The 134,666-nt window shown below is 37.5% G+C and overlaps 3 protein-coding genes, 3 long non-coding RNA genes and 2 pseudogenes across 7 annotated transcripts; 3 read left to right on the top strand and 5 right to left on the bottom strand.

The window, feature by feature from the left end:
• Nucleotides 1-21,992: 21,992 nt before the first annotated feature.
• Nucleotides 21,993-24,185, bottom strand: LOC126600276 (F-box/kelch-repeat protein At3g06240-like). Its single transcript, XM_050266860.1, has 2 exons — nucleotides 23,961-24,185; nucleotides 21,993-23,810 (listed from the first exon to the last, which is right to left on the bottom strand). The coding sequence occupies exon 2, from the start codon at nucleotides 23,732-23,734 to the stop codon at nucleotides 22,982-22,984; it is 753 nt and encodes a 250-aa protein (XP_050122817.1). The 5' UTR covers nucleotides 23,735-23,810; nucleotides 23,961-24,185; the 3' UTR covers nucleotides 21,993-22,981.
• A 2,909-nt stretch (nucleotides 24,186-27,094) lies between these two features.
• Nucleotides 27,095-27,991, bottom strand: LOC126600035 (uncharacterized; annotated as a pseudogene).
• Nucleotides 27,992-51,775: 23,784 nt separating this feature from the next.
• LOC126600977 (uncharacterized) lies at nucleotides 51,776-54,932 on the top strand. 2 transcript variants are annotated; one of them, XM_050267673.1, is made up of 7 exons: nucleotides 51,776-51,866; nucleotides 52,777-53,052; nucleotides 53,327-53,547; nucleotides 53,670-53,888; nucleotides 54,009-54,107; nucleotides 54,198-54,278; nucleotides 54,379-54,932. In XM_050267673.1, the coding sequence occupies exons 5-7, from the start codon at nucleotides 54,090-54,092 to the stop codon at nucleotides 54,790-54,792; spliced, it is 513 nt and encodes a 170-aa protein (XP_050123630.1). In that variant the 5' UTR covers nucleotides 51,776-51,866; nucleotides 52,777-53,052; nucleotides 53,327-53,547; nucleotides 53,670-53,888; nucleotides 54,009-54,089; the 3' UTR covers nucleotides 54,793-54,932. The 2 variants fall into 2 exon arrangements, with proteins under 2 accessions (XP_050123630.1, XP_050123629.1); XM_050267672.1 differs by lacking the exon at nucleotides 51,776-51,866 and having other exon boundaries at nucleotides 52,516-53,052.
• Nucleotides 54,933-55,610: 678 nt separating this feature from the next.
• LOC126600460 (uncharacterized) lies at nucleotides 55,611-56,180 on the top strand. Its single transcript, XM_050267021.1, has 2 exons — nucleotides 55,611-55,861; nucleotides 55,982-56,180. Exons 1-2 carry the CDS (start codon nucleotides 55,611-55,613, stop codon nucleotides 56,178-56,180), a joined length of 450 nt encoding a protein of 149 aa, XP_050122978.1.
• A 4,135-nt stretch (nucleotides 56,181-60,315) lies between these two features.
• Nucleotides 60,316-67,995, bottom strand: LOC126600979 (uncharacterized). The gene is made up of 3 exons (XR_007615652.1): nucleotides 67,735-67,995; nucleotides 65,879-65,984; nucleotides 60,316-60,636 (listed from the first exon to the last, which is right to left on the bottom strand). It is a non-coding gene; the product is annotated as an uncharacterized LOC126600979 (long non-coding RNA).
• A 12,252-nt stretch (nucleotides 67,996-80,247) lies between these two features.
• Nucleotides 80,248-81,228, top strand: LOC126600981 (uncharacterized). The gene is made up of 3 exons (XR_007615653.1): nucleotides 80,248-80,513; nucleotides 80,718-80,784; nucleotides 81,186-81,228. It is a non-coding gene; the product is annotated as an uncharacterized LOC126600981 (long non-coding RNA).
• Nucleotides 81,229-81,593: 365 nt separating this feature from the next.
• LOC126600459 (eukaryotic translation initiation factor 4B1-like) lies at nucleotides 81,594-88,135 on the bottom strand (annotated as a pseudogene).
• A 10,749-nt stretch (nucleotides 88,136-98,884) lies between these two features.
• On the bottom strand, nucleotides 98,885-99,906 carry LOC126600978 (uncharacterized). Its single transcript, XR_007615651.1, has 4 exons — nucleotides 99,619-99,906; nucleotides 99,400-99,520; nucleotides 99,226-99,302; nucleotides 98,885-98,953 (listed from the first exon to the last, which is right to left on the bottom strand). It is a non-coding gene; the product is annotated as an uncharacterized LOC126600978 (long non-coding RNA).
• Nucleotides 99,907-134,666: the final 34,760 nt, after the last annotated feature.

Below are 134,666 nucleotides of genomic sequence, written 5' to 3'. Positions count from 1 at the left end.
AAAGCCATCCAATATCTAATTTTAACCGTATATCTCCCATTGGCTGTGAAATACCAAATTCTCCGATCCAATGAAGTTCCACTTAGCGGAATGGATAAAATTGTCTCCAATTCATCAAATTCAAAACTCGCATATATTTTTCCTACATCCTAGGACCCCAAATTCGAAAGGAGATCACATACCTTAGTTGAAATCGGGAGATGAATTGGTGATGTCACATAGAAGTTAATATCTCTTGGTACCCAAGCATCGCCAAAAACATGCACCAACCTATTATCCCCAATTTGACAACGCATACCTTTCTGCAATAGCTCATGATTCCATAAAATGGATCTCCATCTATACGATGGTGCCAAGCCAAACTCCGCATACATGAACTCCGAGTTTTCAAAATACCTCGCCTTGAGCATCCTAGCAACCAAAGTATTTGGAAACTCCAACAAATGTCATCCCTATTTACATAACAAAGCTTGATTGAAACATGACAACTCACGGAAACCCATTCCTTCATCAACTTTGTGTTTACACATGAATTTCCAATTTTTCCAGTGGATACATCATCCTTCACCTTTAGACCACTAGAATTTAGCCATAATACTCTCGAATTCATTACAACAACTCATAGGAATCTGAAAGACACTCGTTGTATTGTATAGGAAAGAACCACTTGACATACAGCCTTGAGAAGCACGTGCTTACTTGCCTTGGATAGCATTTTGCCTTCCCACCCATTAACCTTCGACCATAATCTATCTTTCAGAGACCGAAACATTCGTCACTTATCATTTACAACAATTGTTGGGAGTCCAAGGTATCGTTCATGACATGGAACAATAGGGACACCCAACAACTCTTGAATTTTTGTTTTAATCTTCTAATCCATGGAAGAACTGAAACAAAAGGCCGATTTATAAAATTAACTTTCTGTCCCAATGCCTTCTCATATACATCAATCACTCTTTTCAATTCGGTCACCTCTTCTATTTTTACATCACAAAACAAGAGACTATCATTTTCAAAAAATAGGTGGTTAACCGGATGGGCAGATGGTGCTACCTTAACCCCATGAATTTTCCCAGCTGACTCATCATGTTGTAATAAAGCCGATAATCCTTCTGCTACAATCAGGAATAAATACAGAGAAATAGGATCACCTTGACATAAACCACGAGTCAAAGAGAAATTCCCAAAAGAATACCCCTGCATGAGAACTGGAAGTTACACACTTCATAATCAAGTTATTGAAAACCATCAGAAAATCCATCTTAATCATCATTTTCTTCAAGAAACCCCACTCAACCCGGTCATATGCCTTGGCCACATCCAACTTCAAAATAACCTTCTTTCTCCCTTTCTTCCCCCGAACTTTCAAACAATGTATCGATTCAAATGCCGCCAAAACGTTATCATGAATCATATGTTAAGGAATAAAAACACTCTGAAATTCAGATATAACATACGGCAAAACCCGTTTCAACCTATTTGCCACTACTTTGGAAATGATCTTGTACAGAACATTACATAAACTGATTGGTCAAAACTCAGTTACTCTTGTGGCAGCTGCCACTTTAGGAATCAACGCAATCAATGTAGTATTAAAACTTGCAACATCATTATTACCATTCAAAACATCTAGGCACAAATTACTCACCTCATCACCCACCATATCCCAATACTTCTGGAAAAATAATGATGGCATACCGTTAGGCCCCGACGATTTTGTTGGTGTTGAATTGTAATCTTGTTTATGCCCCAAGAAAAATGGTCCAGTCTAAAGCAAATGCATGCATGTGCTAGAAAATTCTAGCAATACACTGTCGATGGCACTATGCTAGAAAACTCTAGAAATATTAGGAATGCATATTGCAAGTTGTAAAATTGTGTGAACATTAGGCAAAGCCTAAGTCAGTGTGCATTAGCTAGAAACATCTAGCAATAAGGTAAGTCGGAAAACCTTGCCTATAAACAGGTGAGGTACTAAGCTATGTAATGAAGTAAAAAAGAAAGTGAGAAGTGAGAAAAAGAGTGAGGAAGTATGAGAGTGTTTGAGTGTTTCCTCTTGTATTAGTTTGTTGTGAGAATAAAAAATTTGTGTAATACTTTGAGTGTACTTTCTTTCTCTTGCCTATTAATTCCGCTGCATTACATTCTTCTTTGTGAGATAAACATCTACAAAGTAGTGAAGTCTTTTTAAGCCCCAACAAAGTGGTACCAGAGCTATGGCTAGCAACGCTATGGCAGCCTTTCAAGTTCCAGTGCTCAACAAAAACTTTGATAATTCGAGTATCAAAATGAAGGCCATTTTAGGAGCACATGATGTCTGGGAAGTCGTGGAGAAAGACTACACTGAACCAAAAGATGAAGCTACTCGGTCTCAACCTTAGAAGAAGAGTTTGAAAGATTCAAGAAAGAAAGACAAGAAGGCTCTCTACCTCATATACCAAGCATTAGATGACAATGACTTTGAGAAGGTCTCCAATGCAACCTTCACCAAGCAAGCGTGAGAGAAGCTTTAAACCTCTTACAAAAGAGTCGAACAAGTGAAAAAGGCTCGTCTTCAAGTATTAAGAGGTTAGTTCAAATCTCTACAAATGAAAGGGTCTGAATCAATCTCCGATTATTTCTCAAGAGTCTTAGCCGTTTCCAATCAATTAAAAAGAACTGGTGAAAAGTTGGAAGATGTTAGAATTATAGTGAAGATACTACGCTCGTTGGACCCCTAAGTTCGAGTACGTTGTCGTGACGATTAAAGAAACCAAAAACTTGGAAGAAATTAGTATAGAGCAGCTAATGGGTTTGCTACAAGCATATGAAGAGAACCATAAGAAAAGGCAACATAATGATGAGCAGCTCCTCAAGACGCATGTCCAGCTTAAGAAGAAGAAGAAAGCTTCAACAACGAGAGAAGCCAATACGGAAGAAGTTGTGGCCAAGGTCGCGGACGTGGATATGGGCGTAGACGTGGTTGGAACTTCAACAACCATAGCAACTACGAAAGAGGAGAAAGCTAAACAAAAGGTCGTGGAAGATGATGCTCAAACTTGAGGTATGAAAAATCTCAAGTTCAATGCTACAATTGTTAAAAGTTTGGGCATTATGCTTGGGAATGTAGAACTCTAAGTAACAGATCTAATGAGAAGGTCAATTATGTGAAAGAAGAGAATGGCATTGTGCTACTAGCATGCAAGAACAATGATGGAGACCAAGACTATACATGGTACCTTGGCACCAGCGCCAGCAACCATATGTGAATTGGTGAGTGGCAATGTTTCTTTTGGAGACGAATCCAAAATACCCATAAAAGGAAAAGGTAACATCTTTATTCCCTTGAAAAATGGCGATCACCAATTAATTTCAAATGTCCACTACGTGCCCAATATGAAAAGCAACATCTTGAGTTTGGGACAACTCTTAGAAAAAGGTTATGATATTCATATGAAAAATTATAGCCTTTTTCTTAGAGATGACAAAGAAAGATTAATTTCCAAGGTGAAAGTGTCAAAGAATAGGATGTTTCCTATGAATATTCAAAATGATGTTGCAAAGTGCCTCAAAACATATTACAAAGACACATCCTGGCTTTGGCATCTTCGCTTTAGGCATCTTAACTTTGGGAGATTGGAGTTATTATCCAAGGAGATGGTGAGAGGGTTACCGTTCATCAGTCACCCTGATCAAGTTTGAGAAGGATGTTTACTTGGGAAACAGTTCAGGAAAAGCTTTCCAAATGAGTCTACCACAAAAGCCCAGAAGCCACTCGAGCTCATTCACACCGATGTGTAAGGTCTAATAAAACCAAGCTCTTTCGGTAAAAATAATTATTTCCTTTTCTTCATTGCTGATTATTCAAGGAAAACTTGGGTGTATTTCTTAAAGCAAAAATCAGAGGTCTTTGGAACATTCAAGAGGTTCAAAGTCGTAGTAGAAAGTGAAAGTGGTTGCAAGATCAAAGCTATGAGATTTGATCGAGGAGAAGAATTCACTTCGAAGGAATTTCAAGAATTATGTGAAGTCAATGGAATTCGTTGACCTTTGACAGTTCCAAGGATCCCTCAACAAAATGGTGTGACGGAAAGGAAAAAATTGAACTATCCTCGACATGGCTCGAAGTATGCTCAAAAGCAAGAGGTTGCCTAAAGAGTTGTGGGTAGAAGCTGTAGGATATGCTATCTACCTATCCAATAGGTCTCCAACAAGAAGTGTGTGGGGAAAGACTCCTCAAGAAGCATGGAGTGAAAGAAAACCAGGTATCTCTCATCAAAGAGTCTTTGGAAGTATAGCCCATGTACATGTACCAGACGAGAGGTGAACCAAACTCGACGATAAAAGTAAAAAGTTCATCTTCATTGGCTATGACTCAAATTCAAAAGGCTATAAGCTGTATAATCCGAACAATGGGAAAACGGTGATCAGTCGAGACGTGATGTTCGATGAAGAAGGAGAATGGGATTTTGGCTCTCATGCAAGTGATTTCAGCTTCTTTCCTTAATTTGAAGAAGAGAATGAACAAGGGATGATGGAGCAAGAAAGAGAGGTTCAACAAGAATCCACCACTCTACCAACCTCACCAATATAAGCAATCATGGCAATTGACTAGCATCAACATCGTCAAGTGGGAGTCTAAATGAAAGAGAAGTACCACGCACAAGAAGTATACGAGATATTTATGAGGTAGCTAAAAGACTTGATAATCCTACACTTTTCTGTCTCTTTGCTGATTGTGAACCAGTTGACTTCCAAGAAGCAGTGCAAGATACTAAGTGAAGGAAAACAATGGATGAAGAAATCAAAGCAATCCAGAAAAAAAGATACATGGGAACTCGCTACTCTTTCGAAATGACACAAAGTCATCGGAGTCAAGTGGGTGTACAAGACAAAGAAAAATGCCAATAGAGAGGTCGAAAGACACAAGGCGAAACTAGTGGCAAACGGCTATAGTCAAAGAGCCGGAATCGATGAGGTATTTGCACCCGTTGCTCATTTGGAAACAATATGATTACTAATTTTATTGGCAGCTTAAAACAAATGGATGTGAAGTCCGCTTTCCTAAATAGAGTCATTGAAGAAGAAGTCTACATTCAGCAACCATCAGGCTATGAAATCAAAGGGCATGAAGACAAGGTTCTAAAGCTGAAGAAAGCCCTCAATGGGTTAACACAAGTGCCAAGAGCATGGAATAGTCACATCAACAAGTTCTTCTAGGATAACAACTTCACCAAGTGCCCTCATGAACATGCTCTCTACGTCAAAGTCAAAGATGTAGATATTTTGATTATGTGCTTATATGTGCATGATCTAATCTTTACCGGAAGTAATCCAAGCATTTTTTAAGAGTTCAAGAGTGATGACCAAAGAATTCGAGATGACTAACATCAGGTTGATGGCATACTACCTAGGCATTGAAGTCAAGCAGAACGAAGAAGGCATTTTCATCTCCCAAGAAAGCTACATAAAGAAGATACTGAAAAAGTTCAAAATGGACAACTGTAAGCCCATAATCACGCCAGTGGAGTGCGAAGTCAAACTAACCAAGCATGACAAAGAAGAAAGTGTAGATCCAACATTTTTCAAGAGTCTAGTTGGAAGCTTACGCTACTTGACTTGCATAAGACCAAACATTCTCTATGTTGTCGGATTAGTCAGTCATTACATGGAGAATCCCACAACTACCCATTTGAAGACCGCCAAAAGAATTCTTCGATACCTAAAGATATTACTAACTTTGGCTTATTCTATTCAAGTTCTGATAACTACAAACTTGTTGGATATAGCATCAGTGATTGGGTAGGAGATTCCGATAATGGAATAAGCACTACTGGATTTGTATTCTTCATAGGAGACACTGCATTCACATGGATGTCGAAGAAACAACCGATTGTCACACTATCTACCTGTGAAGCTGAATACATAGTTGCTACCACATGTGTCTGTGATGCAATTTGGCTGAGAAACTTGTTGAAAGAATTAAGCATGCCACAAGAAGAACCAACAGAGATCTATGTTAACAACAAGTCTGCAATAGCTTTAGCAAAGAATTTGGTATTCCAAGATAGGAACAAGCACATAGATACCTATTATCACTACATAAGAGAGTGCATTGCAAGAAAGGATGTGCAAGTGGAATACGTGAAGTCTCAAGACCAAGTTGCCGACATATTCACCAAGCCACTCAAACAAGAAGACTTTGTCATACTGAGGGATCCAATCGGCGTCACAAAACAAGATTAAGGGGGGATGTTGAATTGTAATCTTGTTTATGGCCCAAGAAAAATGGTCTATCCCAAAACAAATGCATGCATGTGCTAGACAATTCTAGCAATACACTATGTCGGTGGCACTATGCTAGAAAACTCTAGAAATATTAGGAATGCATATTGCAAGTTGTAAAATTGTGTGGACATTAGGCAAAGCCTAAGTCGGTGTGCATTAGCTACAAATATCTAGCAATAAGGTAAGTTGGCAAACCTTGCCTATAAATAGGTGAGGTGCTAAGCTATGTAATGAAGTCAAAAAGAGAGCAAGAAGTGAGAAAAAGAATGAAGAAGTGTGAGAGTATTTGAGTGTTTTCTCTTGTATTAGTTTGTTGTGAGAATAAAAAAATTTTGTAATACTTTGAGTGTTCTTTCTTTCTCTTTCCTATCAATTCCGCTACATTACATTCTTCTTTGTGAGATAAACATCTCCAAAGTAGTGAAGTCTTTTTAAGCCCAACAGTTGGAACTATCGTCTTCAAAGCGAGACTGATTTTAAAGTTTGCAGGAACTTTATTATTGACTACCTGAAATATCTCGTCATCGATTTCCAAATTATTGGAACTGAAAAGCTTCAAGAAGAATGCCACAAAAGCTTGGCCTTTACCATGAAAATCATGCCTCCATCTATTATTTTCATCCAACACCCCTTTGAACCCATTAATCTTCGCACGGAAATTAGCATGCTTATGGAAAAAGGAAGTGTTCCGATCTCTATAGCTTAGACAATTAACTCTCGATCGTTGTTGCCAATTAATTTCTTCTTGTTCCAGATACTCGTCAATTTCATTGGCAAGCAGTTGCCGCTCCAAATAATTATCTTCCGTGGGTAAAGAGAGTTGAAGTTCCTTCAACTTTTGCCAAGCCCCCTGAATTTTTTGTCTTGGATTCCCAAATTTCTCTCTTGACCAATTCCTTAACACACCAGCATACTTCGTAATATTGGTCATAGGTTGAACTCCATTTCTCCAGACCCTTTAGTACAATCTCACGGCATTCATCCGTGTTAGCCCAATTTTGCTCAAAAAGGAACCTACGCGGTCCGGTCGGTCAATTTCGATAGTCTCCATTTATTTCATCAGCCTCAATAAGGATAGGTAAATGATCAGAAACTTCAGACACCAAATGATAGGTAGAAAACCCACCCCAATGTTGAATGAGGCTTAAATTACCAAAACCCCGATCCAACCTTGCTTTAACATTTGCCTCTCCCTTGCGTCTATTATCCCACGTAAATTCATTACCAATAAAATCAAATTGATTTAATAGAAATGGTTCTTGAAAAAGCTTCAATTTGTGAGATCGGTCTCGTACGGAAACTACACACTTCATTAATATCCAAGACTTCATTGAAATCACCACAACATAACCATGCGCGGTTCATTACATTCACGATATAGAGTCTGTAGTAAATTCCAAGAGTGAAAACGATACTCTTAATTCGGATTACCATAGAAAACCGTGAACTGGAACGTATACCCGTCAACCAAACTCACCATGACGTCAATATGGCTAGTATATAACAATCGAAAAGCCACATTTATTCCAGCCCTCCATAGAAGGCATAAACCACCTCCTTGCCCGATACGGGGTACACACAATACTCCTTGCATACCCAATTGAAATTTTAACCTACCCATTTGATTCGCATTCATCCTAGTTTCAGAGAGGAAAACAACAAATGGCTTATTGTCCTGAAGTAAAAACTTCAGGTCTCGGAATGTCCGACGGTTGCCAAGCCCACGAACATTCCAGCTGAGGACTAACATTGGGACTTGGGAGACCCCTCAAGGCTGGTCTCCTCCGCCTGGTCACACTCCATACTTGGTAACACTCTTCGTTTATTATCACCTCGCACCACAAAAGGAATTATTTCAGTAGAAATAACATTCTCTCCACCTAACTTTCTCTTCCCCACACCCACCATTTGAACCCCGGAAATCAGACCAGTCAGTGGGTGTTGAGTTTTCCTTGGTCTACCACGCCCTCTTCCTCTACCATTCCCTAAGGATGTGCTAGTACTGCGTTTAACAAGAGGCACCGGAGTTGTAGAGATTGCACTCAGACAGATACACGTAGGTTGTATAGACTTCCACCTCAGTATAGAGTGGTGAATAATCACCATAATAATTAGGGTAGTGCGGGAGACCAAAATTTTAAATTAAATTTTGTACACTCAATGATGTGGTTGTTGATGGCTGGATTATTACTGTAAGTATTGATTAACATGCTTATTTTCTCTTGGTGACACATCATTTGGCTTACAATTTATTTAAAATTTTAATCTCTCTAACATTATCCTAATTATTAACTTCTAATGATTACCACCACCTCACCCTTGAGAGAAAATTTCCAGCCAATTCTACTAAAAATTTTCACTTCGAGCTCTATAGCTCAATGTGTATGGTTACACACATTGACAAAGTAACTTAAGGCCTGACAAATCAATCTAATATACTTTGCTACAAACTTGCACACCATATTATAATTATAATGAATTGTTAATTATAGCTAGGCTTCAATTATATTTTCATAGTAAAAAACCTCACATTGAAATGTGAATTTTTTTTTTCTTCCTAACCGAAATTTATCAAATATAGCAAAAAATTAACTCTTAATTTCAAAAATGTCACTTTTTATAAAATCTTTCGAATATATCCAAAATTTCACTTACACAAATACCCAAAAATTTAACAATTAAATAAATTAAAGGCTTTTTAGCTATTGTCGTCTCAAGCTCCGGTTCAACTTCACCTTCTCTTCTATACTCCACCACCACAACCCTTTCCCCTTCGACCCCCTCATCACCTACATTGAGTGTCGTCGCGGTTACCGCAAGTAGGAGTAGCAGAATTTCAATCATGCCTTCAACGCCTTTTTTCTTACTAATATCATTGTTAGTTTTAAATATAAAAATAGTTTTTAAAGTAAATCCACATGTCGTTATATGATTGTATTTGTGAGACCCACGTGGCGCCACATCATCACACTAACAGAGCAATTGACAGATTTTTCACGAAAAAACTAAAATGATCACAATGGACAAATTAAAAGAATGACTAAAATGATTCATGATAGATAAATTCAAGAACACTACTATTGATTATCATTAATTGTTAAGGAGCAAATTAAGGAGTTATGCCAATGTCACGAATCATTTTGGCTAAAAGGCCTTTAATTTATTTGATTGTTAAATTTGAGGGTATTAGTGTCTATTTAGATGGAATTTTGGATATATTTGAAAGATTTTATAAAAAAAGTGATATTTTTTAAATTAAGGGTTAATTTTTTTCTATATTTGATAAATACTCCTTCACAAGCCTTATGATGCTATGGATTGACATAATTGTTGCAATGTACTAGCTAGATAAACCTTATTAAGGGTAGTAGTGTAAAATGATGCTTAAGTAAAGTTGCTAGAGTTGTGAGAAGTTTGTTATACTTTACTTAGCTAGTAAGATAGGTAGTGAGCATATATGTAAATGATGGTATATATATACCAAGTGTAATATTATTCAGTGTAATACATTTCACAATTTTATTTCTTCTCTCTCTCTAACTTTCTTACTAAATCTCTCTCTAAACTCTCACATGGTATCACTCGCCGGTGTCTAACGACCTCCGACGATCCTTCGTCTCTCTGCGTCCTCTGTGTTCTCTTCTTTTGCTTCTTGTCGCTAACAACAATTGCAGTATCTTCTTCGTCTCCCTCTAATTCTACCTCGCACCCATCTCCTACAGATTCTTCGGCCCCAAATTCGTGCTCTAATTCGGTCAGTTCTTCAATCACAATTCAGAATATTGGTTCGCTGGTTCCGATTGAACTGACAACTACAAATTGGATCACCTGGAGTGCTTTATTTGCATCGATTTTTTGCCGGTACAATCTCACAGGTCTCATTGATGGATCTATGGTGGCGCCGCCCATGTATCTTCTGGATTCTTCAAGAAATCGCACTTCGACTGTGAATCCTCAATATGCCACCTGGTTTGAGAACGATCAAAACATTCTGATCTTGATCAACTCAACACTCTCGGATTCTCTGATTCCCTACACTGTTGGTGTTACCTCTGCTCGAGATCTGTGGGCAAAACTGGAATCTCGTCTTACTACAGCATCGCAATCACACATTCATGAACTGCGCTCTCGTCTTCGCAAGATTACCAAAGGTGACTTCACTGCGGTTGCTTATCTTCAACAAATTGAAGAAATTGCAGATGCTCTTGCGACTGCTGGTGCTCCGATTGCTGATTCGGAACTCATCTTTGTTCTTCTTCATGGATTACCTCCTGAATATGATGCCTTTGTTGACACTATTCAATTTCGTCTTGGTTCCACTACTATTGATGAGTTACATGGCTTACTGCTTAGTAAGGAGATTCAATTGGCAAATCGCAAGAAGGTTTATTCATCAGTGCCATTTCAAGCATATCATTCCTCTGCTGGCATTTTTCCTACACCACCTGGTGATTCTGCTTCTCAGGCGTACTATGTTTCTTCCCATGGTTGTGGCATCGATCAAAATTTTTCTAATCCTAGAAATTTTCGGAATTTCTCTTGCCAATGTCAGAATTTCTCTCGCCAAGGTCACAATTTCTCTCGCCAAGGTCAACAGAAGAATAATCGTGGCTCCAGACCAAATTTCCACAATTTCAACAGAAGAAATTCCTGTCAAATTTGCCGTCAATCTGATCATGAGGCCATTGATTGTCCGCATCGTCTGAATCCTAACTATGGTACCAAGCATTCACAGACAGTATTTCATGCTAATACTGCTTCCAATGCTTCCAATGCTCCAACATGGCTTCTTGATACCGGTGCCAGTTCTCATATGACCAACTCGTATACAAATCTTCAAAGTCCTGAACCCTACAGTGGTCCTGATCAAGTTTATATTGGCGATGGCAAAGGTTTGCCTATCACTCATTCTGGTTCTTCTTATCTTCCTACTTCTACTCATACATTTGATTTGCACAATGTGTTGCATGTTCCTGATCTGAAACAAGATTTGATTTCTGCAAATCGATTTATAGTTGATAACTGGTGCTCCATTCATCTATATCATTTTCACTTCCTTGTGAAGGATCCTACTTCGGGGAAAGAGCTTTTTAAGGGCCCTGTCAAAGCTAGCTTCTATCCTTTTCTTGCACCTCTGTTGCAGACAATCATCAAGCTTATGTGACCCGTACTAAAGCTTCTCAGGGAATCTGGCATCAACGCTTAGTCCATCCCTCATTCAAGATTTTAAATAAACTAGGCTCTCAGTCTCGTATCTCTTGTTCAGATAGCATCCATAAATTTGTATGCTCTAGTTGTGCTTTAGGCAAATGTTCTCGAAAACCATTTACCTCTGTTCCTTGTACAACAACCAAGCCTCTTGAGCTGTTGCATACTGATGTATGGGGTCCTGCGCCCATTTCTTCTGTTAATGGATTTCGGTATTATCTTTTGTTGGTTGATGATTTTTCCAAGTATTCTTGGTTCTTTCCATTGAAGTATAAATCCGAAGTTTTCAGTACTTTTGTTCACTTCAAATCTGTGGTTAAAAATCTCTTGGGTTTCAAGGTTATTACTCTGCGATCTGATTCTGGTGGAGAATTTGTTAATCACCACTTCTCTGATTTCTTGAAGACACATGGGATCTCTCATCAACTGAGATGCCCTCATACTCCAGAACAAAACGGGTGTGCTGAAAGAAAGCACCGGCATTTAGTCGAAACTGCTCGAACTCTTCTTACAGCATCTCAAGTCCCTCATTCTTATTGGGTTGAATCCTTCTCCACAGCTCTTTATCTCATAAATCGCATGCTTACTGGTAGTAAACTCTCTCATTGGGAATATTGTTTCATAAACCACCAGATTACACAACTCTGAAAGTTTTCGGTTGTAGGTGTTTTCCTTGGCTCCAACCTTATACTTCCTTTAAACTTGATCCGAGAAGCAAAGCTTGTGTATTTTTGGGATATAGCCTTAATCATAAAGGTTATCGTTGTTTGGATGCTCAAACTGGGCGAATTTATATTTCTCGCCATGTTATCTTTGATGAAACAACATTTCCATTTCATTATTCTCAATCTCCTGTAAGTCTTTCTTCTCCAGTTCAATATCTTCTCAATTCCCCCTCCATCCCAACCTCATTAACATTTACTCATTCCTCTCCTACCTCTTCTTCACCCTCTTTTTCTTCTTCAGATTCCATTCCCTTATCTCCTTCACCTCCTTCTTCTTCTTCAGATTCCTTACCTCCCTATTCTCATCCTATACCTAATATTCATCCTATAACCACTAGATCAAAATCTGGTATTTTTAAACCGAAGGCTCTTCTAGCAACCAAGCATCCACTTTCCTCCCATTTATCTCTTGATTACACACCTTCCACATATCTTTAAGCTTCTAAACACTTACACTGGAGACAAGCTATGCAGGAAGAGTTCAATGCGCTTCTGCAAACTGGTACCTGGTCTTTGGTTCCTCCTACTTCCTCTCAGAATTTAGTAGGTTGTAAATGGGTTTTTCGTATTAAACGAAAACCTGATGGCTCAGTGGACAGGTACAAAGCCCGTCTAGTTGCCAAGGGATTTCATCAACAATAGGGCTTGGATTACAATGAAACATTCAGTCCGGTTGCCAAACCAGTCACCATCCGCATTCTCTTAACCCTTACAGCTACATTTGATTGGTCTATAAATCAGTTGGATGTGAGTAATGCTTTTCTGCATGGCACACTCACTGAGTCTGTCTTCATGGTTCAACCTCCAGGGTTTAAAGATCCTACTCAACCCCATCATGTCTGTCAATTGCATAAGTCACTGTATGGTCTTAAACAGGCTCCCCGAGCCTGGTATGCCAAGTTACAACTACCTTACAGTCTCTTGGTTTCTCTGGATCCAACAATGATCACTCTTTATTTATTAAAAACAGTGATTCAATGGTCTATGTCTTGGTATATGTGGATGATATTCTTGTCACCGGACCTAATTCTGCAGCTTGTTAATCTATGATTTCTCAACTCTGTGGTTTATTTCCTGTCAAGGATTTGGGACTCATGCATTATTTTCTTGGTATTGAAGTCAAGCGATCATCCAAGGGAATCTTCATTAATCAAACTAAATACATTCTGGATCTTCTCAAGAAGGCACACATGGATGGTTCTAAACCTTGTGTTACTCCTCTGAGTACTTCTAAATTGGATCATTCTTCTCCCTTACTGTCTAATCCCGAAGAATACAGATCCTTAGTTGGAGGCCTTCAATACTTAACCTGGACTTGACCAGATTTGTCCTTTGCAGTCAATCTCGTCTGTCAGTTCATGCAAACTCCCCGAGAATCACATATTCAGGCTGTCAAGCGTATTCTCAGATATTTGAAGGGCACTATTACTCTTGGTCTTTGGTTTCCAAAATGCTCTGCACCTCTCAGTATTAATAGTTTCTCAGATGCCGATTGGGCTGGTTGCACTATCGATCGCCGATCCACAGGTGGGTTCTGTATTTTTCTGGGTGATTCTCTTATCAGTTGGAGTGCCAAGAAGCAACCCACTGTTGCTCGATCCTCAACTGAAGCGGAATATCGTTCTTTAGCTAATACTGCTGCTGAGTTAACTTGGATTTGCAAGCTGTTAGTTGATATTGGTCTTCCGATTCCGTGCCCTCCTAAACTTTGGTGTGATAACATATCTGCTATATCTCTTGCTAAGAATCCTCTGTTTCATGCTCGAACCAAGCATGTGGAGATTGATTATCACTTTATTAGAGAGAAAGTTTTGGCCAATTCCATCACTGTGCATTTTGTCTGTACACAGGATCAAACTGCAGATATATGTACTAAAGCTTTATCCAAGGATCGGTTTCTTCTTCTCCGTGACAAACTCTCACTTCGACTAACTTAGCTTAGTTTGAGGGGGGATATTAAGGGTAGTAGTGTAAAATGATGCTTAAGTAAAGTTGCTAGAGTTGTGAGAAGTTTGTTATACTTTACTTAGTTAGTAAGATAGGTAGTGAGCATATATGTAAATGATGGTATATATATACCAAGTGTAATATTATTCAGTGTAATACATTTCACAATTTTATTTCTTCTCTCTCTCTAACTTTCTTTAAATCTCTCTCTAAACTCTCACAAACCTTTCATAATATAACTACTCGTGAACAAGAGTAAATATTCACCAACAACACATCTATTTAATCTTAAAAAAAATTCCTTTAAACAAAACTTTCAAAGTTTATCCACCCAAATCATTAACAACAAAAGTAATCTTAGTTTTAAAATAAAAAGTAACTAAAAGAACTACAACGTGTCTCTAAAATACAGCACTCAAAAGACATAACACAAGAGTGGTAACGGCCAATCCAAGCTTCGAAAAATAAATAGTCGGAGCACTGCTTGGAGTTGAGCTTGGATGAGAGTCTGAAGGTAATGATCCCTGAGGTGCCGGGTTTGGACTTGCCAGCGAACTCTGCGGTATAGGAAGGGTAACCTTGATATCCACCTTTTGTCCCGCTTGACAATGGCCGGGAGCACCACAAAGAAAGTAATAGTGGTCGGGCCTTTTAAGAGTGATGCACTAGTAGAAAAACATGTTTGCGCGACGGAAACTTGCGCGACGTAGCAAATTTCGTCGCGCAAAGTATGTTTGCGCGACGCCAAACACAAAACGTCGCGCAAAGCTATTTTGCGCGACGACACTTTGCGCGACGAAGGAATGTGTCGCGCAAAGCTGTTTTGCGCGACGAAGGTACATCTACGTTGTGCAAAATAGCTTTGCGCGACGTTGGCTGCGTCGCACAAGATTTTGAAGCAAAACCAAGCTTTTTTCCCTACTTTGCGCGACGTAGGTGGCGTCGCGCAAAGTCGACGACTTTTTCCTCTAAAATAACCACACACAGGGGCCTTTTTCTTCACACTCAACCTCTCTCTTTCACTCTCTTTCAGACTCTCTATCTCTCTCAACCCTCACCATCTTCACCTTCAGGTTTGTATTTATTTGATTAATTAATTAACTATTTATTGATTACATTTATGTTTGGATTTTTTTATTTTTTGTGTATTTATGTTTTTCTTTAATTATCTTTGTCAATGCTTATTTTTAACAAGTTGAGTTTTGGTTTTGAACAATTGAATTAGTAGAATGAATAACTAGAAGTATGAAGGATTTTGATAGGTTTAGGGAAACAAAAGCTAAGAAACTGAAAACTGCTCAGTTAACTTGATCTAATTTAGGGATAGATTGATGTGTGCTAAAAAATGGATAGATTTCATTTCTCACCAAATTGGGAGGAGGAAACTAGAATGTTAGAGATTTAGAGCAGAAGCCAGTTTACAGCTCTAAATATTAGATTTTGTGATATCCACTTGTGTAAATATTTTAAATTGACGATCAAATCATTTCGTTGTATTCATATAGGGTCAAATCATCAAAATCGGAGTTAAAACTACCGTTAAATCGTGCTTTTTCGTTTATAACCGTCGAAAAGTTTTGTCCCGTTACTTGATCTCTGAATGTTTGTTTTTTTGATATTTTTGGCATATGTGATCTCAAAGTATGTACAAACAAGTTTGACGATTTGATCGTTGAAACTAATTTCGTACAACACATTTCCCATCAAGTTCAATGGTATATATATTTAGTAAGTAGATTTTAATTTATTTATTTTGTAGTTATAAGCAAAAGGACAACAACAAAAAAAAAAAGCACTTTGCGCGACGTAGGTGCAACGACGTCGCGCAAAGCTGTTTTGCGCGACGCAGGTGCACCTACGTCACGCAAAGTTCTTTTTTTTTTTTTCTTCCTCCCTTTGCTTTTTCTTGTGGTATCTACTTGTGTAAATGTTTTAAATTGACGATCAAATTGGTTCATTGTATTCATATAGGGTTAAAGAGTGTAGCTCTAAAAAATCAACAAAATCGAAGTTAAAACTATCGTTAAATTGTGCTTTTTCGTTTATAACCGTCGAAAAGTTTTGTCTCGTTACTTGATCTCTGAATGTTTGTTTTTTGCCATTTTTGGCGTACGCGATCTCGTAGCATATACAAACAAGTTTGACGGTTGGATCGTTGAAACTAGTTTCGTACAATGCGTTTCCCGTCAAAATGATACATTCACTAACACTTAGAGTTTATTTAATACTTTCATCAAGTATACCATAAGATTTTGTGGTATCCACTAGTGTAAATATTTAAATTGAAGATTGAATTAGTTCATTGTATTCATATAGGGTCAAGGAGTGTAGCTCTAAAAAATCATCAAAATCAGAGTTAAAACTACCGTTAAATCGTGATTTTTCGTTTATAATCGTCGAAAAGTTTTGTCTCGTTACTTGATTTCTGAATGTTTGTTTTTTTCCATTTTTGGCGTACGCGATCTCGTAGCATATACAAACAAGTTTGACGGTTGGATCGTTGAAACTAGTTTCGTACAATGCGTTTCCCATCAAAATGATACATTCACTAACACTTAGAGTTTATTTAATACTTTCATCAAATATACCATAAGATTTTGTGGTATCCACTAGTGTAAATATTTTAAATTGAAGATCGAATTAGTTCATTGTATTTATATAGGGTCAAGGAGTGTAGCTCTAAAAAATCATCAAAATCGGAGTTAAAACTACCGTTAAATCGTGATTTTTCGTTTATAACCATCGAAAAGTTTTGTCTCGTTACTTAGTCTTTGAATGTTTGTGTTTTGCCATTTTTGGCGTACGCGATCTCGAAGCATATACAAACAAGTTTGACGGTTGGATCGTTGAAACTAGTTTCGTACAATGCGTTTCCCATCAAAATGATACATTCACTAACACTTAGAGTTTATTTAATACTTTCATCAAGTATACCATAAGATTTTGTGGTATCCACTAGTGTAAATATTTAAATTGAAGATCGAATTGGTTCATTGTATTCATATAGGGTCAAGGAGTGTAGCTCTAAAAAATCATCAAAATCGGAGTTAAAACTACCGTTAAATCGTGATTTTTCGTTTATAATCGTCGAAAAGTTTTGTCTCGTTACTTGATCTCTGAATGTTTGTTTTTTGATATTTTTGGCGTATGTGATCTCGTAGCATATACAAACAAGTTTGACGGTTGGATTGTTGAAACTAGTTTCGTACAATGCGTTTCCCATCAAAATGATACATTCACTAACACTTAGAGTTTATTTAATACTTTCATCAAGTATACCATAAGATTTTGTGGTATCCACTAGTGTAAATATTTAAATTGAAGATCGAATTAGTTCATTGTATTTATATAGGGTCAAGGAGTGTAGCTCTAAAAAATCATCAAAATCGGAGTTAAAACTACCGTTAAATCGTGATTTTTCGTTTATAACCGTCAAAAAGTTTTGTCTCGTTACTTGGTCTCTGAATGTTTGTTTTTTGATATTTTTGGCGTATGTGATCTCACAGTATATACAAACAAGTTTGATGGTTTGATCGTTGAAACTAATTTCGTACAATACATTTCCCATCAAGTTCAATGGTATATATATTTAGTAAGTAGATTTTAATTTATTTATTTTGTACTTATAAGCAAAAGGGCAAAAAAAAAGCAAAAGGAAAAAAAAAAAAAAAAAAAAAACTTTGCGTGACGTAGGTGCACCTGCGTCGCGCAAAGCTGTTTTGCGCGACGTCATAATCGAAACCTCCGTCGCGCAAAGTGTTAAAATTTTGGCGGTACAATTGTTAATAATAGGCGCTATTTTTAAATTTTCCCAAATAATTTTTTTTCCTCCTAACAAATTTCCCTCTCGAGTCTCGCCCATCTGCAAACAAATTTCCCTTTTGCTCTTATTCCACTCAGTCTCTTGCTCTTCCCTCTCGCCCATCTGCAAACAAATTTCCCTTTCCCCCTTTTTTCCTCCTAGAAATTGATCCGAATAATCGCAATTAGGGTTTTGGATTTGGAATCTGTGTGTTTGTAGAGATTTGATACTAGGTTTGCTGGAGAAGTCAGCTTCTTCGCAGGCGCAGAGAGAGTCCAGACTCCAATCGGACCGTTTGGGACACGTAACAAATCTCTCAAAGCTTTATTTGCTTAATCTCAGTTTGGTTGGTAATTATTTGCTACATTTCGCTTATTGCATCTCCTTCTCTTTAATTTATGTTGCTCTGCTCTGTTTCTTGTTTTCATATGAATGCTTGTTCTAGATCTTTGATTTTTGGAGTTTATATGGTGATTTTATGGATTTAGGTTTTTGTTAACTGATTAGCTTTTTTTTTTTTTTCACGATTTGGAATAATTTTATTTATATTTATGTATTTTGGTTGACTTTGTAGCTGCATTTGTTGTTCCCTGCTTGTTTGGTTGGCTTTGTATCAAGTTCTAAATCTTCCTTGTTACGAGCTTCAAAATTTATAATTACCTTGACCTGCTTAATGATTTTGTGATTGATTATAACTTTGCACTTGGAAGCACATGAAGACTAAAGGAATAGCTAATGGTATGGATAATAACTTAATGGTTTTAGTTATATATATTGATTGTGCGTAGAAGAAAATGGCTAAAAGTAATTGAATAGCCATTGAGCATTTGGGTTTCGTTATGTATTAAAAACATATTGATTTTTATTTTAACATAGGGGACCTGAAGCTCCAGGGCAGCTGCATTCACCTCATTTGGCATTTGAAAGAGCTCGTCCTGCTGCAAGTCATTCTTACCCATCTGCAGGAGTCCATAGGTACGACAACCCTTGTAATTGTACATTCAGTATTTTGTGTTTAAGATGATTTGAGAAAACCAATTACATTTATGGCTGTGTTTGCTACACCGCATTGCTTTGCTGGATTGAGCTAGTATGAGTTAGTCTAAGTTGTATCAAACAGGGTGCTATTTAGCAATCTCACTAAGTGGGACTACTGCCTCACTAGTCTCCTTATTTTAACCTTGTTAAATGAGGGCTTGAACTAGAACTAACCCAAGCGAACACGCCCTGTAGGTTTTTTAAATAAAATAGAGCTTACTGTTTAATTCAATAACTTGAAATGTAAGGTAAGTTATGATTCATTGGCTGCCAATGTAAAAGTAATGTTGTTACCATTTTTATTCATTGGTCAAAGAGAAGAAGATTTGGGTTAGGTCTTCATGTCTTAGTGGCTTTAATTTGGTTTATTGCCATCGCTCAGGGTATTGGGCTTCAAATGCAAAACTTTGGTCAAAGCTATCTCCAACTCCGAATAAACTCTCAGCAAAACTTTGGTCAAAGCTATCTCCATCTCCAACTCCGTCCAACTCCGTCTATCTCTGCATCTAGATAATAGATATCAAAGTTTGAATTTCCATTTCTTATTCTGTTTTAATTTTTATAATAGTTTGATTAGTTTAACTATATCAGTAATTTAAGTTATGCTTTTTAAATGGATTAATGGGTTTCCTACTTTGCTTGATATCAAAGTTCTTAACTACATAACTAGATCACCGAAAATAAGACTTGAATTTGATTACTTATAATAGTTTGATTAGACTTAACTATATCAAAGTTCTTATTATTGCAACCATACTATAGAAGATTCACTAAAGCAATTGATTACTTAGATGTTTTCTCTTCAATTAACTGATACCTACCACATATTGTTTCCGTCAGATCATTGAATCAATTGATTACTTAGATGTTTCCGTCAGATCACTGCAGAGGTCGATTCATTGAATGAGGAAGTGACAACCCTAAAGGGTCATCATGAGGTCCAGGGCGAGTAGATGAGGGAACAGATAAGGGCCCAGGACGAGCAACTGCAGGCCTATGTCGGGCATATGAGAGGTCTAGTACGAGCCATATAGATGACCGGCCTCCAAATCTCGCTACCAGTACCTGATCTTGCTACTACACCTTCGACCTCCGAGCTACTTCATCATGCCGATACCCAGTAGCCACTTCACCTAGAAGACTATTTGTAGTTTTTTTGTTTTTTTATTCGGACATCTTGTATGTACATTTTCATATATTTTATAATTAAATATTTTTCTTTGGTTAATTAATTATTGTTTAGAATTTAATTACAATATTATTAAAAAATAATATTTTTGACCAAAACCAAAAAAAGTGATCTAATTCACTTTGCGCGACGAAGAGGTTACATGCGTCGCGCAAAGTGGCTTTGCGCGACGTAGGTTGCGTCGCTCAAAGTCCCTTTGCGAGATGTAAGATGCGTCGCGCAAAGCCACTTTGCGCGACGAAGGGGTTACATGCGTCGTGCAAAGCCTTCTGTCACTGCCTTGCCGCGACGGTTTTTGCGCGACGAAGGTTCGTTGGGCAAAGTTTTACGCGACGTTTTTTGACTTTGCGCGACGAATGACCTGCGTCGCGCAAAGTGTTTTTTGTACTAGTGATGGTGTCGGAACCAGAGGTATAAACTGCGATAGCAGCGGTAGTGTTGCAAGATTCAAAATTTTGTTTCGTAACTTGCATCAAGTTGTGGAATTGACTATTGTAAGCGAATATGAGAGTATCACCGACATGAAACTCTTTTGTTGAAGCCCACTTGTTGTAATCAACGAGACCTCTAGATGTCCACCCATCATAATCGCCAACTTTAAAAACATCACCTAAACAAACACCAGAAAGCACCATCATCATCACGAAGAAAATTAGTGCAATAGTGTTTTGCAGAGCCATGGCTAAAGAAATAGAAGAGGAAGGACAAATCGAGAGTGAAGGAAAGGAATGATTGACTGAAATTTGTTTGAGTGAAAGACTCGACGCGACCATGCATATATATAGATCAATGTGCTTTCTCCTAGTCCGGTTCGGAATAGGTTTCCAAATTGCGATTACTAGTAGTAGTAGTAGGAAATAATATATGTATATTGTTTCGCAAATGGATAGCAGAATGAGTCTACTAACAGGATTCAGTTTTTGACAAGAAAACAATCTACCAGTAGGATACTAGCTAGGATAAGGAAGTATACATTTTTTCCAATAAAATAGATTTTTATTTAATTGCGGGAATGTCACGTCAGGCTCGCAAATAAGAAAATATTAAAATTTATTTGTAACAAATCGAAGTATATAATAAATTGAGTTTATTAGGAATTGTAAATAAGATTTATGGATACAGTGCAGATCATTGTACAACGAATTCTAGTCCACTGACTAGTTCACCGATGAAGCAGGCATTCGCCTAATAAGAATTAAAATATATAATATTTCACAAATTTATTGCACAAAACAAGGATTATAATTATTCAAATGAGATGTATGAATGTACTCTCATTCTCTTTTCATCCCACTAACACATACTTGGGACACCAAGCATGCACGTCCGATACCATGCTTATACTACTTGGCTTCGAATACTATAGAATATGAGTTAGCACCCGCCTATCCCTTAATCACAAATTTTTGAATTTTATTCTCAACTTTCACTTGTTATATAGGCCATTCTCTCCACGCCCAAATATGTATTCAAGTCTTTCCTCCAATGTCTAGTGAATATATACAAATTTGAAATTATATTTCCAAGGCCTTCTTCGTCTTCTGAATACATTCACAACTCAACGCTTAACACAACTCATGCACCATATTTTTCTTGATTGTGCGAGTGTTTATGCATATGCAGTACAAAATGTCAATAGTCACATGCTATCTAATAATCATACAAATTTCAATACCGATCAAGCTATTATATATCGAAGTGATAATCGTACAAGCAAAAAAATGAACAATTCAAGAAGCCCAGCATATAACAAGAACAAGAAGAAAGCATTATCCTCAATCCTTAAACTGATACAATGCTTAATTATTCAACTCTTGAAACATAAAATCAACTCTTTTTTAGGGATTAAATAGAAACATATGACAACCCAAGGAACCTGTAGACTCGAAAAACAGTGATCCTGTAGTAGCATTATCATTCTTATCAACTTCCACGCAGCATATTAAACCATTGCTACTAATGTCATTAGCTATTATCGGCGTCTTCTTGTAATGTATATTATATGCAATTCAAACGCAACAGTAGCACACAAGAGAAAGGGAATGTTTAGGCTACTAGCACGGATCCATTGAAGAAAACATGTAATTTGAACAAAATACCCTTATTGTACACATCAACAAAATGTCCTTATTGCCATGTAGAAACATTTGTTTTTTTTTTTATTTTTTGGGACAAACAATAGATAATCTACTCTAAATTCATTTAGAATATGGGGAGGGGTGAGGGTTTGAACACCGGACACAATGAGTTGAGAAAGAAGAATGTATTCACCATGGCAATCAACCACTTTCTATGTATGCAGAAACATCTGAACCCTCAATTAAGCGTGTTGTCTCTCTTGACAGAATGTCAATTGTGTTGTCTCCCTTGACTGAAATAACACTATTCACATAAACAGCAGCTTGAATAAATCTTGGATTATCCACACCACGAATAGAAACGTACTTTCGTGTTTTTGTGCTTAAGTTGTAGGAGACTATATGCCCATTAGCGCTAACTATCAGAAGCTCGTCGCTCTTCCAAATTTTCAGTGGAATCAAAATGTCCTGTAAAGTTCCAATGCTTAAGTGTTTTATCCATGAACCTTTCACCTCCTCTATTATATAATAAAAGAGCGATGGAGTCATTCCATACTGCAAGACTCTTAAGCCACCCATTGATGTTACGGAAGTTATCTGGAAGGGGTATATTATGAAACACCTCCTCGCTCATATCGAATGAAAGGATGACTTCATTATCTTGTGGAACTGAAGCTGCATACCAGTAAAAAATTCCCTTGAAGTACATATCAAAGGAAGCCATCTAGAAGGCATTAGCTTTGATATCGCACTCGATCACTCTCCAAGAATTAGTACCCAAGGTGTATACTTCTGCTTTTCTTCTAGGCATGCATACTTCTTCACTAGAAGGCCTAGGCAAAAAATTGACAATTCTAACAACCTTGTACTGTTTAGTTTTGGAATCATAACCGAATCCCGCGGCATTGCTATACGTGATGATTTCTTCTCCTTTGTCAATACCTAAATGACGGCGAGGCCATGGAGGGTGAAGAAGACAAGACTCGGGAAGAAGCTTGAATTCCTTGATTGCTGGATTGTATAAAACAATAATGTCGTTGGGATATTGTAGACAGATGATCCCATCACAATGACCTAACATTTTTACATTAAAAGGAAGTTTCCTCAACCAGAAGTTCTCAACCTCAACAGTTGCAGCATGATGAACATCACCATCATTAATAACATCGTCGAAAACATTAAGTAACGAAAATACATCCATCATATCTGGCGTCAGGTTGATCTTGTTGCGGATGAAGTTTTCCTCCTTGTCCTTTATGTTGGTGCCCTTGGGGACGGTACGCTTGACAATGATGCTAGTGGAGGAGGCCAATTTGTTGTGTTTGGGATTGGAAAGGTGCTTCTCCACGAAGTTAGGGTTCTTGATCAGATCGCACCATGACCTACGGACGCACTTGAACCGCATCAAAGACTTAGGAGGCAATCTTGACAGAATTTCCACCACCATCTCTTCGGACAATTTGCACAGCTTTGCCATTTTTTTTATCAATCCTCCTCCTCCTCCCCCTCCAACGTACTTCTTTTGTATGATTGTATCTGTAGGTTTTTTTCACCTACGCGTTCATCACATCACACACACACAAAAATCGATCTCATGTTGTTTTTGAAGGGTTAATTTTATTAGGTAGGGATCGAATTGTAGTTCTTTAAGAAATTAAATTAAGGTAACTGGAGAGGAACAAGATGAAGGAAAATGTTCATACCTTGGAATTCGGGTTGTGTTAAGAGTCTGGGAGGAGAGATTGAAAGTAAAACTTCAAAATCCACTCAGATTCCTCATCGGTTTTCGTGGCTGCGATCCTTTCGTTTGGATGAGGAATTTCTAATGTAATGCCAGGGACAACTGTAAGTTCTCTTGTTTGGGAACGATGTGTGAAATTTGTAATGTTTAGGTCATGAAATTTATTGGTTTTTTACAGGCAGTTTTGATGGATATATATGGGTTCTTTAGAGAAAGGCTCTTGAAACTCTTATTTTTCAAACAAAAACCCACATAATATTAAACATTCAAATAAAACCCAAAATTCAAATAGACTACCATGTAGACAAATATATAGCCAATTATTACAATATATTTATAACTTATGCCACAAAACCCTAATTATGTCAATAAATATTGTTACTCACCCTATGGAAATTTTACCTTTCTTGTATCATAAATATTAGTAACATATATATATATTAACGTATATTCATAAACAATTAGGGCACATTTTTCATATGAAAAAGAAAATCCTTTGTACAATCAGTTATTTTGCATCAAATAATATTGTTTGATAAAATAACAAACCAATTAATATTTTATGTTGTAGGTAAATTATTTTACATAGATTATTACATACATTAGACATTTTTTTTATTTGTTATTATTATATGCATGTTAAAAATAATTTATCTATATTTATATGTAAAATATAAGTAAATTAATTTTGAATCAAATAGCATTTATTTTGTAGGTAAATTAAAATAGTAGTTACATTGTTTTGGTCAAGATAAACAGTGCCTAAATTATTTTGTAAAAATTAAACAAAGATAAATTATTGCCATTAAAATAAAACAGTAGATACATTAGTTTTTTTGTAAGATTAAACAATAGGTAAATTATGTTGTAGATACATTATGTTTGTTAAAAAAAAAGGAAAATTAAAAGTAGTAGATATATTATTTTTAATCAAATTTCCTTTATTTGTAGGTGAATTATTTGCATGCATTATTACATATATATTGGGCACATTTTATTACTAATATATATGTGTGCAATGGTTCACCTATATTATTATATAAAATATAGATAAATTTATTTTGAATCAAATAACATTTCTTTTATTTTATAAGTAAATTATTTTGCATGTATTATTGCTGGGCAAATTTTATAGTGCCCTTTCATATTTTCATTTGGTAAGAAAATGACAGGATTAAATTAAAATTGTCTAATTTTATGCAAATTTGAAAAACAATTATGAAATCTTAAGGAAAGTATAACATTAGTGCTTTTTTTTTTTTTGCCAGAAGCATTAATATACAATTTGTTGTGATATATTATGCAATGATTTTAAACATTAATGCATTTTTTTTCATTAATCCCTCCCTTCAAATCTACATAGAATTAAATGTATACATTAAAACTGTAATTAGGGGTGTTTTAGGCATCTGAAAAATGCAAAATGTGTGAAGGCAAACATAATTAATGAATTTTGCTTATGTGGAGCCTAGTCTTTGGGTTTTATTTAGGTAAAAAGACAATGTCAGGTTTTATGTAAAGAAACTCGGGTTTCAAGGGCTAAAGTCATATTTTCAGATATATTTATCGTGAATCCAATTGTTCACGACTAAGGTTGTCATGCACCGATATTGTCTCCACCTAACCATCTAGGCCCAATTCTCTAGATGGTATCAAGCCCAATAGACCTCATGTGTGAAGTTTTATCTCAAAAAGTCTCGATATATACAATTAAAGTGTTGCAACTATATTTAAACCTTAGGTTATTATTGTACTTCTCCTATGTTAAGACTCTCTTCAAATTCATCTTGACCTGTATCGACCCAACCTTTTATGTTAGTGTTTTAATACTCCTATCTAAATGCAGTTAGTTTCCCTTGGAAATTCAGAATAGCCGTTATGCAAGAGCTGTCCTTTCCTCTTTTGGATTTAATCAAGAACTTTTGCCAACGAGATTTGAACTCAAGATATTCGAAAATGGTTGCCGACATTATGCAAGAATTAAGATTTACCGCATCTGATCATTCATAAAAATAATTTATCACCAGGATAAACCCTAAATACCATACAAACAAACAAAATTCAAATAGCTTTACGCTTTCATCAACATCATGAATGTTAATTTTATGGAGACAATCATTGAACAAATCACAATCAAGAACCAAACAACATCCATGTTAAAGATGGCCAACGAAAGCACGAAAACCGTCATTAGGCCATCAAACTGGTAAGAAACGAAGAGAAGAGTCCTTTAACTCTATAACAAGGCTAATATCCCAACAACACCATAGTATTAATCGGAAAAAGAAAAAGAAAAGTAATTATCCTGCCGTGAAACTCTTATCAACAATTAAACTGTGATAAAGCACTTCTGTTTATGAGGAACAGAAGAGTCCTTTAACTAGATAACAAGGTTTAATTCGTTTACTTCTAAAGACAAACGCGACTTTTCGCAACACATACATAGTTTTATGCAAACTAAAACAAAAGAGCATATATGACAATACATAGATTCAAACTCACACCAACGTTCCACTTCATAAATATCGAGACCGGGTGCAAACACAATCTACCTTAACACTATGGTACACAAACACATACAAAGACATGCATATGTGTGTCTCTGTATTTCTTTGAATAACTTGGTTCTTTGAAAATCAATTCAAAAAGTGAAACGACCCGAAGTAGGAAAACAGAACTATGGTCAGAAAAACAAAACTATTGTAATGGTCATTGGTTACAATGTTGCATACATTTTGATGTCAGTATATACGAAATGAATTGTTAATAAAGTTCAACTAAACAACTTATTTAACATACAAGGCAGAACTAGAATGACGACGATGACCACTTAAATTTAGCTCTCAAGAGAAAGCTCCAATTCCAGACTAGAACAGAACTCACAGAAGCTGACCACAAGAGAAAGCTAACAGCAGAAAGAAACAAACGGAGACTCAATTAAATTGCATTACCACAGCTTCGGCATGATCGAACCATTAACATTACTTAGTTTGATTACTCATAACCATTGCCACATAATTCAGAAAAAAAAATAATTCAGTTCAATGTAGTGGCATTTTAAGCATCTTCAAGTGCACAAAATTGTTCACAGCTTAATTACTTAACAAAAAAGTTTGATTATTTTGGTAAATAATACATGAAAATTGATAACAACGAGTAAAATTCGTCCCTTTTTAGAGTCCCAATGATGATTACAAAAGTAAATCTTAATTTTCATTAGAGAATTAGAACACTAATTAAACAACAACAATAACAAATCACAACCTAACAATAATTTTTGAAAAAAAATTACTAAAATTTAGAACAAACCCATTAGGCAGTGAGAGGAGTCCTGAGTAGTGAACCCATCAATTGGTTTTCGGGTGCGGCATGGGGAATAACCCGGAACTAGTGCCTCTCAGCGGCTAAAAGCCCAAGAACTTCTGCAAATTGGTCTGAATACTGATCAAGCACAGAAAATACAAAAACGCCATTGAACAGTTAGTCGCATCCTCCCCTTGCAGCCCTCTGTGGCTCATCTTCATCACCAACCTAAAGGGCTTACAGGGTAACTTCGCCACCGCCTTCCCCTCGAACAACGAGTTAAGCAATCTGAAGACGACGAAGAGGACGAGGGCTACGACGGCGCCGGACTTGAACTTGAAGAGCGACAAATTGTGGCTTGATTCCTTGAGGCTGCTCTAAACGCGGTCGATCTTCTTGGTCTTGGACTTTTTGGTAATTTTGGTGGCGGAGGTGGAGTTGGTCTTCATGGTCTCGAGCTTCTTGAGCGCTTTGTCGATGGAGGAGTGAAGGGACTTGTAGGAGTTGGTGCGGTAGATGAAAACTCATGAGATCGCCTCGCAAATGACAGTGGTGCAGAAGGAGATGCCTTCCACCGTCAGGCTGTCCGAGTACTTGAGGCCGAAGAGGAAGGAGGCGGTGACCATCGGAAAATCGCCGAGAAAACGCAAAGAAAATTTGAATATTGGAGCGTTTGATCTGATTTGGTGGTGCGTAGATTTGTTTAGTTTAGATTGTGAGATGTAGTGGACTTTTTCTATGGGCCTAATTCTAATGTTGGTCTGGGGCCTTGCCTTGCGCCTTGAGCTTTTTTATATTTTTCTAATTGTTAAAAAATCTATTTTTACTGTCACCGCTAGTAGATGCTTGAACGTAACAAATCCTTAGTAAAAAATGTTTCTTTCAAAATGCACTTCAAGTGCTTTCGGAACCTAAAAATATTTTCACCTTAAGTACTTTAAGTCATTTTAAAACTATTTCCAAATTAGCCGTAATTTTATAAGATCCTTCCCGAACTAAATCTCAACGTTCTTCAATTGTTTTTGGTTGTAGGTTGTAAGACAACTTATAAAGATTTAACCTAGTGTCGAACGAAATGGTTAGGGGTGTGTATAGTAGTAGTATATAGAGTTATGAATACATGAATTTTGAGAGAGTTTAGTTGACTTTCATAAATTCATGTAGATTTTGGTTGAGCATATTTGTTTACTTTACAAGTTGGGCATAGCCCGACATCTATGCACCAACTTATTTGGGAGAGTGTTAACGTGAGCCTAACCCGTGTCTAGCAAAGTAATCTCTTGTAAATAGCATGTAGCCTTGTATATATATTGGCCTCCATAAGGAGAAGAATAACATACATAAATTTCCAAATATTTTAGCATAAATAAGACATGCTAAAAGGGTTACACTAAGGGGAGGGAGAATTCAGTTAAACTACACAATGGGTAGCCTAATTTGGTATCAAATTCGCCATCCACGATATTCGAACATAAGATCTCTCACTTCCAAATAAAGATGAATACCACCAGACCGTATTACCGAGTGGCTAGAAAGAATAAGTTAGATTGTGTAAAGAGAGACTTTGGATGCGGTCCCTAGCTATGAATATTCTTTGATTGATACCTTGTTGGTTTTCAATTTTTTATCCAAGTCCCTGAAATTAATGTGATAATTTATTTCTATGTACGTTACTATATTTTTTAACTTAAAAATTTTAGTTGTTTATATAAATGAGATTTTAAATAAAAAAAACCATAATTTGTGGGATTACAAATATTAAAATATAAATATACTATTGTGTGTGTGTGTAAACATGGGTACATTCTTCAAAATCACAAAAACAAATATATATATATATATATATATATATATATATATATATTAGGCTTAATAACATTAGTAAATTTCTCTTTATTAAACTTGACATGGATAAATTTTAAAATCAAAGAAAAAAGAATGTACCCATATAAGTTTAAAAATGGCTTAGAAAAAAATTGAATAGATTTTATATATATAAAACAAGGGTACATTTTACATATAAAAAAATTGGTATATTTAAGAATGAGTACATTTTAAGATTAAAAATTTGAAAAAAATTACATGAATGGGTACATTTAATTAGCATGGGTACATTTAGCAAAATAAAAAGTACAAATAAAAAATACATATATGGGTACAAATACAAATAAAACTTTAAAAAATATGGGCACAAAAAGAAATTAATATATGGGTACAAATTAAAACTGAAAAGAAAATTGGTACAAATTAAAAAAGGGTTGCAAATTAAAAATGGGTACAAACTAAAACTAAAAATATATGATAAAAAATTTAGTCATAAATTTAAATATACTAATTGTAACATTTTTAACATTAAATGAATATATTTAGAAATTAAAAAAAATATTATTGAAATAATTAATGATGTTATTAATACCCAAGGACCTTGATAAAAAATTAAAAAAGAAAATGAGTAGTAAAAAGAAGGAAGAGAACATAATTTCTCCTTGTATAAATTACTATCCTAGTTTAAATTTTCCGAAAGACTCGCTAGTCACCAATGTAATATGTATAATTGATTGAAGACAAAATCTGGTAGTATCGGATAGCATTTATTATGTCTTTTCTGGGGAGTAATTTTTGCAGTTAAGAGAACGTGGCGAAAAAAAAAAAGCCAAACAGATCTGCATGGCTTTTGTTTGAAGCTAACTCTTTAGAGAACCAGACATTTTTGGTTACGATTGAAAAGCTTGACTAACCCTTCAAACAACCCTACACTTGGAATGGCTATCCCTTCGAAACGTTATTGTGAATTAGTGACTCATGACATTGATAAGATGTGAGTCTGTAGAGCGTTGTCCCGCATCAGAAAGTTGAGAAATCTTTGAAGAGCTTATCAGAAATTAAGTTATTTCTCTTTTATTAATTAGTTTTAAGATAGAACCTGAACTTTCTATATCATAGTAGGTTGACTCAAGTGTAAAGCTCAACCTCAACCGTAACTTTACCTTCGTATATATATAAGATCATCTTATTTCCACTCCAAAGTTCTTTTTTGCACACGTTATTTGGAAATCCATGAAGGGAGTGTGAGAAGCTTAATTAAATTACAAATACCCATACCAAATTAAGTGAACTGTCACCCACTCTAGCTGTTAATCCATGTAAATTACACAAGAAGTTTAACATGTCAATCAAGACTTGATAATCATTCACATATGGGATTCATTACCCTCCAGCCAAAGTGATAGTTGACGCAAGCCGTTATATTGCTCATATTGATGAAATCTGTTGGACTCAAAAGGAACAAGACAGACTTGTTTGGTTATATTCTCTTAACTCTGTACATTAACCGAGGTGATTTAGAATCTTATTTATTTGTGTTAAGACAAAGTCCTTTTGCTATGTTTCTAGTAATTATCTAAAACTCCGAGAGCACCGCGTGAAGAAAAACAAGGGGAAAAATAAAGATTAGTCCTTAAGAAAAGGGTTTTTTCGTATACTTTTATAAAAAATTTAAAATGAGCACATTAGGACGGTTGTGAATAGATTCTCCAATGATCAGAGGAGGGAGTTTGTACGTGCTTATAAGTAATTAGACTACTCTATAATAAAACCTCAACTTTCTTCATGGTATCAGAGTAGGTTGTCCATGTTTGAAGATCAACAACCACCCAATTTGTGTTGTTAACGTGCTACACTTGAAAATTCACATACGTGAAGATACGCGTTGAGAATGAATAGTTTACATGTATTTATAAATAATTAAATTACTTCTTAAATTGCCAATTATTTTTTTTTTATTGCGAGATTTCAACTTTTTTCGCATCATGGTGCGGTCGTCTAGCTTGAATGAGAACCCTCTCTAGATCTTCTTGAAGATTTTTAAATCGTGTTCGTTCATCGTACATCGTATGGTCAGAAATTATTTTAAATTAAATATAAATAATACATGACGAAAACTAACCGTACGATATATACGATGAACAGACATAATTTTAGGATTAGGAGAGAATCCTCCGTCTAGCTTGGCTAGCCAGCAGAGTTTCTGTACCAAACCACCTGTCTTTGCGAGCTTTGAGTCTGACCGAGTGAAACCGAAAGTACAAGTAAATGGTGTGCAGTTTCAAAAGTCACCAGACTACACTGACTTAACTCTAGTTAGTGCTTTTCTCTCTGGTGAGAACACAGGTTAGTGAGTCCGTTTTTCCATCTAGTCCAAGTGTCATTACTCCTACTCACCCAATGCATGCAGCTCGTACAAGTCTTTATTTCTCTTCCCACGTTGCTTCAAACCCTAACCCAAACCTCATCCTCTACTTTCAATCAGATCCCTTTCCGGTTTACATTACCCTCTTAGTAAAATAATAAAACTATTTGGACACACTTACTAACACATCTTTTAATATATACATGGATCATACTATTCAATTCTTCTTGTACTAGAGAGAATGTTAACAAATGTGTTAATTTTGTGTGTGCAAACGGTAAAAACTCAAAACCCCTTACTTTTAACCCACTAGACCCCACCCATACAACCCCTAAATTAACCCGCATTTTCCCCTATATATACCCTCCTCCTCCACTTGGTGCTACGCCCAAGCACCACTGCTCGTCACCTCTATTTTCCTCTTTCCCTTCCCTCTTCTTGCCTCCAGTTTATTTTCCATCTCAAGAAAAAGATGTTGAATTTCATGTTTAAGTCCACTTCCATGTTCAATAATTCCAGATCCTCAGCTTACAGCTCTACCATCGCTCCATGTAACTCCATCACCTCATCAGATACCTCAATTCCAATGATGTACTCCACGTCACCAAGCCTTGGTTCGTGTCTCTGTTTGCATGATCGTGGTTCCTTTAAGTACGCATGTAATAGTTGCGACATGGCCTTCCCAACAATTCAGGCTTTGGGAGGCCACCAGAATGCTCACCGCAAAGAGAGAAATGATCTCCGTGCGAAGGGGGTTGCTCGCGCTGCTGAGGAAAACCGCAGGTTCACACCCTACGTGTCCTCACATGACCGCTGGAGATGGGCACCACCATCTATTAACAACAATTTCATCAACAAAACCAAGACTCGAATGCGTTCATATGACTTCTACCATTTCATGGGAATGGCGGGCGATTGTAATCCGAAATGGGGTGCAGGGTTAGAGTTTGGATCAGGTTCTAAAAGAAGGAAGAGTGGTTATGAAGACAACGACGGTGCCGAGGCGGATCGTGACAAGAAGAAGGGTAAGTATGTTGATGTCGCTGATGATTTGAAAGTGGCTATGTCTAATGTGACGCTGAGCTTGGCAACAGGAAGTGGTGACATGGAGAAGTCCGGTTCTGGTTTAGATTGGGAGGACGGGGAGTACATGTACGTTGTTAGAAGTGACGGTGCAGCAAGTACTTCCAAGATTGAAGAGCTGGACTTAAATCTGAAACTCTAATAAGTTAATTTATTAGACTCTTCTCTTTCTCTCTTTCCTCACATAATAAATATGCAACCTTGTATGCATGCTTAGCTTTATCTAGGGGTAATAACCTAATTTAGAAAAACAAAATAAAACTTAGGGAGCTGATATCTGCACTCCAAAAACAATTTCGTCAAGCTCAGATCTATATGTATTTTTTGGAGGTGCAAATAATAAATCTCTAAAATTATGTATGTTATGGCCAGGGAGCGATCGAGGGAGAGAGATGAGTACTTGTTTTTTCTTAGTTTTTTTTGGGTCCAGTTCTAGTGTCTGTGTACCCATTCAGTTTTTCTTGTTGTTGCCAATGATGCCTACTGATGATGAATTGTAGGAGGTTATGTCCTCCATGAATTCAAAATGTAATTGTAAGACATCATGGAATATATGCCAAGTCTTTGTTTGTATTTGAAAATTTGTAACTGCTCTTTTCATCTTATCGATGTGTGTGCATCTGTGTGTTGGTTCTTTACTTATCTGGCTGCACAGAAGTAATTAAGTTCAATTCAGTTAATGGGAAATTAAAAAAGGGCAGTTACAAAGTTGATTGTAAAGCCGGAGGCTTCGACGCCGAGCAAAAGAGTATGTCCTTTTGTATATTAGATCTAAGATGATGATTAACTCTTTGTTCAGAAAAATGGTTTTGAAGATTAATTTACCAAATTTTCAGAAGGGTAATTCTGCCCTATTTCAATTTGTCACTCAAAATACTCCCAATAACTGGTACTAGGTTCAATGAAATTACATATGGGGAAATATATAGCTCCTTAGTATAGAAAGAGATTTAGGGGGTGTATTATATATGAAGTTTGATGGACTTCGCTTGATTCTCATGTTCAAGTGTATTCAATATAGACTTTTAATAAGGACTTTAATTACCAAAGTCACCATGTATAGAATAAAGACTCTTTATGACTTCTATAAAGTCTATGAAAGTCTTGTGGTATTCAATTATGATTTTTTATGCTTTTATAGTAAGTTTTTTTGTCATAGCAAATCCTACCTCTTCCCCTAAGATTTTGATGGATTTTGTTTTTCTCAATTTTCTAATGATATGCTATACACCCACCATAATGCACTATTATTATCACCACTTCCACCACCATGTCGCCACCCCCCATCACCACCACCCCCATCCCTACTCCTCCACTATCCCAACTTCATCCTGACACTACAATCACCACCCCTACTATTAGCTCCGCCACAAAGACACCAAATTTACTACAATCATCTTGCCGACAATCACCACATGAAACCTCCATCATTGTTGCCATCTCATAAGATCACTTTATCATGGTCACGATCACCATTTCAATAACGAAAACTTAAAAAATAATATAATACTTATTAATAAATTAGCCATTAAAAGTCCATGACAATCCGCATAATTCTAAAATTTCTTGGCATTGAACTCTTCTTCTTCTTTTTTTTTTTTTTTAAGAAGAAGAAGAAGAAGAAGAGTACGATATTCATTGATTGAAAGTGATACATACAAATAAGAGGATAGTGTGCATACATGGACCTCGATAAAAACCTTTCCAGAGATTTCAACCCAATCAAAAAGAAAAAGAGCGTCTCACACAAACAGCTTGAAAAGCTAGCTATCCTCAATAACCATTGGTTTACAAATTTGCTAAACTTCACTCAAGCAATTCTTCCTTCTGGCAAAGTGCTTTCTTCAAGCAACATATCCAATATAAGCTTTGAACTCTTTAGAATTCTTCAAGACACAAATAAAATAATGGGAGACTTTAGATGCGGTCCTTAGTTATGAATATTGGTTGATTGAAACTTTGTTGGTTTTTAATTTTTGATCGAGGTCCCTGAAATTAACTTATTTCTATGTACGTTACTATATTTTTTAAATTAAAAATTAGAAATTTTAGTTGTTTATATAAATGAGATTTTAAATCAAAAACCATAATTTGTGGGATTAAAAATATTACAATATAAATATACTATTGTGTGTGTGTATACATATATAAACATGGGTATATTCATCAAAATTAACCAAAAAAATTATTGTATCAAAACATGGGTACATTCTTCATATAGTATATTAACGTCGAACATATAATATGAGCTTTGATGTTTCTAGAGTGGATCTTTAATAGTCTTGCTATATAAGTACAGTTCATTATGAATTCTTATAAAATCTTTCGATTGGAAAAATATCTACCAGGGATCATTGATAGAGTTGGGTGACATATATATTTATAGTAACTATTTGGAAATACAAATATTATCATGTACATATAGTTGTTCTCTAAATAGGAGGTTTGTTTTTGCTTACGGACAGATTGTCAATATGATGTCGATAAGCTATCAATAACATTGGTTGATTACAAGTCCACTAAAAAACTTGATTATCAGTACATTAGCAATTGTGATTTAGTTCTATAATTACTTGTAATGCTCATAGGGTTAGTATGTTGGTCAAATAACTGAAAATAATCCATATCGTTATCACATTTGTATTTTCTTGATTTCAATTAAAAAAGAAATTTAAACGAATAATTATTTCCCCAGTCTATCAATTTTAACAATTAATTAAGTGAGTTCGTATCTAATGTTTTATGCTATATGGATAGTTTATGTGTAGTGTTTCCACATCATTTGTTGTTAGTTTATGTTTTTTTTTTTTTTTTTTGTTAGAAAGAGGTCATTGTATTAAATAGAGCAAGTATTCTAAGAAACAGAACTAAACACGGAAGATGATATCCCATGTTCAAGGAGTTAATACATTTAAACTCCCAGAAAAAAAATAGGAAATCACAATCAAGCCTCAAAAGGCACAAAAGGATGGCGCTAAGCCATCCAGAAGAAGAAATAAAGAAAGAAAAAAAAACCTAATTACAAGGGGGGCAAGGAAGCCCATCTCGAGAAAGAACAAGAACCAGCAAGGGAGGGGGTTGTGACGCCCATCTATAGTTTCTCACACTCAACAAAGCCAAAGCTGCAGCCTCATGAGCTGCTCTATTTGTCTTCCTTGAAACCCATTGCCAACTGACAGCATTGAAAAATGACTGAAGCTTCCAAATCTCAAACACAATGGAGAAAATTTTCCACATACCACTAGCACTCTTTTTTGTTATTCAGTCCACAACTTCCTTGGAGTCACTTTCAATGATCACATTCCTAACCCTTAACTCCTTTGCCAAAGACAAACCCGTAAGAGCCGCTGCAGCCTCCATTGCTTCAGGAAAAGCACGCTGCAAAGTAAACGCCTCCCCGCCAATAAGAGATCGAATAATGACCCCCACAGCCCCATACAATCTTGTTAGTTTATGTTCAGGCTAAATAGCCAAAATGGTCCCTGAGATTTGCATAACTCATCACTTTAGGTCCTAACATTTCAAATCGATAAAAATGGTCCCTGAGATTGTCCACCATCCATCATTTTGGTTCTTCCGTTAAAAACTCTGTTAAGTGTCTTGGAGCTCTTGGCCAGAAGTTTAGGCAATTTTCAAAACTTCGTAACGCAATCATTTCTTAACCAAATTTGACCCATAATATATCAAAATGAAGATAGGAAAGTGTAGAATAAGATTTTACCTATTTGGATGCCCAATGGCTGCCGGAGATGGCCTGAAAATAGCCTCAAAGTTGACTGGTCCGATGGAAAACTGGAAAACTCGCCAGAAACTAGGTAAACTTTAAACCTTCATAACTTCTTCAATACTCAACGAAATCAAGTGATTCAAAAACAAAAATCATACTTCTCAACGAGACGAAGAGAATGGTACCTTTTTAAACTGCTAAATCGCCTTTTTTGACTAGAAAACAGCTTGAAAGTGGCTATTTTGGTCTCGAGTTAGCCACTTTTAAGCCATTTTCCAGCCTAACCAAGGCAATTTAGCCGTCTAAAAAGGTACCATTCTCTTTGTCTCATCGAGAAGTATGATTTTTATTTTTGAATCACTTGATTTTGTTTAATATTGAAAAAGTTATGAACGTTTAAAATTTACCCAGTTTCCGACGAGTTTTCAAGTTTTCCCTCGGACCAGTCAACTTTGAGGCTATTTTCTTGCCATCTCCGGCAACCATTGGGCTTCCAAATAAGTATAATATTATTCTACACTTTCCTATCTTCATTTTGATATATTATGGGTTGAATTTGGTTAAAAAACGATTGAGTTACGAAGCTTTGAAAATTGCCCAAACTTCCGGCTAAGAGCTTCGGGACACTTAATTAAGTTTTTAACGGAAGGACCAAAATGATGGATGGTAGACAATCTAACGGAAGGACCAAAATGATGGATGGTAGACAATCTCAGGGACCACTTTTATCAATTTGAAATGTTAGGGACCAAAATGATGAGTTATGCAAATCTTAGAGATCATTTTGGCTATTTAGCCTTTATGTTCACTCTACTATTTCGGAGCAAAAGTCTAAGCAGATTACGCTTTCAACCTGGATGTAGCACAAATCAAGTGTTATTTAGTCATTCCATTAACTCTAGAGCCATGACACTGACAACAATTGGAAGACAAGTAGATATTCATATGGCTAGGCCAATATCTTAACATCGGACCCGGCTTCTCTGCCCTCCCAGTTCCCATACACTCTCATCCCCTCCTATTTTGTGCGGTCACGGTTAAGTCATGTCAATATTTTATGTTGATTTTTTTTATACAGATAATAAGACAAAAAACAATAGTGATATAAAATATTGACGTGACTTAACCGTGATCGCACAAATAAGAGGGGATGTGAGTGTATGGGAGGGCAGAGAAGCCAGGTCCCTTAACATCTGCCACTTCTGTTACGTCTACAGTGCTAGATTTTTTTTCTTCTTTCTGTGCTAGGCGGTGGGGCCAAATATTTGCATGAACAAATTTCAATACAGAAACGTAAATCTAAATATGGGAAATAATTTCTTATTTCACAAGGAAAGAAAATAGTTGCGCAGTTGAAAAGGGAAATCCATTGAGATTTTGTGTAATCTTTCTCTAATTTAGTTGATAAATTCATATGGATTTAAACCTTAATGGCACTATGATCCCCAAATCAGCTACAATAATTGTTTGAGCTTCTAAATCCATTTAAGATACGAATTCTCTGCTAACGTAGTATATAAGTACAAATTCAATTATTTTGTAGCATACAAGTATGTTTATTTTTTTTATATATGTATAAATAATAAATGTACTATTAAAATAATTACAATGAATAAAATGTAGCCAAAACTACAAAAGTTGATTACAATATATATTATAGTAGATAAGTATAAAATATAAATAAAAAAATTCAAAACTTTGTAATCGGAATAAGCTCGGAACACTTCGACATTTTATCTCTAAATGCGTTTCAATTTTCATTTTTTTTTTTTGAAAATATTCAAATTCAAAAATGTCCGGATTTGGATTAGAAATTTTAAATCGAAAAATTAAATTCTAACTTGCACTCCTATCTCAAGCAACAGTTAAAAAAATTACATAATAGAATTAGAATGATAGAGAAGGCAATGACGAAACCAATCATTTTCGTTAGTAAGATAATTTAGCGACAATATTGTTTCCCTCACCAAAGCTAAAGCTCTTCATGCAAGATTTCATGATGTAGGTTCAAATTTGATGTACGGTAATATTTTCTAAATTCAACCAAGAAATCCAATCTAAATTTAACCAAGAAAAACAATTAAAATTCCCTTATCGGTAATTAGGTTCTTCCTTTAATGTCTTTGATTGAATCAAGTATAGTCAAAATAGATTCAAATATTGTTAGTGATAAAAATCCTGTGTGCTCAAATGTGACCGTACCATAAATTTCGCGTGCATACATTTCTGTTGGTTGTCGCATGATAGATTTGGTGTACAGTATACATATGTTATTGTCAAACAAACTACAACAACTGACAGTATATATTTCTCCAAAAAGTCTCAAGTGCACTAGATTTGGGCCGGAAACTACGCGACAACGTACTAAACAAAAAACTTTGTGCTAAAAGAGTTTCAAGTGCAATATCTTAGTGTCAGATGCTACGCAACAACGTAAGATGAATATACAAGGTAAGATGAAACGCGACAACATACAGATCAAAACATATCAGCGCAACGACAATTTAACTTATTCTTTGAAACTGTAAAGTGCGCAATATATTACCGTTAGAAGCGAGGAGACAATAAGCTGACAAAATAATTATTTCTCCAAGAAGTTCCGATGCATATAAAGCGTAAGATGAAACGCGACAACGTGCCGAAAAAATTGTTGATTCTCTCAAAGTTTAATATGCAATATGTTAATGTCATACGTAATGTGAACACTACAGTACTCTAAAAATGTCATCATGCACTCTTCATTTATGAAAACTTATGGTGAAAAAAATATACCTGAATTGCAGAATGACATTTCTTGGGTGCTCATAACAGCTCATTTTTTTTTTAGAGGTAACTAATATTATGCCTGGAATATTCTTATACACAGTGTAATGAACTTTACAAGCTATATTCATAGAATATTTTCCTCTTTATGCTATTGTTAATTCTTAATAGAGTCCTCTATGATTCTTTGGCTATATGCTAATTTCTTCGCTAAAAACTCTTGCAATGATAAAATTATTTGAAATTCCACTATATAATAAGAGGCTTATTTCATATACCATAAACATTTTCAAGTCTCTCAAATTGGTAGTATATGTTGCGCTATATGGTTGTAACTCGTCTCGTAAATGTATAATAAGGGAATATATATATATATATATATATATATATATATATATATATATATATATATATCACTGTTCCAAAGATCCTAGCCCCAATTAATGCATAGGTGTTTGAAAATTAAGAAAAGGTACCTAGACCTGCTAAAGCGTCTGCATAGGCACTTGCTTAGTCCGCCCAGACCTGCCTAGGCACCTGCCTTGGTTGTGAGAAAATGGATAACTTTCATTTTGCATTTTTTTTTCAATAAATTGTAGAAGACTTGTTGCATACTTAAATGAACATACATTATATCCTTGTTCCCCATGTTTTCATTATGTTTCAATACTTCATAATATATATGTCATTCCATTTTGTATTTATGATGAAATTATATACATTTTAAGTATAAGCAGACACTTATCTACACAAAATATAATAGATTTACTTAAATCCGCCTAGTTCGCCTAGGCGCAAGGCCCTATCTCGCTGCCAGATTAGCGCCTAGCGTCTTTTAGAACCTTTATATATATGTGTGTGTGTGTGTGTGTGTGTGTGTGTGTAGGCCCCTTAAGGAAGGGATTTTCATTTTTTTTTTCAAAAAATGGGGATTAGTTGTGGGAGTCACTCTACATCGAACTTCAACGATCCGAATTGTCTATTTTGTAAGTCTTAATTCATAGATCAGCCTTGTGAAAATTCAATTCAATCTGAAACATATGCCTATTTAATTATCACAAAGAAATTTCAATGTTTTTATGTTTGTCAATTTCTTTGAACTCAATCAGATGTCTCAAATATTTCCGATTTGACTAATATTTTATAAGGATGATCTATGAGTTGCAACTTTGAAAAATAGACAGTTCGGATCGTTAATGTTTGATGTGGTGTGGGACCCACAACTAATTCTCATTTTTATAAAAAAAATGAGAATCCTTTCTGTCCCCTCTCTCTCTCTCTCTCTCTCTCTCTCTCTCTCTCTCTATATATATATATATATCTCATAGTTCTCTCTCTCTCTCTCTCTCTCTCTCTCTCTCTCTATATATATATATATATATATATATATATCTCATAGTAAACGGCAAGTATAAATTAGTAGAAGTTGGACTGGGAAAATACAGTGCAGCTAAAACCATATTATGGTAATTAATAAAGCCTTACTCATGTCTCTAACTAAATAACTGGGTCAGCTTATACATTTTTCTACCAACACATCACTATCACGTTAAGGAATAGGCAACAAAAGGTGGCATACATATTTCACACCACTTCGTGAACATATGTATAGTAAGCTGGTTAATCAGCTATATATTATGCGTTACATTACTTAACAAATGTGTGATTCATAGAAATCTAAAGGCATACGACATCCTCAACTTTGAGTTAGATTCCTTTTCCAATTTACATTACCCTCCTCTTAAATAACTCTACCTTAACCTGCTAGGTCCCACTCATGCAACTCCTAGATATATATGAAGAACTCGAGATTCTATCATAAAACAAATTGGCAACGTGAGAGTACATTAATTACTTATAAGCATATGCAAGGTCCATTCTTTCTCCATGTAGGATTGGTACGCTCAACACACCTCTCACGTGTGGCGATTTTTCAAGCCTAGCACGTGGACAATACAAATTAGTACATGGATCACGTGTTGCCATTAGGCTTCACACACGGGACAACTTGCTCAAATACCATGAAGTAATTGAGTTTCGACCATAGAACCAAATTGGTAATATAAGGAGTAACTCAATTACTTATAAGCACATGTAAGGTCTCTCTTTGCCTGGTGTAAGATTGTTACTCTCAACAAATTAAATTAACCCTCCTTGTCGCCTATATATACGCTCTCCTCCTCTCCACTTGGTGCTACCAACAAGCTCCATTGCTCATCATCTCTCTTAATTTTCTCTTTCCCTTCCTTCTTATTGCGTCCAATTCTTACCATCTTAAGAAAAAAGATGTCAAACAGTTCCATGTTCAACAATTCCAGATCCTCAGCTCACAACTCTAGAATTACTGAAGAAAACGACAGCTTCAAGGTATACGTGTCGTCACCTGAGCCCTTGAGATGGGCACCGCCAGCTTGCGACGATGACTCCATCACCGACAACAGCAGAACTGCGACTCCAAGTGCACAAAAGTACCTCCATTTCATGGGAATGGCGGGGGACTGTAATCCGAAAATGACCGGGGTAGGGTTTGGATCAGGAGCTGGTGATGGAGGTGCTTGTGGATCTAAAAAGAACAACCGTGTTCACGATGATAATGATGATGCGGAGGCGGATCATCACAACAAGAAGGGTAAGTATGTTGATGTTAATAATGATTTGAAAGTGGAGATGCCTAATGTGACCCTGAGCTTGGCAATAGGAAGTGGTGACATGCAGGTTTCTGGTTCTGGTTTAGACTGGATTCGTGGAGGTAATGGTAAAACAAGTACTTCCAAGACTGAAGAGCTGGACTTAAATCTCAAACCCCAATAAGTTCAATTTCTTCGAGTCTTCCCTCTCTCTCTCACTCTGTTTCCTAATAGGTATGCATCGTTTGTATGCTTAGCTCTATCCAGAGGTAATAAGTAAAATAAAACCTAATTAAATAAAATAAACTTTAGGGAGTTGACATCTGCACTCCAAAAACAATAATTTCCTAGAGTGTGGATAAGAATTTCCTAAAATAATTGTCGCCAGGTAGCCAGGGAGAAAGAGAAGAGTACTAGCTTTATTAGCCGAGGTTATTTCCGTTTCTAGTGTGCGCCAGTGAGTGTGCCCTTTCCGTTTCTCTTGTTGTGTTGTCGCCAGCGATTCTTGTAAGAGGTTATGTCCTCCATGAATACAAAATGTAATTGTGAGACATCATGGAATATATATTAAGTCTTGTTTGTATTTGAAAGTTTGTAACTGCTCTTTCCTCTTATTGATGTGTGTGCAAGTGTGTGTTGGTTCTATACTTATATGGCTTCACAGAAGTAATTATTGGGCAGTTCAGACATAATCAGTTATAAAGTTGACTGTAAATTAAGCTGGATGCAGTCTTACTGGTAATTCGCAACGGTAGTTAGTGGAGGTTTCGACCCTTATTTTTTGTTGTTAACTCCGCCGAGCAAAAGATATGTACGGCACCACCTCTAGCTCTCGCTTATTTTGCAAAATTTTTCCGTTTGGTGTATTAAATCTTAGTGGATGCATTATCTGTTTGTTCAGAAAAATGGTTTTCAAGATTGATAAACCACATTTTCAAGAGGCTAATTGTGCCCTAGTTTTAATATGTCATTTCTGGCAGATTTTTATGTCTAATAAATCATATTTATTTCCATGAGATTAGATTCTTGATAATTTGGCTCCTAAGAATGACCTTAATTACTTTAGGCAACGACCACACCAGTCATATTCGCTACTAATAGATAATTTAGCAGCAATATTGTTTTGTTGACAAAGGTAAAGTTCTTGTAAAATTTCAGGGCTAATGTAATCGTTTCGTGGTAAAGGCAGTTTGTGCTTTTGGGATAAAAGATCCAGGTGGTCATAACTTATATGGAGGGGTGAGCGTGAGGGTGGTGTGGGTAAGTTAGTAAGTTAGGTTGGTATATTAAAATAATTTAAGTAATTGGGAGTGTTTTCAGTTGGAAATATGTTCAACAAATTGTGGACTGTCTTTAAAATCACCCATATATAGGTAATAGCTTCTAGATTCAACCTAGAAATCCAATGTGAAGATTTAATCCAGGTTTCAGTTAAGTGAGATAAAAAAGAAAAACAATGAAAATTGTCGTCGAAATTAGGTTCTTCCTTTAATAATTAAGGTCCTTGAATGAATCAAGTAGGGAAAAATATTTTCAAATATTCTTAGTGATAAATATCTATCACTTAGTACTACGGTCTAATAGTATTTTTCTTCACTTATAAGTAATAGGTCTTCGGTTCAATTTTTGTCAAAAGTAAATTTGAACCACATTATTGCTAGCCCATTGTAAGACTAAAACCAACCCCCTCCCCCTTAGTGTAGATAATATTGTTTGTTCAAAAAAAAAAATCTATGATCAATATTGTCATATATCCTAAATTTCACATGTAGTATTGTTGCCTATTGTATGATAGATTTTAAGTGCAGCATAGATACGTTATTCTTAGACGAACTGCTGCAACCGTTAAAATAATTAATTCTTCAAAAAATTTGGGTAGACTAGTTTAGTGCCACATAATTAGCGTTCAAAAAGTTTCAAGTGTAGTATATTAGTCTCAGGCACTGTGCGACAATGCACTGAGACAACGTATCAGCGCACCGACAAAATAACTTATTCTCTAAAAATGTAAAATGTGCAGTATTGTCCGAAGCTAAGAGACAATGCACTGACAAAATAAATTAGTACTCCAAATATTTGGGGTGCATATGTATCAAATGAAATGCAGCATCGCGCTGACAAAATAGTTGATTATCTAAACTTTTTGTATACAATATATGAGTGTCAAACATAAAGGCACAATTGACAACATAATTATTGCTCCAAAATTGTAATCAAGTCTGAAATTCTTTTTTTCATTAAACCGGGGCCCTAGCTATCTACCAGGGCATATTAAGTCAAATTAAATCTCACTATATTTCAATCTAGCAAGCACATGTCTGAAGTACAGACATAATTACAGTTGCGCCAGATGTTTTACGAGTGAATATACATTTTCATACCAAATACTACCAGTTAAGGAAAGTACAGACATGTATGTGTTTATTTGTCTTCTAACTTATATACGGTTCATTACTTAACCTATGTGGGTTTTAAGAAAGTTGAGGTTCAACAGGGTTCACAATTGGACACAATCTATATACATCAAGGGACACTTTTCCAAGTGGTAAACAGAAAAATCAAAACTGTATGAAAACAAGGAACGAAAATGGAGAAATTAGGTTCTCATCCTTTCTTTTGCTACATCATTGATTAAAATCTTATTCCTTTTCAATTTTTTATCAAGCTCCTTGGATATTAATAACATCATTAATTATTTCAATAATAAAATATTTTTTTATTTCTAAATATATTCATTTAATGTTAAAAATGTTACAATTAGTATATTTATATTTATGACTAAATTTTTTATCATAAATTTTAGTTTTAGTTTTTAAATGTAATTCTTTTTTAATTTGTACTAATTTTCTTTTTAGTTTTAATTTGTACCCATATATTAATTTCTTTTTGTGCCCATATTTTTTAAAGTTTATTTGTATTTGTACCCATATATGTTTTTTTATTTGTACTTTTTATTTTGCTAAATGTACCCATGCTAATTATATGTACCTATTCATGCAAAACTTTTTAATCTTAAAATATACTCATTCTTAAATATACCGATTTGTTATATGTAAAATGTACCATTTTCTTTTATATAAAATCTATTCAATTTTTTTCTAATCAATTTTTAAACTTATATGGGTACATTCTTTTTTCTTTGATTTTAAAATGTATCCATGTCAAGTTTAATCGAAGAAATTTACTATTGTTATTAAGCCTAATATCTTTTTTTTTTTTTTTTGTGATTTTGAAGAATGTACCCATGTTTTGATACAATAATTTTTTTGGTTAATTTTGATGAATGTACCCATGTTTATATACACACACACACACTATAGTATATTTATATTTTAATATTTTTAATCCCACAAATTATGGTTTTTTATTTAAAATATCATTTATATAAACAACTAAAATTTCTAATTTTTAATTTAAAAAACATAGTAACGTACATAGAAATAAATTATCACATTAATTTTAGGAACCTCAATCATAAATTAAAAACCAACAAGGTTTCAATCAAAGAAAATTCATAGCTAAGGACCGCATCCAAAGTCTCCCAACTAAAACTGTGTGCTTGTCTAGTTGGCTCAATTCTTTTTCTTGCAATCCAAGTTCCACACACTAGTAAAAAAAATAGGTTGCGCGACGAACAAAAATTCAACACACAAGACGCACTTGCGTGACAAAAAAAAACTTCGTCGCGCAAAATAGAAAAAATAGAGAAAATAAATAAATTAAACTTGCGCGACGAAAATTTCATTGCGCTAAGTATTCTTGCGCGATGAATATTTTTTGTCGTCACTTAAAGTCAGCAAGAAAACGCGGGTAATTTAATTTGGCGGGAAAAACTTCCGCGACGAAATGTTACTTTTGCGCGACAAATATTCGTCGCGCAAGTTCCACCAACTTTTCACCTTCCAATACATCTGAATCAGGTAAATTTGAGGCTATTTAATGCAGATGTTTACGTGACAAAGACTTCGTCACGCAAAGATGCTATAAATAGGTGCTTCTACTGTCCTTTTCTTCACAATTCTGTTCGTGCTGAGATGGCGGATAAAAACAATAATGAGAGTGTGCGCAAGGCCGACGTGCATGATATGAGAGAACATTTTGTGTTTGCTCGTGCAATTGCTGCAGCTATGAGGAATAATTGCCCCACTGCTGAGTGGCGTTCTTGGAAAGATGTGCCGGGAAATGTGAAAAAGCTTGTGATGGATGAACTATTAGTAAGAATATTGTTGATGGATCAATAATTTAGTTTGCGAAATTTTTAGTTATATGTTAGAATTAATTATATGTATATATGTGTAACAGCGTAAGTATGTTTTTGATGATGAACCAAAAGAACAATTGATGAAGTTGCTGGAGGATGGGTTGGAGGAAGGTTACAATATGTGGCGTTATGAAGTCTTGCGGAATGGAGCAGGATCATCCAAATAGTAGTTTAAAGTTTACGTTTTGTACGACAATTTTAAATTAAAGGTTTTTTTTTCTAATTTATGTATTTGGACTTAATTAGGTTTGAATTCTTGTTCGGTTTTTTTTTAGACCTAATGTAAGCACCCTGGCCATGGTTTATATGTGTTTTTAATCTTTAATGAATATCGTACTTATGTTGAAAATAATTGTATGGATGAAGACATAAATTATTTGTAGAATAAATATTTAAGGTATTAACTATTTTTAGAATAATATATTAGGTATTAATTATTTATAGAATAAATATTTAAAGTATTAATTAATTTAAGAATAAATATTTAAGGTATTAAATCGTTTGTGAATATTTGTTTGTAATTACAAAGTTTACGTAAACATAGATATCAAACTTTGTAATTACAATTATTTTATTCTATTCGTCGCTCAATATATTGCACGACGATAATTCGTCGCGCAAATACACCTTGCGTGATGAATACATGTGTTTGTCGCGCAGTGTGATGTCTGAATGCGTTCAAACCTTCCAATTTATTGCTCATTAATGATGCATTTTGCGCAACGGCTTATAGTTTTGCGCGACGACTATTTCGTCGCGCAAAGCTATCCTAGTGCTATATAAACACAGTTTCAGAGTCGAAGTTTTCAAAAAAAATTTGTTTAAAAAAGAATGGCCGATTCTGGGGAAGGTTCTGGGAAAAATTTGCAGATTGTGCCTCTGCACTCATCCCTGCGATTTTGCTGAATCTGGTATCCATTATTTTCATTTTCTCTCAATTTCATCATGTAAACTACTCCCTTCATCTTCTCTAGGTTGATCGAGCTATCTCGGTGTGTCTTGTAAGCGTTTTTTATCGTTACGGTAAAAGTATTAATGTAAATTCATACTAACACCATTAATTTCGTTCTCTATAAGGATATTGTGTGTGATTAGCGATTGGTGGATAACGATTGAGAAGGTAATTTCTTCGTTTTATTTTTTAATCATTAATTAAATTATGTTGAACTTAGTTTGTTATGTTTATATTGTGCTATGAAATTATATTTATATTATGTTGTTAAATTTGTACTTGACGTACAAATATGTGTTGTGATGTACAGAGTTAATTGAAATTAACTTCGTACTTGTTTTTTTATTTTTAGTAAAACTTAGTTTCCCGTTTAAGGATTAGTTGGATTTCGTGCATGAATGCGAAAGCATGACTGCGGTCCAATTAATTCTTGAATTGTCCCATTATTTGGACAATTTAGGAATGCACAGTTATGACACGTAGTTTATGGTTGAAGGATTAGGTTTCGGTTGTGGAGATTTCGGTATCATCTCTGTACCTTCTTCGGGTCATACACCTGAAGAACTGTATCGAGATGCTACCGAAATTCATCCACGTCGAAATCTAATCTGATATAGCCGTAAATTTACGTGACATAACTATGCATTCCCGAATGGGATAGGGGCCCTACCGGAGGCATAAGGTAACATTATCAGTTGGTATGAAGTTGTTGTGATTGTTGTATTGTGATTGTTGTATTGTTATTGTGGTTCCATGAATTATGGACAGGACGTGGATACAGAACCTGAATAGATGTGCGGACGAATATTTTGGATGGAATCGAGGATTTTATTGACTTTGCAAGTACACACAACCCGAGTGCAACTAGAATCCGGTGTCCTTGTAGGAGGTGTAACAACACGTTAAGGGAGACAATAGAAAATGTTCGATTTCTTTTAGTAAGGAATGGAATGATTGAGACATATAATACTTGGAACCATCATGGGGAACAATTAGACAATACTTTGTCTTCAAATGCTACAAGAATGGATAATGTTGAACCTATTGTCGATCCTAATGAACAAGTCATGGATATTATAAATGATGCTTTTCCATTTGCATCGACAAACACCAATCATGAAGGGGAAGATGACGTGCCTACACCAATGGACAGTGCAGAGTTCGAACAATATGAAAAACTATTAAAAAATGCCAACCAAGAGTTATACTCTAGGTGCAAAAGCTTTTCCGTTCTCATGGCCATTGTGGAACTAATGCATGGAAAAATAAAGCATCGTATGTCGAACCAGTGTTTCGATTACTTTTTGGGAGTTTTCAAGAGAATGCTTCCGAATGACAATTGTTTGCAGAAAGACCATAGAGACGCGCAAAAGGTGATGAAAGGTCTTGGATTGGGTTATGAAAAAATTCATGCTTGCAAAAACAATTGTATTTTATTCTATGATGAGTATAAAACATTGGATAAATGCCCTGTATGCAATGAGTCGAGGTTCAAAATGACATCTCATAATAGAACCACTAAGATCCCACAAAAAGTCATGCGTTATCTGCCCCTGAAACCTAGGGTGCAGCGATTCTATATGTCGTCGCATACTGCCACAGACATGAGATGGCATAAGGAAAAACGGGTAGACGACGATATGATGCAACATTCTGCAGATAGGGAGGCATGGAAAGAGTTCGATCGAACGTTCCCCGAGTTTGCTGCTGATTCTCGTAACATTAGATTAGGACTTGCCACTGACGGATTTAATCCGTTTGGGGTTTTAAACCAACACCACAGTACTTGGCCGATTTTTGTATTTCCGTATAATTTTCCACCATGGAAATGTATAAAAAAAGAATACATGATGATGACTCTATTGATAACTGAGGATCCTGGTAGGTCAATCGATGTATACTTACGGCCATTAGTGGATGAGCTAAAAGATTTATGGACACACGGTGTGCGCACATATGATAAATGTACTGGCAAGATGTTTACTTTGCGGGCTGCAATGATGTGGATTGTGAACGATTTCCCCGCATATGCAATGGTTTCCAAGTGGAGCACTAGGGGTTATATGGCATGCCCTGTATGCAAGGAAGACGTAACATCTAGTTGGCATGCTGGAAAAGATTGTTACCATGGTCATCAAAGATGGTTGCCTTGGGACCACGAGTGGCGAGAGAAGGATAAAGAGTTTGACCGGGAGAAAGAGCATTGCCTCAAACCTAGAGAATGGTCCGGTGCTCAGATTTTGGAACAGCTTAACCATTTGGATTTTGCTTTTTTCGGGACCAATGTCACTAGGACAAGACCTGCTACACATATGAACTGGACACACAAGTCTATGTTTTTGAGCTCCCGTATTGGTCTAAACTAAAATTAAGACACAACCTCGATGTTATGCATGTTAAGAAAAATGTATTTGACACATTGGTCGGCACAATTCTAGATATTGAAGGCAAGACAGATGACACGATTAAAGCTCATCTTGATTTGGAACGAATGGGAATACGACGGGGTTTATGGATGAATAGGGACAATGATAAAGCCATAAGGGATCTTGCATTTTTTTTCAATGAAACCGAATGACAAGAAAGAAATTTTAAAGTTTTTATTGTCTGTAAAGTTTCCCGATGGGTATGCTTCAAATATCGCGCGTTGCGTGAAAGTTGACGGGGGTAAATTAGCTGGCTTAAAGAGTCATGACTGTCATGTGGTTCTGCACCGCCTACTTCCTATGGGTATTCGACATCTCTTGCCACCCGATGTAGTGAAACCAATCATGTTGTTGTCCAGTTTTTTTTTGCAATTGACGTCAAGAACGTTACGAAGAACGAACGTTAATCAGTTGCGCCATGACATTGTGCAAGTTCTATGGAAGTTTGAGATGATATTTCCTTCAGCCTTCTTCATAAGTATGATACACGTGATGGTTCACTTACCAGATGAGGCATTGCTTGCTGGACTAGTCAACTTTCGATGGATGTATCCAATAGAAAGGTATATATTCCTCATCTTTTTTATTAATCGATATTAAATATATTACGATTAGTAATATGTGTATCATATCATTTTCTTTTGGCAGGCTTCTCGGAGACTTGAAGAAAAGTGTACGAAACAAAGCGAAGCCTGAAAGATCCATTATACAAGCTTGGGTGTCATATGAGGCACTTACATTTTGTGGAATGTATTTAAAAGATGTTGAGACAACTTTCAATCGTCCTCCTCGCAATAATGATGGGGGTGTTCCAAAGGAGAAACTTTCAGTTTTTGCCCAGGTCGCTCGACCATTCGGAGATCCGATTTGTGGCGAGTCGTTTTCCAAGAAGGACATGGATGTAGCACATTGGTTTGTACTCAACAATTGTGACGAGACACTGTCACACCTAGACGAGCATGAAAATATGATGAAGCAGGCATATTCTTCACATTTGTATGCCAAGAAACATCGTGAATTGTTTTCGCAGTGGTTTCTCGAATATGTAAGTTTGAAGTGTTTTGTATTGGACATATATATTGTACCAATTAAGTTGCTCGAACTAACAAATTTAAATGTTTGTCTAATATTAGGTGAATCAACTGAAAGCATGTAATTCCCCTGCGTGCAGTGAAGAGTTATATAACTTAGCATTTGGACCAATTCGCGTTGAATTGTACTCGGGCTGCCATGTCAACGACGTCAAGTTCTTAGTGGGTGCACGGGATGACAAGTTGTGTACACAAAACAACGGTGTTCATGTCCCCGGAGGAGGCGAAAGTACAGACATTGAATTCTATGGCAAACTAACAAGTGTCGTGCAATTGCTTTATAAAGACGGGTGCCAAGTGATCCTTTATAAGTGTCAATGGTTTGATACACACCCAAATAGGCATGGAAGTGTGAAAATAGATCATGGATTACTATTAGTGAACACTACCAAAACTTGGTACGATGACGACCCTTACATATTAGCAGCCATGGAAAAACAAATTGTGTATCTAGTTGACCCTAAATCCGGGAGGGGTTGGAAAGTTGTTCAGAAGATGGATCATAGGAACATGTATGCTATACCAGAACAAGACCGTACTGACGACGACATCAACAATGTTGTTGACCAACGTCTTGAATCTTTCATGGAAAGTGGTGCGGAAACACTCCGAGATACTAATCTTATCCAAGAACCATTTCAGATAGATAGAGTATCTTCAATCGAAATATCGATTCAGTCCATCACGATTGACCTCGGTAATATTCCACGATACGATAGTCCAGTGCGCATGAACGACGATGGTGACGTACCTATCGATGATAAGGAATGGGACACTGAAAATGATGATAATGACGAAAGTGAAAGTTATTATAGTTCGGATTAAGATTAAGGCAATTTTTTTGTAATTTTTTTGTAAAACACATGAAATGTTTAATGCATTATATAGAGTGATGGAAAAAATGGCATGAATGATTCCCATTTTATATGTGAATTACTTTGTAAATAAAGTTGTTTTGTTTGTATTTTATAATAAATTGTAAACAAAATAAAAAATAAAACCAATTTAAAACACAATTGCGCAACGCATAAAATTTTTTTGGTCGCGCAAATATACTTTGCGCGACGAAATATATGTATTCGTTGCTAACGTGTTTGAAAATTCAATTAAAGCGCATTTTTTCACGGAAATTTTTTAAAAACTTGCGTGACGAATCAATATATTTTGTCGCGCAACTGTCTGAAAATTTAAATAAAGCGATTTTTTTGGCAGAAATTTTAAAAAACTTGCGCGACGATTGTTTAGCCTTGCGAGATGAACACTCCATTGCGTAATATTCTATATTATTAACCCTCGTGCGTCTCGTTCCTCCTTTACTTCCCTTTTCTTCCTTTTTTCCCCGCGCGATACCCTCTCTTTCCTTCCTCTTTATCTTCATCCGTCTCTCCTTCACTTACCTCGTCTCTCCATCCCTCTCTCAGTCCATCGCCTCTTTTTCTCCAACAGGTAATTTCCTTTTCAGTTTTTAGTTTCAAATTTGTTTATTGACTGGGGGTTAGAATTAGGGTTTTTATTTTTTCAAATTAGGGGCAGTGGGGTTAGATTTAGGGTTCATAAATTGGAGGTTACATTTAGGTTCTTAAATTAGAGTTTTTAGGGTTCTTAATTAAGGTTAGATTTAGGTCTTAATGTAGGAGAACGATTTTGGGCAGTGAGGTTAGATTAGGTTTTCTTAAATTGGGGGTTAGATTTAGGGTGCTTCACTGGGGGTTAGATTAGGGTTCTTAAATTAGGGGTTTTTTAATTTCAAGTACAGGGTTCAAATTAGGGGTTTTCTAATTTAAGTACAGGGTTCTTAAATTAAGGATTTGCATTGTTGACTACCATGATTTGTTGATATATAATGGGGTATTACCCTTTGTTGTTGCCTTATTAATAAGATAGACTCGATTGTGTTGCTTGTTGAATTCGGCCTTCCAATTTTGAAGTTACATTTACGTTTTGATATTAATATTTTTTTTTTGCACAATAATTTGAATTCCTCCATTATAGTTTAGATTATATATATATATATATATATATATATATATATATATATATATATGATTTTCATGAGAGGTATTAGCAAGCTTCTCTTGCTGCAAATCGAAGAGCACATGAACTTTGTTATGATGGGAATGTTTCAATTATTTTCATATTTCTACATCTCCAAAATCATTGAATCTGCCCATATGCATTCAGAAAATGATTTTGACCAGCCAATGGACTGGAATTCCCATATGTTTATTTCAGTTAACAAGTTAATTTGAAATCAAATCAACAATTAGCAATCCTTTTGTAGCCATTGAAGTTGTAAGCATGTGAAAACAGAATCAAAATCTTTGTGTACTAAACAAATTGATTGCCAATTTTGTAGATGTCTCACCTCATTAGAACCCGGAGGCCGATGACTTCTACACTTAGTCCGACGGCTACACCTAGTTCGACGACTAACCTACTACTGCCGCCACTGCTCCGACAGAGATGGACCATAGGCCGGTCAATCCGGTTCACTCAGATGGTCCTCCAGTCCCACAGGCGCAGGCATCATCGACTTTTTCGGTGGCGTTACCTATTAGCGCCAAACGAACTCATCGACACCCCCGCACTATGGACCAGATGTCGCCATCGGGATCCACAACCGATGCCTCCGGTACACATATACAATCCCAATTCACTCCTTCATTCCCTTGTTTACTAAGTTTTTTTATTTTAGGTTCAATTTGTTATGTCATGTAAGGATTAAAAAGTTTTCATCGTTCCGAACCTTTTATTAAACTGTTGTGATCATTGTGTTGGATATGTATATTGTTTATGTTATTTTCAGGGTTTTGGGAAATGCTTTAATTATAGGAGAGGTAATGCCGAAATTTTAGTAGGATTTGTTATTAGTTATGGGTTAATGATTTTTTTTCATCTCTTTGCAGCGAAGAAAAACACCCAGCGACTTTGTCGGCAATTGAAGACGGGGAAGGTCACCCGGGTGACCAACGGTCGTATCCCAATCGGATACAATGAGCGACATCGGGCAGCACCAACGGCTGAGCAGCATGGTGCATTGGCCCACGGCATTGGGCATGTCGTGCGGACCTTTTGCCCTATGTTGTGGAAGTCTTGGAAGGCGATGCTGAAGGAGACGAAGATTATGGTGCGCAATCAATTGTCCATAAGTAGCGTCGCCTTTTTAATGCTTTTCATGTAAATTTTATATATTTATATGTATTACTGTCTTTTATTACTAATGCTTTCAAAATATTTGTTATATTGCAGACAAACTGCAATTTGGAGCACATGGACGAAGACAAGTTCGTGTATGTCAATCGGCTCTTCTCTGAACGCTACAAGTAGTGGAAGAGTGACCTGCACCAATGGTTCCAGGAGTTTGATGATCCGCAAGTCGCTTTTGAGAAGGGATGTCCGAAGGAGTTGGAGGACTGACAAGATAGTTGGGTTTGGCTTTGCGGTCATTTTAAGGACCCGACATATGTGGTGCGTTTTTAATGATGACTTCTTTCATTTTTATTTTTTTATTTTTTAATAATGTTTATTATTAATTTTTTTAATTTTCTTTAACTATTACAACTAACACATTTATTTTTTGTATAACAGAAGAAGGCGAAGGCGAACAAGATCAATCGAGATAAGAAGACTCTTCTCCACCATTCGGGTTCGAGGCCTTTCTCCTATAGGATGGAGGCGCGACGGAAGGTATATATTACAACTTTTATTTCCAATTTTAAAATGTCGCTAATAATTTTTTTTTCATACTAACATTTTCCTTATCTTTTTAGATTTTAGAAGGGTTCAAATTTTCTGGAGATCGACGTCTTTGCTGACGTTTATGTTCGGCCTGGGAATGAGTTGACCCAGTCCCTTCATGTAAGTAATTTCTTATGCATTAAACATTTATACTAATTCTTTCAAATTGTTTTCTATTAATAATCCATGTTTTTTTTCACAAGCAACTATGGTGGAGAAGCGACATGTGGTGCTTCAGGAGTTCGCCTCCCACCTTCCCTCGAACACGCCGATCGAGTCTGTGGATCCCCTTGACGATGCAGGGTTTCACATCGTCACAAAGACGTTGGACCAGACTTTCAGTAGGAGGCCAGGGACATATTGTCGGGGGATGGGAAATGCCAGGCGTCGAGAGACTAGAGCCTCGTCATCCTCGCAGTCAAAGACCAAGGTTACGGCTTTGACGCAGGAAGTCGCTAGGTTGAGGAGTAAGCTGGCATCGTACAAGTCTCAAATGTCAATGCTTGTACAAGCCCTCAGTTCCTCTGGAATACATCTCCCCAGTTTTTCGACACCATCGCCCTCACAGCCCTTCCACACCGAGCAAGCACAGCAATCAAGCCCGTCGACCTCCAACCCCGTCCCCAACCAGTAGCAAGATTACCAAGCACCTTTGAATGATATGCCTATAGATTTTGCCTCTTTATTTTCGTAGTTTTGTTCCCTTTTTTTTTTTAACTTTATATTTGTACGTACATTTTTATTTATATCATAAATAACAAACTTATTCATTAATTTGCTTTTTTTTTTCTTTCTCATTGGTATGAAATCTGTTCTTTTTTTCCTTTTATTCTATTTTTTTATTAAAAATTACACGTGCGCGACAGCGAAATGTCGTTGCGTAAAATTAAGCGCGTCTTACTCTTCGTCGCGCATTACCACGCACCTACTATAGATTTCGTTACGCAAAAAGTTTTAAGACAAATTACCCACAAACGCACTTGTACTCGTTTATATCGTACAACGAAAACCTTTGTCCGTATAACTTTCACACGACGACTAGTAAAGCGTCGCGTAATTGTTATGACGCGCAACAAATTTGAAGATGTTCATCGCGCAATGTCTTTTTTCACAAGCTTTACGCCACAAAATATGCGCAATGATTTTCTTGTCGCCATAGTTTATGTGCAACCAAATAATTATTTGCGCGACAAAATGTCCCTTATTGCGCAAGCTGTTTAATTTAGTAGTGACAAGCCCTAAATCAGCACATATATAAAGCTCTCACAAGACCAAATTTGTCCCTGATTCACAAAATCTCACTACATTTAAGTTCATACATGAAACTTTAATTGAATCCAACTTCAAGTCCGGTTTTCACTCTTTTATAAACCACTCATTTGCACTACTTCCTCCAAACCAGCACTCTCTCACTCTCAATTTACCTTGTTTTCATCGTCCAAACCAATCACCATGTTAAACAGTGCCACCAACTCTGAAGACAACACGGCCAACTCTGGAAAAAAATATCTCTTCAAGTGCACCCATTGTGAGAAAGGTTTCTCCTTCGGTCAGGCCTTGGGTGGTCACCAAAACGCCCACAGCTACCAAAATAATCAGTTCATAGGGAGATTCGCAAATGCCATTGGAACCTATGGAAGTAACCCCTATGTTACTGTTGCTCTATCAGAGGTCCAGCCAGCTGCTGCGGCTACCTACCAGTTGTTGGAGGTGAATGTAGCTAGATGAGGTTATCATGGGATAGTCCACCCTACTTTAGGCCTACTGCCATCTTCAAGTCTTGATGCTTATTATTTTCATGAGGTTGCTTTCGCAATGAATAGGTCAGAAGTGGATAATCAGCTGAATGAGGCTGAACAGGGTTTTATTAACGTTACAAGAGATTATCTAGCTGAGTGGGAAAATAATGATACTACTAATTGTAGTGGTGCAGGTAAGGAAGTGACTTCCGAGCAAAGGGATGATGACACTACTACAAAATTACCTATAACTGACGGTCCTAAAACCGACAAGAAAACCTAATTTCTGTCGGATATTAGGTAAAAATCCGACATAAACTCATGTAATGTTGGATAAAAGAACCGATAACATGCTAGCATCACGAAAAGGCTTTTGATGTTGGTTAGTCCCCTTAATCTGCCAAGAAGAAGGAAAAATATATAAAATAAAAAAAGGATTGTAGTGTTGGATAAAAGTGACATTGAAACTCAAGTCGGATAGAGGTGATATTAAATACTGAGAAAGACTCTCGAATAGAGTAGATTAGTGTCAGCCCTAACCGACACCACCTAACTATTTGATAAATAAAATAAACAACTATATTGTTGCCCATAACCGACAGCATAAACCACTAATAAAGAAAAATATAAAAGTCTGTCTCAGTTATACGGTGCAGATTTTTTCACAAGAGGTTATGGGAAATCCAAAAACACTTATAAAACCATGGATATACTCTTATATGAGATCACTAGTAGAAAAACATGTTTGCGCGATGGAAACTTGCGCAACGCATCAAATTTCGTCACGCAAAGTCTGTTTGCGCGACACTAAAAACAAAACGTTGCACAAACAGCCTTTGCGTGACGGCACTTTGCGTGACGAAGGCTGACGTTGCTCAAAGTTGTTTTGCACAATGTAGGTGCACCTACGTTGCGCAAAACAGCTTTGCGCGACGTCAGCCTTCGTCGTGCAACGTTTTGGTGCCAAACCAAGAAAGATTAACCGCTTTTTTTCCCAACTTTGCGCGACGCAGGTGCAACTACGTCTTGCAAAACTGTTTTGCACGATGCAGTTGTACCTATGTCGTGCAAAGTTTTTTTTTCCTTTTGCTTTTCTTTTGGGTTCTTGCATTGCCTTTTTCTTTTGTGGTATCCACTTCTGTAAATATTTTAAATTGACGATTGAATTAGTTAATTGTATTCATATAAGTTTAAAGAGTGTAACTGTAAAAAATTATCAAAATCGGAGTTAAAACTATAGTTAAATTGTGATTTTTCGTTTATATCAGTCGAAAAGTTTTATCTTGTTACTTGATCTTTGCATGTTTGTTTTTGGCATATGCAATCTCTAAGCATATACAAACAAGTTTGATAGTTGGATCTTTGAAACTAGTTTCGTACAATACGTTTCCTATCACATTCAATGGTATATATATTACTCAGTAGATTTTAATTTATTTATTTTCTACTCATAAGGAAGGAAATAAAAAAAAAAACACTTTGCGCGACGCAGTTGTACCTACGTCGCGCAAAGTGTTTTTTTTTTTTTTTCCCTTTTGCTTTTCTTTTGGGGTTTTTGCATTGCCTTTTTTTTTTGTGGTATCCACTTGTGTAAAAGTTTTAAATTGGCGATTGAATTAGTTCATTGTATTCATATAGATTTAAAGAGTGTAGCTGTAAAAAAATCATCAAAATCAGAGTTAAAATAACCGTTAAATTGTGATTTTTTGTTTATAACCGTCGAAAAGGTTTGTCCCATTACATAATCTCTGAATGTTTGTTTTTTGCGTTTTTTGGCCTATGCGATCTTCAAACATATACAAACAAGTTTGACGGTTAGATCGTTGAAACTAGTTTTGTACAATGCGTATCCCATCAAAACAATAGATTAACTAACACTTGGAGTTTATTTATACTTTCATTAAGTATAACATAAGATTTTGTGGTATCCACTTGTGTAAATATTTAAAATTGACGATCGAATTAGTTCATTGTATTCATATAGGATCCAGGAGTGTATCTATAAAAAAATATCAAAATTGGAGTTAAAACTACTGTTAAATCGTACTTTTTCGTCTATAATCGTCAAAAAGTTTTATCCCTATCTTGATCTCTGCATGTTTATTTTTCACGATTTTTGGCGTATGTGATCTCGAAGCATATGCAAACAAGTTTGACGGTTGGATCCTTAAAATTAGCTTCATAGAATGCGTATCCCATCAAAACAATAGATTCACTAAAATTTAGAGTTTATTTATACTTTCATTAAGTATAACATAAAGATTTTGTGGTATCCACTTGTGTAAATATTTTTAAATTGACGATCGAATTAGTTCATTGTATTCATATAGGATCAAGAAGTGTAGCTGTAAAAAATCATTAAAATCGGAGTTAAAACTACCGCTAAATCATGATTTTTCGTTTATAACCGTCGAAAAGTTTTGTCTCGTTACTTGATTTTTGAATGTTTATTTTTTGCAATTTTTGGTGTATGCGATCTCGAAGTATATACAAACAAGTTTGACGGTTGGATCATTCAAACTATTTTTGCACAATGCGTATCCCATCAATTTCAACGGTATGTGTATATATATTACGTAGATTTAAATTTATTTATTTTGTACGTATAACATTTAAGAAATTGAAAAATATGTATATTTATTAAGTAGCTTTATATTTATTGTAATTGTTATAAAAATATATTATTGTGGGTTTTATGTAAAAAAAAAATGAATTTGAAAGGAGTAAAATCACATTTTCAGTACATTTAATAATAATTTTTTTTTTTAAAATACCTTGCGCGACACCACTACATAGTCGTCGTGCAAAAACCCTTTGCGCGAGGTGAAAAGGTAAACCTGCATCGCGCTGTTTGAAGATTTTGGTATTGCAATTAGATTCAATTTGGGAAATTAAATTAGAAATTGGGGGTTTTTGTGTTAAATCGAATTTTAGGGTTAGGAATGTTAGGGTTTTATTGTTAAATCGAATTTTAGGGTGGTGGGTTGGTCTGCTATGGTGTTAGTTTTCTGGTTTTTTCTCTGCTTCTTCACAAATTTCGTATTCTTACAGGTTCATATTTTTGGTACTGAAAAAGTTTAGAGCTATTGAAATGTTACTACTTACAAGTTCATATTTTTGCACCAAATGGCAAAAATATCGGTTGAAACTGCGGGCGAAGAAATTGGTTCCTCAGTTCAATCGATAAAAATACAAGACGCATAAAGGAAAAGAATGCAAGAGTGATTAAAGAACTTAGCAACTAACGTGACTGCCTATGGACTCAAGTTCCAGTTAACACGATGATACGAAGTACAATGTCCTTCTGTCACAAAAGAAAAAAATGTATGTAGACAATTAGACATCAATGTTTGTTAGCTTTCCCAGTACTAGAAATCTGCTATGTTTCCATCATTTTGATTGCTATTCGCCTTTGGGATTTAACCTAGTTGCAACACAGGTATATGTAAAGGCACTTTCAGTGGAGCAATTTGCAGTTCGACTTGCAAAGCACTTCACATCACTTTACCAGCAAGTAAATACTATGTAATTTAAGCGTTTTTTAAAAATTAAATTTCATTAGTTAATCCCATATTGCAGACGAAAAGGGAAAATGGACGATACTTTTACTATTGTCGCTGCTGAAACGATGGCTGTTGTTGTTATTCTTGGTCGGCTTCCTGGTCCTTGTTTTCTCATATAACTGGTCTTCCTTTGGTTAGAGGTGCATCTTCTTCTAATGGTTTACTGTGTATATGTTATTATCACTAATTGTTGGTACTCACTAAACCAGTTATGAATTTCTGGTCACTTTAACTAATCAAGCTTTCATCTGGACAACTTAATGTTTTTACCCATTCCCTGAAAGCATGACTCATGGAAATTCATTAATATTTCATTTGTAGAAGTTGGTTTCTTTTAAGTTTGATTGGTTGCCTTAAGTTTGGACTTTTTTTTTGCTCTGTGTCTCTCTATCTCAAGCTTGAACACGAACACCCGCCCTCTTTCCCATACACACACAGTTTCACACTTTGAATACTGCCTTGTTGGAACTGCAGCAACTTCTTCTGGCCATGTTTTATGCTTTTAGTATTTGCATAATCTAGAAAGAGAGTCGTCGTTTTGAAATATAAAAACGAATTAAAAAAAGGAGAAAGCTTTCTTCCCTGCAACTTTAGTGTTAGAGCTATTGATCTAATAAGTTGTCAGATGTTCCTAATTGTTGTGAACGTAAGGCTTCATTTAGAAACAGATATGAATGATTTGTGTGATTTAACTAAATGGCGACTCAAAAGAATCATTATTGAAAACATGAATGACTTCAGAATATATATTCAATGGGGTTTATTGTTCTATGATTAAGGAACACAGTCATCTCATTACTAGGAACGTAATGCGAGCACGGATGCAGATGGACTATTTTAGCCAATAAGCTATACTTTGTTGTGAAGAACTTCAATTATAGGTATCATATTGTTATTCGTTTTCACTGTTGTTTGATGTATGTAATCAAACTAGCTATGAATGTCTAGTTCTTAGGTCAACATATAAACCATATCATATAGCAGTCATGAGTTCTTGAGATTGCTGCTGATTCTCTATCCAAAAAATCACATATAATCTGTTTGAAACGTTCACCTTTCAACGATGTGCTTCAGCATTTTATTTGTTTTCCATCCAAATGCCCAATGGTGGCTATCTATCAGAACTACTATTTCCTTTAGGAATCAGCATCCCATGGACAGTTGGCATGCATACATCTGCATATGAAAGCAACTATTTGTAGTCATAAAATGAATTTTCTCCATTTACCTTTTCATGTAAAAATTCAAAGAACTTAGCGAAGAAAGCTTTGGTGTATTTAACACAATACGTTGAAATGAAACAAAGCTTATTTATTGATATCTCCAATAAGTTACAAATATGTACATATACATGAGTCAAAATAAACAAACAAGAGGAAACCTTCACAAAGGTTGCTTAGGAGAAGCCTCAGCAATCGGTAGAGCCCCAGAAAGAAAAGGCACCGGAGGGAGATCATTCGGAGCCTCAGTACTGGACAACACCTTAGAAGGAGGAGGCATCGAAGGTTGATCATTTGGAGCTTCATTACGCGGTACAGCCCCAGAAGACGAAGGCAATAAATACCTTTGAAACAAACCCACAAACCTCTGATGATCATGTAAAATCTGACCATCAGATTCCTTCATCTAGTCAAGCTTCCTCTTCATGTTTGTAGCATAGTCATGTGCGAGCCGGTGCAGCTGTTTATTCTCATGCTTGAGCCCTCTAATCTCCTGTTTAAGACTCATCACTTCAGCTGCCAATGATTCAACTTGGCGGGTTCGACCAAATAGGCGTTGGGCCATATTAGACACAGAACCTGCACACTGAACACTGAGAGCCAGAGAATCCTTAACAGCCAACTCATCAGACCGTTTGGAAAGTAGTCTGTTATCTTTGGGAGTGAGAAGGTTCCTGGCCACCACCGCAGCGGTCATATCATTCTTTATCACGGAATCCCCAACGGTAAGAGGACCAGTAGGGGATAAGAAGGATGGGCGTCATATGTTGTTTGGAGAAGGCGTGGCTGCCTCTTCAACAAGGTTCAAGTCAAAACGACGGTCGGAGAGGCCAGACATTTTCAAAGGTGTTGAAGAGAGAAGAGGTCGGATAAATCAAGATCTTAGAAATGCAAGAAGGGAGCTTCTACTAGTGGAGATTCAAATGTGCTTTGGAACTTAATACCAGCCTCTATAAAAATCTGCACTCGATGGAGCTTCAGAAATCGAAGAGGCGCCTGCTCAGAAATCGAAAAGGCGTTTGCTTTTTCAAAAGCTGGGTTGCTCAGAGACCACGAGGGCCGATCTCAGGAAACGAAGAGGCGCTTGCTTTCTCAAAAGCTGGGCTGCTCAAAGACCACGAAGGTCGATCTCAGAAATCGAAGAGGCACCTGCTTTTTCAGCCTTGTCAGCACCTGTCACATGCACACTCAACTTTGCGGAAATTATGGGCATTTTGTCGAAGATTTCTGGTGAAGTAGAAAGCACGTGAATGTTACTGTTCAATCATCCACTTTCCACACGCAACATCAGCTCACGGGTACCACAGATAACTTTGCCAAAAATCTCTGACAAAGTTTAGACACGTGAAGCTTGCAGCTCCCATTACATCGCTATGACCAAGAAGGGTAAAAGAATAGCAAAGAAACAGCACTAACAAAGTTTAGACACATGAATTTTGAAGGTCTAGCTACCATATTATTACCCACAAGGGTAAAGGAACAGGACCACTGCTGGATAATTGGAAAGTCCCTGTGTGTCAACCTCTGTGCTCCGTGGCAAGGTAGACTAGCAAACAGACCTAACCTTTACTCACATTCGAGAAAACACTCCCAACAAGATTGCTTGCTTCAAGATTGAAGAGGCACCGCCCTCCGAATCTCGAGAGTCAGACTCCCAACATGATCACTTTCTCAAAAAGCGATGTGACACCGCTCTCCTAATCTCGAAAGCCAGACTCCTAGCAGGATTGCTTTCTCAAACATCGAAGAGGCACCGTTCTCCGAATCTCAAGAGACAGATCTCCGACAGGATTGCTTGTTCGAAAATCGAAGAGGCACCGCTTTCTCAACTTCGAGAGCCCCTTAGATAAAGCTTGTCTGTAATCCTCACACCGCTTTCTCAACTTCGAGAGCCAAATCTTCTTGGATAAAGCTTGTCTGTAATCTTCACTCGTAACATCAGCTTTCCAGATACCACATACCACTTTTTCAAAGTGCTCTGACAGAGTTAAAACACGTAAAGCTGGCAGCTCCCACTACCGTGCTATGACCAAGCAGGGTAAAGGAATAACATTACTCCTTGTTGTTAGGGAGACTCCTATATATGTCGACCTTCATCCTCAACAGACAGGCAGACCTGCAAAAATGCTCAACCCTTCCTCATATCTGACAGGGCACTTCCAACGAAGCCTCTCGAAATACTCAGCTTTCTTTCCCCCCGAGAATACCTCTGCAAACAAGCTACACCAGAGCAAGAATATCTCATATCATCAGGGTTAAAAGCAAGAGTATCCCATATCATGCTTTTTCCCTGTCTTTTCCTTTGGTCTTGTTCTTACCTGCAAGACAAGGAGAAAGAGAGCAATCAGTCAGCACTTGGAATCAAGCTTTCAGTCCGGAACTGACTGCCTGGAACCCCTTACCTGATTACTTACCTGACATTGCTCTCGAGTACTCATCTTCAACATCTTATGCTTCCCGAGAAGATACCACATCTGCCTGAGGAACAAATAGGGCAAGTGAGAAGGATACAAGGAAGCATGTGGAGACAAGCGCAACATAACACGTGCCGATACATCCACTACTTTGTCAACAGCAAAAGTATCACATATCAGCAGGGTCGAACGTACTCTAGATTTGAAAGACTTGTTTTGACCCTCAAATTCTTCAGTCGGCCTTATACTCTGGCGGAAACCAGAAAACCCTCCAGCCCAGTTCAAGAATAAGCTTGTGGAAAGTTACTTCTTCAAAAGCAAAAGTATCTCATATCACATTTTCTCCTTTTCTTCTCTTTATCCTTCATGCTGCCTGCAAGATAAGGAGAAGGATAACAATCAGCCAGAACTCGAAATCAAACTTCTGATCTGGAACTGATTGCTTGGAGCTCTGATTGCTTACCTTGTCTATCACCTCTTTCAGCAGATCCCCTAGCTCGGCGACTTGGGAGACTCCTACTACATGGTTTGTATCGCGCTTGACCAAGCCTGAAACTACAAGTAAGCGTCAAGTGAATTTGATACATTACCTTGTGCATCTCCACCAGTTAAAGATACCACCCCTGGAGGGAGGAAGAGTACTTCCAAAGAAGATGCCACATCTACCTCTGAGACAGATAAGGCAAGTGAAGACGATACCACACTTCGGTACTTAAAAGTTTCGTGATTACGAGATCATTCTCCCATAATATTTCCTAATGTCATTTGTACTAAATCATTCACTTGTACTCACTAAAGGAGAGCTTGAACCTATGTACTGTGTAAACCCTTCACAATTAATGAGAACTCCTTTACTCTGTGGACGTAGCCAATCTGGGTGAACCACGTACATCTTGTGTTTGCTTCCTGTCTCTATCCATTTACATACTTATCCACACTAATGACCGGAGCAATCTAGCGAAGATCACAAACTTAATATTTAAGATGATATTCTTTGGTGTATGTTTTTCGCAAGCGATATAGTGTTGATAGATGAAACGCATGAATGGGTAAACGCGAAGCTTAACCTTTGGAGAGAAGTGTTGGAATCTAAAGGTCTTCGCCTAAGCCGATCAAAGACAGAATATATGGAGTGCAAGTTCAGTGCAAACGGAGGCCAAAATGAGTTAGGAGTGAGGATCGGAGATTAGGAAATACCAAAGAGCGACCGTTTTCGCTACCTAGGATCTATCTTGCAAAAGAACGGAGAATTTGATGGAGATCTCACCCATAGAATACAGCTGGATGGATGAAGTGGAAGAGTGCATCCGGCGTGTTGTGTGACCGTCGTAGGCCACTGAAGCTCAAGGGAAAATTTTATAGGATGGAAATAAGGTCGGCGATGTTGTATGGCACAGAATTTTGGGCGGTGAAGCATTAACACGTAGGTGTAGTGGAGATGAGGATGCTTCGTTGGATGTGTAGGCACACGAGAAAGGATAAGATTAGGAATGAGGATATCCGGGGTAAAGTAGGAGTAGCCGAAATTGAAGGAAAGAGGAGAGAAAATCGGTTACGGTGGTTTGGACATGTGCAAAGAAGGCCTACTGACGCTCCGGTTCGAAGATGTGACTACGGGACAGAGGTTCAGGGCCGAAGAGGTAGAGGAAGACCTAGGAAAACTTTGGAAGAGACGCTAAGAAAAGACTTAGAGTACTTGGATCTAACAGAGGACATGATACAAAATTGAGCGCAATGGCGTTCTAGGATTCATATAGCCGACCCCACTTAGTGGGAAAAGGCTTTGTTGTTGTTGTTGTTGTTGTTGTACCTTTTCATGTATGCATTTACGATGTCAATGATTTTTGTTTTTTTTTTGCAAACACTTATCTTAATGCTTCTGTTCGCTGAAACTCTGCTTCATCCTGATGTTGCTCTGTCCCTCAGTTCAAAATCAAGACATACGAACCAATTGTGCTCAATTAGCCAGTATGATTCAGATTCTCTTTTGAATGAGGTAAAACCTTCTTTGTTCTCTTTGTTCCCTAAAGGGTCAGCTTGTGATCCCGGAAGAGCAGATGAGGGCACAGCTGAGGGCCTAGGGCGAGGAGATGAGGACCTATGCCAGGATGGTGAGAGACCTTGTACAAGCCATACAGATGTCCGGCCTCCAAATCTTGCTACCAGCACCTCATTTTGTTTCACCTTCGACCTCAGAGCCACCTCGCCCTATCGATACCTTGTAGCCTAATGTATTAAACCTAGTTCACTTGTAGTTTTTTCTTTTTTGTTCGGACATCTTGTATGTACATTTTCATATATTTTATAATTAAATACTTTTGCTTAGTTAATTAATTATTCTTTAGAATTTAATTACAATATTTATCAAAAATTAAAAAAAAATTTCACTAAAACAAAAAAATTATTTTTCACTAAATACAAAAAAGGTTTGCACGACACACGCCCTAGGATGTGCATCGTACAAAGTATCTTTGCACAACATAGGACGCACGTCGCGCAAAGTACTTTGCACGACGTAGGCCGTGCGTTGCACAAAGTGACTTTGCGCGACGCATGTTATTTCTTCGTCGCGCAAACACTAACGTCACTGCCTTTACGCGATGGTTAGCGTGCGACGTAGGTTGCGTTGCGCAAACCCTTGCGCAATGATTTTTGACTTTGTGCGACGAATGTAAGTACATCGTGCAAAGTGTTTTTTTCACTAGCGTCAATTTGAAACTGTTGCAGATTTTTTACATGGACATATAATCAATTTGAAGTCAAAATCCATGGATATACACTTACATGACATCAATTTGAAGTTATAATACCAATCCATAGTTTTATACGGTGCAGATTCTTTCACAACACTTAGCCGCATAAATGCCCTGATCTCCTCTTTCCTGAATTTCTGCAACAGTTTCCCAGGGGAAAATAATTTTCATTAGAAAACAGGTTATGGGAAAAAAAAACCCAGAACACAAAAGTACACTAAGGATTTTAATAGATTTTAAAAGACTTTTTTTAAGTAACAGATTTCAAAGGATTTTAATAGATTTTACAATTCTATATGGATTTTGACAGATTTGTGTGGATTTTCATTATAGATTTGTATGGACTTCTTTCATGGGTTTTTTTTTAGGATTTCTTAGGATTTCAGAAGATTAACCTACAATGTTTGTATCTAGAACTCTTGTCAACTATTGTTGCAGTCACCTTGTTTGTCTCTCCATAGTAATAATCATGGCTTTCGGATGATAGTTGGAGACTAGTTTTCTAAAACACGTCCTATTGTACAGGTCTCTATACATTTTGCTACATGAACTTGGATCAATTTGCATACATTTGCATAGCCTTTTTCTTTATTTGGGGTTCAAGTAATCCATTATTTGGGGTTAATTTGTCTTATTTCAATATAATTCGCTGTATACAAATCAAAATTATCTATTAGCTGTACAAATCGAAATGAAAGAAATAAGAATCCAATTCTGTAACAGGAAAATGGGTAATTTCAAATTCACCTTAGCAGCCAAGCAAAACTCCAAATTCCACCGGTTAGTTATTGGAAAAGCCACCAAATTAACAAATGGGTTTTTGCAAAAAAGCTTCCAGCTTTATTACATTTCCTTAAATATGCAAAGATCTGTGTTCCTAAACCCGAATTTTTGTCGATAAATCCAGCTTGCGATAACTGGGTTTTGCTAATTACTTCACCAAAAACCAAGCAAAACCCACAATATAAACGCTGACTCAAAGAACCAAAATTTTATATATAAATTGTTCAAAAACGAGTTGTGAAATATTAGAAATTTATATATAATTTCTTTGCTCTTTTGTGAAAAATGAATATGGGGTGGGGTGGGGGGAATTATAATAATCGAGAAATTGGGGCATACAATGGGTGAAGACACTCCACTTCCTTAGCTTGCTGTCGGCACTGCCAAACAACAGATATGGTTTTCCTCAAAGCTTGGGTTTATCGGTCTCGGAGGTTTTAGCGCTAGGTTTGCAGACTGAGTACAACTACACAGAAGAGAAATGCAATACCTCGAGGGATTGAGGAAGACAGTTCTTCTTCTAACTGAGAGAGGAAGTCTAATGAATGTGAAAAGAAATCTGAGGGGGAGGGTTGGATTCTTGATGGCATTGGTATTTATACAATCCACTCTCAAATCCATCAAAATCCTCCGTTCATTAAAATCCTAGCAAATCTTTGATATTCTCACTATACTTAGATTTGGTAGACGTTTTTAAAAACGTAATTGACTATCCATGGATTTGATTGTATTATTTAAAATCCTCTCAAATCCTAATTTGACTACACTACGATTTTAAACTCCTTTAAAATCCTCTTTCAAAATCATAATTGAAAACACCCTGATTTTAAAATCTATTAAAATCCCATCAAATCCTAATTTGACTACATCCTCCTAAACTTTAAAAAAAAAATTCTCAGAACTCAAATCGACCGAGACAACGGCAAGGAGGCCACTAATTTTTGAAAAAAAAAATTACATTTTTGTGCCAATTCAATAACAAAATTTAGGTAGAATCTGAAAGCCCTAATTTTAAACAAATTAGCAGCCCTAATCGTACAAATGGTAAATAAGGCGAAAGTGCAATGAAGAAGAAGAAGGAACCTGAGCCAAAGAGCAACACACCTGGTGATGCGACTGTGAGTTGTATAGCAGCAACGGAGTGAAGAAATTTGCAGAGAGAGCTACATGGTGGTGCTACTGTGGTGCTATGGGGGTACCCTGAGATTGCGATTCGTATACGGAAAACTGCAGAGCAGCGGTGCTATGACCATGAATTTGGGATTGTTAGTTGTGATTTTGGGAGAGATGAAGGGAGAAGGAGAAGGGGAGAAGAACAGGAGAAGGAAAGGGGGAATGAATGCAACGGGAAGGAGAAGAAACTGGGGAAGCGAGAAGGCAGCAGCTCAATGAAGAGAGAAGGGGTTTTATGTAGGGTTGAAATATTTTTTGGCAGCTCAAACCGACAACACTCTTTTAGATGTAAAGAATATAATTAAATTTGTCCGATAGAACCGACATTCTCTTTTTCGTCTAAAAAAATGGTAGGAAATATCCCGCCCAAAATTTTGTCACGTGAGATTCGTATTTAAAAAAATAAAAACACCAACCTGTCGCCTACAAGTTACAACCACTAGGAAGTTTGAAAATATTTAAAAATAAAAATATATTGTCGGGTAGAAGCGCAAGAAATGGCTCCTTAACCGACATTAACTTTATGTCAGTTGAGAGTGACACTATTCTCTTTTTATATGACACCATCATTTAAAAAAATTAAAAATTATGTTGGTTATAAGCGACAGTCTATGTCGGTTATAAACAACATAGACAGTCTATGTTGGTTAAAAATTGATAACTATGTCGATTTTGTCCAACATTAATAGCAAGGGTAGAGCCAGGATTTTTTTCTTAGGTGGGCTACCTAAAATTAGTACTATAAAGTCATATGTTTATTTTTTTGTTTATATAAAATTATATAATAATCAATATAAAAGACCAACAATGCCACTTAATACTACGGTCTAGTGGTATTCCTCTTCACTTGTAAGTGAGAGATCTTAGGTTTGATTCTCACCAAATGCGAATTTGAACCACATTAGCCACTCCACCACCCCCTTAGTGTAGATAATATTGTCTAGTAAAAAAAAAGAAAAAAAAGAACAACAATAGAATATAAATTATTCTCAAAATCATAACCTAGCTGATAAATTCAAGGACCATACAGATAATTAACCTAATAATTAAATCAAGAATAAATAAATAAAGAGATTAAGAACGTACCAAAGGTGACTTCATTGGAAAATCATAACGGAAAGTAAGGAATTGCAGAGATAAAGATTTAATTGTGGATTAAAAAAGAATATTTTTCTTTTCTTGAGTAATAAGCACAAGGCTAAATCACATAGGGTAAATGATCTTTTTCTTTTACAAATATGATAAAGGGAGACGGGAGATAGAACTAATTTATAATTTTTAGCATGAAACTTATTATTTATTACATATCCTCTACTAAATATACATTCAATAATAACGTATTGAAATTGAGTGGGCTATAAGTATGAGTTTACAAAAGAATAGTGTTATTCACACACCCAATTTTATCTCCAACACACCCTCATTAATTTTTTGCCATTGATCAATTTATTTTATCCAACAGCCGAAAATTGAGAGAAGTGTGTGAGAAGTAAAAATGAGTGCATAGATATAGGCACTACCCTTATAGAAAACCTCTCTAGGCTACAACCCACCTTAGTCTTGTTGGTGGCTCTGCCATTGATTAACAATCTATGTCGGTTATAACCAACAATACTTTCGACACCATGTAAAGATGCTATCGAAAATGTCTTATCCGCCAGTATATTATATAAAACTGACACCAATCTCCGACACAATAAGCCACTTTTGTAGTAGTGTGATTTGAATTTGGAGCTCAAACTTTAGGGTTTGGGTTTTCAAGAGTAGATCTGGGGTCTCTTTATATATATCAAGGTGCTTAGAGTTGGTTTATGGATGAATAATGCATGCGAATAATAAGTTTGAGTTGTCATTGTGGGAATATTAGAGGGTTCTATAAGTTTGAGTTTGGAGCTAGGTCAATATAAATTGCTTGCTCTCTTCTTCTAATTAATTTTGAGGGTAAATTACTCAAAACTACTTTAATTATTAGTCGAACTACAATCTCATATCTCTTAAATATTGCAATGTTATACCTCAATTTATAAATTCGTTGCATTGTCAAACTCCCGTTAAATTTTCTGTCAATTTAGTTAAATGATGACGTGGCAAGAGTGGGGTCCACCTTTTTCCCAATTAAAATAAATTATTAATTTTTATTTAGTAATTAAATTATTTAAAAATTCTCCAAGTTGCCCCGACCACCCTTCTCCTCCCCCTTGCCGGCTCCCCTCCCTAATACCTGCAGCGTCCACCCACCTATCCCTCTCTTTCTCTCAAGTCTCTCTCCCTTTCATCTTTCATTTTCATTGTTTATTCCTTTCTCTCACGTCTCTCTCTCGATTTCTGACAAACTGATAGATGAGGAAAAGAGAGAAAAGATGGCATGCCAGCCCGTGGAATCACAGGGCGGCGATGGAGTTGGATGATTTCTGGGAACCGTTTGACCAGCGAAATACCCGAGTCCTTTTTTATTTTCGCCGTAACCGCTTTCGCTCAAAACTCGGGTATATGCGGGTCTCCCGTGCAGATCTGCAAGGGCACATCAAATGATCCGACCCAGCCCGGATCTGAGGCATTTCTCGCAACACCAACTGGAGTTTTCTGAGGTTCCCCCCCCCTCATCAGGCAGTGTATCAGCCGGTATGGAGGAACTCGACGAGGCAGCCGGAGGGAGGCCGTGGGCGGCGAAGGGAGCGTTGAGGTCCGGGGGGGGGGAGAGGGATATCAGCGGGGATCGGCGCAGAAAATTTGGCTGTGTTTAAGAGGAGAGAAAGGGAGAAGGGGGAGGGAGGAAGGAGTGACGGGAGGAAGAATGGGGACGGAGGAAGAAGCGATATCATAACAGGGAGAGGGAGTGAGGAAGAGAGTTTTTAATTAATTAAATAAAATTAATAATATATTAATTTTTTATTTCAGTTGGGAAAAGAGTGGATTCTGCTGCGTCATATCATCATTTAACAGATAAATTAACAGAAAATTTAAAGGATGTCTGATATTATAATGAATTCATAAGTTGAGGTATGACATTGAAATGTTTAAAACATGAGGTATGAGATTGTAATCCGACTCATAGTTGAAGTAGTTTTGTGTAATTTACCCTAATTTTTATGATTTATGAACTATGTATAATGCTCTAAGCATCAATATATTTATGATATATTGTTTTGGTGTTATGATTTTTGAATGTGCCAGACTTCATTTCTTGAGATCCCCATTTGCAAAAATAGTTTGGAGCTACCTAAAAATTGCTACAAGAACACTATAAAGAAACTATTCAACTACTAAAAAATTTACTACTATGACACTATAAATGCACTACAAACACTAAGTGGACTTTCAAATAGTTAGTGTTTTTCAAAATGATACACCATACCTTTCAAGGTGTGATCAAATGTAGTGCAGTGATAATCATTTATTAGTCCAATCATTTTTTTTTTCGTGCATTCCTAACAAAATTAAGCCTACAAGCTCCATGGAATTTCAAAGTCTCTCATCAAACACATCTTTAGGGTTTTCTGAACAATACTCGGCTAAGTTGGCAATTAGTAGTATATGATTCTTTTGCATTAGGTTGAGGCTTCATAATCTCTTTTTCAGGCCACACATGGTGAGTTCCTAGTGCGAACGTACAAGAAAGTTACTCCTACCACACGATCCTTTCTTAAACCATCTAGTTATGGCACAAATTGTCACCCAATCTACCAGCACCTTGTGCTGTTAAGTATTTAAAGGACCAAGCTCCGTCATGGTTAATTTTCATCGTGTCTGTTTTTTTTTTCAAGATTGTCCCACCCATGGACTTGAAGTACATTGCCACTACAACAGGCTAGGGAGACGAGCTATGCAACTCAAATTCAAGTCAGTGAGGCGGCACAATAGTGGAGATAACAAAACTATGGAACGATAAAATATTGTGATGGAGCTTGGTCATCTAATACGTCGGTGGAAGGTGTTGGTTGGTGGTGCGCAACAGCGCAGGGTGGTTGCAAGAGGCTGTCGAGGCGAGGTCCTGGCCATATCTATTTTGCCTGTTGAAGTAGAAGCGGTTGATGTTTACTGCGGAAGGGTTTTCAAAGTTGATTGTGCAATTTGATGCTATTTGTTACTAAAAATGGTGGTAATCATGGATGAGTTTTGATACTTTGGAGTGGATCCTTAATACTCTTTCTAAAGATATAAACATTTCATTCGGAATTTAATAAAATTCTTTCGATTGGGAAAATTTATTAGGGAACATTGATAAAGCTGGGTGGCAAGTATATATTTACGGTAACAATTTGGAAATACATTTATTTTTTTTGTGAAAGTAAAGAAAAATTAGGCAAAATTGACTCTCCAAATGAGGGGATAGTAGACCAATAATGATAAGCGTAGGCTGCAGCCCCATAAAAGGCTAACAAGTCCACGACCTGGTTGTCCCATCTGACGGAGGCACCATAAACAGGTATTCCAATCAATCAGCAAAAACCATGGAACTGTAGACAGACCCTTATATTAGTAAGGCTGAACCATAGTGGAATCATTTCCAATCCAAAGGTGTTTCCAGTCACGAACCCATGCGACACAAACTTAGTCAATAAAATCACCTTTGGGCCTATAATTAAATATTTATTTAAAAATTGTGGCCCCAAAAAAAAACTCAAACTTTTATCATGGTATCAGAGCAGGTCGTCTCACGTGTGAAACCCAACGGCAACACACGCTACACGTCACTCTATTGTGTTGTCCATGTGTTAGACTTAAAAATCAGCCACACGTATGAGGGTGTGTTGAGAGTTATCCCACATCGGTGAAGTGACAAGTTTTGTTATGTACTTACATGATTTTGGACTACTTCCCATATTACCAATTGGTTCCCTCACTAGTACGAAAAATCCCTTCAAAACACGCACACCCATTAGAACAAGGACCATCTATATTCACCTTATCCACCCCAACCGCGGAGGATGCAAGTGAACATGAACAAAAGAAGGGGCCGAAGTCAAGAGCGGCGAAATACGTAGCAACGAAAAAATAAGCAAAGAAGAAGAAGGGTGTCGACTAGAAAAACATATTGAAGTCGATTTACAAAAACGATCCGTAAACTAACGCTTAGCATACTCTAAAGAAGTCCGAAGACCCTCGAAATAAACTTGATTACGAAGGAACCAAATGCCCAAATGAAAGTACAAAGTAACATGATCCAAAACTTACGAGTTGATCTTGATAAGCCAGTAGGGAGATTTGTTTATCATGTACATAGTTGTTCTCTCAACAGTGGGTTTGTTGTTTTCTTAAGGACAGATTGTCAATATAATATCGATAAAAAATGTCGTACCCAGTGCACAAGGCTCCCGCTTTACACAGGGTCTGGAAGAGGTGAATGTCGGCTAGCCTTACCTCTATTTATGAAAAGGCTGCTCCCAAGTTGTCAATATAATATCGATAAGTTGTAAAAAACATTGGTAGATCACATGTTCTTATATAGTGTTAATTTTATGCTAAATTAATAGTTTATTTCTGATGTTTCCACATCATTTGTTGCTAGTTTCTGTTTACTATGCTGTTTGGGAGCAGAATTCTAAGCAGCTTATACTTTCAACCCATTAAATTCATAGCCATGACAACCATTGGAGAAGACATGTAGATGTTCAGTTTTGGTCATTGTGTTCCAGGCTCCAAATGGCGAGGCCAACTATATATACATCTGCAATTTCAGTTTAAGTCTATGGTGCCAGATTTTTTTTTTCTTCTTTTATGCTTGGAGGTGGGGCCCAAATTTGCATGAACAATTTTCGTTACAGAAACGTTTAATTTATTTATTTTTTTTTTTTTTTGACATTTCATGTTTTGTTAAATATAAATATTAATCGGAAATAACCTTTTATTTTATTTCTGAACAAACAATAGCGTTACTAAATTAAATTGTTAAATGTTAGAAGAAAAGACAATCAACTGGGATCAAATCCACACCAAAATGTATATGCATTATTTATAGGGAACTTTAACTAAAACCTTCGGGTACTGTTCACTTTAACGAAAAACTACATTTTTATACTAAAAAATCAATCCTGATACTATTCACTTGACCCTTTATTTTATCCCTATCGTTAAAACTCAAAGTTTTCAAATATTTTCCATTAGTTTTCCTTTATTTCTACCTATTATTTCTACCATCTGCAAAGTCAAAGAAAAGGTAATAGTTGGTCAGCTGAAAAATAAAATCCATTTGGATTTTGTGTATCTTTTTCAAATTAGGTCAACTCCATTTGGATTTAAACTTTAATGACACCAGGATCTCCTGGTAAAAGTTCATTACTTTCAAATATGGTTCAACCTAGTGGCAAAGCCACGTGAGGGCGAGGAGTGGCAGCCACCATTCCCTTCGTCGGAAAACACAGCCCCAGAGCAGGTTCAGCCCCTCCCCTCCCGGAAAACCCAGCCGCTCCAGCTCCATGTCTGTTCTTCTACCTCCAGTGAACTGGTTCTACTGTAGATTGGGTTTCTTTTTTTTTTTTTTTTTTTTTTTAAATCCAGGCCAAAAACGACGTTGTTTTGGTCCTGGTAAAAAAAAAAAAATACACCAAAACGGCGTCGTTTCGTATGTTTGAAAAGGAATATATATAGTGGGGGTGTGGGGGTGGGGACCGCGCGTCCCCCATTCAGCCTTTCCTCCTTTACTCTCTCTCTCTCAGCCCTTCAAAACCAATAAGAGACCAAAAAGCAGCAAAGTTGCCCCCCCAAAATCCCAGCAGATAGCAACAACGGAATGGAACGGAGGAATCTTAAATTCCTGTTTGGGTTTGGCTAGCTGATTCCCAGCCGCTTCCTCTCTCAGTCTCTCTCACTCCAGCAGCCACTGAGCCGCTAACTTCCAAGCCATCCTTCAAACTTCAAAGGTAAATTTATAATCCCTACCTAACCCTAAATAATTATTTAATACGAATTTTATATAATTGGTATAGAAATAGAATCATATTCATATGGTAATGCACTAAGTTGGTTATTGGTTGTAGATTATTGATATGAAATTATGAAATTAATTTTTAGGGTGAAAATTAAAATGTGAATTCTTGATTATTGATTAATTAATTGAATTATTATATAATGTGTACAATTATTCATATGATTAGTTGAATTGAATTTTTATTTATTGAATAATTTGTATGCTAATTGGTATTGATTAATTGAATTGTTGGTTGAATTAGTTATTATGCATATTAGTATAGTTAATTGAATTGTGAAAACACCATTGCGTAACAAAATGGGAGATCAATGGTTGAGTGATAGCATAGCTGTTTACATTGAGAGAGATGCATTTGCTTTTATTAATAATGAGCCTATTATGCGACGTTTTCATGACACGAAACTTCGCCGGCAATAATTGTAATTTGTTTGTATCGATTAATTATGGAAGACATTACTATATAAAAAGATTTAGTTGTTGCCATTTTTCTTTAGCCTTACACTCTTTTAAGTTTGCCCCTCCCCTCGAGAAATCCTGACTTCACCACTAATTCAACCTTCTGAGTTCATTTTGGATACAACTTTTCTCTTAATGGTTGTTTTTTTAAACTTTGAAAAAAATATTAAATGGGTGATAAAAAGAGATGTGAACCCACTAGAAGTCAAAGCAAAAACACACTTCTTTTGATAGAAAATAGGATTATTCACGTGATTCTTGTACAACGCGATTATCACGCTTTTATCTTTTCTTTTATCTTTGTGCTTTGAGGTATCGTTTGATATGCAGACGGGACAAGATGGAACGGAATGGGACGTGATGGGATGGGATATGACGGGATGGAACGGAGAGGGAGCAAAGATGCCCTTAGATGCAGTGGTGAAGCCAGGAACTGTCGAGGGGAGGGGCGAAGTTAAGAATGCAAGGTTCCAAAAAAGGGCAACAATCAAATCCTTTTATATAGTAATGTCTTTCATGATTTATCAATACAAACAAATTATAATTGTTGCCGGCTATGTTTTATTTCATGAAAATGTGGCATAATAGGCTCATTATTAATAAAAATAAATACATTTTTCTCAATATAAACTCAGTGATCTCACTTTGTTGGGAACTACCCGAAATACTTGAAGAAAGAATATCAAGAATATTCGAAATAGGACTACTCGGAATATTCGAAAGAGGACTAGCCAAAACATTCGAATGAGGACTAGTCAGAATATTCAAAGGAGAACTGGCCGGAATATTTGAAGAATGATTTAAGCATTGTTTCATAGTATTGTTTCATTATGTCACTGTATCATAAGAAGAAAAAAAATCTTAGACACTTAATCCTTGAGTAAAATATAGTATATGACTACTGACTAATTAAATCAACAATTCAATTAATCAATACCATTAATCATATAAACTATTCAATAAACCAAAATTCAATTCAATTAATTAATATCAATAATCAATAACTATGATTCTATATTAATTAGTTTTCAAAAGGGAATGGAAGGACTTAATGGCGTGAAAGTAGAGGTAATGGTCCCCACTTTAATTTATTTTTTAATCAACAAAATGAAACCGCATTGTTTGGTTATGGAATATTTTAAATTTTTTGTCATAAATGAAACAGCGTAGTTTTCTTCAAGGATTTAAAAAAAAAACAATAAAAAATTAAAACACTACTGCACAGCAGCAAGAAGTAGGAACCCAGACACCAGACAGCAAGGCCGAGCAGCCATAAATTCCGACGGGACTAGAGGGGCGAACCATCACTTCTAGGCTTAATTTCCGGCGAGGGGAGGGGCGAAGGCCCCTCCTTGATCCTCTGTAGCCTCGCCATTGCTCAGATGGAAACAAGGAGGAAGAAGAAGGAGACGATGATGTTATAATTTTGTGTTCTACGGATGTGGAACGAGTCGATCTAGGGGGTGAGGCGGAACGAACATTCACCCAAAATTCGTCTTGTGGAATAGTGCGTTCCACCCGTTTAGGCGCACCAAATGTGGGACGGAACGCCTCGTCCCACTCCGTTCCGTCTCATCCCATGTACCAAATGGTACATGAGTAAACAACAAGAGACTAGGGGTGGGTTAAAAAAACCGAAAACCGAAAAAAACCGAAAACCAAACCGAACCGATACCGACAAAACCGAACCGAAAGAAAAAATCGAACCGAATTGAAAAAACCAAACTGAACCGAACTCTTTTGGTTCGGTTCGGTTTTGATGGTCTAGAAACCAAACCGAACCAAACCGAACCGAAATAATTAAATTAATATTTTTTTAATTTTATTTCTTTAATTATTTGATTTTATTATATTAGAATATGATACTTCGGACTGCTGCTTTGGTAGGACTTGTTTGCTTTCCAATCCAAATTGTCTTCTCAGCTTCTCCATCTACAACAAAAATTAGAACTAATACCATTACATGCAATATTCTAGTTTATATCATTAAGTGCAACACATATATAAGAACACATATCTCAACTGCACTGCAGTTGATTAGGGAAAGCAAACAGTGTATAAAAGTCTCATGAGTTTATTAAACACTATGAGATCAAAAACAAAATTCAAACGTTCTCACCTATGGCCAAGTATAGTAGCTTCCTTGGCCTAACAATTTTGAAAAGTATATCAATATATTAAAAAATATTGATGAACACCTCTTCAAAATTTGCTGGTGGTAGAAGCTGAACATAGAATGTAGAAATTATATTATGTAACCACATATATGGAGAGAAAAAAAATCGGATCATAAAGATAAAGAAAATATCAAAAATTGTTACCTAGACAATAATCAAAATAAATAGTATATTATAGAATATTTATCTTATTGCTAGTGAAGAATACATGTATATATATATATATATATATATATATATAGAGAGAGAGAGAGAGAGAGAGAGAGAGAGAGAGAGAGAGAGAGAGAGGAATGAATAAGGTCATACTCCATCATCATCATCTAAAAAGAAATCTATTTACAATTAAACTTTAAACCCAAAATATTAAAAAAAACCTTTATGTTATAATTCTAGTTGAACTTTAAATGTTTATTTTCATTATCTTTAAGTCTAGTTAGAATATTTATATTATGATTATGTTGGATATGTTAAAATTTAAGATTTCAAATTTTCTCATTTTTTGAAAAAAAAACGAAACCAAACCGAAACTGAACCGAAAAAAATCGAACCAAAAAAAACCAAAAAAAGATTGAACCGAACCGAAATTTCGGTTCGATTTCGATTTTGGTAAAAAACCAAACCGATTTGAACCGAACCCACCCCTACAAGAGACTAATGGATGAAAACAAAGAGAGTACACCTGAACAAAATGTGAGAAGAAATGTGAGAAAGAAACAGTCAGCGGCCATATTACAAGAGGGATTATAGTTCATATGACTAAATTCACTTATTATTTGCATAATTACTTAAAAATTGTGAAAAAAAAACGAAGAAAAAAAAATGAGAGAGCGAACTACCTGTGTTTGTATATAAAAAAAAGAGTGTCATGTTTGTGACATCACAATTTTCTTCCCTTGTCTGCATATCATTTGAAACATTTTATATCTTACGAAATTCATTAAACTTACGGAAATACATTATTATAACCAAAATTACATATAATCGTTAAAGTTAGAAGCTAACGTTAAATAACAATAGTCACTTAGTACTACGATATTATGATATTCTTTTTTCACTTGTAAATGAGACAACTTAGATTCGAATCTCGTCAAAGGCGAAGTTGCCACTAGATATCATATGAATGGACGCTTTCTAGTAATAGAAACCCCATTTTGGCCCCTTCTCCCGTTACAAAATTCTGAATCGGAATCGGGTAGTTGGTGAAAGTACCTCACTTTATCATCAGAGATAGAAGTAAATCAGACTCATGGGCGTCAAGCTCCACCGCTGCCCATCGAATAAGGCTTAGCCCACTCTCCCACCTCTTAGAGTAGATATTATCGTTTGTTCAAAAAAAAAACATTAAATAATAATAATGAAGTGTTGTGGCCTATATTTAACTAACAAGTAGAGGGGGTTGGTGGCACAGAGAAATTTAGAGAGAGAGAGATATGTGCTTGTAGGGTTGTGTAGAGAATGTTTTATTCTCCCTACGAAATGTCTTTATTTATAATAGAGAGAGAAGAAATTCTTGTCCTCCAAGGAATACAAGTCCTAATATAATAGAATAACTAGAATCAAATCTAATATATGATTTACACAATCACACTTAAATAAAAAGTTTATAACATGAAGTTAATTATAGAATATATTGCTTATTAGTTATTACACTACGAATATTGATTGTACACCATGAACGTGGTATAGATATAAGATTATTAGTGGATATTATGAAATTACTTATTAATCTATATATATAAAGTGAGAACCCCATTTTGATGAAGCATTCAATAAATCCAAAAATACCCTCACTTCTTACACAACAGCAATGAATAACTGTCTAAGAAAACAGGGTTAAAAACATAATAATGTGAACAACTGCTGCTTCACATTCATTCCATCTATCGCACGTTCAGAGCTGCAGTTGCAGCGGTTTCCAGAACGGAGATGGAATTGCCCTTTATCCCATGATCTCGATCCCCACAGAGCATACAAAAGAGAAAATTGGATGATTCTGTCGTACTCAATTTTGTCGTCCGTACAAACCGCCCTCCTCCATGCTTTTTCTCTATGATTTCTTCATCTGAAATCTGCAATCCGGAAAATAAATGTTAGGATTCACACAAATCGATGAGGATTTCCCCACTCTTTATTCGATTTCTGTTTGTTTTTAAATCTAAAAACCCACAAACCCCCAAATCCCTAACCTTCAAGGACGATCTGGTAAGCATTTTCTCTGATACTCTTTCTCTTTGATTTTCTGTGTTTTTTTTTGTTTTTGTGGGGCTTAATGGGTTTATGGTGCCATTTTTTAGGAAGTTAATTTTTTTGTGGGTTTTTTGTCTATTGTAGTCAATTTTAGATTTTGTAGAATGAGATAGAACATATGAGAGAAAATCGGTTACGGTGGTTTGAAGATGTGCAAAGAAGGCCTACTGACGTTCCGGTTCGAAGATGTGACTACGGGACAGAGGTTCAGGGCCGAAGGGGTAAAGGAAGACCTAGGAAAACTTTGGAAGAGACCCTAAGAAAAGACTTAGAGTACTTGGATCTAACGGAGGATATGACACAAAACCGAGCGCAATGGCGTTCTAGGATTCATATAGCCGACCCCACTTAGTGGGAAAAGGTTTTGTTGTTGTTGTTGTTGTTGTTGTTGTAGAATGAGATAGAACGACGGAAACTCGAAGACGAAGAAGCAGAGGAGGAGGTCGGTGAATAGAAGGGAAGCAAAAAGAAAAAAAATGTGAGTTATTTTTTATTATTCTCTTTTTCAAAAAGCAATTTTTGGATTTTCTTTAAATAGTGTTTGGTTGCTGGGAAAACTGGGTTAGTGACTGCACTTCCTCTTTTTGCATTTGTACGTGTTTACAGTGATAATATGAAGCTCAATTTGTTTATGTTTTGGTAATTTTGTAGTAGAAATGCCAGAAATCGATAATGTACTTAGTTCCGTTTCCGGGAATTAGTTTCAATAGTTTGAATGTGTAAGTCGAGTGAATTAAGGTTGTTGTAATCTATGAAAAGAATCACCACGTTCAGGGAAGGATGCTGCTTTGATCAGTGATTCCCCTCTTTGGGTTTTCATTTCAGTTCGGCTTTACAGTAAATGCAATTCCGGTTCCTAAAACTCAAAGAGAAGGTCGACAAAGGTACGCTTACAGCTATATGTTGTGTTCCTTTTGAGTATGTAATTGGGCTTTTGTCTTTCTTCCATTTGAGTCATCAATTTTCCTTTCAATTTTCACGGAATTTTTTTTTTGGCATTAATGGAAGTTCATAGGGTTTATGCTTCGATTTATAGTCGTGCCCAGTGCACAAGGCTCCCGCTTTACGCAGGGTCTGGGAGAGGTGAATGTCGGCTAGCCTTATAGTGATGTAAATAAAGTTGTTGCAAAGAAGACCTCCCTTACTCTCTGAAACCCTAAACAGAACTAAACGGTAATTCTCCGCGCCTTCTCCTTTTCCATTGAAGAGTTTCAATAAGTACTTTTCCTAATTTTTTTTCTCATTGAATTGTCTTTCAAGTGTAATTATTTAAATGGGATTGACACATTTACCGGAAATATGAAATTGGAAAATTTCAACAATGGGATTGTGTGGGAAAATAGCCATTAGACAAAAGGGAGTAGATTGGATTAGTTGGACTCAATTTTTACTGCCTCATTGCAGAGATCATCACTTCCCTCCCCAACTTTTTACTGATCTCTGTCCACTTCGTCTACTTATTTAAATGCCTTAATCTCTTGAATGCTGCTTCTTTGCTTTTTCGTCCATTTTCAGTTTTTAAATTGTATTATTTGTTCCCTATATATTAACATTTTGTATTTTGCTTGCTTAAGTCATTAGGATTCTCATACGACTTCGTGAATATTATAGATGGACCCAATGGATATTCCTTCAGCGATTAAAGAGATGATTGGTGTATCAGGTATGAATAAGATATTAGCGGTGGTAGTTTCTATCATTTTCGCCAGTGCACAGATCTGATACTCTACTTTGTTACATTCAGGCTAAAGTGCTAGTTAATTGGTGCCCTGCTTTAGGTACTGTATTGGCAAATGAAGAAGTGATAAGATGGTTTGAGTGACTGTGGGGGTCAGAAAGGTATATATTGGTTTGGTGCATCTTCATTTTACCAACCATCTAAAATAAAAAATAAAAAAAAAATAAAAAAGGATAAATTACATAGTAGCCCCTTAGGTTTGAGGTTTATTACAACCCCATACAACATTTTTTAAACATTTCACTTTTATACCTCACCTAAAAATAATACCTCCGTTACATTTTCCATCCATTGATCCGTTACGTGCTGATGTGGCTGCCACATTTATGCCACATGACTGCCAAATGTGTGCCACGTGGCAAAAAAAATTTAATTTTTTTAAAAAAAAACCTTAATCTTCTAAATTAAAAAAAAATTAAAAAATAAAACTGAAAAACGCAGAACCCATCCCAGCTTCTTCCAATCCAACCATTTCTCAGCCAAAATCTCCTCCCTAGGTCGAGTTGATTAGAAGGGGTTCGGCTTATTGGTCTTCACAACCTGCAATGGCTTATTCATGTCGGACTAGAACAAGCAGGCTTCTTCCGAACAACCCAGTTATCAACCTCGTCTGCCCTAGACCAAGCCAGGCCGCCCATACAACCACTTACACCACCACCACTCCCACCCCCAGCACCAACACTACCGAGTGAGCTATACCGATTCTACCTACCGGAATCTACAGAAGGAATAGACTTTTTAGTCATTGCCCAGTTGTCAACCTTGTCCACCCTTGACGGTTGATCTAAATCAGAAACCCTAGAAGGTGGGCCCCTCCTATTGTCGTCGAATCCACCGTAGGATCTTCTTCCACCACCGCCCCATGACCTATCCTCGCCCCGACCTGGATTTGTACCAGAGCAATCGTAGGAGGGAAACCCGCCACCAAGGCGACCGTACTGCATTTCTTCAGCAGAGCGCTCATTGGGGCCGGTAAGGAGTTGCATCATCTCATTGGGAGTGAGGCTGACACAATTAGAGGCGGGGGTGCCGGAGGCGTTGTAGAATTCAGAGAGGCTCATCTTCTTCTTCTTGGGCTTGGCGCTGACGGCTTCCTTTAAGCTGGGGAAGCTCTGGGACTCGGCCTTGGCAGCGGCCGCAAGCTCCTCGACCTCTTCTTGCTTAGCCTCAGCGGCCCAGTTGTCGACAGTACCTCAGGGTTTGGCCATCTTTGACGGTTTGCGAGATCTGTGAACGTAGTTTGAAATGAAAGGGTTGGATTGAAAGAAGCTGGGGTGGGTTCTGCGTTTTTCAGTTTATTTATTTATTTTTTTTTTTTGAGAAGATTCAGGTTTTTTTAAAAAAATATTTAAAAAATAATTTTTTTATCACGTGACACAAATGTGGCAGCCACATCAATGGATGGAAAATGTAATGGAGGTACTATATTGAATAAAACAGTAGATGAGGTATGAGAGTGAAATGTTTTAAAGATGTTGTATGGGGTTGTAATAGAACTCAAACCTGAGGGATTACTATGTAATTTACCCATAAAAAAACTTCTTGGCCTAATTCCAATTTTTGGATGGTTTTACAATGTCAATTTGTAGTGTCATTGTTTATTACCAAGCAGCCACTGCAGAGATTATCACTTCCCTCCCCAACTTTTTATTGATCTTTATCCACTTCGTCTATTTATTTAAATGCATTAATCTCTTGAATGCTTCTTTGCTTTTTCGTCCATTTTTGGGTTTTAACACATTTTGTGATTGTGAAACAGGTGTTGGATTGATTCTAGCAAGTGTGATTTTTTGTTAACGTTGATCAGATTCGGACCTTTGTGTCGATCGAAGTCATTGTTGTTGGGTTAGCTAAGGTATGATTGCTAACTTTTTCTCTTGGTGCAATACAAAATGTTTTGAGCTGTTATATGGACTTAATATTTAGTAAGTACTTGCTGAAAGTCATGGGATTTTGAAATATCGATGTCTTGCTTGCTTATAAGCTTACAAATTTCTTTTTAGCTTAAACATCTAAGAACCAAGGTTGTCCTTTTTCACTGCCTCACTGCGTACAATGTGTTCATGATTTACACAACAGGGTCATTGCCCACATGTGTGAGGATCTGTGCGTGCAACCTCATTGGTTAGGCATGCCTTAATGTTTGCTGCTTAGGGTAGTGTTTAATCCATTGCCAGTGGTGCTCCACTTTGTGATACCATGGATAAGCAAGAAAGTAAATAGAAGAGTTTGATTGCATAGTTACTCAGAAAAATAAGTTTTATGTTTTTTTAACTATTCTGAAGTGAAATTAGCAATCTTCTACTGGTCCAGTTCAATGTTGTCCCAGTTTACATGGGACGACGCAACACTTAAATGATACTATTCTAATTAGAGCCTTTATGATGGTCACTATCAGTTCTCCAATGTATTGGGCAATGCAATTTTGTTGGTTCATATTAGGGAATATGTTGCTATTACTTAAAGCCTTTCTGATGGTCGCTATTAGTTATCGCACATATGGGCAATGAAGTTTTGTTGTTTATCAATTATAGCGACATACTAAGTCATGATTGTTACAACGTCTGACCTTGAACTTTCTTTTTGCTTATTTAGGTGAAGTTTGCAATCCAATACATGCGAAGAGCTATCCAGAAAAATGCAAATTTTGACATAAGACCGTGAATATCATTAAGGTATCTTATCTATGAATATTTATTCTATCTGTATCCTCATAAACTTAGTTTATCTTTATCTCTTTCCTCATAACACTACATTAGGGGAGCCTCATGATCCTTATTATCATTAAAAATATAAGTGTGATACATCAATGATCCTTATTATCTTTAAAAACAGATGTGTGATACATCTAATGATCTTTATTATCATTTAGACTTAGATCTTATCCAACAATTCTACATTCAAATTCCAACCAATAACTGGAATCCCCAATCTATCCAACTCAACATACATGTCTACAAAAATAGAACAAATTATAGTTTTAATCAACTCATCTTTAGCAGATTTTGGTAAAATAAAGTGTTCAAAGAGAATCAAATATGTAGTGAGCTGTATTTTTTGGTATTGTAAGGATAAGATGATATATATGCATCCGTTTTTCTCAATAGGAAACTGAGATTGTATGATACAATTGAAGACGCCAACATAAATGCAATAGAAGATGGACAAATAAAGAATAGAGGGTAAATACATTAGCTCCCTTCAGTTCTGTTAGTTGGTACTTTTCTCTTATTTTTCATTTTTTTATGGACTAATATATATCCATCATTCCTATATACAATCAGAATAACTATGTATCATTCTCTTTGCTTGAAATCTTGTATTGATTTGATTCAGTTGGGGATGACACAAGGAATTTGTATTAGCCAGAGTTCTTGAATTCAATCTCACTTGGTGGTTTGCCTCCACACAAGTTAACTCTGAAAAGTGGTGCTCTAATCATGCTTTTAAGAAATATTGATCAGAAATTGGGATTGTGTAATGGTGCAAGATTATTGTGTCGTGGTTCTTATCGAAATCTTATTGATGCTGAAATTCTAACTGGACAATTTGCTGGATCTAGAGTTTTCTTACCAAGAATCCCTCTCAAAAGTACTGATATTGTTGGGCTTCTATTTGAACTTACAAGAAAGCAGTTTCTGGTGAAACTAAGTTTCTGTCACTGTAAACAAATCTCAAGGTCAGACAATACCACATGTAGGTGTTTACCTTCAAGATCACATCATCAGTCATGGACAATTATACGTGGCTTTATTGAGGGGGGTCTCAAAGTCAACCACAACCGTGTTTGTAAAAAATGGCTTCATAGTAGGCCAACAAGGTGTATTTACACGAAATGTAATATACAAAGAAGTCTTGCTTCATTCCAGCTAATTATGGTGATTCCTAATAGGTGACAACTTTATTAACGATAACCTTTTAGTATGCATTTCTCACTTATCAATTAACTCTTTTTATTTGATTTTTAATTTTCTCACTATCGTTTGTAGATTCACAATGAAAATTTGAAGCATTAATCATGAAAAAATGGGTGGAAATTGCAGCATTGATGTCAATATGTAAACTTTCTTTTCAAAAGAAACAGTGACATATAGACTTTATGAGTATTGTGGATAATGTACATATTGTGATGTAGGATTTATATTTTGACATTTAAGTTATTTTGTATTTTGCTACAAGTACTTAATGTTTTCACCATCATCACTTTTTATATTTGCATCCACTTACTATTGTTCATGAACTTTAGGTAGGAACTTGCATCCAAAATTCCATGTTGTTTGACAATTGCATGAATAACATTTAAATTATTACTTTATTCCAAGTGAAAATGAAAAACATGACAACTTTTTAAGATGTACATGGTAAAGAAAAAGTTCCTCTTTGCACAATACATTTAAAATATATCTTGACAATTACAATGGAAAAAAAAAACACAATACACCTTTAGGGGCGCTTAGTGCCCGTGATGCCAAAATGCCTCTTGCGTGCGGAAAGGCTGGTATTTAATGGTGTAAGATCATGGTGTTTGTTTGTTTTATTTTTTTATTAATTAATTTTTTTTTTTGTCGAAAAGATCATGACGTTTGTTAAATATAGGGTTTTGTTGACCCTAAAAATTACCAAGCTTATGTGGTGTGCAGGTCGAGTAATTAATAAGCTAACTACGTCCTTCGACTGTGTGCGGGGCGTGCCAACTTGTCGGCCGAGCTCGGCCAGGGAGCAAATTGTGTTGATGTTGCGTTGAGCGCGCTGCTGACTTCTTGATCTTGCAACTGCAGCCGAGGAAGGAACACGTCTCGGCCTTCAGGTTCTAGAGCCTGAAGACAAGGCTGCTAGTTTTACGAAGTTCACGGATAGTTGGCGTCGGGTTCGATCACGGTGATTATATTTGTAAGAGTATAAGCACACCAAACCGGTACCAAACTATGCGAACAAAAGTACTCAAAAGAGATGTATGTCTTAATAGTAAACGTGGTTCGGCCGTTAGAATGGCGAACTCTAAAACTTACTTATGAATATCCAATCATAAAACAACTTTCCGTTCAATGTGCCGAGCCTAGTAATCTATAACACCTTACTTCGCCGAGAAGGCTAATGAGATGACCTCTGCCAACAAGAACTCAAAAATCCTTCTTGGCTGAGACTTGAATAGATAACCGTCGGTCTCAACGTAATGCTGTTTATCCAAACTGAAGGTGCTTCGGGGTTGGCTGATTCTACGACTACAGTGTTGTTTTTCCAAACTGAAGATGTCATCGGTTGCCTTCACGGTGCTGTTTATCCAAATTGAAGCTGTGTTGGCAAAAAAGGAAATAAAAATCTTAAGGTTGTTGAGAGGTTTCGTGTAGAGCGAAAGTTTGCGCAGGGCAGTTTGTGTGTTGAGTTGGATGAGCCTTTGAATGATACACTCCCCTATATATATATAGTAGTGAACTTACTCCTGGTTGAACTAAAGATGTACTCAAACTAAAACTCCCAAATCTAATCTGATTAGGATTCAGCCAATCCTAGTTCTAATAGGTTTCTTAACCAAGCTTTATAATGAATCAGATTCACTTCCAAATTCCCAATGCCTTCAATTCTGAAACCCCCTTGTTGTACCAAGACTCGACTTCTTCACTCTTATCCAAATCAATCTTTCCTGTAACAGGACTCAGCCGACCTGATTGGTGGCTTATGACAGCTTAGACGACCCATAGTATTTTCGGAAGAGCATTGGACAGAACACAAACCTAAGCTCGGCCCAATAATATTATTTTGGGCCCATACATTGCCCCATCACTTATAAAGTCTTCGGCCTAGAACACCTTAGCCGAGTTTCGACCTTAAAGAAGTGAAATCAAACCCTTAAGGTATCTTTACAAGATAATGAAAAGTCTCGAATATTCCATCCACTAGGCGCATTTATAAAGCACAATTGCACGATCTTAATTTTGTAAGACACCCTGCCACGTGGCATCTCCTTGGCATGTTTGTCCTTACTTGACATTGAAACGCCTTCTCAAAACTAAACTTTCTACCACACGCCATCATTATAACCTTGATTCGTGAATTTTTGGTCTTTTTTTAGACGTGCAGATACTCAAATGTCTCATCACCATTAAGCTTTCCGTCGCATGTCATCGTGCAGTCTCGATCTGCGAGTTTTTCGGTCCCTTCACCTGGATTCCTCATGATTACTAAATCCCCTGATTAATCTTATCCCTCATTTTAAACATTAAACCGTTGGATCTTCCCCCAAAACACCTATAAATATTCACCTCTCTTCATTCAACCTTTTATGCTTTCAGAACCCTTAAATCCCTTTGCCATTTTCTCTTAAATCTCTTCGCCATTATCTCTTGAAAACCAGAAAACCAGCCTTCAATACCCAGAAAACCTTATTTTCCAATGGCTGCCAATGTTTTCATCAACAAGTTAATCGAGGAGTGCATTAAATGTCAAAACATCACCGACTGAAACACAATCAAAACCATCCGGTTTGAAGATGAGCCAAACACGTCCCACCAGACCCTAGGCCCATTGTTCAAGGACAATGTTCCAGAAGCAATCATCAAAATGCTTAAGGAGCACTGCCTAAAACCCTTATTATAAAGGTACGATTGGTTGAAATAGGAATTGGCTAGACCCAAGGGCGTTTGGCCTTCGACCCCTATGGCCTGGGTTACTTGGGTTACCTGGATGAAGCCATATTTCGACGGCGAGTGGAAGGCTCTTGGTATTTTTGATGCCATCAAACTCTAGACCATCGAGATGAGTTGGATCGAGAGCTCGTAATGGCCGCATTAAGCTTTTAGTACTCGGTAGCAACACGATGGTTCTCCCCCTCAGCCCCTTTGGCCCAACGGTTCTAGACATGACTGCCATACTCGGAAGCTCTCCAACCGGCCTCTCGATCGATACCTCTCTCGTCGGGTACAAATTCAACTTGGACCTGAAGACTGTCTTTGAGGAATGCGTCGTTGAACTTCTGACGAAGGGAAATCAAAGACCGTCAAAAGAAGAAGTACAGAAATTGTACAAAAACTTTTTCAATTACAACACCTTGATCACCCACTTTGCCAGCTCAGAAAGGATTACCTCAAGAAAGAAGAACATGGGGCTTTCCTATTCTACTGGTACAATAAATATTTCTTTTATGCCAAGTCAAATAAGTGCTTGGCTGAGAACATGCCTGTCGCCGATAGCCTAGCTAGCGATCACATCCTGGCTCTCAGCCCAGCGGTCCTTGCCAACCTTACCCAGTGTTTGGTCGAAGCAACCTTGGGAAAAATTAACCATCATCAAAATGGCCCACTATGGGTCTTCTAGGTCTGGTTGCAAATCTACTTCTCGACCACCATCCCTACTCACTCGGCCTAAGAAATTTTCAAATATTTCTTCGGCCTAGAACATTTGTCCGACGACGAATTCCAAATCTGCTATCACCGGACATACGCATCTTCCATCATTTTTCCACAATCGGCATGGGAAACGGCTGAGGATATTGATCTTCAGGAGTCCTGGGGGTCATTCAACATGACTCACGATCTACCTTATGGCTGCGAAGCTCAGCGAGGTAGTTGAAAGGTTTACCACCCCAATTTCCTGGCTTGAGTACCTAAGGCCATCTCCAACCGAAGGGTCCAGAGGGCCAGAGGGCCTAAAATAGCCCTAAAACCGTCTCCAACCGAGGGCTAGGCTAGAGGGCTCGGGAATCTGGGAGGGCCCCACGGGAGAGAAAATGACAGTGAAACTATAAAGAAAGAGATAATGATAGAAATAGAAATAGAAAAGGGAAGAGGGAAGATGCACGGGACAAAAAAGAAAAGCAAGGGGATAAGCTTTTCATTGTGACCCTTATATTTATGTTCACCTTGACATGGGAAACATAAATATGGGTTTGCATGTTGAGTGGAATGATTGTAACGAGTAGAACCAGAAGCCTTGAGCTCTCTAACTGGGCTATCTCTAAAGGTGCCCTTTGCCATTCCTTTCATCTCGCTCCCTTTTAAGCCAAAAACATTTTTTTGGTTCCTCGAAAAAGGAATGCAAGACAGTCGAGAAGGAGTTTGTCGATCGACGCACCAAATTCCACCTTCGACCGAGAAACCTAGAATCCTGGTGTGCTAGCACCTTCGCCAAGTGGTGGGATGCTTACACCAAGCACTTTTTTCACACGCCGGTCGAAGAAATCTTAAAACAACTTTTTGACAATCGCTCGAAGAAAGTCTTGCTCCAAAATCCAAAGAAACAGCCCAAGGTATATACCTTCTGCTTTCCTCGTTCATTTATTTTCTTTCGAGCTTTAATTTAACTCGAGTTCAATGTTTCAAGTAGCCATACCATCAAGAGGGCTGAAGTGGTGGCGATGGCCGCATCTAAGAGGAAACTTGCCCCTCCTAAAAAAAAAGTAGCAGATGCTGTGCCGATTCCGCCGAGCAAATGTCCTTGCCCAGAAGCCGAACAACATGAGACGCTCCCCGGCCCAAAAAATGCATCAAGAAATTGGGTAAGAAAAGGGAATGGGAGATTCACGTTATCTCTAATCAAACTACAGAGGCAGCTGCTCCTAGCGTTTCTCTTATTCTTCTTGTCATCAAGGCTTCAGCCGCGGTATAGCTAGACCATCAATCCAGTTGTTGAGCGGCTTGCAACTTTAGCATCGACAGTAGCTTACGCCGAAGCCGGCCCGGTGGCTGACACCTTGGAGGAGGTGACTCCCTCAGTCGAAAAAAACTCCCTCCCTATCCCAAAGAAAACTGAAGCGGTCATCTTGGAAAAAGAGGTATAAAATTTATAATGTTCTTCTATTTAAAACTCATTATCTAATGATTGACCTTTTTTTTTTATCTAGGATGATGAGAGTGAAAGTCCCCAGCTGGTGAGAAGGCCTCAGCCGGTTGAGAAAAACACTCTTAATCCCTAACCTGTGGTCGAAACAGCCAGTCGAGTTGAGCCTCCCTCGGTCGAAGCAGGTCCTGATCCTGCAAAGGCACCGTTGGTTGAACCAGAAGCAACAATAGAGACTCCGGTTCATCCTCAAGATCAAAATCTTGGCATTCCTCCTCAAGAAGTTACTTTGACTTTTGTAAGGCTCAATCACTTTCTCTTATTAATTTTACTATAACAAGTCTAAACCGAGAAAAATATTAAATGTCAGGTTCCCGATTATTCATTTCACCGAAAATTCTACGCGCTGAAGGGTGTTATCTATATTTCTTGGCCGCCTCAGTGGCCATTGAATGTGGATAGCCTCCATCGATCGCGTGAATTAAAAGGCTCTTTAAACACTGGGCTCGGCCACTAAGTTCTCTAGGTTCGAGCAATGAACTGGCAGACATGGCTGAAGTGTGTTCTCGGTAAGTCTTAGAGCAAACTTTCCTTTTTTTGCCATTCATCTGGCTTGATTTTTCTAAACATACATATATCCTTAATGCAGCCTTCGTGGGAAGTTGAACTCAACGTTTTCCTTGCCAGCTTTTCAGGGACGACCAGTCCCTCTGCAGTTACAACAGGTTCAGCTGAGACAAATGCCATTACCAAGCTATAAGAGTTTTTTTCCCTTTCGGCCTTTAAAATCCTTGAACGCAAAGGCCTCGATTCCGTAGGAGAATGTATGAACAACTTGGCAACCGACGACTGTCTGAGCAATGAAGCTGTCACCCGAGTGACTTCTATCCTAGAACAAACCCGAGAATATTTTGGTATCTTCGAGATAGCTCTTCGGGTCGAAGATGACTTGAAGGGTGCAATGGTTGTTCAAGAAGCTCTTCGTCCAAAGGTCGAGGTACTAAAGGCGAAGAAATAACAACTGGCTGACCTTGATCATCAAATTGTCGAACTCTAAAATCGAAGGTCAGCAGTTGCCTCTGAGGTTGAAAAAGATTTCGAGTTAGGCAAATCTTGCTTGACTGAATACACGGCTAGCGTGAAGCGGATTGAGTAATTGAAGATGGATAAGAGAAATCAACGACCTAAGGTCACAATGGGTGAAGTGAGGTGGTTGGAGTTGAAGGCTGCCCTTGAAGACTTTCTTCCTTCATCACCCTAGAACTGTTTAGTTGTAAACTGGTCGGCCAGCTCTATTTGTACACCCGTTTCATGAACTTTAATGAAATAAACCTTTTATTCTCGCATTTCCCAAGTGACTGGGTAATATTAAAAAAAAAATTCCCATTGATTGGCAATTTATGAATTAGACCGGTTCAATCTTTAAGTTAGTATGCCTCATTGCCGAGGACTTTATGGACGATGAATGGTCCTTCCCAATTTGGTTACCATTTCTCGAATTTAGGATCTTTGATTTTTGCGGGCAACACGGTTTGCCAAACCAACTTTCCCATGCCAAACGGTTTTTTTCTGACTCGTTGATTATATGCTGGCTTGGTAATCTTTTTCCGCGCTAACAGTAAGTTATAAGCATCGAGTCGAGCTTCCTCCAAGTCTTCTAACTTATGTCTCATAGATTGATTATATTCGACATTGAACATACTACTTTGTTCAATTACTTGCAATGAATTTATACTTAACTCGACTGGTAACATCGCGTCGTGTCCATAAATTAACGCGTATGGGGTGTTCCCTGTTGTCGATATGAGCAAAGTCTAATATGCCCACAAAACCTTGTTTAACTTTAAATGCCACATACTAGGCTTCTCTTTTATCATTTTTTCAAGAATGTCAATAAACACTTTATTACTTGCATCGGCCTGTCCATTTGCTTGTGGGTAATACAACGTGGACTGTTTGAGCCGGATTTTTAAACTCGATGTGTACTCTTTGAATCTATCGAATGTAAAGATTGTACCGTTTTCCATTATGATTGTTTCTGGTATGCCGAATCTGGTTACGATATTTTCTTCCACAAAATTACAAACTTCTTTAGACGTTAACTCGGCGTATGACTTTGCTTTGACCTATTTCATGAAGTAGTCTGTTGCAACAAGTATCCATGCATGTTAAGCTAATCCGGAAGATGGCGTAATTTTGCCAATTACGTCCATGGCCCATCATCTTAACGACCAAGGTTTGGTGATTGAGTGAGGCAATTCGGCCGAGACACTTTGTATAGGCCCATGAATTTGACATTCTACACATTGTTATGCGTACTCGATACAATCCTTCAATATACTCGGCCAAAAATAGTCGTGTTGTCGAAGTAGCCAATGCATCTTGTGTCCAGATTGATGAGCCCCTCAAATTCCTTCATGTACTTCTGCAATTGCTTAGGCAACCTCTCGTGGGCCGAGGCATAATAACAATAAACCATCCTTACCTTTCCGATACAACTCATTTTGATACAACACATAATTTGTGGCATGGACCCTTGTCATGCGATCGTGTTTTTCACTGGGGTTATTGAGATCTAGCACCATTGACCTTCTCCAGTCGTCTACTAATGTCTCGATAGCGCACACGTCTATAGGATCTCCTCGTTCTAACAACAAAGGTGATGAGTAGATTTTATATTATATATTTAACCCTATTCTTAGTATATTTTGGTTAATATTTTGGAAGAATTTTGATACTTTGAGTTGTATTCTTGATATAGGACTTTCGACTTCATCTGGAGCAAAACAGGACCAAATGGACTAATTTTGGAGTAATTCTAGTTGGAGGACATTCGTGAGTCACTTGGCTTGATCGTATCAAAATATCAGATTTTTCCACCAAGCAATGATTTCCTGGCAAATAAATAAAGGAGCGATGCGCAATGTTGGAATAATGACGTTTTGGTCTTGAATTGCGTTTTTGGAGCCCAAGATGACCTCGGATGGGTTTGTGGCCTTCTGGATATGTGTTCAGAACATTCTTATCTTTAAAACAAGCCATTTTGGGCTGGCTTTAGAGGAGATTTGAGGCTAAAATGTGGCTAGACAGTTTCTGTGCAGATTGTCCTAGTTTAATTAAAACTCTATTTTCTAAGTTATATTATTATTATTTAGTTTCCTAGTTGGAATAAGAGACCTATGTCTTAGGGTTTGTGCGATGGCTTAGCAAATATATGGCTTTGCTGTTCTTAGTTTTTTGCTACACTTTCTTTTATGTAACTTTGGAGACAGAGAATAATTTCTAGGATTCTTGGAGATTTTCTACTTCAAGGTGTTTTCATTCTTATTCATTCTAATGATATTTTCTTTGATTTTTATTATGAGTTTGTGTAACTGTTGACCCTAAAAACTACCAGGTCTACGTGGCGCATAGGCCTAGTAATCTATAAGCTAACTACGTCATTCGGTGAATGCGGGGCGTGCCAACTCGTCGGCCAAGCTCGGCCGAGGAGTAAATTTGTTGATGTTGCGTTGGGTGCGTAGCTGACTTCTGCGTCTTGCGATCGTGACCGAGGAAGGAACACGTCTCGGCCTCTTGGGTTCTCGAACCTGAAGACAAGGCTACTATTCTTACGAAGTTCACGAATCGTCGTCATTGGATTCGGTCACAGTGATGGTATTCGTCAGAGTAAACTCACGCCGAATCGACACCAAAGTGTAAGGGCACAAATACTCAAAGAAAATATGAGTCTTAATAGTGAACGTGGTTCGGCCGTCTGAATGCCGAACTTTAAATCCTACTTGAGAGTATTCAATCATAAAATAACTCGGCGTGCAATGCGCCGAGCTTAGTAAGCTGTAACACCTCGTTTCGCCGAGAAGGCTAACGAGACGACCTCAATCAATAAGGCTTTGGAAACCCTTCTCGACCGAGACTTGGATAGGTAACCAACCGTCTTCGCCGTAGTGCTGTTGATGCCAACGGAAGATGTTGCAAGATAGGCTGATTCTACGGCGACAGAACTATCTATGCCGACTGAAGATATCACCGGTTGCTTTCACAGTGCTGTTGATGCCAATGGAAGATGTGTCAGCGAAAAGAGAAAATAAAAATCTCAAAGTTGTTGAGAGAGTTTGTGCAGGGGAGTTGTGTGTTGAATTGGAGGAGCCTCTCACGCTGCACAGTGCCTTGTATTTATAATAGTAATGTACCTTCTAGGTTGAGTTAACAACCTACTCGGATTAGGATTTCTTCTTCTAATCAAACATCCCCTCGAGTACTCCTACTCCCATCAGGATCTTGAACCTATCCTTACATCGAGCCGGATTCACTTCCAGGTTATTAAACTTGCCGAGACTCCTTATTGCGCTAGGATTTGACTTGTCTTGCAGCATAACTTTACCGACCTAGGTTTGGAAGCCCATGAACCAAACGATCCATGGTAACCTTGTCGTAAGGCCTTCCGGGCCGAGAATAATTCTATACTCGGCCTAAACTGATATTTTGGGCCCAAACAGTAACTAATTCCTTTTGCTAGGGCGAGGCCATGAGCCTTAGCATGAATATATAATTTTATTAACTTGCTTATGAATGGATGCATGCTTGCTTTCAATTATTAATCACCGTGATTAAAACTATCTATGTATTTTAATGACTGATCACCATTAGGATATTTAGACAAGTAATTTGATGCAATTTTTGTTGGAACATCATCCTGAAATTGAGGAAGGCTTCTTATGATTAGTAATTGTAAGTTCACTTAAGGCGAACATCACAGCTTTTAAGGGTTGCATGATTTTTCAAAGGGTTTTCATGAAACTAAATGAGTCTTGCATGTTTATATTTGATCTGAATATCACAGACGGATTGCATGTTAGATATACATTTTCGCTTGAACATCACAAGGAACATATGCATTAGGAAAACCTAACCTGCAAAGCATGTATGTGGAAATTCATAAGTAATTGATAGAATTGCATAGGATTGTGACGATGACGGCTAAACCCTAGATTTCACTTAATTGATTTTAATTTAAAAACGTTTTTCTTCTTTGCTGCCATTATTTCCAACTTTCAGATTTCATTTATTGTTTATCTAATCTTTTTAAATTCATAAATCTCAAATCTTTAATAAAATCTGTTTTAATAATTAATTAAGAGTTAGTTTAATTACAAATTAGTTAAACAATCTTTGGGGACAACGACCTTGAATGAGCATCTATACTACAATTACCTTGTATTCTTGCAAGTATTTTTTAGTGATTTTAATCCTATTTGCGCAGGTACTAAAAATCTTATGAAGAAAATGGCGCCGACGTCGGGGATTGTTTTAATTAATTTGTTTTTATCATATACTTAGTTAATTATTTTCGTTTAAAAAAATAATATTTCATTTTAATTTAATTTTCGTTTTTATTTCAGATTGCTTAAATGTGTGCATGGTCAGCACTAGATCACAACCTGCACAGTTTGTTCCTTTTGACCCAGAGCCTGAACAGATATTACGAAAACAGCACAGAGAACAGTTTTTAGCATCTGATCCATGACTACAGGACACATTTCTGCAGATTTGTTTGCTGAATTTATGGACAACAAGGTTAAAATGGCGTTAGCAATACCCGCAACAGGCAAACCACTCAAAGAGTCATTGGCTGCTCGTGCAAATGATGTTCCTAATTGTATAATCCATCCTGCCTAGGAAGAGGGAGACACATTTGAAATCAAGCACCACATGCTTGAAATTTTACCAACGTTCCGTGGGCTGCCTAACGAGGATGCGAACATACAGATTGCAAAATTTCTTGTGGGTTGCAAAAATATATTGATTAGGGGTTTTTCTGTCGAAGCTATTAAATTACGTCTTTTCCCTTTCACTTTGAAGGATAAGGTGGAAACTTGGTTGTTCACTCTACCGGTTAATAGCATTACTACTAGGCAACAATTACATACCAAATTCCTGAATAAATATTATCCAGCATCCAAGACATTGAATTATAAGCGGTAGATTATGACATTCACACAAAAGCTGAACGAAGAGTTTCATGAAGTGTGGGAGAGATATACAGAGATGTACATAAAGTGTCCACATGTAAATATTGATTCAGATACACAAATGAATATTTTATTTGATAGGCTTAATCCTACATCTAAAAGCCATGTTAATGCCTCAGCTGGAGGATCGTTGTCAAATAAATTTGCAAGGGAGGCATTTGAATTATTTGATATGATGGCTACAAAATCTCAACAGTGGGCATCATAACATTCACAGAAAAGGGGTATTTTTTAGTTATGAGCAGGTTCTCCTAACATGTCTGCACAAATAGAAAAAATGGAGAAGAAAATGGATGCAAAGTTTGATATTATTCTACAACAAATTGCAAATTCCACAAACAACAGCCACCTACACCAACAGTTTGCAGTATTTGCAGCATGGTTACGCACGATATAATGGGCTGCCCATATAAAGAATCCTCGGAGCTTGTTGAGCAAAATGTTAATATGAAGAACAACTATCAAGGGCCTATGAATGATGCATATGCAACTCATTACAATCCAAGATGGAGGGATCACCCTAATTTCAAATGGGGTGACAATCAGAATAATGCAAAACCATTCCAGAATACACAAAAACCATTTATTCCATCCAAACCATCTTTGGAAGATTAACTTACTAAATTGGCAGCAACAACTCAATCATTCATAGATGGCAGCAATCAAAGAATTCAAAATGTTGAAGCATCAATTAAAAGTTTGGAGCAACAATTTGGACAACTTGCTGCACAGATCACAGAAAGAAAAAGGGAAATTTCCCAGCCAAACAGTTCCAAAACTAATAGGCACAAAAGATTGTTGTGCAATAAGGACTTTGAGATCTGGAAAGAGTTATGACAACCGAACAAATGAAGAAATTAGTGTTGTGCAGCCAACAACAAAAACATAAAAAACAATTATTAAAATTGCAGCAGAACACAACCTGGCAGAATCTAACATTCCCTCAGTGCAAACTCTTGAACGTGGTTATGAGCCTCCAACTCCATACCCAGAAAGATTGATTCCAAAGGCTAAAGATCATCAGTTAAAAGATTTTATGCAAACTTTGGCTAAAGTTCATATTAATTTGCCATTGTTGGAAGCCATTAGAAAGATTCCTTTCTATTCCAAAATTTTGAAGGATGTTTGCAGTAAGAAAAGAAAGCTTATTGAGTTAGAAAAAATTGTGTTAACAGAATAGTGCAATGCTGTCTTATTGCATAAATTGCCTCCAAAGAAGAAAGATCCAGGGAGTTTTACTATCTCTTGCACCATTGAAAATTATGATTTTAGTAGTGCTTTAATTGATTTAGGTGCTAGTGTAAATTTAATGCCTTATTCTGTTTTTAAATGTTTAGGTGAAGGTGAGCTGAAGCCAACTCCAGCATTATTCAATTGGCAGATTGTTCAATTACCTATCCTAGAGGGGTCATTGAAGATGTTATTGTAAGGGTGGATAATTTATTCTTGCCAGCTGATTTTATGGTTCTAGACATGGATTTGGATTTGAAAACACTCATCATTTTAGGTCGGCCTTTCATGGTAACAACCCGTACTCTTATTGACGTTGAAGCGGAACATTAAAATTCCAGGTTGAAGATTAAACAATTGTTTTTAGGTTGTTTGAAGCTACCACACATCCAGGTGAAAAGCAAGAATGCATGCGTGTTGATGCATTAGATGATTTACTTAGTGCCGAGTTTATGACCAGATCAACAACTGACCATCTATCCATAAAGCCTCCAAATTTGATTCATGATTGCATAAGTCCTAAAATACAACAGCAAAGTGTGCAGCATGATGTTCAACTGATTAACAATAAGAAAAAACATAAAAAGTTGCAAGGCAGCCCAAATTTTAAGAAATTACAGACTGGTAAAAAGGTGTGGTTGTTGAATTTCAGTTTTAAATTAATTCCAGGGAGACAAGAGTCTCAGTGGAAAGGCCCTTATATGGTTAAGCAGGTTTTTCAAAATGGTAACGTGGACATTGAAACAAAAGGCAAGGGTTGTGTGCTCAAGGTCAATAAGTATTTACTAAAGTCATTTCTAAGGAAGTTTAGTGCAAGTGAGTCATCAACTCTGAAGGAACAAGCAACTTGATCACTAGCTTTCAGCAACGTCTAGGTATGGACGTTAACTAAAGTGCTTGTTGGGAGGCAACCCAATTTTCTATCCCTACTCATTTTAGTTTCTTTTAAATTCGGTCAAGTATTTTATGGTTGTTAATTTTGTTACTATTTGTTTCACTTACTATGCAAATAAAAAAATAAATATAAAAATAAAAAATAAAAAAACTGAAACTGAAAACATAAAAAAAAAAATGAAAACTACAAAAATATTTTGTTTTTAATTTATCTTTTTCTAGCAGTATCTATGTGAATCTGATACACAAGTCTACGAATATGCAGGTTGCTTTCAAAACATTCCAGGCACAAACAAAAGACTGAAATGAAAGTACTGGATGCACCCAGCAGCAAGTCTATTTTACTATCAACTACATCAATTACTTAAAGCATAAATCAATGAAGGAAATATGGAGCAAGTTTGGGGATTATACCTATGCAAATGCGCATCTGGGATTTTTTGGCTTCCCAGTAGCTCCAGTTAATTTTGTGCCGTGCTGGACTATTCGAATTTGTAAACACATAAACTTTGAACATTAGATATAAACTCAACAGATCTTTATGATAGCATTTAAGTTTGGGGGTTTCCAAGTGTAGATCTAGTTCTAAATCAATGCAAAAGACTACCTTCAGATTCATGGATCGTTACGGTATGGTGGACCTTCATCCTTGTGATTACCGATTTAAGTCTTGTACCTTGCAAGAATACAACATGCAGTTATTAAGTTCAAATATGTAGTATGCAGTCCTTTTAGTCCTCTTGTTTATCACATTGTTAACAGGATCTGGGGTCCTCAAAGTTTTGGTTCCAAGTCACATTTGGTCTCACATTATTCTGTTCCATCCAGATCCAATCATAAAGGCCTATTTTTAACTATTGAGTCTACAATGAATTATGTTTCGGTTTTCAAAGAAAGAAAATAATAAAAAAAAATCAAGACTGAACATTGGTGAGTGCAGATCTATACCTTTGCTTTCGGATCTGCGAGCTCAAGTTGTAGTTTGAGTCCATTTGTTAAGAGTTTTCTTACAGATCTAGCATTACCTTCACAAGATGGAACAGAGGCATCAATGCATTCAGTTTTCTTAGACTGTTTGGCATGTAAACAGCAAAAATTGGAGGAGGATGGGTTATACTGAACCTATGTTCAAAGATCTGGGCGTTTCAAGTTCATGGATCCGTGTTATCTGCATGTTTTTCCCACTTCTCTTCATTTTCCTTGCGGATCTCCAGCTCCTACCACAGAAGTCCTTCAGTGTGAGCTTGTACAGAGACGAATCACAGGGAAAACAAAATTAGCTCTTAGAGTTTCTTTGCAAGCTAAAAAATATGTATATTGCATAGAATGGGAGGTGCTTACTGTTACATGTTCAAAATGGTCTTGATTTGCACTCCAATCTCTATTTTCTGAGCATATCTTTGCTCAGGGAGTGATGATGATGACTATCTCAGTGTGATTTTGTGATGGCTAAAGGATTAGGCAACTAAAGGTTCAGGTGTAAAGAGAGAGAAGGCTCTTGAATTTTTTTCAGAGAAATGAAGAAGCGAAAGAGCGAGGATGCCGATTTTGGATGAAGGTGTGGTTGTTGTTAGGCTTGAGGTTGGAGAAATGAGAGCATTTTCTGATATTAAAGAGAGAGAGAAGGCTTGAGATCAAGGAAGAAAATATCGGTAATATCGGAAATATCGATAGTCCGAAAACACGGAAATATCGATGGAAATATCTGGATAATATCGATATCGATAAAAATTACATGGAAACCACGGAAATTGTAAGAAAAACTTGGAAATTTTTAATGAAACTTTGTAGGATGTTTATTTAGTCAATTATCTATTAGTTTATCACAAAAAATTGGAAGGAAATGCATTGCATGATGGATTTAACTGATTTAAGTTGATTATATAGCGAGCTGGCAAACATTGTGAGTGTAGAAAATATGTAGTAATTAATGAAAGAAGTTTAAACACACCATAATCATTTATATATAATTAATTAGTACAATATTTGGAGGTTTTATTTAGGATATTAAAAAAAAAAAAAGGGAAGTGAATAAAATGATGAAGAATAATGTGCCGAATTTGACACTTTAAATTTCTTACACATAAGCATGCGTCTAGGCGTTGAAGTTCCAAATTATAGTATATCAATTAACGATTGAAAATCTATACATTGAATAAGACTAAACTTTAATTTGGATGCCGATTATGTTTTTTCAAGTTTATATAAAGTAAAAGAATTGAATTTTGGAAGCCAGGAGTGTGTCAATTGAATTTTGGCGGCATACAAGGTATCAATCTCTTCGTCTCGTCGAGTAGTACAACTTTCCTTTTTGTTTCACTCAATTTCGTTGAGTATTGAAAAAGTTATACTCATTTGAATCTTACCCAGTTTCCGGCGACCTCAGTGGCTTTCGAGGCAATTTCCGGCCAAACCACAACGAGTCAGATGTCGTCTGAGGTACCATTCTCTTCGTCTCTTCGAGGGATACAACTTTCCTTTTTTTTCACTCAATTTAGTTGCGTATTGAAAAAGTTATACTCATTTGAATCTTACCCAGTTTCCGGCTACCTCAGTGGCTTTCGAGGCAATTTCCGGCCAAACCACGGCGAGTTGGCCGGCGTGCAAGGTATCAATCTCTTCGTCTCGTTGATTAGTACAACTTTCCTTTTTGTTTCACTCAATTTTGTTTAGTATTGAAAAAGTTATACTCATTTGAATCTTACCCAGTTTCCGGCGACCTCAGTGACTTTCGAGGCATGTTCCAGCCAAACCACGACGATTCAGACGTCGTGTGAGATACCATTCTCTTCATCTCTTCGAGGGCTACAACTTTCGTTTTTGTCTTGCGTGATTTCGTTGAGTTTTGACAAAGTTATGGCCGTTTAAAGTGGGTGTAAATTTTCGGCCGAAATTCTGATTTTCTCTCCCATTGGGCGAGTCCCACATCACCCATGCGAGGGCAGTGAGCAAGCAATTTGTCCTATAAAACCCACATTCCCCTGTTAAGAAAAGCATAGCTTGTTCGGTCTTTGGGCTATGATCAAGTGAAGTATGTGTTGAGTTTTCTCAACATATTTAAGTATTTTTTAGTATTATATCACGATATTATCGATAATTTCGAAAATATCGCGATATTATCGATATTATCGATAATATTGTGATATTTTGACGAAAATCATTTGGATAGTTAAAAAAATTTCGGACCTTCAAAAAAACGATAATATCGGTGATATTTCGCCGATATGATCGATTTTTTCTTCCTTGCTTGAGATACATATCTCATTTCGAGAGGAAGAGTGGTTGAAGGTTTGAAAGAGTTATAGACATAGGGACCTGTTATATTGGGAATCTTAATTATTAATTTTCTTTCTTCACGGGTTGGTTTGAAAATGAGAGAGGGAGAGCCGTTCGGCTCTGAGGTCAAGGACATGCAGAGAACCGTTTGGCTCTGGGCTCAAGACAATTGAGGAGAGCATCCTATGTTGGGATAAAGATAGCTAGGGAGTGGGCTGTGGTATGAGAGCTATCGGGCCGACCTTATAACAAGTGGGCTGCTCCTTTTGTTCATTCTTTGCGATCCAGCAGCAATTGCCAGGCCTTCCGTCCGATAGCTATACACGAGTGTGCATGCATGTGCGCGAATCAAAGCCTTCTATCCCACGTCTTCTTGTGTTCGATCCCGGGTGTGTCCTTTTTTTTTTTCCTTTTATTGTTTTCTATTTTTGTTAAGTTCTTTTCTTTATTTTTGCTAGCAGCTTTATGTTTTATTTTAGGCCTTAATATTTTTTCCAATTTCTTTATTTTATTTTTCACACCTTGAGGACAGTGTGTGATTTAAGTTTGGGGTGGGAAATAAGAAAATTTTTATTTTTTTAATATTTTTTTTGTGTCAGTTAAAAAATATTCGTTTTTAAGTTAATATCCATATATTATTTTAAACATTAGAACAAATGGACATAGTGAAGGTGAATCCCACAGTAGCGTCTTTTCTATTTATCGTTGCTTAGACACTAATTCGTGAATTATACTTTGAAATTTGCACATCACACCAACATGTTTTGTGGGGAGTGAGATTGAAACACTTACTTTTTGTCTAAGTGTATTTATATTTTTGTTCTATATAAAATAAAGTTAGTATGTGTTACAAAGTAATAATTGATCCACCCGAGGCTTTGCCTAGTAATCGAGCCAGTCCTGCCTAATCAGCAGTGATTCTCGCATTAAACAGTAGAGTTTTGGCATGGGGCAGGGTGGTTAGTTGGTTTCGTAGCCTTTTCAACTCGAGTTAATAAGTCATTAGGGGTGTTCTACACCTAGTGCCCTAAAGCCTTAGGGTTTGGGAGCCATTGACCTAAAGCTCGCTACATGGGTTGGATCGAAAACTTAAGGGAAACAACATTGCACGGCCACTACTGTTACTTAAAAAGATTATATGAAAAAAAAAAAGAGAAAAAAAAAAATTCGAAAAGAAAAAAAAAGAATGATTATATAAGTGTGTGAATGATTAAATAAAAGGGATGAGAGGTAAGAGTTTTAGTTGAATCTCTTTGACCATGATGATTCACTTTACACAAAATGAAGTTTGCGAATTCTTTCTAATTGATTTTAAATGGCTTAGACTCTGTGGTGGGATTGGTTGGAACTTTTGAAAAGATTTTCTGATTTTTAATATTTTCTATGGATTGCAACTTGAAACTGAAATTTTATGTTTTAGCTAGGTTTTATTTAAGTTTTTTGAGTTCATTAGATTTTATTCTTGTTTTCTAGATTTGTTTTGCTTGAGGACAAGCAAAAAGCTAAGTTTGGGGGTATTTTGATGAGTAGATTTTATATTATATACTTAACCCTATTCTTAGTATATTTTGGTTAATATTTTGGAAGAATTTTGATACTTTGGTTGTATTTTTGATATAGGACTTTCGAATTCCTCTGGAGCAAAACAAGACCAAATGGACGAATTTTGGAGTAATTCCAGTTGGAAGACATTTGTGAGTCACTTGGATTGATCGTGTCAAAATATCAGATTTTTCCACCAAGTGGTGATTTCCTGGCGAATAAATAAAGAAGCGATGCACAATGCTGGAATAGTGATCTTTTGGGCTTGAATTGCGTTTCTAGAGCCCAAGATGACATCGGATGGGTTCGAAGCCTTCTGCAGATGAGTTTAGAACGTTCTTATCTTTAAAACAAGCTATCTTAGGGTTTATTTGGAGGTTAAAACGTGGCTGGACAGTTTCTGTGCAGATTGTCCTAGTTTAATTAAAACTCTATTTTCTAAGTTATATTATTATTATTATTTAGTTTCCTAGTTGGAATAAGAGACCTATGTCTTAGGGTTTATGCAATGGCTTAGCAAATATATGGCTTTGCCGTTCTTAGTTTTTGGCTACGCTTTCTTTTATGCAACTTTGGAAACAGAGAATAATTGCTAGTGTTCCTGGAGATTTTCTACTTCAAGGTGTTTTCATTCTAATTCATTCTAATGATATTTTCTTTGATTTTTATTATGAGTATGTGTAACTAATTCATTTTGCTAGAACAAGGCCATGAGCCTTAGCATGAATATGTAATTTTATTAACTTGCTTATGAATGGATGTATGCTTACTTTGAATTATTAATCACCACGATTAAAACTATCTATGTATTTTAATGGCTGATCACCATTAGGATATTTAGACAAGTATTTTGATGCAATTTTTGTTGGAACATCACCCTGAAATTGAGGAGAGCTTCTTGTGATTAGTAATTGTAAGTTTACTTAAGGCGAACATCATGCTCTTAAGGGTTGCATGGTTTTTCATGAAACTTAATGAGTCTTGTATGTTTATATTTGATCTGAACATCACAGACGGATTGCATGTTAGATATATGTTTTCGCTTGAACATCACAAGGAAAATATACATTAGGAAAACCTAACTTTCAAAGCATGTATGTGGAAATTCATAAGTAACTGATAGAATTGCATAGGATTGTGACGGTGACGGCTAAACCCTAGATTTCCCTTAATTGATTTTAATTTAAAAACGTTTTTCTTCTTTGCTGCCATTATTTCCAACTTTCAGATTTCTTTTATTGTTTATCTAATCTTTTTAAAATCATAAATCTCAAATCTTTGATAAAATCTATTTTAGTAATTATTTAAGAGTTAGTTTAATTACAAATTAGTCAAACAATCTTTGGGGACAACGACCTTGTATGAGCATCTTTACTACAATTACCTTGTATTCTTGCAAGTATTTTCAATTATTTTAACCTATTTACGCAGGTACTAAAAATCCTGTCAGAAGGTAAGGACATCACTCGTGTATGGATCACGTGGTCATGTTGGAGAACTTGTTGATTAACCAAGGCCAGGTGCGATTTTCATATTACAAGTATCGCCCGGCCTAGCGTGCCCCCTAAGAGTTATGCTCCAAATGCTATTTGAGCCAATTCGTCTGCATCGGTGTTTCGACCACTGGAGATGTGTTTGAAAGTGATACCAGTGAACGACTCAACCAAATAGCTGGCAACCATGTGATAGGACGTCAGAGTACAACTCATGCAACGGAATGTTCCATAGTTAATCATAAGTTTCGAATGGTCGAGGACAAGTACGCGGGCTGCCCTCAAATCGTGAAGGATGTTGAGGCTGATAATAAAGGCTTTGTATTTGGCCTGATTATTTGTACAATCAAAATCAAGCTTTAAAGAGAAATACCAGTGGTGTCTATCTGGGGATTGAATGACGATCCCAACGCCTACCGAAGCTAAAGTACTGGAACCATCAAAATACATCGTCCAATAATTATCACTTGTTTCCATCATGCCGATTTCGACGTCATTGCCCCCGAAACCATATAGAGAAGGATGTTAAACCAAGAAATCTGCTAATGTTTGCCCTTTGACGGCTTTTTGTGCCACGTATTGCAAACTGAATTCGAACCGTGCCATTTTCCATTTTCTAATTCGGCTTTTGACCATTGGTCGAGTGAGCATATATCAAATAACATCGGTTTGGGCGATGACCTGAGTGATGAAAGGGAGCATGTAATGCCGGAGTTTAGACGTGGCAAAGAGTAAAGCCAAGCAGAGTTTTTCTATGGCTGAATAATTGATTTCAAGTGAGTTAAGATTCCGACTGAGATAAATGATGGCATGCTCACGCCTGACATCGTTGTCTTGTGCAAGGAGGCAACCGATGGACTCCTCGGCCGTCGAAATGTATAGCTTAAGAGGTTTACCACACCGAGGCGGTACGAAGACGGGTGGAGTTGTATGGGAAACCTTGATTGTGTAAAAGTCGCTTGATGGTTTTCCCGCCACTCGAACTTGTCCGAATCTTTGAGTTTCAAAAGCGTAGAGAATGCTTCTTGGTCGAGTAAAGACTGGAGTTGCTTCTTGGTCGTCGAAGGTAGAGTGTTAATGATCGTGCGAGCTTTATTTTTGTCTACCTCAATGCCACGATGGTGTACCAGAAAACCCAAGAAATTGTTGGCCGATATGTCGAATACGTATTTGGCCAAGTTCATTCTGAGATTATGTCGGCGCATACGAAAGAAATCTTGCTGAAGATCTTCTAGATGCGTTTAGCGGCACTTTGATTTAACTACCACATTGTTGATATACACTTCTATGACCATGCCAACCAGGTCATGACATATGGCATTCATAGCATGTTGGTACGTGGCTCTAGCATTTTTAAGGCTGAATGGCATGACTACCCATTCGTAGGTTCTGAGTGCCCCTGGGCAACAAAAAGCAGTTTTATGAACATCGGCTTCGGCGATAAAAATCTGGTTGTAACCAGCATGGCCATCCATGAAGGACAACATTTCATGATTAGCCGTAGCATCAATTAATAAATCTTTAGGAGTTGCCAAATTCAGATTATAAAAATCGATGTAAATGCATAGAGCATCGCTTTTCTTTAACATCGGTACGATATTCGCTAACCATTCGATGTATTGAGTGGTCCTCATAAACCCAGCTTTTAAAAGTCGAACTAGTTCATCTTTTATGCCGAGTTGCACTTCGGTCGAGAATCGCCGAGGGGGTTGGCGAAAAGGCTTACAGCCAGCTTTGATGTGTAATTCATGCTCGATAAGAGTTTGATTTAGACCAGGCATCTCATGGTAACTCCAAGGAAAACAATTTTTAAATTCGTTTAGTAACTTGCAAAAGTCGGTTTTCATGGATTGGGGTAACAAAGCACTAATAAATAATGGCTGAGGGTCATCGGCCGTTCCAACATTTATTTCCACTAATGGGTCATTGACTTAGGGCTTACTGTCTTTGAGCTCGGCCGGGACAGCTTAGACTTTGTCAAAGGAAAGGACGAGACCATTATCTCAGTCGACGAGAAACTCCACGAGGTTTACGATTGAATTCGGTTGTCTGGAAATAGTATACCAGTAGGCCAGCAGTCGTTCCATGGTAGATGAAGTTGCGGCTCGTCGTTCGGCCTGTTTAGTGTTAGACATTGGGCTCAGTAATGAGGTTAGCCAACCCGAGTCTTGTCAAATCCTGGTGCACAGTCTCGACGCCAACCTTGATGGCATTCTGAACTGAAATCCACGTTAACAGTCATTCATTGTTAAAACCATGCAAGGTGATGTTGCTAACGTGGTCGTCGTAGTAACATGCCTGGATCATGTTAGCTTCGAACAGCTGATTGTCGGCTAGATGAACCACGATCGATTTACCGTTAAAAAAAATGAGAACTTGATATAAAGATGATGGAATACAACCTGTTTGATGTATCCAGTCTTGATCAAGCAATGCGTTATATTCAGTCTTTGAATCGACTATGAAGAACTCGGCCATGTAATTCGGACCTGTGATATTTATTTCTAATGGAAGTACCCCTTTGCTCTGGGACTTGTCACCGACGAAACTACTCATGGTGATCCCTGATGGAATAAGTTCGTTGTTAGAGCGACGTAGTGTCTTCATGATAGAGACGGGCATGATATTGATCGTCGCGCCACAGTCGACGAAGATTTTGGAATCTAGATACCCCTTGATGTGTGCTGTAACATACAACGACTTCAAATGATGGAGATTAACCGATGACGAGCGAGGAAATAATTCGGAGAGAGCCGCTATGAGCTTATCTTCCTTCGTTACGAGCTCGATTTCCTCAACAGCCATAAAGTCAACTTGCGTGGTTTCTTGAACAACTACATCGCTGTCTAAGGAATTTGGTTGGGACGTGGTTGGCTAAAAATTGTTAATAAGACATGGACCATATTGATTTTCATGTTGTCAAGTACGAAATGGCTCATCAGGTCGTGATCTTCTTCTTCTTCTGGATTTTCATAGGGAGTATCAGTTTCTCCTTCCTCAGTTGTCACCGGAGTAGGTTCCTATGATATTTCTACAGGAGTTTTCTCATTCCGTTCATCGGTATCGGGTTCTTTTGAAATCAGAATCAGGTCCGAGATCTGTGTCGTGACACGAGCTTGCTCCTGATACATGATTCAGGCATCTGGTGTCAAGGTAAGCATTTAATCGTGTGACACAGTCTGTTTCATTGGTCGTAAAGTCAAAAAGGGAGAGGTTGAAAATACTTCGAAATGGTACCACAAATATCCAAGGTTTTCGAAAGAGAAGGGAAGCTTGGCTGCATCAATATTAGTATATGGATCGACATCAAAGCCAATGACTTGGGCATTGTGTATATGTTGGAACCTAGCTTTAAACCCCAGGTCTGAAGTTTTTTGGATGATTTGTTCCACATCTAGACAAGTTAGAACGAGATCGATAATATCTTGGCATGCTTTCGGCAAACTGTATAAGTCATTAGCCGAATGCTTTCTATAAAACTCTCGCATGTACCCTAAAGCCTCCCTAAGGAACGGTAGATGTAGATTTTGTTTGACTTTGATCAACGATTCCGGTATAGGTGGCAGAAGAAGTTTGTTCTCGGCTTCTTTTCAGAAGTACTCGAGGTGAGCTTTCATCTCCCCTGGTCGAAGAAGAAGTTTAATCTGTTTTTCAGATTCCTTAATTGTGGTTTCAAAATCATGATTGATCATATGTTTTCCTTGAAGCAACTTTGTCATAATAGTCGGAGGTTGTCGTTCATCGTCATTGTTGGCTTTTTCCTTCGGCTGCCACTTGGGGGCCGAAGTTTCTTGGGCTACTTGTCGGTAGGCCATACAATCCATTCTTTGACGCTTACATTTCGGCGAATTAGAGCGCGGTGTATAAACCACTAGGGGAATGAAAGGTATATCAGCATTGGTCACGTGGCTCAAGGGGCCTAAAGGTGCGTTGGTTCATGGGTGATCTTGAACTACCAGAGTTGCACGCATAATAATCTTGGTTATAGAACGGCATGTCGAAATCAAGGCAACGTCTAGCCAATGACCGCTTGGTATCTTGCGTATGAGGACCAAGCCTATTGAATACCTTATGACGTTGACCTGCTCTAAGCGTTTTTTAGGATGTCACCACGGTTGTGGGCGTTTGAAGTACTGCCATCCGCCGTGGCTCTTCTTTTAGCTTAGTTAAAACGACGTTTGCTTTGCAACAACTACACATGACTGTCGGCTCGTCAGCTTCCTCAGCGCTGAAGCTTGACATTGATTTGACAACGACCGATCTGATTAAATCTTGAGGTGGCTCGTTTGAGAACAAATCAATTTTTAATCATGGCTGACAATTCTGTTTTGGGACGTGTCACATTGGAACGAAATTGGCCTTTCCTTTTCCTTTATCCCTAAGTAGATGAGCATCTACCATACTCACCGTCCCTGTAGGAAATGGATTAGTGTCGACACCCATTTTCTTTTCTGGAAACTTGAGTTTACCGTTGTCAATCCAGCTTTGGATGGCATCTCAAAATATGACGCAGTTGTTTGTTGTGTGTTTGTTCAAGTTACGGTACTTGCAATACATTTTTCCTCTCAGTTCTTCGGCCTTGGGGATATTATGCCCCTACCAAAGTTTGATAACTTTGGCAAGTAGCAATTGATCGAAAATGGCGTCGGCCTTAGTAATGTCGAAAGTATAAACTTTTGACATTTTGGTAGTAGACCCGTCAGGGGCCGAACGAGTTTTGGCCTCTTTGGGATTATCATGAGCTAACGCCTTACATATGTATGGTTTGTCGATTACTATCTCGATCGCGTCTATACTGGCATATTCTTCAGATTCAGCTAACGCATAACTGCCTGTGGAGTTTATGTAAATTGTTTCTCGGGACGGGGACTTCGAAACGTTCTCTTCTCGGAGTAAATAGTTGTATTGCTCGACATGTTGAGCTAGTTCGTACATGTCACAGAAGTTCGCCCCCAGGAATTTCTTTTTGTACTCTACATTGAGGCCGTTTAGAGCGATCTTAACAAACTCGACTTCAGGAAGAGGTACTCGGCACCAATTTCTGGCTGATTTAAACCTCATAAGATATTTCATCGGTGATTTGTCAGAGGCTTGAGCCATCGTGTCTCAGGAAGACACTGATACATCCATCCCTGGTCGATAGAATTGCTCATGAAATTTCTCAACTAATTCCTCTCAACTTTGGATAGAGTTGGGTAGGAGATTGATATACCATGCGAAGGCTGAGCCGGTTAGCAAAAAATAAAAAAAACTTAGCTTATGAAAATAGTTATTAACATCCCCATATTGAGCAGTGAAACAGGCTACGTGTTTTAATAATGATAGGGATGATTTTTCGATGAAAAGACTGAAGTCCGGAATTTTGAAGCCCTTGGGATATTCAAAATTTTCCACGAATGCGGGATATAGATGAATGAACTTTGGAAACTTCGGCCTTTCTTTAAGGCTGAATCGATCATTCTTTGGACTTCGGTCATATTGACGGATGCTGTTTCCGTGCTCTGGTTAGATCCGTCTGATTTACTGCTTGATCCCCCTCTTTTCTCGAAATAGGTCATTTGAGCTGAGCAGATCCTGGCTCGGCTTGTAATGTTGGTAAAAGGTTATTCCTCTGTGGAAAATATCGAGAATGATCAGCGGGTCCATCTTCGTAGGCTTTACTAACCAATAGGTCAAGCAATCTGGTGTGTGTATCACCATTATTGTGTATCACCTCATGTAAACTATCTACTTCTCATCTGACTGTCTGTTCAACCTGCCAGGACTGCTCGTCAAGTCGTCTGTGAAGAAACAACCTAGTCGGTGGATCATAGCCTTCACCACTATCTTCATCGTAGTCGTCCATTATCCCTTCAATGAAAACACATGTGGTTTTGTTAGGGACTTTTGCATTACGAGGATGACCGCTGAGACAAGCTTCATTTTCCCGGCGCGATGCACTTGTAGCCTTAGGTGTCACGGTAGCAAGAGGATTTTGTGCCTGTGGAAAATTTTGTCCTGAACTCTGGACTGGCAGGTTGATTATTGATTTTCCCATGACTGCTTTCTTTTTTATTGACCGTGTCTTAATTGGCATGAAATTCATAGTTTTAGCACTTCGTCCCACTGGGCGTGCCAAAATGTTGACCCTAAAAACTACAAAGCCTACGTGGCACGCAGGCCTAGGAATTAATAAGCTAACTACGTCATTCAGTTGTCTGCGGGGCGTGCCAACTTGTATGCCAAGCTCAGCCAGGGAGTAAAATGTGTTGATGTTGTGTTGACCACGCTGCTGACTTCTTGATCTTGCCACTGTTGCCAAAGAAAGAACACTTCTCGGCCTTCGGGTTCTAGAGCCTGAAGACAAGGCTGCTAGTCTTGTGAAGTTCACGGATCGTTGACGCTGCATTCGGTCACCATGATTATATTCGTAAGAGTGTAAGCACGCCAAACTGGTACCAAACTATACGGACGCAAGTACTTAAAAGAGATGTATGTCTTGATGGTAAACATGGTTCGGCCGTCAAAATGCCGAACTTTAAAACTTACTTGTTAATATCCAATCATAAAACAATTCGGCGTTCAATATGCCAAGCCTAGTAATCTGTAACGCCTCACTTCGTCGAGAAGGCTAATGAGATGACCTCTGCCAACTAGAACTCAAAAATCCTTCTTGGCCGAGACTTGAATAGATAACCAGTCGGCCTCGACGCAATGCTGTTTATCCAAATTGAAGGTGCTCTGGGGTCGGCTGATTCTACGGCAACAGTGTTGTTTATCCAAACTAAAGATGTCACCGGTTGCCTTCACAATGCTGTTTATCCAAACCGAAGATGTGTTGGAGAAAAAGGAAAATAAAAATCTCAAGGTTGTTGAGAGGTTTCGCGTAGACCGAGAGTTTGCGCATTGCAGTTTGTGTGTTGAATTGGAGGGGCCTTTGAATCATGCACTCCCCTCTATATATATAGTAGCGAACCAACTCTTGGCCGAACCAGCGATGTGCCCGGACTAAAACACCCAAATCTAATCTGACTAGGATTCGGCCAATCCTAGTTCTAATAGGTTTCTGAACCAAGCTCTATAATGAATCAGATTCACTCCTAAATTCCCAACACCTTCAATTCTAAAACCCCCTTGTTGTACCAAGCCTCGACTTCTTTGCTCTTATCCAGATCAATCCTTCCTGCAACAGGACTCGGCTGACCTAATTGGCGGCTTATGACAGCTTGGACGGCCCATAGTATTTTCGGAAGAGCATTGGACCGAACACAAACCTAAGCTCGGCCCAATAATATTATTTTGGGCCGAAACAAGTTCTTTTAAGATCCAGTATAAATCAATAGGAGCCCATGTTCAGTATTTTAGAGATAAAGCATAAAAATTCCAATTGAACATAGAGGCTCTAGGATAAGCCCAATTGAATTCTATGAACAAAGAAAGTAGGGTCGGTTACTTTGAATCAAGCACAGAGACGCATCATACCGAACACCTAGCGTCAGATGCCGAGCTCAAGCCACGGCTGTTAACCGCCACCAAACATGATGGGACATCAAAGTCTAATTTGAGCACCATACATCAGTAGCAGAAGCAAGAATGAGTAAAACTTGGACAGCTTGAAACGTATTATCATAAACACAATACACAGTTATCTTGTCGAAACCAATAACTAGTTGATAATCCTATGATCAGGAACATTTTTGAAATATGTAAGTTTACTGAATCAGTATCGTCATTCTAAATCTATTAGATTTTCTATTCTATACTTAGTGACCCATATTCTTTTTGGACTCATAAATTATGATAAATTTAGTATAATTTAAAAAAAATAGTATCACTTGTAATAGAAAATGCTCGGAGGTTTCCCCGAACAACAAAGCCATCCACTCCTCTTACTAAAAAATAAAGAAAAGGCACATCATACCACATGAACACTATACACTAACCGAAAGAAAAGAACAACATTAAATTTGAAAAACATTAGAAAAAGGAACTTGTTTTTGCTTGACTCCGCCGCATGTGAAACTAATATTATTACCCTTCAGTATATTGCATCTGCAAATACTAACCTGGGAAAAATAGAGAACCCATGATCGTGTATCTGTAGATTACATTTGAATCAGCACTGTGAAATCGAAAAGAAGCCCTAATTTGTTGTGAACAAACTATAACCCCTTGGCAAGAAACCCGAAAAAAAAGACGGAAAAAAAAGAAAATAACCTAACTTGTATTATACACAAAAAATAAGCCCGTGGGATTTTTTTTTAATTTTGCTACAAGAACCCACATATTAGCGAGTTCGTTTTCCATGTATGTTTCTCTTTGCTTGGATTCCTCAACCCTTTGATTGGGATGAACGGTTAAGATTGAAGGTCCGGAGGATCCCCGGATAGAGATCCAGAGAGGATCTTGATTCAGATTTTTTAGTATGTTTTGGGTACACGATTCAGTGCACCAAGTATCATAATATAAGTGGTTAGAATTTTTTTTTCTTCCAAATATCCAATCACTTGTATTATGACATTTAGTGTACCGGACTTGTTCTCTGCAAACTGAAAATCTCTTTAAAGGCACGAACCGTCGTCAAAACGAAACGATAGCATTAGCCGTGAACTTTTCCAAGAAGAACTTTACGTTTGGTGCAAAACAATATTGTGGCTTGCTAAATAATCTGTGTGGCGAATATGACTGGTGTGGTCGTTGCCTAAAGTAATTAAGACCGTTCTTATTTCTTAGGCGCAAAACTGGAATGTCATTGCCTATACTGTCAACATAAAATTTACCTGTCGGTCACAGTTATATTCTAATGCCAAAAGCTCAAAGGCAAAGCTTGTGTTTTTTTGCTTATGCAAATTTCCAATAAGATGTCTATAAGCCATCAATAACATTAGTAGATTACTTGTCCACCCAAAATCTTATCAATACATTATCAATTGTGATTTGGTTCAACAATTACTTCTAATGCTCATTTGGGTAAGTACGTCTACTGAAAAATAATCCATATCATTATCACGTTTGTATTTTCTTGGTTTCAATTTTAACAATTAATTGAGTTCTTATCTAATGTTTATGCTAAATTGATAGTTTATGTCTAATGTTTCCACATCATTTGTTGTTAGTTTCTATATACTCTGCTGTTTGGGAGCAGAATTCTAAGCAGATTACGCTTTCAACCTGGGTGTTGCACAAATCAAGTCTTATTTTAGTCATCCCAGTAAATTCAGAGCCATGACATTGACAACCATTGGCGAAGACAGGTAGATGTTTTGGTCATTGTATTCCTGGTTCTATATGGCCAGGCCAACATGGTAACATCTGCCACTTCAGTTACGTCTACAGTGCCAGATTTTTTCTTCTTTCTGTGCTTGGCGGTGGGGCTCAAATATTTGGGTGAACAAATTTCAATACAGATTTTTTTTTTCTTTTTCTCTTTCCTTTACATTTTTTGCTTTTTAAAATCTAAATATAGAAAGCAAGTGACCCTTCACAACAGGCGTGTAAATGAGTTGAATTCTTGCATGTCGGCGTAGATTCAAACTCTGTCGGTAACTAATCTAACATCTAATCTAACAAAATCTATCGTTTGACAAAAAAAAAATCTAAATATGGGAAATGATTTCTTATTTCATAAGGAAAGAAAATAGTTGCACAGTTGAAAAAAGGGAAATCCATTGAGATTTTGTGTAATCTTTCTCAACTTGAGTCATTTAATCCATTTGGATTTAAACCTTAATGGCACTATGATCTCCGAGTCTGCTACAACAATGGTATGACCCTTAAATCCATTTAAAATACGAATACTCTGCTAACGTAGTGTATGAGAATATAAAAAAGATTTGAATTTTGGTAATTGAAATAAGCTCACAACACTTCGACATTTTTGTAATAGGCTCGAAACAATTCGACATTTATCTCTAAACGCGTTCCAATTCTATTTTTTTTTTTTAGAAATATTCGAATTCGAAACGCTTGGGTTTGGATTGAAAATTTTAATAGCGGAATCGGAAATTAAATTCTAAGTGCACTCCTATCTCGAGCAACCGTTTCTCACCGAAAAGTAACATATTGGAATGGTAGAGTAGGCAACAACAAAACCAATCATTTTCGTTAGTAATAGATAAATTTAGCGACAACATTGTTTTCCCTCACCGAAGGTAAAGCTCTTCTTGCAAGATTTCATGATGTAGGTTCAAATTCGATATCACATACGGTAATATTTTCTAAATTCAACCTAGAAATCCAATCTAAAAGTTTAGTGCTTTGACCTTTGGGTGGGTGTTAAGAGACTTCGCAGGAATTTTAAAGCGAGCGGCGTGGGAAATTTGGTTTTCAGCTCAACCATTGCCGCTGAGGCTGCTGTCGTGAGGGCAGCATGATGTTCTGCAGATACAGCGGCTGTACAAAGGTAGATGTGGAGTCCGACTCCCAATTGTTGATTCGTATGATTACTAGACAAATGGAACGAGATGCAATATTAGAAGGGGTGCTGTTTGATATTAATTTTTAGCTATGCATTTTGATTTGGTCAAGTTCAGGTTTGTCCCGCAGGATGGCAACCTTGCTGCCCACGCGGTAGCTTCGTTTGCTACCAAGCATGGTGGCAAGCTCTTTTTGGGATGGGATGCCCTAACTTTTTATTTAATATTCTTGCAGTTGATGTAAACCTTGTCATTTGGCTTCAATAAAATTCTATCACTTCGACAAAAAAAGATAAATTAGGCTAGAAAATTGGATAAAATGAAAAACAAAGAAAATTCCCTGTGGGTAATTAGTTTCACATATTGATGATAAAAATCATGTGTGCTCAAATGTGACCATACCATAAACTTCATGTGTAGTATATCTTAGTGTCAGACGCTATGCAACAACGCACTGATCACAATATCTCAGCACAAGGACAGTTTGACTTATTCTTTGAAACTGTACAATGCACAATGTATTACAATTGGAAGCTAGGAGACAATAAGTTGACTAAATAATTATTTCTCCAAAAAAAATTTGTGCTAAAAATGTTTAAAGTGTAGTATCTTAGTGTCAGCTGCTATGCGACAATGTACTGATCACAACATATTGGCGCAACGACAATTTAACTTATTCTCCGAAAATGTATGATGCACAAAATGTTACCGTTGCAAGCTAGGAGACAATAAGCTGACAAAATAATAATTTCTCCAAAAAGGTCCGCCGTATACAACAATATAAGATGAAACGCGATACCGTACTAACCAAATTGTTGATTCTCCCAAAGCTTTATATGCAATATATTAATGTCGGTCATAATGTGAACCCTACACTCTAAAAATATCATCATGCATTCTTCATTCACATGTGTTGGTGGATTCTACCTCTATTAAAAAGATGGTACAAATAATAGTACAAATAAATGATAAGTGTAGCGCTACTCTTTCATATATGAAAACTTATGGTGAAAAAATATACTTGAATTGCAGAATAACATTTTTAGAGTGCTAATAATAGTTTAGTTTTTTCGAGAGGCAAATAATATTACCTGGGATGTTCTTACACACAGTGTACTAAAACTTACAAGCTATATTCATATAATGATTTTCCTCTTTATGATGTTGTTAATTCTTAATATAGTCTTGTATAATTCTTTGGCTATATATTGTTAATTTCTTTGCTAAAAACTCGTGTAAGATAAAATAATCAAAAGGTGACACGTGGATTTTTGGGTAAAAAGGACAAAATTACCCTCGAGGCACATCGGGATTCCTACGCCCGAACAGTGGACAATCATCCCTCAATCAAGTCAAAAATGCCCAAAATAGGTAACAAATTCAAAGTTATTTCATTCATCCTCATCTTATATTTTCCACAAGGTAATTATTTCATAACCTTCAAAACATTCCATATAAATTGAGTCAATTGGCTAATTAATGAATTTATTCCTAATTAATCCATTAATTACCAATTAAATCACCCATTTCACACAAAAATACCCCAAAGGGCCGGCCACCTTTTCTCAAAAGGGGTCTGGCTATGCTCTATATATTGAACCCCATTTTCTCTAAAAACCTAGGTCCACGCTCTTGCAGAACTCCAAAAACTCTCCAAACACTTTTCTCTCTAAATTCTAACTTTGGCATCGGAGGTTCTTCGGCCAAACCCCCCCCCCCCATTCATTGTGGGCATGTGAGGCTTTTGGCCTTAACTAAAGGTGTTAATTGTTTTGTAGGTACAATTTTGTCCAAGATTAAGGAGGAAGAAATTTGCATCCACAAATTGGTGCTTGCATTGAGAGTTAAGTCCCACACTCGTGGAAGACTCTCGCATCCAAGGTTTTCTATTTTCTTGTCCATTTGTAGATTTTTCATACGTTCTTATTTTTAGAATTTTTTATTTGCAAAAATTCTTTGATAAAACGTAAAAGAAAAGTACAATGGCTAAAAATTTAGAAATTTCAACGAACAAAAATTCCAATTTTCAAGAGATGGGAACACGGCGATCCACGAGGTTAAACGTGACAATAAGTGGAGCAGCATCACCACCAGAAAGCTCCACCATGGCAACCACCACAATGGCCACCACAGTAGCCACTCGCAGCGAGGTCCATGGTGTTACCACCACTGTCTAAGCCGTGCTATCCAAGGCTTATGGCACCATGGCCATGGCCCAAGCCATGTCACTTTAATCCCAACGCGAGCCTAAAGCGTTGCCAAGCCGAGCCCATGCCTCCCGTGCGCCACACGCCGAGCATCCCACTCGCATGGCCCAGCCTGTTCCTGTCGACCAACCCATTCTTGTGGCCCAGCCTTCTCTTGTGGCCTAACTTGCTCCCGCCGAGCAGCCCACTCTCGTGGCCTAGCCTGCTCCTGTGGCCTTCCAAGCAGCTTAAATTGATCCAAGATTAGTTTAATCATCCCGGCTTCAAATTTCCGGACCGACGATCGAACCAAGAGCATTTTCACCATATTTTTCTACGGATTTAACACTTCCTAACTCAAATCTCGCGCCCGGAGTCTATCACATTTCCACTGCTTAAGGAGACGCATTCCTTCTAAGCTATTCCAACCCAAATGGAGAACAACACTTGTCTCGACAAGTCATAGAGTTAACAAACGCTTTCGCACAACAGACGACCTTGGTGAACCAGCTTATGCAGTGCATCGAGATGCAACGTGCCCCAGACAAGGTGTTTTGAAGTATGACAAGGGCAGACAAAGAACCTCTCCAGCAGCGTTCAGGCAAGCAGCCACTTGACCAGCCACAAACCAAGCGTTCGGGCAGTGTACACTCCCGATTGAGCCTCCGAGATAGTGTGTATGTCTTGGCACGTGGAGGAGCATGCACTCTGGATTAGGCCCATGGACGAGCATACATTCACGATTGGGGTCACACTCCGATAGTCAACATGAGCAACCTTCCAGTCGAAGTGTTCATCCGCGGCTAAGCCCGCAAGGAGCACCTTTCACCCCACATCGGAGTAGGCAGCACGACGGACGGAGAGAATCAGTCACTCAATCCGGCTCAAGTTCAACTAGCAGCCTGCAAAGAGCTCGCTCGCTTGCTAGGAACACACCACATCTGCCTCATAGACGAGCCAAACACATGGAATAGCAGCCTAGATTAGCAAGTCACGACTAGGGGTAACTGAGAGCTCTGCTACCCCAACAAAGACAAATTCAAGAAGAAGTAAAAGATTATTGACCAAGCGATTGGGCAATTTCCAATGCAACGAGGTCACCGACGAGGCATTGCGACGGAACATGACCAACATAAGTAGGTCATCCTTCATGGACGAGATCGAGCAGGCAGAGCCTCCACTTGAGTTCAGCATGCCACATTTCACATCTTTCAAAGGGGATGAAGATCCAGAAAGACACTTAAAGCATTATCGAAGCGCAATGATCCTATATCAAAACAACGACGATCTCATGTGCAAGATATTTACCACCACTCTACAAGGTGAGGCACAAGATTGGTTTTACACCCTGCCGCCACAATCTATCCGGAGTTTCGATGAACTAACTTTGGTTTCACCAAAGAATATTCATCCTATCGCTCGATCAAAAAGAAGTCCGACCATTTGTTCAACGTCAAGAAGAACCCAAAGAAGTCGATTCGTAACTATGTGAAGAGGTTCAAAGCAGAGAAGGCAATGATAGTCATATGCAACGACTCGATAGCTAGAGCAGTCTTCCAAAAAGGACTTCAAGCAAACCACCCGTTATTCAGAAAATTGATCATGAAATAAGATCTAACTCTGGTAAACTCTTTCACTCTGGCAGAAAAGCATGCACTTTGGGACGAGGCTCGCAAATGCACATTCAAGGACTTGAAGAAGTACCCGACATCACCTCCCTAATATCCAAACCGGAAGTAACAGAAGACTTATTCGCATGTTTGACGGTATCTAAAGCGGCAATAAGGTCTACCATCATGCGAGAAGTGCTGGGGGCCCGACTACCTGTATTCCACAGTTCAAAAGCTGTCTTTAATGCTATCATAAATTCAAAAGCTAACTTTGGCGATAGTTATTGTAACCCAGAGGCTTATGTTTTACCTTCAAACACACGCAGTCATCCTCATGACACACTATTCCACCCAATCCAAATGCGTGACAATAAACATGTACAGGCAGTTGAACACCACCTCCTACTGTGTGTCACACAGCCCTAGCCGACCCTTGCTCCATAATTTAGCTTTAGCATGGTCCAATACCGGTAGTTGAGCATTTCTTGCTATGTGTAACATGATCCCAGCTCCACGACTCCCTACCGTGCATTCACGACGTAACATAGCGGCCCAAAGATGCCTCAAAAGTAGTCGAACACGCCCTAGCTACGCTTGCTCCACCCGATGGAGGCTTCTGGCATTTGTATGTCGACGGTGCATCCAACTACAAAGGTAAAGCAGGTGTAGTCCTTATCACCCCAGACGATTCGATACCCGAACAGACGATCATTCTAGGCTTCAAAGCATCTAACAACGAAGCAGAGTACGAGACACTGCTAACAGGCCTCAAAATAGCAAAAGACTTGGTGGTGAAAAAACTCGCAATTCATTCTGATTCCCAGCTAATCACTAGCCAGACTATTTGAGGCGTTTTAGCTTTACATCCTTACTCAAGTTCCACAAGCAGACAACGCTCACATGGAGGCATTAGCCGGCCTAGGCTCCGCCCTCAACCACCAATTTAAACGCTCTATTCCAGTGGAGTATATAGACTAGCCAAGCATAGAGGTGGAGCCAACAGCCGAAGTGTCATAGGTTAGTACAACTCTAAACTGGCAAAGTTCTATTATAAACTACCTGGTCAATGGCACATTTCCCACGAAAAGGTTGGAGTCTAAAAAGCTCCAAATAAAGGCAACACGCTACTACATGTGGAATGACATTCTCATCCAAACATCCTACACTATACCACATTTCCACTACCTAGCACCTCCTGACGACCTAAAGGTTCTAAGCTCAATCCATGAAAATGTTTGTGGAAATCACTCTGGAGGTCGATCCTTAGCATATAAGGCTCTTAACGCAGGCTATTACTACCATGCACCAAGATACTAAGGAGTTAGTACAAAAGTGCGACCACTGCCAATGAGCTACACCTGCAGACGAGTCCTTGGCCGTTCATACAGTGGGCAATCAACCTGGTAAGAACTATGCAGCCTGTTACTGGGGGCAGATGCATGATGATTATGGCAACCGACTACTTCACCAAATGGATAGAAGTAGAGCCCATGATGACCACGACTTAGACGGACATAAAGCGCTTCATATGGAGGAACATCAATTACAGATTTAGCATCCCACAATCCATCGTCACCGACAATTGCGCGTAGTTTGTGGGTAAAGATTTGGTAAAGTTCTTCCAAAAGTATGTCATCAAGCAACACATGTCCACGTCGAGATATCCTCAAGGCAATAGGCGGGCCAAAGTATCCAACGAGATGATCCTTAACTTCCTCAATAAATCCCTTACCACCAAGAAGGGAAAATGGCCAGACGAACTTCTCGGATGTCTCTGGGCATATCGCACCACCAAAAGACGAGAAACCAGTGAGATTCATTTCTCTTTGGCATTTGGCTCAGAAGCAATCATTCATCCTAATGTCATTAAGCCAAGTATCATCGCTCTACTACCAAGCATTGAGCAGAATAGTAAGGAGATGGCCATAAGCTTATATTTGGCAGAGGAGAAGCGCGAGCACACCATCACCCGCATCGCAACCACCACCAGCAGCTCATTTTCAGCTACAACAAAAGGGCCAAGATCCGGCAGTTCCAGCCCGAAGATCTAGTCCTAAGAAAAGCCTCCATCGCTACCCGCAGAAAAGGTTCCAAAAAGATAAATCCCATCTGGTCCGTACAAGATTAGCAGAGTAGGTGGCAAGAATAATTACACCTTCGCCACCAAGAAATGACAAAAAGATCAAAAAATAATGGAGTGCCTACAATCTAAAAAAGTGCCATGTGTGACCTCCCGCTACATCAAAGCCTGAAGACTCAAGCAGCTCGACGAGTACCATCTCACAGGCCGATGACTATCCAGTTGTTATGCAATTCCAACCTTACAACTAAGTTCTCGTTTATTTCACTCGTTTTGCAATAAGGAATTCAGAAGTAATCACAACTTGGCTTGGCTGCATGCTTACAACAACTGATCACTCCTGCACTTCAAAAGAATATTACACCCTTCTTAAGGACTCATCGCAGGAATTGCACCCCCCGAGGGACCAACCATGCTTTCCAATGTGAGAGGGTAAACTAATTGCTCTTTAGTGCGAGAGGGTAAACCAATTCCCCGACACATACATGGGTCAGCTCTTGAAAACAGAAGGATAAACTCTACACTTTGAATATCTAGATGTGGATAAACATGGCTGCCCTAGCATAACTAGATGCACGATGGCTTGAACTGGGATTCCTAGAAGTAGCCATAATGGTCTTTTTCAAGGCTTTTCTAACTGAAGGATTTTTGGGTCTCTTGCGTGGGGAACTGGGCCTAAAGACGGATGGGGCACATTATGCAGTACGCCCTACAAACGGTTGCCCTAGAACCCTAAAGCTGATACCTAGTGCACTAAGGTAGTTTACGGTTTTTGGAAGACTCTCTACGGCTTGCCCTTCGAATAGTAAAACCACGTTAGACTTATACAATAGCACATTCTTGTGAAAGGTTAAACAAGTTAGCATGCATATACGAAGCTTTATCCACTGCCGACAGCTACGTAGTCAATAAGCTTCACCTCTGTTAAGTGCAGAACAACCTACACTAAGTCCTAAAGTGTTATGATATTTGCTACGCAACCTACTGAATTGGAGAAAGCTAAGGTTAACAGCCTAGTGGTTACGCAGACTTGTCTACTTCTGTAAGTAAGGCATCCGGCTGCCAACCTTATGGTTAACAACTTTGCAAAGTTCTATACCAACATCTATGGCTGCATAGGCTACGCGGGCCTGTCTGCTTATAGAAAAGTAGCACACCTACCACTGGTCTATAAAGTCTAAAGGTTAGGGCATGAACAAAATAAGTGAAGATGAAGAAAAGCGAAGGAAACATGTTTGTAAACAACTAGCAAAGGCCGAAGAAGTTCAAGCAAAACAATAGCTACAAGGAAAAACAAAGAAAATCCTAAAGGCTACCTAGAAGGCTATACTTCAACAGCTTGGACATCCCACGACTACTCAGTCGCCACATCTTCAGCAGCAACGACGCTCTTAGCAGTGACATCATTCAACACTTCACCCTTGGCTGCCCTAGCCTGGGCACTAACTTCTCAAACTACTTCACCAATGGAAACCCCAAAAGTAAAAGCAAGCAAGTATTCCGGAGAAATAGAGAAGGTCTCGAAACCTTGAGCTCATCCTTCTCACCCTTCAGCTACTCATCATTCTCGAGCAAACCAACATGGATGCACTGCAACTCATCCACTTCCTTCTTCAGACTTTCGTTGATTTTCAGTACACCTTGAAGTTCCAACATTTGGGCTTCAAGCCTATCGACGACTCTCTTGAAGTGGATCACTTGATTATAAGAAGTAATCAACTCTTCATCCTTTGCATAAGCAGTTAAATGCAAACTCAAGATCTTGAATCTAAGGTATGTAACATCTAATCTCCTTCTCTACACTTTTATACTTAACTTGGATCGCGTCAAGCTTAGTCTTCAAGTCAACAATATCTTGGCAAGTGGTCTCAAGTTGCAGAGAAGTGGAGGCAGAAATATTAAACCCCTTCAAAGCAACGAGCTAAGAATCCAACCTCTTAATCTCCTCGGTCGAGGAATAAGCTTCAACTGCCATAGTCTTCGCCACCTACTTGGCAACCTTGCTATGTCTGTATTATAGCAAGCAGAGCAGTTGTTCTATATTGGGTCATATGATTCGCAAAATAACTTGGGCAAACAAACCTTTCTAAACGCCATCAACAAACTTGGCACAAGCATCCATGTCTTCAAGCAGATCTGGTTTTAAGAGCACACAGATCTCAGCAACCTCCCTAGAAGCAGGCTTAGTGAATTTCTCACAGCTGCCCACGTGAACAATCTCCTCCTTCCTGGCAGGCGAATCAATCTCAGCAGCAGAGGGAATGGGCCTTAGTGCCACTTTAGTAGCAAAGTCCACCTTATTGCTCTTCATAATAGCAAGCCTTTCCGAATGAGAACCGGACTTTGTTCCCAACGGACGTCTTGGCATAGACTTCGGCACTAGGGGCATGTCAAGACCTCTACACTGAGCAATACTATCAACAATTGTACATGCCATTCTCGACATGGCAGACGCCACATACTCAGATAACAGCCTCATTTTTCTTCCCATTGGAAGAAGTTATGTCAATAACAAGACTCTCGGCAACAGGCAGACCCTCACAAGCAGCGGAGGAAGTCTTCAGTTTTCTCAATCGGCATCTCTTGAGCAGGTGGGGAATATCTCTTCTTTCCACCTTCATTCATAATAGGCTCCACGACAACGTTCAGACGAGCCAATACATCTACCTCAATCCTCTTTACCTTCTCTCGGGAATAGCCCACATTTCTCCTTGCGAATAGAATTAAGCAGTCAACTCTATTCACAGTACTCAACAGGGGAGCTCAACCCATACTGGCTTTTCTTTCATTTTTTTCTCTCGGACCAGCTGGTATGAAGCCTGCATGCCCAGCATTCTAGCAGCCCATAAGGCTGGTGACCTTTTCATTTCTTTCAATCGCTGGCCTGGCCCGCATCAGGACCAAGAACCCAAATGACAAGAACCATGCAACTTGCCTAGCACTATGCCATAGCGCCTCAATCTATGGCCCTAACCGCGCATGCTACCCTTGGCACTAGCCAAGCCAAGCGGCCCAAGCAGTGGTCCCTACCACAACACCTCATTGGCCCATGCCGAACCGACTTCTGGCCCCTGCCAGTCGACGTCCTGCACCAACCTGACGGCTACCCCGTGACAGCACTATCCAAGAACAAGACAAGGAAAATTAATTTTTTCTTACTTCGGTGTGGCGCGGAGAAGACGATCATTTGCACGAGCAAGATGTAGAAGATTGCTAGAGAAAAGGAACAAATATCCTCTAAGCTCTCTCTCTCTCTTGTAAGGTAGAATAAATTGTCTTCCAAAGTTGATTTAATAACCCACTTAAGTTGGACTTAAATAGGCTTTGAGAGAAATTTATTTCTCATTCCTAGAAGGATCTAATTTCCAATTAAAGAGGGAATCAACATCAAAATAGGAAACAATCTTATGTTTCCTCAAGCAAGAAGAGCTCTACACCTGCTGCCCTTTCCTGCGAGCAGCCCAACATGTGTGGGGGCATTTGTGGAGCCAAAAATAATCAAAAGGCGACACATGGATTTTTGGGTAAAAATGACAAAATTACCCTCGAGGCACATCGGGATTCCTACGCCCGAGCAGTGGACAATCATCCCTCAATCAAGTCAAAAACGCCCAAAATAGGTAACAAATTCAAAGTTATTTCATCCATCCTCATCCTATATTTTCCACAATGTAATTATTTCATAACCTTCAAAACATTCCATATAAATTGAGTCAATTGGCTAATTAATGGATTTATTCCTAATTAATCCATTAATTACCAATTAAATCACCCATTTCACACAAAATACCCCAAAGGGCCGGCCACCTTTTCTCAAAAGGGGGACCGGCCATGCTATATATATTGAACCCCATGTTCTCTAAAAACCTAGGTCCACACTCTTGCAAAACTCCAAAAACTCTTTAAACACTTTTCTCTCTAAATTCTAACTTATATCTCTAACAAAATAACTGGATCAGCTTATACATTTCCTACCAGCACTAGACTATAACGTTAAGGAAAGTACAAACACATAAGAGTTGTATTTATCTTCTTCCTTTGTATCCGTCTTATAGGAATATGCAACGAAAGGTGGCATATTAATTTCACACCACTCCGAGGACATATGTATAGTAAGCTGGTTAATAAGCTCGTATGCGTTACATATATGACTTAAGAAATGCGTGACTTAGAGAAATCTAAGGACATACGACATCCTCAACTTTCAGTTAGATTCCTTTCCAATTTACATATAAGCACATGCAAGGTCCCTTCTTTGCCTGATGTAGAATTCATGCTCTCAACAAAATTAACCCTATTTCTCCCCTATATATGCCCTCTCTCCTCCTCTTCACTTGGTGCTACCAACAAGCTCCATTGCTCATCACCTCTCTTTCCTCTCTCCCTTCTTCTTCTTGCCTCAATTTTTTTCCCATCTTAAGAAAAAGATGTCAAACAGTTCCATGTCCAACAATTCCAGATCCTCAGCTCACAGCTCCAGCTGTACTGAAGAAAACGACAGCTTCAAGGTATACGTGTTGTCACCTGAGCCCTTGAGATGGGCACCTCCAGCTTGCGACGATGATTTCATCACCGACAACAGCAGAACTACGACTCCAAGTGCAGAAAAGTACCTCCATTTCATGGGAATGGCGGGGGATTGTAATCCGAAAATGACCGGGGTAGGGTTTGGATCAGGAGCTGGTGATGCAGGTGCTTGTGGATCTAAAAAAAACGACCGTGTTCATGATGATAATGATGATGCGGAGGCTGATCGTCACAACAAGAAGGTTAAGTATGTTGATGATGATAATGATTTGAAAGTGGGGATGCCTAATGTGACCCTGAGCTTGGCAATAGGAAGTGATGACATGCAGGTGTCTGGTTCTGGTTTAGACTCGATTTGTGGAGGTAGTGGTAAAACTGGTACTTCCAAGACTGATGAGCTGGACTTAAATCTCAAACCCCAATAAGTTCAATTTATTCGATTCTTCCCTCTGTCTCTCTGTTTCCTAAGAGATATGCATCCTTTATATGCTAAGGTTTATCTAGAGGTAATACTTAAGTAAACCAAAACCTAATTTAGAAAAATAAAATAAACTTTAGGGAGCTGATATCTGCATAATCTCAAGCTCAAATACATATAGTGTGGATAAATTGTAGCCATGTAGCCAGGGAGAGAGAGAGAAGAGTACTAGCTTTAAAAGTTTAGGTTATTTCCAATTCTAGTACTGTATGTGTGTGCCCTTTCCGTTTCTCTTGTTGTGTTGTCGCCACTGATGCTTATAAGAGGTTATGTCCTCCATGAATTCAAAATGTAATTGTGAGACATCATGGAATATATGTTAAGTCTTTATATGTCAAGTCTTTGTATTTGAAAGTTTGTAACTGCTCTTTCATCATATTGATTTGTGCGCACCTGTATGTCGGTTCTTTACTTATATGGCTTCACAGAAGTAATTATTCGGACATAATTAGTTATAAAGTTGACTGTAAATTAAGCTGGATGCAGTCTTACTGGTAATTTGCGTCGGTAGTTAGCGGAGGTTTCGACCATCATCTTTTGTTGTTAACTCTGCCGGGCAAAAGTGATTTACGGCACCACCTCTAGTTCTCACTTATTTTGCAAAAAACATTTGTTTGTTCAGAAAAATGGTTTTCAAGATTGATAAACCACATTTTCAAGGAGGCTAATTGTGCCCTAGTTTTAATTTGTCATTTCTGGCACATTTTCAAGATTAATCAAGCACATATATTTCCATGAGATTAGACTCTTGATAATTTGGCGCCTAAGAATGATCTTAATTACTTTAGGCAACCAGTCATATTCGCTACTAATTATAGATAATTTAGCAGCAATATTGTTTTGTTACCAAAGGTAAAGTTCTTGAAAATTTTCACGGGCTAATTTAATCGTTTCATGGTGAAGACAGTTTGTGCTTTTGGGATAAAAGATCCAGGTATTATATGGAAGGGTGAGTGTCAGGGTGGTGTGGGTAAGTTAGTTAGTAGGTGGGTATATATTATAATTACTTAGCTAAAGTAATTGGGAGTGTTTTCAGTTGGAAATATGTTGAACAATAGTTCTGCTCTTTTAATGTGTTCATTTTGAGGACGTGTGAGGACCAAATGTGTATTAGCCACAAGATTATATTAGTTTGGATCCAAAGGCTTAAAATATTTGACAACTTAATAATAAACCAAAACAAGAAAATGAGTTTTCAAATGGTTCATAGATTTTAAGTTTTGGTTTATTAAGTTGTCAAACTTTTAAGCCTTAATTTGAATCTAAACTAATATAATCTTGTGGTTAATATGAATTTGCTCCTTTATAAGTCCTAAAAAAAAAGATCTTAAGAGAGCAGAACTCTATTGAACAAATTGTGGACTGTCATTAAAATAACCCATATATATAGGTAATAGCTTCTAGATTCAACCTAGATATCCAATGTGAAGATTTAGTCCGAGTTTCAGTTAAGTTAGATAAAAAAAAAAAGAAAAACAATGAAATTATCGTCGAAAATTAGTTTCTTCCTTTAATAATTAAGGTCCTTGAATGAATCAACTAGTGAAAATATTTTCAAATACTGTTAGTGATAAATATGTATTTTCAATGTTAATATCATAAATTTCACATGCAGTATTGTTAGCTGTTGTATGATAGATTTTATGTGCAGCATAGATACGTTATTGTTAGACGAACTGCTACAACCTTTTAAAATAATTAATTCTCCAAATTTTTTGGGTGGAGTACTAGATTAGTGTCAAACAATGTGCGACAATGTGCGACAATGCACGAACAAAATAATTAGTGTTCAAAAAGTTTCAAGTGTAGTATATAAGTATCGGGCGTATCGGGCGCTATGCGACAATGCACTGAAACAACATGTCAATGCACCGACAAAATAACTTATTCTCTAAAAGTGTAAACTGCGTAGTATATTATTGTCGAAAACTAAGAGACAATGCACTAACAAAATAAATAAATCATCCAAATATTGTGGGTGCATATATGTATCAGATGAAATGCAACAACGCACTGACAAAATGATTGATTATCTAAACTTTTTGGATGCAATATATTAGTGTAGAACATAAAGGCACAATTGACGACATAATTAATGCTCCAAAAATTACATTCATATCTGAAGTTTTTTTTTATTATTAAAATCAATATTATTACTCTAAGCTGTACTAAGAGGAGGAGAGAAGGTTTGAACCGGGAAGTAGCAAGTGAAGACGAAGGCCCTATCCACCAAGGTGTATTAAGTCAAATTAAATCTCACTATGTTTCTGGCTAGCGCATATGTGAAATACAGACATATAACTTTGCCCTGGATGTTTCACCAGTGAATATACATTTTCATACCAAAAACTACCGGTTAAGGAAAGTACAGACATATATATGTAAGTGTTGTATTTATCTTCTAATTTATATACGTTTCGTTACTTAACCTATGTGGGTTTTAAGAAAGTTGAGGTTCAAAAGGGTTCACAATTTGACACAATTTATATACATCAAGGCACACTTTTCGGAGTGGTGAACAGAAGAATAAAAAATGTCTCAAAACAAGGAAACAAGGAACTAAAACTGTGTGATTGTCTACAACAACAACAACAAAGCCTTTTCCCACTAAGTGGGGTCGGCTATGTGAATCCTAGAACGCCATTGCGCTCGGTTTTGTGTCAGTGTGATTGTCTAGATTGTTTAAAAAAAATTCTCGTAATCCAAGTCCCATAAGCCCTAAATCTGCACATACATAAAGCTCTCACAAGACCAAATCTGTCCCTTATTCACAAAATCTCACTACATTTAAGTTCATTCATGAAACTTTAATTGAATCCAACTTCAAGTCCTGTTTTCACTCCCTTATAAACCCCTCATTTGCACTACTTCCTCCAAACCATCTCTCTCTCTCTCTCTCTCTCTCTCTCTCTCTCTCTCTCTCAATTTACCTTGTTGTCATTGTCCAAACCAATCACCATGTCAAACGGTGCCACCAACTCTGAAGACAGCATGGCCAACTCTGGCAAAAAATATCTCTTCAAGTGCACCCATTGTGAGAAAGGTTTCTCGTCCGGTCAAGGCCTTAGGTGGCCACCAAAACGCCCACCGATACCAAACTAATCAGCTCATGAGGAGACTCGCAGATGCCATTGGAACCTATGTTAGTATCCCCTATGTTGCTGCTGCTCTAGCGAAGGTCCAGCAAGCTGCTGCCGGTGCCTACCTGGTGCTGGAGGTGAATGTAGCTGGATGGGGTTATCATTGGATAGTCCAGTCTACTTTAGGCCTACTGACATCTACAAGTCTTGATGCTATAATTATTTTCATGAGGTTGCTTTTGCAATGATTAGGTCATGAGAAGTGGATAATCAGCTGAATGAGGCCGAACAGGGTTTTATTAACGTCACAAGAGATTATCTAGGTGAGTGGGAAAATAATGATACTACTAATTGGAATGGTGCAGGTGAGGAAGTGACTTCCTAGCAAAGGGATGATGATTTGGATTTGGAGCTCAAACTCTAGGGTTTGGATTTTCAAGAGCTGATCTGGGGTCTCTTTATACATATCAAGGTGCTTAGAGTTGATTTAATAGTTTTGAGTTATGTAATTGTGGGAATATTAGTATAAGTTTGAGTTTGTAGCAAGCTAAATATAAACTGCTTGCTTGGTTGTTTGAGTTAATGTTATGATTTCTAAACTATGTATAATGCTCTAAGCATGAATATATTTATGAGTATTTTAGTGTTATGGTTTCTGAATTGTGCCAGACTTCATTTCTTGAGATCCCCATTTGCAAAAATAGTTTGGAGCTACCTAAAAATTGCTACAAGAATACTATAAAGATACTATTCAACTACTTAAAGATTTAGTGCTAAGACACTATAAATGCACTAGAAAGACACTAAATGGACTTTCAAAATGATACACCTTACCTTTCAAGGTGTGATTTGAAAGTTCTCTTAAATGTAGTGCAGCAATAATCATTTATTAGTCCTTTAAAAAAAAAAATATTCGTGTGTTCCTAACATAATTAGCCTATAAGCTCCATGGAAATTTTAATGTCTCTCATCAAACACACCCTTAGCGTTATCTGAACAATATTCGGCAAAGTTGGCAATTAGTTTAAGGTGTAATAATATCTTTTTCAGCTCACACATGGTCTATGTGAGTTCGTGGTGCGGACGTACAAAAAATTTACTCCTACCATGTACACGATCCTTTCTTAAACCATCTAATTATGCCACAAATTATGTCACCCCATCTGGTAGTACCTTGCGCTGTTACGTACAACCAACGTCTAAAATATCGATATTATCCCAATATTTTCATCGAAATTTCCGTGTTTTTGGACTACCGATAGTTCCGATATCATCGATATTTTAGACCTTGATAGGAACTCTATGTGGTACTAAGTCACTCATGTATCTTACCATGCAATGTATGAAGTGTAAAATATTGTGCTAATTCATTATATATAAATGATTATGGTGTGTTTAAACTTCTTTCATTAATTACTCCATATTTTCTATACTCACAATGTTTGCCAATTCGCTATATAATCAACTTAAATCGGTTAAATTCATCATGCAATGCATTTCCTTCCAATTTTTTTATGATAAACTAATAGATAATTGACTAAATAAACATCCTGCAAAGTTTCAATAAAAATTTCCGAGTTTTTCTTACAATTTCCGTGGTTTTTATTCAATTTTTATGGATATCGATAATATCCCGATATTTCCATCGAAATTTCGGTATTTTTGGACTATCAATATTTCCAATATCACCAATATTTTATACCTTGCGTACAACCCAACCAAACCTCCCATCAACGTACTAAAGGACCAAGCTCCATCACAATTCATTTTCATCCTTTTTTCATTTTTTTTTTTTTTCGCAAAATTGTCCGCCTCACTGACTTAAAGTGCATTGCCATTGCAACAGGCTAGGGGGACGAGCTATGCGACTCAAATTCAAGTCATTGAGGCGGCACAATAATGAATAACAAAACTATGAAACTATAAATTTAATAGTGAAGGAGCTTAATTTGGTCATCTAATACGTCGGTGAGAGGGGTTTGTGGTGTTGCGCAACAGCGCAGGGTGGTTGCAGGAGGCGGTCGAGGCTAGGTCCTGCATGGCCATATCTATTTTGGCTGTTGTAGTAGAAGCGGCTGTTGTTTTTAGTGCGAAAGGGTTTACAAAGTTGCCTGGGGCAGATGTTGCGGGCCTATGGGGATCATTCATGATATCTTGCAGCTGGGTAAGCATTCTTATTCAATAAGTTCTTGTATGCACCACGACAATGCAATGAAGCGGCTCACTGGCTTCATTTGTTACTAGTAATGGTGGTAATCATGGATGAGTTTGGAGGTTTGTACATTGTTTATACCATACTTAGGGTCTTCGTATTTCGACCTCGTATAAATACTCGATGACTCAAATGTAATTATGTAATAAAGGAAGGGGCAAATAAATAAAAAAGGGAGGAGCCCTTATTCTATAAAAGGGCCTCCTCACCCTCACAAATCCTAAGCCTCTCCTATCTAGAGCAAAGCTCTCACACTCTCTCCCTCACAAATACTCTCAGAGAAATACAATCAGTGTAGACATAGCCCAAACATTTGGGTGAACCACGATACATCTTGTGTTATTTACATTTCTTGCAAATTCACGGTCGGATTTACGTTGTTCCAAGACCTCCGGTTTTGTGCATCAACATACATAGTTGTCATCATGTACATAGTTGTTCTCTAAAGAGGAGATTTGTTGTTTTCTTAAGGACAAATTGTCAATATGATGTCAATAAGCTATCAAAAACATTAGTACATCACATGTCTAAGACAAAAATTAGTGTTTCAACATGTTTGCGTACATATCGATTGTAATGTTGTTCTACAATTACTTCTTGTGCTCATTATAGTCAGTAAAACTAAAAATAATCCAGATTATTATCACATTAGTATTTTCTTTATTCTACTTAAAGACTTTTAAAAGAAGGATTATTTCCCCAATCTTTCAATTTTATCTATTAATTGAGTTCTTGTATAATGTTAATCTTAGGAAATTGTTTTTTTTTATTTTTTATTTACGATCGATATTCATTAAGTTGAGAAAACGATAATGTACAATCTCGAAAGATTGTGTGCTTAGATGGGCCTCAATAAAACCTTGATGGGGCTTTCAACCCTGTCGAAGAGAAAAAGAGTGGCATGCACAACAACAATAGTTAACTATCCTCTAGAATAATAAAGTTATATAGAGGAGTCCTCAAAAATTACATCAGATACAAAATCTAGATGTTCCTCAAACCACATGGTGGCATCCAATACCTGTCCTTGCTAGTCTGTGAGCAACGCTATTTGCTTCACGTTGAATTAAACTAAAGCTTTTCTGAGAAATATCACTCAGAAAACTTCTAATGTCATTTGTCAAGGGGCCAAGATTGGAGGTATTGTCCCCCATATTCTTCATTTTTGCTAGTGATGGACTCGAGTCACCCTCGAAGATTACTTGGCTTCCAATTGCAAAATTTTCCTACAAAAATAGGACTACACGCCATGCTGCCATGAGTTCCACTTGCAAAGCTGACGCCACAACCTTGCTGCCTCCAGTCATAGCCCCCAGAAATTCCCCAGAGTAGTTGTACCACACTACTCCATAACCACCACGCTTCATGCCATGCTCCATCAAAGTTGCATTTGATCCAACCTTCACTGGGCTTGTTCCATTTCTGCAATTGCCTTGCCGCTACTTGTTGGAAGCTAAACAGCTTCTAAAGTCGAAGCATCTAAGGCAGCAAGGAGCTCCCGAGCATGGCTTCTATCTGCATCGAAGAAGAAAGAAGAATAAAGGGTTTTAGCCTCCAACGGCTAGTTTTTCAGTTTAAATATATGTGTAAGTGTGTGAGTGACAAATGTACATTCCAGATTAGATCACTTAAAACCCAAATGAAGGGCTAAGATTTAATCTAGAGTAGTAAGGATAAAAGAGTTGTTTTAGTCTCTTGTTAATCCACCATACCCTACAAGATTTCCTCTACTTAATGAAGTCATGGCTGCTACTGTAAAACACACTCCAAAAGTCATCTCCATTCTCTGTCAAGTTCAACCAAAAGAAACTAATCCAAACAAACTAACCAAAAACACATAAACAAACAAACAAACTTTATCATGGCCTCAGAGCTTAGTTTATGATCTTACAATTTTCTGGGCGTAATCTATGCAAGTTGAGATCTTTGGGAACACCTATGTAATGTCCACAACAACAACAACAACCAACAAACAACCCTACAAATGAAGGGATCCAACAGTAGCAGTGAGCTAAAAGCTCCAGTCTTTTATGGGGAGAACTATGAATTTTGGAGAATAAGAATGACAACCATTTTCAAGTCCTATGATCTATGGGATATGGTTCAGTATGGGTATGAAACCTGAGATGGAGGTCGATGCTCTAAAGGAGGACCTCACAGAAACTCAACTCAAAACACTAAAGTAGAACCGGATGGAGGATGCTAGAGCACTTGGAATCATCCAAGGTGTTGTCTCAGACACCATTTTCCCAAGGATTACAAATGAAGAAAGTGCAAATGGAGCTTGGGAAGTTTTACAACAAGAGTACAGAGGAGACACCAAAGTCAGAAAGGTAAAACTTCAATCCCTTAGAAGAGATTTCAAGTATACAAGAATGAGGGAGAATGAGTTGTTAAAAGACTACTTTACTAGGCTATTTGATGTTGTAAACAAGATGAAAACATATGGTGAGGAACTGCCAAATGAAAGAATTGTACAAAAACTGTTGATTAGTTTGACTAAACCCTATGATTCAATAGTGAGTTTCATTGAAGAAACCAAAGACACTGAAACTCTTAGTGTGCAAGATGTGATGGCATCCTTAAGAGCTTTTGACCAAAGGCTCAAGAGGCATGTTGATTTTGCACCTAAAAAAGCTTTTCTATCACTCAATGTTGGATCTAGTAGTCAAGCTAGTGCAAGCAAACAAAAAACCACAATAGAAAGGCAAGAACAAGAAATGGGAAGGAAAGGGGTATCAAAACCCTAGACCTAACCAAGGCAACTACTCAAATGAAGGTCCAAGAATCAAGCAGTAATGCAAGCACTATGACAAATTCCATCTTGGAGAGTGTTGGTTCAAGGACAAGCCTAGGTGCCACAAATGCAACAGGTTCGGGCACATCTTGAAAGATTGCAGATCAAAGGATGTACAGCAAGTGAACTGTGCAAATCAAGTGGAGGAAGAAGCAAATGTGTTTTGTGCTTTTAGTGCAAAAGTGGAGAAAAACAATGAAGTGTGGTACATTGACAGTGGCTAGAGCAACCCCATGACTGCACATGAGTCATTAGTCATTGACATTGACACAAACTTCACTGGAAAAGTGAAAATGGGAAATGGAAACATTGTCAAGGCCACTGGAAGAGGAACTCTAGTTATTAACACCAAGAAGGGAAAAAGATGCATAAGGGAAGTGATGATAATGCCTAGATTGGATGAGAATCTACTTAATGTGGGTTAAATTATGGAGCATGGTTATTTCCTACTCTTTGGGGGAACTGTGGTCGAGATCTATAATGACAGGTCCCTATCACACCTAGTGACTAGAATGGAAGTGAAAAACATAAGCTTTCCACTTATGTTGAAGTACCTAGAGGAAGAGGCAAGGAAAGCAAGTGTGACAGGTTCTATGAAGCTATGGCACAAGTGGCTTGTTCATTTAAACATGACAATCTTACAAAATCTGCAAAAGCATGAAATGGTGTAAGGGATACCAAAGATGGACCAATGCAATGAAACATGTGAAGGGT

Source organism: Malus sylvestris, chromosome 14, assembly GCF_916048215.2.
Source record: "Malus sylvestris chromosome 14, drMalSylv7.2, whole genome shotgun sequence".
Taxonomy (NCBI): Eukaryota; Viridiplantae; Streptophyta; class Magnoliopsida; order Rosales; family Rosaceae; genus Malus; species Malus sylvestris.
The sequence above is the reverse complement of the archived record's forward strand: the minus strand, read 5'-3'. Positions and strand labels throughout refer to the sequence as shown.

Bases quoted from the DNA above. Each gene is read 5' to 3' on its own strand.
- LOC126600276 (XM_050266860.1), bottom strand. From the start codon at position 23,734: ATGGCAAAGCTGTGCAAATTGTCCGAAGAGATGGTGGTGGAAATTCTG.
- LOC126600977 (XM_050267673.1), top strand. The intron at 54,279-54,378 runs GTAAGTAATTTC...ATGGTGGAGAAG, and splicing joins AGTTGACCCAGTCCCTTCAT to CGACATGTGGTGCTTCAGGA.
- LOC126600460 (XM_050267021.1), top strand. From the start codon at position 55,611: ATGTTAAACAGTGCCACCAACTCTGAAGACAACACGGCCAACTCTGGA. The intron at 55,862-55,981 runs GTTGGAGGTGAA...CGCAATGAATAG, and splicing joins GCTGCGGCTACCTACCAGTT to GTCAGAAGTGGATAATCAGC.